At 31.2% G+C, this 144,179-nt stretch overlaps 2 protein-coding genes, 1 long non-coding RNA gene and 1 pseudogene across 3 annotated transcripts; 2 read left to right on the top strand and 2 right to left on the bottom strand.

The window, feature by feature from the left end:
• Positions 1–12,310: 12,310 nt before the first annotated feature.
• Positions 12,311–13,876, bottom strand: LOC119602564. The gene has a single exon (XM_037954145.1). The coding sequence runs from the start codon at positions 13,831–13,833 to the stop codon at positions 12,622–12,624; it is 1,212 nt and encodes a 403-aa protein (XP_037810073.1). The 5' UTR covers positions 13,834–13,876; the 3' UTR covers positions 12,311–12,621.
• A 19,541-nt stretch (positions 13,877–33,417) lies between these two features.
• On the top strand, positions 33,418–38,193 carry LOC119602562 (annotated as a pseudogene).
• Positions 38,194–65,836: 27,643 nt separating this feature from the next.
• On the top strand, positions 65,837–75,129 carry LOC119602565. The gene is made up of 4 exons (XR_005231354.1): positions 65,837–65,932; positions 68,303–68,446; positions 70,817–70,960; positions 74,686–75,129. It is a non-coding gene; the product is annotated as an uncharacterized LOC119602565 (long non-coding RNA).
• A 3,139-nt stretch (positions 75,130–78,268) lies between these two features.
• Positions 78,269–138,445, bottom strand: LOC119602560 (endothelin-converting enzyme homolog). The gene is made up of 6 exons (XM_037954144.1): positions 138,185–138,445; positions 136,554–136,829; positions 136,233–136,489; positions 136,113–136,168; positions 107,104–107,488; positions 78,269–78,458 (listed from the first exon to the last, which is right to left on the bottom strand). The coding sequence occupies exons 1-6, from the start codon at positions 138,443–138,445 to the stop codon at positions 78,359–78,361; spliced, it is 1,335 nt and encodes a 444-aa protein (XP_037810072.1). The 3' UTR covers positions 78,269–78,358.
• Positions 138,446–144,179: the final 5,734 nt, after the last annotated feature.

The raw sequence follows: 144,179 nt of genomic DNA, 5'->3' as shown, positions 1-144,179 counted from the left end.
AAGTAAGCGGGAGTAGTATGTAAAAACTTTAATAAAATTCAAAGTTTCTTGAAAAATATCTTCAATATACCAACACTCTTCGGTCTTAATTTTTTTGGCGAAGGATATCATAAAAATGTTACATATTTATACAATTATATAAACATTCCTTGTAGGTAATAAATATGAAATAAGTTTGTAATTTAACTTCTTACGATCTTTAAAAAATCACTTCAAACTATCAAATAATTTATAAGAAATTTGCAAAATAATTTATTTAAAAAAATTGCTTTTGTTTGACTGCTTACAGCGATGTTAATTTCGTAGAAAACAGAAAAATATGTTTACCCTTAAGCGGAGTGGGAACGTGGTAAGTATAGAAACAATACAAATTTTGTTTAAAAAACATAAATTTTTTCGACCAATTTCGCGCTAGATTGAGCATTTGGTCCACTGTGCATTAAAGTTTAGAAATGGGTTTAAGGTTATTAACGAAATATTTAGCTCTGGATTTGGTCAAATCTTCATACTCGTCACCATAATATGTTCATTGTGTCAACCGAATTAAAACAACTTTAGATTTGTTGAGTTCATTCTGCGTTAGGGTTTCTGCATGATTTGTAACCTTTTTTGAGGCTAAATTGCAGAAACGATAAACATAGGCGATACCTCGAGAAACTTAAAATATTAAAAATTTTGTATATCAAAATCTTATTATATTTTTGAATCATTAAATGGAGTTCGGAATAACGCCTTATAACAAGACTTGAGGATTGAAAACAACTGATTTTTCTAGTGCCCTTAATTTCTTAAAACAATTTATGTTAATTTTATCACAAATTTTATCGTAATTTTTTGAGAACGACCTAATGTGGGAGCTAGAGCAAAATTTTCTCTGAAATTCTCAAACAAAGAAATATGTAGTGTAGACAATTGTATCTAAGTAGTCACCTGAAATGCAAAGAGGCACAATAACCAAAATATTGAAAACTTCTTGATTGAAAATGGTTCACTGCATCAAAATGTATATTGTCGCAAATTTTTAGAACTCTATTGTCAAAAACAGGTCCTTATTAATATTATTTTGGGCTATTTTATGTGGCAGTTAGGGAACCGATATTATGATTTTTGGGTACTTCAAACTGAGTGGGGGTAAATTTGTTTACAATTGCTACATAACCAACATATTTTTGAACATTAAAATTATTTTCCAGGAGTTTTCCGATTTGTACTGGGTCTGGATACAATTACATATAGCAAATTTAATCGAAACATTTGAATCCTTGTAATTAGGTACAAAATATAAAAATTTCCTGCTGCTAAGTGGTTTGGGGTTTACAAAATTCATACCTTCAATGACGTTTCCCTACACTAATTAAAAAAAATTCTCAAGAAATTTATGTATCAAAAAAGCTGTGATACATGGTTTATAGATCTTACAAAGATGGCTAAAAAATGTTTAGAAAATGTCTAAAAATTGTAAGTTGACCGTTTATACATAATTTAACACCCTTTTGCATTTTAGAAATACTTTAATAAATAAGTCACACTTTTCTCAAAAAATAATTTTTTATGATTTTCAAAATTTGGTAGGTTTTAAACGATTTTAGTCGTTTTTTTTTTTTTTTTTTGACAAAAATTTGGTAGGTTTAAAATTTGGTCAATGGCAACGCTGGTCTGAGGAGTTTTAGGAAAATATATAATGGACATACGAGTCACCTTTTAAATTTAATATATTATTTGGAAAAAAAACTGATATCCATCTTTCCAGAGAGGACAGTACAACGGCTTAATTGTTTCGCCTGTGTCTCAGTATTGTTTTGAAATGTGTCGAATACAACGGATTTAGAGATTAGATTTGAATTGTATTCTTTCAACTATATTTTATATTGGGGTTTCTATCTTTGGAGCAACTTAAAATGGTGTTGGGACTAGTTTTTTTTTAGCGATGTTTTTAACAATTAAGTGATCATTCATTTTAACAGTCATATATGTATTTTTGACCTATTTTGACCCTATTTTTTAAGTTTCCGTATGATTTAGTAATTTTTCATAAACTGTGGACTATTCTTCATCATAATTAATTTAATTTTCCCCATTATAATTGAGTCAGTCACCCCCGATTAAAGATATGTTAATAACATTTCCAAAAATATAAAAAATATTTTTTTGCCACGCCTAGAAATACCGCCCTTTCTGTTTTTTATATATTACGTCGCCATTTTAAGTCCGATCGTATCAATATATCAATATTTATGGCTTGATTGTAGCTATATTTTACTCTTAGACAATTTTTTAATTCGAAATCATATTCTATGCGCGACTTCTGATATCTCGGATCCTTCCCCAAAATCTAAAAATGTGGCTATACTGGCATAAAGTATATTTAATTATATGAGCTATTATCTTTTAAAATGCTCAGTTTTATGCATAAACAGCTATTTTACAGGTCGAAAACTATTTTTTCAAATTAATTTACAATACAAAAATTTCACTCTGCTCCCTACCTTAACACAAAAAAGATAATTTTATTCAGCATTTAATTTTATTAATTAATAACAAAATCACGTAGGTACATAAAAACTAAACATTTTATTTTATAAAAATTGATGAAAAATTAAAGAGTTCTGCTTTATAAAAATATTTCATGTTTTTACCATACAATTACTTGCATGTTTCTTCGTTTTTTTAACAATTTTCAAAAATGTTTATGCCAATTTTTATAAAATGCAATAAATTTATTTAATGATAGCTTAACTTTTCTTAAATAGTTATATATTTTTAAAAGAAGTTCTTGAAATAAAAACTAATAAAAAAATATTAGTCGGGAATGGCCGACCATATGATACCAGTTATGAATATATATGAAATGTGATTTCTTTTTTAATAAAGCACTTATATTGAAATTTGTCCATTACTTTTTAAGTAATTTATTGATGAAAAACTGATTTTCTGAAAGAGCCTATATATGGGAGCTAGGATCAATTATAGACCGATCCTATCAAAATTTGGTGGAGGGATTTATGTTCATATAGGAGTTAGATATGCAGAATTTCATCATAATGGTAGTGTTAAAGACGGAAATAACGTCAAGCCAAACGGACAAGCTCCGATTTAATTCATTTTCAAACAACTTCGTCCATTGGTAAAATGAAATATTTGAGCATATTTTCATCAAATTATCTGGAAAATTGCGACTTGTAGTTTGATTACAAGTTTTACATGGACGGACATATCTAAACCACTATATTGCTGTAGGATATACATAATTAACTTTCTTCTATTTTGAAAGGAAGTAGGATATGAAATGGTTTGTAACTGAAAAAATAAAAGGATTTCTGTTTTATATAATTCATTTAAAAAAATGTTTTCGACTGTTTTTCCTGGCAAATAATGTACTTTATTCCAGTATAGCCACAATTTTAGATTTTGGGGAAGGATCCGAGATATCAGAAGTCGCTTATAGAATATGACGTCGAATTAAAAAATTTTCTAAGAGTGAAATATAGCCACAGTCAACCCATAAATATTGATATATGACATGTTATGATCGGACTTAAAATGGCGGCGTAATATATAAAAAACAAAAAGGGCCGTATTTCTAGGCGTGGCAAAAAAATATTTTTTACATTTTTGGAAATGTTATTAACATATCTTTAAACCTAGGGGGTGACTGACACAACTTTTTTTTGTCCATAGAGACCGACCCACTCTAATGCCCATATAACCAATTAAAATTTCATCATAAAATAAACTTGTGCTTCGACAGGAATTTCCATTATTTTTTCTATTCCTTAAGTTTTTGAAGGGTTTTTTGTGTAAAAATCTGTGTTTAGGAAAAAAGGTGGTGCTAAACTATCAAAAGAATTTCGGTTGTATTTATAAAAACTTATTTTAGGTTTATTAAACAATTTTAGGCAAAATTCAGGAAAATCGTATTTATAAACGTCAAATAGCTTAAAACACCTAGAAGAATTTTATTGTAGACTCGACCCTTCTTTAAGCCAACAATAAGTTGCTTTTTAACAATTTTTTCTCAGATAAAACTTTTTTCGGTAAGCGAAAATACATTATGGTTTCTTTTAATATAAAATCTAAAAATTCTAATTTTAACGTTTACAAATTTGTAAACAAGTAAGAAATTATAGTCGGGCGAGGCCGACCATATAATACCCTACACCTTTGACAAAAATATAATGTGATTTAGTTGCCATAATAAAGCATTTATGTTGAATTGTACCTTGCCTTAGATATACATACTTAAGCCGTTTATTGTTGAATAAAATTGTGGACATTTAAGTGAAATTTTGATGGGGGCTTTTCATAGCGGCTAGGGTCATATGAGAACCTATTATTATGGAATTCGTGGGGGTCATCAAGTCTTGTATACAACTTGGTTATTGCAGCTTTTTGTCGAGATATGAGTATATGAACTTAATTATGAACTTAAAAGCCCTATTCGGCGGGTTCAGTTGTATAAGGGCTAGGTGAAATAATGGACCGATGTAAACCATTTTCAACAGGATTCATCTACGGTACCATAAAAGATCATGTGCCAAATTTCATTGAATTATCTCCAAAATTGAGACCTGTAGTTTGATTACAAGTTTTAAAAGCCCTATTCGGGGGTTCAGTTGTATGGGGGCTAGGTGAAATAATGGACCGATGGTAACCATTTTCAATAGGCTTCGTCTACGGTACCATAAAAGATAATGTGCCAAATTTCATTGAATTATCTCCAAAATTGCGACCTGTAGTTTGATTACAAATTTTAAAAGCCCTATTCGGTGGGTGCAGTTGTATGGGGACTAGGTGAAATAATGGACCGACGGTAACCATTTTCAATAGGCTTCGTCTACGGTACCATAAAAGATCATGTGCCAAATTTCATTGCATTATCTCCAAAATTGCGACCTGTAGTTTGATTACAAGTTTTAAAAGCCCTATTCGGGGGTTCTGTTGTATGGGGGCTAGGTGAAATAATGGACCGATGTTAACCATTTTCAATAGGCTTTGTCTACGATACCATAAAAGATCATGTGCCAAATTTCATTGAATTATCTGCAAAATTGCGACCTGTAGTTTGATTACAAGGATTACAAGCCCTATTGGGGGGTTCAGTTGTATGGGGGCTAGGTGAAATAATGGACCGATCTTAACCATTTTCAATAGGCTTCGTCCCTGTGACAATAGAAGATCATGTACCAAATTTCATTGAATTATCTTCAAAATTGCGACCTGTAGTTTGATTACAAGGTTTACATGGACGGACGGACGGACAGACGGACGGACATAGCTAAATCGACTCAGAAAATGATTCTGAGCCGATTGGTATACTTTAAGGTGGGTATAGGACCAATATTATTGTGCGTTACAAACATCAGCACAAACCCAATATACCCTCCCCACTAAAGTGGTGTAGGGTATAATAAAATCCCAGAAAATTTTTAATAGATTATATTTTGGGAAAAAACACAAATCTAGGCATTATTGGATTAATGCATGAATATTTGACGATATTCCAATTGGCCAGCCCTATTTTTAGGCAATTTGGAAATGCCCGTCTGTCAACCAAATGATGGACAAAATCATTTGATTTGCCTTTTTCAAAGTTTGTTGGTTAAATATAATGCCATAAAGTAATTAATCATGTAAATTATATTGATTAGTGTTATACTACTAATGTAGAATATATTCGCCGGCGTTAAAATTAGTCGAATATCAAAGAAAGTTATCAATATTTGCAAAAATTTATCAAAAATTACAAGGAAAATAATTTAAAATAAGAAAATGTTCAATAGTTTTGTATATTTTGTCGCAAAATATACGTTATTCGGATACTTTTAATAATAATTAGAAATTATATATTATATTTATACATCTGAACTAAATAAACATTGATTATAGCCATATATATATTTATTTTTCTTAAAAGTTTGTTTTTATTGTCAAAAATCTATTATAAACAAAAATATGAGATTAAGAAAACGGAATCAACGAATATTTTATCCTAATTGTACGCAACACTAACACATAAAATGACAGCCAAATTGTATAGTGCTGCCAAGTTAAACAGAAAACAGCAAAATCTATATATATAAAAATGAATGTGTGTTTGTATGTTTGAACGTTATAGACTACAAAACTGCTGAACCGATTTTCTTGAAATTTTTTCCTGTATGTCTGGAATAGGTAATAGGCTACTTTTTATTTTGAAATTTCAAGTGGGCGAGGTGCCACGCCCATATTAGAAAATATTAAATCCGTATATTTGAGATAATATAACAGTCAGAGTCCTCAAATTTTGTCGGAGCCACTTTAGTGTCAATATGATTATTTAGGACAAAAAGTAGGCGGACTAGCATTAGGGGGCGTGGCACCTCCCATATAAATTCAAAACAAAAATTCGTTTATCTTAGAAACAATTACAGTTAGAATCTTAAAATGTTGCACAAATAACTTTAACATCCATGTTAACATTTTGGAAAATAAATTGGCGGACTACCCATGAGAGGAGCGGCACCTCCCATATTAATTAAATGCAAAAATTCGTTTATCTGGGAAACTAATAGAACTAAATTCTTCAACTTTTGCACTAAGAACTTAAATATTCGTCTGAACATTTTGGATGAAAAAGATCGGACTTCCATCTGGGGGGGCTTGGAGCCCCCATATGAATTAAATAGAAAAATTCGAATATCTGAGAAACTATTAGAGCTAGAATCTTCAAATTTTACTTTAAGAACTTTGACATTCATCTGAACAATTAGAGTATAACGGGCGGACATTCAATGGGGGACTTGGTACCTCCCATATTAATTAAATACAAAATTTCGTTTATCTGGGAAACTAATAGAACTAGATTCTTCAAATTTTGCACAAATTACTTTAATATTCATCTAAACATTTTGGAGAAAAAAGGGCGGGCTTTTATCTTGGGGGCTTGAAACCCCCACATGAATTTAGTAGAAAAATTCTTATATCTGAGAAACTATTAGATGTAGAATCTTTAAATATTACATGAAGTACTTTGACATTAATGTGAACATTTAGGGAATAATTGGCGGACTTTAAATGGGGGACTTGGCACTTCCCATATTAATTAAATACAAGAATTCATTTATCTGGGAAACTAATAGAACTAGATTCTTCAAATTTTGCAGAAATTGCTTTAATATTCAACTGAACATTTTGGGGGAAAACGAGCGGATTTTTTTTATGTTTTATTATTAAAATTATATATATTTTAAAAATTGATTTCGGGATTTTTATTATTTTTTCAAATAAGTTAAAGAGTTTCTTATCGTGCTTTCAACCCCAATTTTTAAATAAATTCACTGTAATGTATTGATGGTGGGGAAGCTAGTTCCTATGCGCATTTCGCCGGTTGCTTAAGCCAGCTCATCAGGAAACCTTTCCCAATATTTTAGGAAAACTAGAAATGTCTTATGAAAGAATTATTTTAAACTCAATAAGAATTCAAAACGCATCTTTCACAAAACATTAAAGTTTTGACAAAACACCAACAATAACAGTGAGTTTATTTTTTCTTACATTCCTTTCTACACTTGGCTGGTTGTTTTCCAACTCTAAATGCAGTTGTAAGGGAAAAAATAAAAACAAAATAAACAACTTCTATTTTGTTGTTTTTTTTTAAAAACAACAGAATAGGGTATTCAGTTTTAAATGCACGGGCACTTGCAAATTTAATTTAAAAATTGATTTCGGGATTTTTATTATTTTTTCAAATAAGTTAAAGAGTTTCTTATCGTGCTTTCAACCCCAATTTTTAAATAAATTCACTGTAATGTATTGATGGTGGGGAAGCTAGTTCCTATGCGCATTTCGCCGGTTGCTTAAGCCAGCTCATCAGGAAACCTTTCCCAATATTTTAGGAAAACTAGAAATGTCTTATGAAAGAATTATTTTAAACTCAATAAGAATTCAAAACGCATCTTTCGCACATTAAAGTTTTGACAAACTTTATCTTATGAAAAAAAATTTGTTAGACAACAAATTTTGTTTCAAATACAGAGTCATGTGTTATTGTTCATAAATTTGAATGTGAAATATTTAATGACCCTGTAACATTTACAAATACGGATCGATTTTGATGAAATACATTTTTTAATTATATATGACTTAGTAAAGTAAAATTATACCGATTATAATAATTTTCTTTTTATATAAACAAAAATATTTAAGTTTGAATTTTCAAATTTTAATTTTTGACCATGACTTAGCAATCTTTTTTTACAAAAAAGATCCCTATTAACGAAAGCGAAAACAATTTATTTAATGCTAATTGATATTTTATACCTTACTAGCTATACCCAGTGTGCTTTGCTACCCTAAAAGCAAAAAAACCCACTTAGTACATATGGGATATGCCATAGAAATTATTGCAAGTAAGCTATGAAAAATGTGAATAATATTGTATTGTATTTAATTCATATGGGAGCGGCCAATCCCCCCCCATTGAAAGTCCACCCATTTTTCTCTAAATGTTCACATGAATGTCAAAGTTTTTCATGTAAAATTTTAAGATTCTAGCTTCTAGAGTATCTCAAATATACAAATATGTCTATATAATTCACATGGGGGTTCCAAGCCACCCCCTAATGAAAGTCCGCTTTTTTCCTAAAATGTTCAGATGAATATGAAAGTCCTTTGTGCAAAATTTTAGGAATCTAGTTCTAATTTTAATTTCTTAGATAAAAGATTTTTTTGTATTTAATTCACATTAGAATTTATGTTTAAAGTTAAAACATATTATGATCATTATTAGTATCAAAAAATATCATATTATGATCATTATTTTTATAATAAGATATCATATTATGATTAAATATAATCCTAATTTTCATCATAATATAGTTTTATTAATCATAATGTGAATGTGCTCGGCGTAAATTGAAATTATTTTTTTAGTTTTCTTTTAAACAAACACAGAACTTCCAAGCACTGGTACTCTCATAAATAAAAATTAGTATATCCACACTTTCATGTCAATATCAAGATAATTTATACTTTTTTTATTATTAATTTTTTATGTACCATATTATAAACTTCGTTTGTTCAACACTTTATTTAATCCGATCTAGTACAGATAAACCATTGAAGTGATATAAAAATGGCGATACCGAAATATTTTTAATAGTAAATTATTTTGCTTATATCTTAAACATTATATGGGTAAACATGTAAAAACCTACCATTTAATGGTTATTTGAAAGTTTTAATAGTTCTAAATAACATAATATGTTTACATAGTTATCATTATTTATTTGTTGTAAAAAAAATTTATATTTCAGAGAATCATTCTCAAATTTATAATTGTCATAAACATATAAATGTTTACAGGAACTAAACTAATAATAAAATTCAATAAAAATAACAATTGTTTGGTTATGACAACAAAATATTGTTACAAAAAACATAGCATAGTTATTCTAACCATGCCGAACCATGTTTTTCTCTGCGTACATACGGGAGCCGCTCCCCTCATTGGTAATCCGCCAATTTATTACCCAAAATATTTATATGAATGCTAAAAAATTTGAAGGTTTTAAATCTAATAGTTTCCAAGATAAAAAAAATTTTTGTATTTAATTAATATGGGAGGTGACACGCCCCCTGCTGATAGTCCGCCCACTTTTTATCCTAAATAATCATATTGCGACATATGTGCTCCGGCAAAATTTTAGGACTTTAACTAACTGAGATATTCTGATTTAATACTTTCTTAATATGGAAGGTGCCACGCCCACAATAGTCATTTCGCCCATTTTGTCCAAAAATATTCTTATGGATGTCAAAATTGTCCGTGCAAAATTTTAGGACTCTAATTGACCAGTTTCCAAGATATACGAATTTTAATAGTTATTTAATAAGTAGACGTGGCACCTGAAATTTCAAAATAAAAAGTAGCATATTTTTCCTTCCAGGCATACAGGAACTCACTGTGAAAATTTCTAGAAAATCGGTTTAGCCGTTTAGGCGCCTATAGACTTCAAACAAACATACATATATTCATACATACAAACCAACACACATCCGCCCATTTTGTTCATATATACGTTAAAGTCGTCCATACAAAATTTGAGGACTCTAGCTCTTTAAGTTTTAAAATAAAAAGTAGCCTATAGTTCCTTCCAGATATACAGGAAGGTACTGTTAAAATTTCAAGAAAATCGGTCCAGCCGTTTAGCCGTCTATAGACTTCAAACAAATAAACACACATTCATTTTTATATATATAGATTAAATAATATAGAAAAAAATTTTTTCAATTATCTTTTCCGGTTACGCAGTCAAAATTTTACAAAGTCAAATTCTGCATAATGTTCATTATATGTTATGTAGGCGTTTTTCTTTAGGTTTTTTGCATATGATATTTTTGTAATTAGGAAAACAATGAGAAAACTTTAAAAAAATCCTAAAATTTAATGGTATGTGGTAAAAAAAATATTAAATTTATTTATACATGCGTTTTATTAAATTAGTTGTAATATTTATCTGAATTATAGACTAGAAATGTATAAAAAGATGAAATAGCCATATAAATTGTATGACATACCCGGGTATGTTGGGTATTGATGTACGTAATTTTCCTCGGGTATAGACAAGACGGTTAAATTAATTTTTTAGCGTAATATTGATAAAAATTATTATGATAACAAAATAAAATATTAATAACTGATTTTGAATTGCATTAAAATTCATTCAGAGTAAAAATACCCATTATATACTAAAATCCGTTAAAGTAAGATTTTAAAATAGACTAGATATTACTATTTTTAACAACTATTATATACAAAAACCTAATAAAATTAATGGTATTTTTAATATTTATTTGTTTAAAATTCACGTTTTATTTAAATCCTAAGATAATACCAAATTACAGTAAAATATTACAATACCTATATTAGAGTTACATGAGTGAATTGGATGCAATTTTTCATTCGTTCACTTATGACAAATTTATTAGAATATAGGAATGTATTTAAAACGCTTTAAATTGAATAGGTAATCAAGAAATCGTGAAAGCATGCCTTCTTCTTAAACAGCTTAAAATTTTTTTGCTGGGAAAGTGTTTATGTATTACGGTATTCAAACAATTAATCGTCGATAGGTTAATCGATCAATTTTTCACGATTAATCGTTCGAATAAATTTAAATTGCCAAATTTCAAATACCGAATAAACCGAACAATTTCTATCAATTAACCGATTAAGAAAAAATTACTATATGACAGTAAAACTGCTGTATATTTTATACAAAATTCAATATTTGTATAATAATTTTTTTTCTTTATTAATTCCTTAATTAATTTCTATAATGAAGAAAATTTATTTGATGATTTCATTAACAATACTTCAGGAACATTTTAAGGATTTGTTCTGATTTACCTACTTCTAGAATGTGTTCATACAGAAACATTTCAGATTCTTGAAAAGTGATCTTGGAATTCGCCTTTACTTCTACAACCAGTTTTCAGGAACATTGTTGTGTTTCTTAAGAATTTGTAATAAGTTCTTCAGCAATAGTTATACACTAGTTCAATGGAGCGTATTAATTCTGGAACTTTCATAATTGTTCACGTATTTTTTAGTCAGCAATGATCGTTAAAGTAATTTTCTTATGGACCGATCCTCAATAAATTTGGTAGAGAGATTTTAACTCGTATAAAACATATGTATGTCGAATTTCATAGCTTTTCTCGTATTTTTAAGCCAGTAATGAGCTCTAAAGTCATTTTCTGAAAGGAAGCTTATATGGGGTCAATCCTATGCAGATTCTCATAAAAAAAGGTTAATTTCTATACTCGTACTTTTAAGCCAGTATCTGAAGGGGATCTTATAGTGGGGAAAGGTCAATTATAAACACATGAAATTTGGTTAAGAGGTTCGCAAGGAACTTTCTTGGGTCGAATTTCATCGCATTACCCGTATTTTTAATCCAGTAATTTTCTGAAGGGGACCTTGAATGGCGGGTAGAGTAAATTATGCGCCGATCATCTTAGAATTTAATAAGGACCCAGAATATATATACTTTTATGGGTCTATGACCAATATTTCAATGTGTTATAAACGGAATGAAATATGGTGGATATAAAAATTTACATAGATTTGAATTCAAAGAAGTGTAGAATTATAATTTTGTGTGTTATAGGAAGAAAAATAATGTAAAAAAGCAACGGAATTAATAAAAAAAATTCAGTTTAATTTTATTCGATTAACCGAATAATTTTGAAGTATCCAATTAATTATTTGTCAAATAAACCGAATAAATTAAAAACCCGAATAATTGAATACACTAGTATCTATTAATTTATTTATTAGGTATTTTCTGTTTCCTTTATTTTTTTAGTTACACGATAGTAAAATAATGGTATGAAATGAATAATAAATACAAATATAAATAAATAAGATGAATGGGAAATCGAGTATCAACTACATATAAGTATACATACATATGTATGTACAATAGGTAGTGTTTTCAATAAGTTACTTATAATAAGGTTACATGTTTGATGGCTTTCAGACAATTATTTCCTAAAAAGCTAATAATTTTGTCAAACCAGTATTTAAAAATATGGTTGAGACTATAATAAAAGTAGTTAAATATATTAAATAAAAAACTACTGCAGCGGTACTCCGTACAGTTCATGCTTTGGTTCGTTATGTGATGAACTATATAAGGTAGATGTACTTACTGCATTACTTACTCCTCCAGACCTTATATCAATTAGTCCATTTCCATTTTCTGTAGAATGTGTGTCTATTGGTTTTTTATCTATTGATTTATTGTCGTCACCATCTTTGCGAGTTTTGTATTTGATAAAGTATACTTCTGGCTTGCTAGACTTGTATGTGGACTGCTGAATTTGTTCTAAAGAAGGAAGCTCGGGTTTTTTCACTAATACATAAACTAAAGTCTTTTCCTCTGTTTGTGGAGCAACTGCAGCTGCCAATTGACTGTAATTGGGGGTTGGATAAGATGGGGCTTTAATGAAAATTATTTTATAATGCTTCTTAGGTGGGCTGAACACTTGCTGCTGGTTAACAAATTTTGGTTGGTTATCCTCTTCCAGATCTTCTGGTGGGACATGTACATAAATATGTTTTTCAATAGATGGATCTAACGGAGCATTATCAAAAGTCTCACGTATCACTTGTCCTAGTTGACCATTTAGGACACCAACATTAAAGTCTAAGTTTGTATTCGTTGTTTGCTTAATGCTGTTGTCTGATTGATGAGGGTTTATGAAGGAACCTCCAGATGTCACTACAGAGTTAGCAATGTTAACTCCGACATTAGGAATTTGTTGTATGTTATGGTGTGTAGAGGTTGTTGCTGCCAAGTTGCTAGTATGAGCAAAAGAATTTGCATATGTGCCATCATGTTTATATCCTGTATTTCCGGTGCTGAATGCATGTACAGGCCCAGGAGCTATTGGTGTATAATTATTAATTTGCGCATTCGCTGCCACATTCCCTTGATTGTGCGAATATCCACTAAAAAACTGATTTGGAGGTACATTAATACTGGGGAGAAATTGTGTTGATACACTCTCCCCATTATGCAACTGTGGACTATACACGCTGGCAGCAGGCTCAAGATTGTGATTTACGCCGGTTTTATGGTTGACAATTCTACCTTGCGATTGCGACTGTATCAAGGACAATTGCGTATCCTCAATTGTTTGTGTTGCATGTTTACACGTCGGAACTTTTGGCGATCCGATCGATGGAAAACTCTCAATTACAGGTACCGGTTTTTTGTATTCATAACCTTGAGGTGCACTGAACACTGGAATTACCAAAGCGCTAATTATAACAAACAAATTCATTCCCTTTAGAGTTTCTACGACGAGTAATGATTATCGAGTGATTCACACCTTAAACTGCTCAAACTATTTATGCATCTATATATGTATGCACATATGTATGTAAGTATAAGTAGATACATAATCGTATATCTCAAAGAGAAAGAAATAGTGAAGGTGATCTGAACATGTATTATGAAACACTACTTCCAACAGCTTACGTTATATGTTGTATTTATTGAATTAAAAAACGTGCGTACAAACACACCTACATACATACATATGTATTTATTATTACATCTTATATCTTGGGTGTGCGTGAAATTCGGCAGATCGTCGTAGTCAAATTTAAGTTGCAAATAAACAACAATATACAGAAGTGTACAAAATATTAGCAAATATTGTATTGATTAGTAAATGAAGCAACTTATCTTTTTAAGCCAGCAATAGTTAATGCCTTTATTGAAAAAATACATTTTTTATCCACCCTTGATTTCCGTTTGTAACACATCAAATATTGGTCATATACCCACTAAAGAATATCGACAACTAAAACGCAAACGGCCCCATCTAATATTTTAAAAATTTTACAGGAGCAAAACCAATTCGAAATGAAAAAGTTTGTTTCAGACTGCGCGATTTATGTTTCCTCAATAAACAAACTGTTTAAAGGTAAAAACCTACAATTTGTTTTGATAGTTGGTACATATAAACGACCATTTAGGTCTTTAAGCTTTTACATATAATACATACATATAATAGCTTTTATAGATACGGTCGTATGAGTTTTATTTGACGATAACACATGTACACAACACGATCGTAAACATAACTAACAACAAGAGAGCAAAAAATACGAATATTTCATTCAGTTGCTTGACAGCATTCAATATGGTTCGATGATGTCGCTTTGGTTTAGAAATTCAAAACTTAATTTTAAAAACAAACATAATTTGCAAAAAAACAAGTACACTATAAATATATTTTTTGAATGCATAAAAGTGAAAGTAAATGAAAACATACTACATTAATTATTTTTATACCCTACACCACTATAGTGGGAAGGGTATTATGCGTTTGTTCTGATGTTTGTAACACATTAAAATATTAGTACTATACCCACCTTAAAGTATACCGATCGACTCAGAATCACTTTCTGCCCATTAAAACGTATGCCCATGAAAACGTTGTTATCAAAGTACAGGTCGCAATTTTCAAGATAATTTGATGAAATTTGGAATGCACGTTTTGACCCAAAGACAAAACCTATTGAAAATTGTTTAAATCGGTCCATTATTTCACCTAGCCCCCATACAACTGAACCCCCCGAAAGGGACTTTTGAGCTCATAATTATGTACAATATTAATGTATCTCGATGAAAGTTCGCACAACTAAGTTTTATACAAGCCTTGATGACCTTGCCGAATTTCGAAATGATCGGACTACATTTGACCCTAGCCCCAATAAAAAGCCCCCTTCAGAAAGTTACTTGAATATCCGCAATTCATTTATTAACACTGTTATTGTAATGAAATTTGGCACAGACAAATATTTATTAATACAAATCTATCCAGCCCATTTTATCGGGATCGGTATACATTTGCTCCTATCCCCCATATAAAACCTCTTTTAGAAAATTAGTTTCTCGTCAATAAATTGCTTAAATAAATCGGAATCAAGGTAATATTCAAGATAAATGCTTTTTTATGAAAAATAAATCACATTTCATATCCATAACTGGTGTTGGGTATCATATGGTCGGCCACGCCCGACTATACTTTCTTACTTGTATTTACTTATAAACTTCTTGTCTACACCCGAGCCAACTTACATGCACATACATATATATAGTACACCCAGTACAAAAATAAAAAAAACAACTCAAAATTTTTTTCTTTAGAAAAGGGAATACATTTTTTACAAATTCTGAAACATAAAAAAAGACAACGTTTTTTTTTCTTGAACAGTTAACAACAACAAAATACAATAATATTTTTTAGAGATAAACAAGTATCTTATGCTTAGTTTAAGGCTTAAACTTATAAAGAATATAAAAACGCAAAAATAAATTTTTGAGTTGAGGGTTGTCAATTATTTGTGTTTAAAATTATTCGAATAAAAATGTACTATATTTTTTTATTCGAGTAGTCGACTAAATTTTAAAAATTATTCGATTATTCGAAATTTATTAAATTTTTATTCGAATAATTTAATAAATTATAAATAAAACTTGCCAAACACCTTCAAAATCTTAAGATACGGATAAAAACTGTTTTCATACATTAATACATTTTTAAATCAGTAACTTAATATAATCTCAACCTATTTTAAATTTCTCAACGGATTTAAAAGTGGAAGCTGAGGCCTTTATAATGTATACTAGGGAGATCGACTCGGTTTTTCCCGACCGGTTTTTTACCAATTTTTTGAACATTGGTGAACTCGGTTTTTTGAAAATATTGAATAATCCGGTTTTTTAATGACAAAAAACCGGTTTTTATATATTTTACTCTATTTTGTACATTACATACAATAATAGACATTTTCAAATATGTTTAAGGTTTTTATTTTATATAAATATTTGGCAAACATAAGCATAAGCCGGATTTTTTTAACCTTTTTTTCAAAATAAAACAAGTAAGAGTGCTATATTCGGCTATGACGAATCTTATATACATCAAATCATGTGCCATAGATTTAAAGTAAATTATGAGCTTTATAGTTATTTTCTGAGGGGGGCCTTATATGGGTCGTAGGGGCAATTATGGACCGATCCGCATAAAATTTGACAAAGAGTTTTATGTTCCAATAAAATTTGTTAATGTCGAATTTCGTAGCTATATAGTAATTTTCTGCAGGGGGCCTTATATGGGTCGTAGGGTCAATTGTAGACCGATCCTCACAAAATTTGGCGGACAGATTTTGGTTGCTCTAAAACCTGTTTATGTCAAATTTCATAACTATATATGCTTTTTTAACCCAGTTATAAGCTTTACAGTTTACAGTTGGGCAAGGTGAAAAAACAAACTGCATCAACTAAAAATATTTGTCCAAAATTTCAGCTCTCTAACTCGTTCCGTTTGGACTCCACCGCGTTTTCAACAGACAGACAGACGGACGGACTGAAATGGCTAGATCGTCTTAGAATGTAATAAGGAAACAGAATATATACCTTTATGGCTCTTAGTCCAATATTTCGATGTATTACAAACGGAATGATGGTGGGTAAAAAAATATTTTATGTGACAGGGATTTTAAATATTTTTTCTATACTTTTAAAGATCCATTATTGAAAATTTTTAAAATTTATTAATATTTAATAATTTAAATAAGCTTAAAGTACATTACTAATTATAATTGAAATTCGATAGCCAACAATGTACACCTTCATATTTCTTAGACTAAGTGAATTTTAGGTGCATTAAGGTGCATGTTATAAATTCTGTTAAATGCATAAAATATTAATAAATTTAAACAATTTTTTAATATAGAACATTTAAAAAATTCGAAAAAATAGATGTAATGCCCGTAAAAAAAATTAAAACGGGTAGAACAATTTTTCTATGAAGGTAATTAAGCGACGTTACCTCCAAAATTTAAGTTTTTCTGTGTTCCTGGAATTCATGTTATATAAAAAACGCATATTTTATTGTTTTTATTTCTTTTGAATAAAACCGGTTTTAAGAAATATGATAAACCGAAACCGGTTTTTTGAAAATGCCATTTTCCGGTAATACCGAAAACCGGTTTTTGAAAAAAGTCGAATAATCGATCTCCCTAGTATATACGATGTTTAACTAGCCTGTTTTGCAGACGTTTTTATATAAAAAATCGTACTATTTATTAATGTGTTAGAAAACTATGTCTATTCATGGCAAAACGCAATTTGGTTTTTATTGACTAAGTTATTGATGTTTTTCTTAAAACAAAGATGTTCGAAACCCGATTTTCTTTAAGATGCGTTAGGGTTAAATATGCAATAAAATCCGTAATAAAACTAATTAGGGTTAGGTTGATAGGATGTATACTACATCAAATCTGACCACACAACAACACTATGGGGTCTGTTGTGCGCTGATTTTCATAAAAAAAAGGTTTATTGGTAAAAAACAACATAGCGTCCACTGAATGTGGAAGCTCAGTTTCCTAACCGAAATTCTTAAGAATTTCCCAATCAGTGTTCGCGAGATATATTCGGCTTGACAAAGACATTCTATCTGCGCTCAGTGTTTCAAAGTTTCCAACATATTCTGTTTCTGGTATGCGATCAGGCACGTCCGATGATTGTTTACAGCCTTCCAATGTGTCCAGTATACATTAATGACGTATCCTTTAACCTCATATCTTAAATATGTATGTTTCGATGGGAGGAATATCAACAACGTTTCTTGAGCCTTGCTTGGCATTGTGCTTATGGCACCACTTGTACTCAAGCAGCATGTACGCTGAACTCCCTGTTATAGTTTGATATTACACTTTTTGTCCAAAGAAGTCAACCAGGTTATTGAAGCATAAGCTAGAATTAGTCTAATTTTACTTTTATAACACCAACGTGTCATAGTAGGACTAAAACTCTATTTTATGCCTATAGTTCTTCTACATTTTGCCCAGCACTGATGTGCCTTTTTGATCCTATCCTCTATGTGGTGGTTAGAAATTGTTGTCTTTCTTGTCTAGAGACAAATATTTAAAAAACCAAATTAATTAATGTTTATATGTTTCACTTATTGCAAACATTTTTAAAAAAAATGAAGATAATCACTTTTAAAACTAGAACCATTTTATTTTTAACATTGCAAAACAAAAATTTTTATAAACTGCAAAAAGTAGTAAAGGTTTTGTTTCAATTATAACATATCTTTATATTTAGATTTGTTTTACAGAATATTTAAATAATTTCAATGCTATGTATAATAAAATATTCGTAAAAAAGAGCTTATGGTCATAGCAGCTAGTGCTCTTTAACTATAATTTAGTCTTAGAATTAAGTTCCTTAAGATTAAATAAACGAATAAATAAATAAATAAATATTCGTAAAAAGTAACATTCAAATATTATTCGAATATTCGATGAATCGACAAAAATTGTTCGAATTATTCTTTATTCTAAATTGGAAATTTTTTATTCGTTCGAAGAAAAACAAATTTTTTTCCTCGACTAATCGAAAAATTTTTATTCGAATGACAACCCTAGTTGAGTCGCATTAGTACTGGGTGTGTGATATGTATGTGTATACACTATGGTATTCAAACGATCGACAGCTCGGTTAATCGATGAATTTTTGTCGATTAATTGCTCGAATAAATTAAAAATGACAAATTTCGAATAACGAATAAACCGAATAATTTCTATCAATTAACCGATTAATAAACAAGTTAGAGTGCTTTATTCGGCTATGTCGAATCTTAAATACCCTCCACCAGCAAGCTACTTTTTATTAAAACTCATTTAACTAACTAATTTTCAGCAAAATTTTTGTTTCCGTATTGAGGGTACTAACATTTATGCATATGTCAAAAAAAATTTTAATTAGGTCGAGAAAAATGTATATTAATTCCGTAGAATGATTTATATATACAAAATACACATACAGTTGCGTTCAAAATAATAGGAGTGAAAATTTCAAAAAATTTAAATATAAATTTTTTAGTGAAAGATTTAGATTTTAAATTAAATATTTTTATAATTTATTTATTTAACTTGTTCTCTAATTTTTATAATCATTATTTTAAATATTTAAGAAATTTATTTTAAAAAATATATATTTTTTTAAATTTATATACAAAATCTGTTGTTCAAAATAATAGGAGTATTCGTTTTAAGTTCAAATATTTTTAAAATAAAAACAAAAAAGAAAGGACTTTCATCTAAAATATTATTAATTAGTGTGTAGCAATACAACATCAGCTATTTTTGTCAAGTTTTTATTTAGAATTTGGGTATCTGAGTCTCCAGAACTTAATGTCTTTCCGACAACGGCTTTGAGGAGCTTGATGACGCATATCGTGGACGATTATCCACAAATATGCTGTAATTTATTGGGAAACCCTTAAAAGACGTTATACGCAAGGTTTTTTAACGATTTGTTTTACAATCAGTAAGTCGACAACCATATCATTGCCTACTTCCTATGGAACGTGCTTCCACCATTTTGGAATCAATCATGTTTTCATAAGACTACATCGCCATTTTATCAACTTTGTTTGTTGGGAATATAAGAACATATCTTGGGGTAATATGTTTACCTACAACCTTTGGTCTACGATTCCATTCTACAATTTATTAGGCCATACCCTTTTTGTCAAGACCCGTCTTGAATCATTCCTGTTATACTACTTTTTTGAAAGTTGGTTATAGCTTAATATTTTTCGATTAATGGACTTCCAACATATTTTCTGAATTCATTTAGATTTAAAAACACAATTTGTTGTCGTATTCTTGCATTAAAAATTCATCCATGTATGAAACCACCTCTAAATGTGGTACTTGGCAATCTTTATGGATTTGACTATATGCTTTATGGCGCTTATAGCGCCGTTAGCGCTTATCATTTTTGCATAAAATATTTAGTTTTTATGAGAGATTTTAAAAATTTTACTTCTTAAAGTATTCAAATAATCTTTTAATGAAATTAGCTTGAGATATTTTATTTTTCTTTTCGCGATATTTTCATAATTTCCAAGATATTTAAACAGATTTCCCCTTTGGTAAATTCTGACACTTTTTTCATGATTTTAAATGAAATAACCGTGAACTGTGTTTAAAATTGCTTAAATTTATTCAAATACAAGAATTTTATACTATATTTTTAATATTTACTACGAATGATGAAAATTAGTCTAACTTAGGTTAGAGAATATACCGTACTCCTATTTTTTTGAACAGTCGTAATCTGATATGGATTCCGAAAAAAGTAAATAACAAAAGAACTAATGAAGCTATATAAAAAATTTCATTCGTTTTTTATTTTAAACACCTAACAAACAAATATCGTGAAAAAATATTGGATTTCCGTAAATGTTTCTTTTTAAAAATAACCTGCACAATTATTTTGAAGTCTCACTCCTATTTTTTTGAACACAGCTGTATATGTCGAATTTTATCCCGATAACTTTGATTGTCAATGTGCATTTGAGTAATTTTCGGAAATGGTAGTTGTGACCAATTATCGACCGATAAGGAAAAAATTTCGTATAATGATTTATATGCCAAAAAAAATCAAGTCTAATTTTTCTATAATAGACCCTCTAATTAATGAAATATGTGCGTTTAGATGACTTTCGGAAGTGCTTTATATGTATAGGAGCTATGACCTTACACCAAACATACGGACAGACAGACGGACATAGCTAAATCGACTCAGAATTTCATAAGGACTTTGTTGGGTCTTAGATGAATATTTCTTGGTGTTACACACGGAACGACAAACTTATATATACCCTCTATCACCACTGATGGTGGTGGAGGGTATAAAAATTGTAATAGTAAAATTGATATTTGGGAAATTTCATGTCTAGTGACCCAACTTTAAAAATCGATGTCTTCCGATTTGAATTTGCACCAAATTCAAATGAGTGTAACTTTTCACCTATTGGTCCAAGCAAAAATTTTCCAAACGAGTTCAGATAGCCATTTCCTCATTCTTTCCAAAATTTTTTTTAAAGTTTTAAAAATGTTTTTTTTTATATTTTTTTTTAATTTTTTTTCAAAATGGGCCCTTTTTTCTTTTTTGCTTATAAGAAAGCTTATACAATTTCCTTGATGGGCTTTGTAGTCCCATAATGGGATGCGAGTGGTATATCTATCAAAAAAATTATTTTTCAAATCAAGAATAATTTTTTTTCAATATTTTGCACTTAATTTTTCCCTATTTTTCAAAATGGACGTTTTTGTTGTATTTTTTTACTCAAAAGAAAGCTTAGACCATTTCCTTGAAGAGCTTTTTGGTCACTTAGTGGGATACAAGGGACATATCTGAAAAAAATAATATTTTAACTCAAAAACTTTGCTTTTGGAGTTAAAATATTATATATATATAAAGCACTGCTCAAAAATATAGCGCACCTTGTATTAGGTTTTTATTCTTTTTATATTATTATAATTAATTAAGTTAGAAAAAAATAATTGATGGCAAATTCAAGAACGAAGTCCAGTTTATGTAATAAGTATCAAAATTCGGCGTAATACGGTAAAATAACGGTAATAGGGCTTTTTATACAAAACTAACCATAAAAAACTGTTTCATAATTATAGCGCACTCTTTGAAATAAGTTGAAACAATATTGAAAAATGTTAATTAATTTTGAAAAATTGCAACATATTGTTGTGAAAGGACAGTTGTGTATGCTTCTAAATGCTATTTAATTTGAAGTGGCAAATTTTAAGCAGTTGTTTTTGGTTATTTTTGATGATATGTGTCTTGTAGTACTAGTAAATTTCTTTATGTCAAAATATGCCCCTAATTGGTCAATAGTCCAATTTTTTTAATGCGGATTATATCTAGTGACATTGGAGATAACCTTCAAATTACATTTTACAATTTTTTTCCCAGGTTAACAACAATCGAACCCTCTAACATGGGTCACTTTTTGGCAGATTTAAGATTGTGATGATACAAATTGTAATAATTTTATCAAATTTCACTACAAAACCTTAAAAAACTTGCGTCTACTGTTTAATATTAATCTGTGGAATAATAACACATCATTACTGTGATCTGAATATGCTTAATTCTACACAGGCTAAACCTCACATGTAATATAAAAAATTTACGAACTAATCCGTTAATATCTAATATCGTATTACATCGATTTGATAATAAATTTGTATACTAATTACATAATAATAATAGTTTTCGTTCGAATTGACCTCTATTTTCCATTTTCTGCAAATAAAATTTCCATTTACTGAAAATACAATTACCATTTAAAAGATTTTTAAAAACATTTTTCTTGATGGTGTTTCAGTTAGCACAGGTGCATGTCTTAGCATCCTTTCTCTTGGCCAATTATCTTTTTTAAGGATATGAAAATACAGGATCACTAAATTTTAACCTTTTGTAGAAAATATTATCATATTTATATTATTATTTTAACATAGGCCTAGTTAAAATATTAAAAACGCTCAATGCTATCGCGCAAAATTTAGAAATTTTGGATCTATCAAGGAAATATTCAAAAAATAACATTGACTAAATTGTTATCAAATGTTTATAAATTATATAATGATTGATTGATTACCGATTCATGTCTTCAGAATTGAAAATAGCTGCATAAATTGATTCTAAAATGCTAAAAAATGAATTTGGTAAAAAAACCCAAAGTGTTCGCTACACTTTGGCAACTCAATACCAACTGGGACTAAATGGGTATTAAAATATGGGGGCAGTAGTATTTTATCATCCCGAGATCCAATATTGAAAAACATTTCATATAAGAATATATTATTGCCAATTTGATTATAAATGCGCTATAATTTTGAATCAATAATTAAGGACTTGTTTCGTAAAATACTTTTTAGCGCAGTTATTTTGCTATTTTAAAATAAATTTCTTGAGTTAAACATTTTTTTTGATAGATATCCCACTCGCATCCCATTATGGGACTTTAAAGCCCTTCAATGAAATTGTATAAGTTTTTTATTTAGAAAAAAAGGGCCCATTTTGAAAAAAACTTTGACCCCCTCTAAGTCCGGTAGTTCTTGACCAATAGAGCTTAAAATTTGTGTGTAACCTATTATCCAATAGTACTAACCTTAGTGCAAATTTCGTCAAAATCCATTTTTTTAGTTGGATCACTTGACATGAAATTCCCCATATTTGTGTATATTTCATACAATATCTTCCTTTAATTTATTTATTTTACAATACTGAAGAAAATTTAGTTGATGATTTTTATATCAGTTCTTCAGAATTATTTTAAGAGTTTGTTCTTATTTACCTACTTCTAGAATGGGTTTGTACGGAAACACTGCAGATTCTTGAACATCAAATTTAGAATGATTTCGTCTTTATATCTACAACCACTTTTGAGGAATATTGTTGTGTTTCTTAAGTATTTCAAATAGTTTTACACATGTTCATTTGAACGTATGAATTCTGGAACTAGTTGAAAAAAACTAGAAAACATAAAATTAAATTTTTATTAAAAAAGGATTTCATATGGGAAAAAATAATTTCTAATATTTGAAAAAAAAATCATTAAAAATTGACATAGTATTAAACTCAAAGAAGGTGAAAATTATAATTTTGTTTGTTATAATATGAAAAATATTAATTAATTAATTAAATTAAAAATTAATAAAGAAAGACCCAGTTTCCTTTCTTTTTAATTATTTTGTTATTAACCGGCTAACATAAAACTTCTAATAATTTTTTGTCGAATAAACCGAATAATACAAAAACCCGAATAATTGAATACCTTAGTATACACGGAACTAAAAATTTAACTACCCAGCAGTTCGACACAGCATCCGGTTAAAAGCTGTGTAAATCAGAGTTCCTCCCTAGTATTGTTCAGAATGCGAAGATTTTCGACTATTTACATGTACACAACACGATCGTAGACAAACTTGTCAACAAGAGCGTAAAAAATGAAAAAATTTCATTTAATTGCTTGACAGCATTCAACAAAGTAGGCTAACATAAAACCTCAAATAATTATTTGTCGAATAAACCGAATAATACAAAAACCCGAATAATTGAATATACACGGAACTAAACTAACTAGCCAGCAGTTCGACAAAGAGTCAATGCATCCGGGTAAATGCTGTGTAAATCAAAGTTCCTCGCTAGTTCAGAATACAAGTGCGTAAAAAATAACAAGTAAGAGTGTTATATTCGGCTATGACGAATCTTATATACCCACCATCACAAGTCGTTTGACTCGAATGAAACTTACTTATGTCGAATTTCATCTATATACTCGTATATTTAAGACAGTTATAAGCGTTAAAGCAATTTTCTGAAGGGGACCTTATATAGGGGGTAGGGTCAATTATGGGTCGATCCTCATAAAATTTGGTAGACAGAATTTGGTTCGTATTAAATTTATTTGTGTCGAATTTCATCGCTACACTCGTATTTTAAAACCATTAATGAGCGTTGCAGTCATTTTCTGAAGGGGACCTTATATATGGGGGGTAGGGTCAATCATGGACCGATCCTCATAACATTTTTTAGATAGATTTTGACTCGTATAAAACTTACTTATGTTGAATTTCATCTATATACTAGTATTTTTAAGCCAGTAATGAGCGTTAAAGACATTTTCTGAAGGGGACCTTATATGGGGGGTAGGGTCAATTATGGACCGATCCTCATAAAATTTTGCATAGTGATTTTGGATCATAAGGAACTTACTTATGTCGAATTTCATCGCTATATTTGTATTTTTAAACAAGATATGGCCGTTAAAGCTGCTTTTCGAGGGGCCACTTGTATGGGGGCTATCCGAAAACGTGGACCGATATTGCCCATTTTCAACACCAAACAAACCTTACCTATAAAAAATATTTATGTGAAATTTCAACCCTCTAGCTCTTTCCATTCGGACTCAATCGTGCTTTCAACAGACAGACAGACGGACGGACGGACAGACATGGCTAGATCGTCTTAGAATTTAATGAGGACCCAGAATATATATACTTTTGTGGGTCTATGACCAATATTTCGATGTGTTACAAACGGAATGACAAAATCATTATACCCCCCATCTTTTTTGATGGTGGGTATAAAAAGAATCATATTTTTGTGGAATGCATAACAATAAAAATAACTAAGATCGTACTTCTTTATTACTTTTGTTGTACATTATCAATCAAAATGTTATACTATGTGAAGAAATTATCATTTTTATGTTCATTGATTGCATTTTATTTGTAAAAGTTTTTAATCTTTGAAATTGGAATTAGCCAATATTTATATGCTTTTTTATATCTGCCTATCTTTCTCAAAAGGTCGACCTCTCTTTCCTAGTGCTAAACTTATCGCATATGTAGCTTTAAGTTTATTACTTAAAATGCAATTATTATTACTATTAATTTCATTATAAATTCGAGCATTTTTTATACGAAAATTTGCTTTCAATTTTTTTAAAATTTGAATTCTGTCAATTCCGCTTACAATAGTAAGTCTCGGTGACAGTTTTCGTAATGCCTTTTAAGACAACTTGCATAAACATTTTGTATTTTTTTTTTATTACAAACAAGGCATTCGACCTCTTTTAATAAATTTAATGAAAATAAATTTTTTTCCCAATCTTCGTCCCACATATTTAAGTGTTTTTCAATTAATATTATTTACTGTAACAAAAGTTCTTTAAAAAGATATATACAAAAAATGTAAACATTTATGTGATCGCTGCTTCTCAGTGTACTGAAAACAACAACAAAAATGAGCTGAAAAAGAAAAAACATGCGCAACAGTCCTACTTTGTTCAATGCTGTCATCAGTGGTCGAAAACAAAAAATTAATGTACGGTATCTTAGTGTACTGTACCGTACATCTTTGAACATATACTTTATACACATACGCTAAAATTGTACGGAGTACACTAACATTGTTTTTAAAGTTTGTGGACATGTACACCAGCCAACCCTACAAACATTTTCTATTGCGGAATTTACCCGTGTGAAACTTCCGAACGTGCTAAAAGCTCGCCAGCGATGTTGCGGAAGTATAAGAATTCTTGTCACCAGTCGGGAAGAACTGATGCCGAGCTGGGGAACGTCTAAGAGTAACTTGGAAGATACTTCTAGAAGACCCGCAGAAGAAACTTCTAGATGACTCTTGGAAGTAAGGTATTGCCAAAGACTCTTCTAGATGTGACTAGGAAGTCACTTCTTGAAGTGACTACCTAGTATCCTCTAGAAGTGTTCCTATATTATCTTCTAGAAGATGAGTTTTCTCTTCTTCTAGAAGAAGAGTATTCTCTTCTTCTTGAAGATGAGTATTCTCTTCTTCTAGAAGATGAGTATTCTCGTCTTCTAGAAGATGAGTTTTCTCTTCTTCTATTTGTATACTCACCAAAATAAAATCTATAAAAATAAATCTAAATAAAACGAAATTTTATAGTTTTTATTGAAATAATTGAAATTAAAATAGTAGAAAATATAATTGATTTAACAACTAATCTAAAAAAAGTAATATATGTACATTAGACCGACTCACAAAAAATGGTGCTTGAGTTACCCTTCTCATAATATTCGCTGTTATGTAATATGATGTTACCCAAAATATTTTCGGTTAAGTGTTGTCCATTCGTGAGCTGGACAGTTTTAAAGAAAATATCGTATGGGAACACGATTCTTCATGTTAAATTCAATATTTTATCCAGCTTCATAAAATCTTTGTTATGTTTTATAATGGTTCCCAAAATATTTCTAGTCCCTTTTTAGTTATTTTGTTTTAAACAATATATACATTTCTTAAACAATATATACAGTATGTGGTATCATTTGAAAGGTTTTTTGAAGCCAAGTCTAGTGGTGCGCAAAATTTGCAAAATTGTGCATATATTTCATTTTTCTTAGTAAAAACCTAACAATTTTAAATATTTTGGAATATGACAATTATAAGCAAACGGTTATTTATGATTAATACATCATTGGACGCGACTTTAAAATACATTTTAAACGATACCCCGTATTGGATATTTTGTTTCAAAACAAACAAAAATTTAAAAAAAATAATTCCAAAATACCTTTTTTTAATTTGGTCCAGCGGTCACTTAAAATATTTTGGGAATCATCATAAAACAAAGCAAGGTAAATTTTGGGAGGGGTAACAAAAACACGTTTTTGCTTTCCATACAGAGTGAGTCGGTCTAATGTACATATGTATCAAAAATTTAGAATTATTACCTTATAATAAGATAATTTTCAGGGAATCTGTATTAATATTCCAACTTAATCCTTCAACGAAATAAACCAAAATAATCTTATAATTAATATTGAATATACATACTTTTGTATTTATTGAAATTACCAGTTATACTTTTTTACATTTTCTGCAAATAATCGACATTTTTAATGGAACCACGTGATGAAATAAGACATATGTATATAACTTACCAGATCCCTTTTTTATATTTTAATTCGGTTAGAAGTATTTTAATAGGTACAATATTAGCTACTGCTTTCTAAAAAATAAAATAATTAAAAATTAATTTATTTATTTATTGTTTTGAATCAATAAAAACATTACCTTTCATGAACATTTTTTAAATAACTTGGAATTAAACCGTCTATAAAGATCTGAAATTACTAAGTCATGGATTATTTTTTAAATTATTTACAGTCACTAACGATAGAAACACCTTAACGACCCTAAACGGGATATTGCTTTTGACACTAATATTGCAATTCTATTTTTTGTTTGCTCTCTTCTATTACTTAGGTTCAATATCTTGGGATGCTAAATATTATTGCGCATCACCCCAGGCGCCACGTCACAAACACTTCTGGACGATTGTCAGACGAGAACACACATTTTACAATAACAAAATACATTGATTTCCAGTTTTCGCCGTCTGGAAGTATACTTTTAGGTTACTTCCGGATGATAGTAAAAAGAGTACAAAAACAAAATTATATAAATACTCCATTTTTTAGCGTGAACGCAATAAAAATAAATAATGCAGAAATTTTGCTAAGTTCAGTGATATTTTGTGTTTTGTCCAGTCATGTTCAGTTTTAATTATTCATTGTAAAACTTAAATGAGTTATTGAATAATATTCATAATATTCATAGAAAAATAGTGTAATTAATATATTGTGAATCTTAAGTAATAAAAAACAATATGACAGTGTTGTGTTAAAAGTCAACTGTTAATAAACATTTAAGAAGGTTTTGTTAATTGTTGAAGTTTATTAAATATATACGAAAAAGAAATTATCTTCAAGTTTTATATAAATAAAATAAAAAAGTAAGTTGTCGTATTTTACATTAAAATACTATTTTAGGAATAAGTTAACAATTCTAAACGGCATCCATTTCCATTATTTTTAAACGAAGTCTAATATGTTTAATTAAAAATGTTTTTATATTAAATTTCGTCTCTCTCTTAATTGGTTTAGGAGTTATAAGCATTTAAAAACTTTTTCAAGTTGTACGTTTCGGCTTTCATTTGATGAACATTGCATTTTTAACCTATTTAGATTTATTTGAGTTAAATCTTAACTTTCAATATTTTTTAAACTATTTTCGCGTTTAGGTCCTATTTCTAAATTACGTATGATCACTTTGAGCTAAAATTTAATTTGTATTTCATTATCGTAACAAAAAAAATACATTCAAATTTTACTTAAAGTATTTAAACGCTAGCTGGAATCATTATATTCAAATTAATACTACTGTTTTACATACATAAATTATTTTTTAACTTGGGTCACTTGACACGAAATTGCCCATATAAGATATTTAATAATAAAACCACCTTTTTTAAATACAATTTTATTAATTTTCATATAGCTTTGGATTTAATTATTCTAATTATAGGTACTTTTTTAGTTATTAACACCAGGTCTTTCTATGACCTTTATATGATACTAATATTCTTAAAGGGCCCTTCACACGGTCACACTTTACGTACGACAAGTCTAATGAAAAAGTAAAATGAAATTCCATCCGTATGACAAAAAAGAGAATAAAAGTCGTATGATTTTTATTTTTTGTGTTTACACGATTGGTATAAAACAATAACAAAGTAAGATGGAACAGCTGTTTCACTTTTTTTGTATGTGTTTACATAAAAATACATCCCTGATCTAATGCGACTTGCTTGTTTTTTGAATCATTTCAAAAAATGAAGAGAGCCATACGACTGTCAAATTTTCCATCTGTATTTTCTCTCAATGTGTGATGGTTTCATTACATATTGCGTTTAGACGATCCCATCCGTTCTCTTCTACACAAAATTTTGACAGATCATATTACTTGTTTGCCCGTGTGAAGGGGGCTTAAGTTTTTGAAAGTGTATAACTCCTTACTTAGAAGAGAGCAAACAAAAAATAGTATTTTGTAAAAAGCAATATCCCGTTTAGGGTCGTTAAGGTGTTTCTATCGTTAGTGACTGTAAATAATTTTAAAAATAATCCATGAATGAGTAATTTCAGATATTTATAGACGGTTTAATTAACGGTTTATTTAAAAAATTTTCATGAAAGGTAATGTTTTTATTGATTCAAAACAATAAATAAATAAATAAATTAATTAATTATACCCTACACCACTATAGTGGGGAGGGTATTATATTGGTCCTACACCCACCTTTAAGTATACCGATCGACTAAGAATCACATTTTGAGTCGATTAAGACTCCATGTAAACCTTGTGCGCAAGGTACAGGCCGCATTTTTCAAGATAATTTGATGAAATTTGGACCAAGCATGTTTTTTGGCACAAGGACGAAGCCTATTGAAAATGGTTGAAATCGGTCCATTATTTCACCTAGCCCCCATACAACCGTACCTCCCGATTTGGGCTTTTTATGCCATAATTACGTCAAATATGCTATTATCTCTCTAAAAATTGGCACAAATAAGTTTTATATAAGTATAAATGACACTGCAGATTTTCGTAATGATCGGCCCTTATTTGACCCTAGCCCCCATACGTCTAAAACTGACTTGTAACCATTTGTATCGCAATGAAACTCAACATAATTAACTATTATTTAACAATTTATCCTTTTGACCTATACTCCTATATAAAGCCTCATTTAGAAAATTTGTTTTTTTATCAATAAATTGCTTAAATACTTTGGAATTAAGGTAAAATTCAACATAAAAGTTTCTTTGTGAAAAATTTAAATTTTTAAAATATACACATGGTGTAGGGTATTATATGGTCGGCCATGCCCGACTATACTTTCCTACTTGTTTTTAATTATTTTATTTTTTTAGAAAGCAGTAGCTAATATTGTACCCCCTATTAAAATACTTCTAACGGAATTAAAATATAAAAAAGGGATCTGGTAAGTTATATACATATGTCTTATTTCATCACGCGGTTCCATTAAAAAGGTCGATTATTTGCAGAAAATGTAAAAAATGGATCTGACCGTTTAAACTTTGGTGGGAAATGTATTGATCATAAGAGAATCCTATTTTTATTGCTTCCTAAAGTATAACAGGTAATTTCAATAAATACAAAAGTATGTTATTCAATATTAATTATATCATTATTTTTGTTTATTTCGTTGAAGGATTAATGCGTTCCAAAATATAACTCTTACAATTTGATGGATTGATCATAAAATTTATGAAGAACTACAAAAATATTTTAGTGTCCAACGTTTTACAATTTTTGGAAGTATACCAGTCAACAGTTGGAATATTAATACAGATTTCCTGAAAATTATCTTATTATAAGGTAATAATTCAAAATTTTTGATACATATCTACATTAGACCGACACACTCTGTATGGAAATCAAAAACGTGTTTTTGTTACCCCTCTCAAAATTTACCTTGCTTCTTTTTATTATGATTCCCAAAATATTTTAAGTCTAGCGATGACCGTTCGTGAGCTGGACTAAATTAAAAAAGGGTATTTTGCAATTATTTTTTTTAAAATTTTGTTTGTTTTGAAACAAAATATCCAATACGGGGTATCATTGAAAAGGTATTTTAAAGCAGCGTCCAATGATGTATTAATCATAAAAAACCGTCTGCTTATAATTGTCATATTCCAAAATATTTAAAATTGTTAGGTTTTTCACTAAGAAAAATAAAATATATCACAATTTTGCAAATTAGACTTGGCTTCAAAAAACCTTTCAAATGATACCACATACTGTATATATTGTTTAAGAAATGCTGTATAATTTAAAAAAATAACTAAAAAGGGACTACAAAAAGTAACCGGTTCAGCTCACGAACGGCCATCGTTAGACTAGAAATATTTTGGGAACCATTATAAAACATAACAAAGATTTTTTGAAGATGGGTAAAATATTGATTTTTTTCTTTAAAACTGTCCAGCTCACGAATGGATAACACTTAACCGAAAATATTTTGGGTAACATCATATTACATAACAGCGAATATTTTGAGGTGGGTAACTTAAGCACCATTTTTTGTGAGTCGGTCTAATGTACATATATTACTTTTTTAGTTTAGTTGTTAAATCTATTATTTTTTCTACTATTTTAGTTTCAATTATTTCAATAAAAACTATAAAATTTCATTTTATTTAGATTTATTTTTATAGATTTTATTTTGGTGAGTATACAAATAGAAGAAGAGAAAACTCAAGAGAATACTCATCTTCTAGAAGAAGAGAATACTCTTCTTCTAGAAGAAGAGAAAACTCATCTTCTAGAAGATAAGATAGGAATACTTCTAGATGATACTAAGTAGTCACTTCAAGAAGTGACTTCCTAGTTACATCTAGAAGAGTCTTTGGCAATACCTTACTTCCAAGAGTCATCTAGAAGTTTCTTCTGCGGGTCTTCCAGAAGAATTTTCCACGATACTCTTAGACGTCCCCAGCTCGGCATCAGTTCTTCCCGACTGGTGACAAGAATTCTTATACTTCCGCAACATCGCTGGCGAGCTTTTAGCACGTTTGGAAGTTTCATACGGGTAACTTCCGCAATAGAAAATGTTTGTATGGAAGCGCAGAAAGAGAGACGCTAAGAAACTGTTATTGTAGTGGTGAGAAAATACTAAAAAAACACTTAGAAAAAATATTGCCTAATTACGCTTGTTATAATCAAATTTCATAACAAGTAAAATAGTAAATTTTACAGCTAAAACATATTCAAAGAAAAGAAAAATATATATTTCTTCACAAAGATAAAGCTTTTTATTTAAAATGTGTAAAAAAAGTATTAGAAATACTATTTTTATGTGTTTTCATTCTAATGCAGTTGTAAAGTTTTTTTGGAGTGTACGAGTTTTTTGCAAGTAATTCTCTTGTTTACAAATTGTGTTGTTGTTTTTACAAATTGTTTTTGCAATTTTTGAAACAAAGCGACATCAACCTACATTGTTGAATGCTGTTAAGCAACTGAAGATAATTTTTTGTATTTTTACGCTCTTGCTATGAGTTTTGTTTACGATCGGGTAGTGTACGTATGAATTGCCGAAAATCTTCGTAATTTGAACAATATGAACGCTCAACGCTGATGTACACTAACAGAATACGGTACGTTATATTTGTTCGTGAATTGCATAAACATTAAAAATAAGGTACAGTACACTTTCCATGTGCGCTAAGTTTAAGGTACTTTTAGCGTACTTTTAGTGCACTTTTTTATTTTTGAATGGACAAATGACAATGAAATATAAGTTAGAAAATTAAATTGATTTTTTAAGCATTTTGGACCTTTTCTAAATCTGTTTGGATGTAATTTTTTGTAATATTTCATAAAATGCATTTTTAGCATTGATGTAGAAAAGATTATAATAAGGATATAAAATAATATGAGGGAAATGTGATTTTTATTTTTACAAAGTCACAGGTATCAAAAACTTTTTTAACAAATGTACATACCATTGAATCGTGAGCGAAGTTTTTATTAGGACCATAAAAATTCATTGCAGTTATTTTCAACGGGAAAAAGGTACTTAAAATATATGTTTATACGTCTGAAATTTTGGACAATGCCTTTAATGTTAGCAAAAAACAAATAGTACTTAATTGACAACCGATCATATAAGAAATAAATTGCAGCGACCAAAAAATATTTTTTTGCATAAATTGTTTGAAACAAATAGTGCTGGTGAAATAGTAAGTAATAATGGGAGTTGTGATAAAAAAATTCTACGTGAACATTCATCAAATTTAGAAAGACATTTGAAACTAGTGCATCTCGATTTATATTCATATTAGCTTTGTTCCTTTACTTGTCAAGTTTGCAGGTTTTTACCAGAAATTGTAAAAGAGAACAAATTTGAGCAATTAAAATTATTTTCTCTTTGCCAGAACTTGCAGGTTTTAGCCAGAAAATTTTTTCCTGGCAAATAGAAAAAAAATTGTCAAATAAATTATTTGTTTAAAAAAAATACATTGAAAACAAAAAATGTTTGATATTTTTGATTTATTTTCATAAATAAGTATGTGTGATTGTAGTTTTTCAATTTTATTTTAATTTCAATAGAAATTTATATGAATAAACTTCAATACAAATTTATTGAAAGGGAAATTTTGTTTTTTCTGTTCCCGTACTTTTTATAAGTACGAAGAGAAAATTCATTAATTCTCTTTAGCCAGAAAAGTTCTGGAACAAAGCTATTATGTGTAAAAAAAAGTGTGATAACAAAAATAAACCATCCAATTTAAAAACAAAAATTGTTGTGAATGATTTAAATCGAGCAAACGTTGAGTTAGCAATTGTCGAACTGTTTACAAAAAATGGACGCCCACTGCATATGGTGGAGGATCGTGCTTTTAAAATATTGGTGCGACCTGTTTTGGACGCTTTGAACATAACCCTCAATGAGCATAATGTTGGTGAAAGGATAATAGCTTTCTCACAAAAGCTAAAAACTGAAATTATCCAGGATTTAAAAGGAAAATTGTTATCATTAAAAATCGATGCAGCAACCAGACAGAAATTAAGTGTTCTTGGTATTAATGTGCAATACATTAATAATAAAGCCATTCAAATAAAAACCTTGGCTGTAAAAGTACTGAAGCTTGCCTTCACACTAGTGAATATTTAAAATCTGTGATACTCGATGTCCTAAAGGAGTATGACATTGATATAAATCAGATTTTAACAATAACAACCGATAATGGAGCCAATATGATTAAAACAGTGAAAGATTTAAATGCAGAACTATAATATTCCCAGGAGGAAGATGAGTTTGATCATGTTAATGAAGAACACTGTGATGAAGATACAATGGAATTAATTCAAACGCAGTTTTCATCCTTCAATATAACCTGTATTCGCTGCGGAGCACATACACTCCAACTTTGTGTGCAAGATGTCTTAAAAACACCTGAGATTAAAACAAAACTGGAAACCTGCAGATCTGTAATAAAAAGATTGAGAAGTCCAACGTATGCCAATATTTTAAAAAATATGAACTGCAAAAAACCAATATTAGACTGCATAACAAGTAAGAAATTATAGTCGGGCGAGGCCGACCATATAATACCCTACACCTGTTACAAAAATAAAATGTGATTTAGTTTTCATAATAAAGCATTTAAGTTGACTTGTGTCAGATACATATACTTAAGCCATTTATTGTTGAATAAAGTTGTGGACATTTAAGTCAAATTTTGAAGGGGGATTTGTATAGGGGCTATGGTCAAATGAGACCCTATAATTACAAAATTCATGCGAGTCATCAAGGCTAGTATAGAACTTGGTTTTGCAGCTTTTTGTCGAGATACGAGTATATTAAACATAATTATAAACTTAAAATCCCTATTCGTCGTTTTCAGTTGTATGGGGTCTAGGTGAAATAATGGACCGATGTTAACCATTTTCAATAAGCTTCGTCTCCGGTACAATAGAAGATCATGTGCCAAATTTCATTGAATTATCTTCAAAATTGCGACCTGTAGTTTGATTACAAGGTTTACAAGCCCTATTCGGGGGTTCAGTTGTATGGGGGCTAGATGAGAAAATGGACCGATGTTAACCATTTTCAATAGGCTTCGTCTCTGGGACAATAGAAGATCATGTGCCAAATTTCATTGAATTATCTTCAAAATTGAGACCTGTAGTTTGATTACAAGGTTTACAAGCCCTATTCGGGGGCTCAGTTGTATGGGGGCTAGGTGAAATAATGGACCAATATTAACCATTTTCAATAGGCTTCGTCCCTGGGCCAATAGAAGATCATGTGCCAAATTTCATTGAATTATCTTCAAAATTGCGACCTGTAGTTTGATTACAAGGTTTACATGGACGGACAGACGGACGGACGGACATAGCTAAATCGACTCAGAAAATGATTCTAAGCCGATTGGTATACTTTAAGGTGGGTATAGGACCAATATTATTGTGCGTTACAAACATCAGCACAAATCCAATATACCCTCCCCACTAAAGTGGTGTAGGGTATAATAACGAGATGGAATTCAACATTTGGTATGATTAAATAAAAGATGTTATAGATCCACTAAGCATTGAAAATTTGAGTATACATCTGAGTCCTGATGAATGGAATTTTGCGAAAGAATTTACACAAGTGTTTCAACCCATTTACAGTTAATCTCAAAAATAAGTATACAGAAATACTGACAATTGGTTTTATTTAAAAAAGGATATTATTTTTTTAAAAATTAAAAACAGTTATGATAATTATTATTCACTACTTTTTTCCGGGTTATTATGGTTACTTGAGTTCTCATTTAAGGTGTAGTTAATTAAGTGCAAAATTTACGTCACAAAAGTAAGTATACAGATAATTTCAATATGTATTTGGCTTAATGATATTAACAAAATTCATTAAAATTTTACCTGTTTGAATGTAATTATTTTATAATAAAATATTCTGTACGCTATAACATGGAAAAAATTCACTTTTTGATCCGAAAAATTGAAAGTTTTGGTAATTGATCTGAATATTATTATTATAGGAGCATTTTTTCCTATTTAAGAACATCTATTTAAACTATTTAAACCCCCGGAGTTTTTGATTGGATATACAATAATATTGGATATACAATAATTGCAATCCATTGCGGAATATTGCCGTTTTTAACATAGTATAGCGTTCATATTAGATATTTAATGACGATTTCCTAAAATTTATATCTTAAAATGCGATATTAATAATATTTGTACTAGTATCCATTAATTAAAACAGGTTTTTTGGTTCCAATCATCCATTACACACTCCTAAATACTACCAATAATCGTCAAATGGTGACCATGTCAATAACTTACACTACATATCGGTTCTGAAATTGATTATTGTCCAAAATAGTAAGATTTTTATATTAAATCAGGCTGAATTGGTGATATGAATACGAATTGAAAAATTTTGAACACGGATACATCTTAATTTGTTGCTAGAACAAATAAAATGTCCGATAAATAAAACATGGTTATTGTATCGAGTATATCAAGATATGATTGGTAGCATTATTGGTATGCTTTGGAAATTGGATTATTTGTTTAAATTAAAGAAAATATATAGAATTATCCAAATTTTAAAGTTTATGTTGTAAGTCTTAAGAAATCGGAGTTTAATTTCGGTTTTTTAAGAACGTACTGTGTTCAAAATAGCCAAATCCATGCATATAACATTAATTTCGAAATAACAACACTTTTCAAAAGTTAAAAATTCTATTTTCAATGCATCATTTGGAGGGTTCAATGACCACCAGATTCAAAATCCGGGGTCTAAAGTGGAAAAAAATCGTAGAAACGGGAAAAAACTGTTCTACTAATTAATTCCGGAGCCAATCGGCCCAAATTTCAAGATTTCGGAACTAAAAGTAGATTTTTTTTTAAGTAATTATATTAATACAAGTAAAATTTTCATAAATTTTGTTAATATCATTAAACCAAATATATACTGAAATGATCTGTATACATGCTTTTGTGACGTAAATTTTGTACCTTTTTAACTTCAGCTTAAATGAGAACTCAAAGAACCAAAATATAAAGAAAAAAAGTAGTGAATAATAATTATCATAATGGTTTTTAATAAATAAATGTGTTACTTTTTTGTTTTTTGAAAAAATAATATCTTTTTTTAAATAAAACCAATCGTCTTATTACTTATTTTTGTGATTAACTGTATAATGCTACAATTAAACTACAAACTGTGCAGTTATGTTTCAGCGAATTATACATTATTGTAATGGATACATTATTCGAACTTGAAAATTTAACACAAAGAAAATGCAAAGAAATATATAACCAGTTTATATAAAAGAATAAATTCAATTAAAGGTAAGAAATTAAAAATAATTATTATCTATGGATAAATGCATAATCAAACTTAATTAATTTGGTGAAAATATGTTAATTACTGTTTACTTTTTCTATATTTTTTTATAGAAATTGCGTCTGAAGTCGTTAACCAGTGTGTGATAGATGAAAAATCGCCATCAACAAGTACCAAAGCGAAATCTTTGACAGAGTTTTAAAAAAACTGGATCGGGATACCTCTGAGACCAACTTGTCTTTGTTAACGGAATTAGAAGTCAGTTTTATTGCGTATGAACGAGAACAAAGGTTACCCCTGAATGGCAATATTCTGGATTATTGGTGTACTGAAAAAAGTCCATTAACAACTTTAGCCGAAATAATATTGGGAATTCCATCTACGCAAGTTAGTGTAGAACGACTTTTTTCTGCTTTAAAATTCATATTATCAGATCAGCGTAATCGAACATGATTTAATGTAGAAATTGTTTTCTCTATGATGGTAAAAGTAAATGGTGTATTTAATTATGAAAAATAAATTAATTTACCGTCATACATAGTTTATAATATTTTGATAATGTGAAATGAATTTACAGTCACTCCAAAAACTCACATGCTCACATCTACTTTGATTTTGTTAACGCATATTTTTATTAATAAAAAATAAGTATTTTAAAAATAAAATTTATTTTTATATTCATCATTTATTATAGTTTAATATTCTATACTTAAAAACTTAAAAAAATTCATATTATTATATAAAAAAAAAACAAAAATAAAACGTAATTTCCACGTACAAAAAAAGAGTGCTCACTTATGATTAATTAAAAAAAAATCACTTGAAACATTATTTTCAATATTTTGTTTGACCTCCCTTATTTTTTATTATGGCTTCTAGTCTTCTTGGAATAGAATTGACCAAATTTTTGCCCATTTTGACCATATTTGCCCATTCTTCTTGCAAAGCCTGTATTAAATCATTTTTGTTTCTAATTTGCCTTTTCCTAATTTTTCTGTCTAAGAGTTCCCAGAGATTTTTGATTGGGTTTATATCTGGCGATTGAGGAGGTGTTTCCATCCATGTTGGAACGTTGTACAACAGCCACAGCTTAGTATTGTTGGCGGTATGTTTGGGGTCGTTGTCCTGGGTAAAAATATAATTTGGCGGAAGACCCATTTTTTGTACGCTGCACAGTGGTATAGGAAAAAAAAAGAGGGAAATAATTCGGTAACTTCTAAACGGTTAATCCGATTTTAATGAAATTTGGTATGCACAAAGAGGAGGTGTTGTCGAGTTTAGTTTTTGAATTTGGACCTTATAGGCCAACCAGGGGCCCGGCGGGGGGTCCTCAAATAGGACACCTCGGCTATGTTAAATTTTTAAAACGATCCTATTTCTTCATTTGAGTTCCGATTTAAAAAAAATTTCGTATATAGAATCTCCTCATCGAGCACTATAAAAAATTATTTTCATCCATAAGGTTAACTCTTAAGTTTGTTACATATATTAAAAAAATATATTGAAAATAATAGTACTAGGTAAATTCTCTAAAAGATGTTGAGTTTTCCCTAATTAATTTGTCACTTAAAAAACATTAGGTAGGCATGTTATATATCAATGGAAAGGTAATTTTGTCTATTTTTCAAAACTGTATATATTGAAAATTAAAAAATTCGCGGAATACTTTTTTTAAAAAAAATTAAAAAATGTTTTTTATTCAGTTTTTGCGAAGATACAAATTTTTCAAATTGCAATAAAAATTTTATTTATGAATATTTTTTTATGAAATTTTACAGTTAGGTAGATTTTTTTACTCAAAATCCAAAATTAAATAAAAATTTCGAATTTTCTTATTAGAAATCCCGGAATTCCCAAAAAAGTTTAAAAAAATCCCAAAAATGGGATTTTTTGGTTTTTTGCCTATTATATCCATACCAGAGGCGGGGTTATCGAAACCCGTTACAAAATGATTAAGAACATATTGGGTCATATAAAACAGGTCACTATAATTCGATATCGACTATGCGATTTGAGAATTTTTGCTCAAAATTGAATTTTCCATTTTCCTCGGTATCAAAAATTTTTAGGTTTTGTTTCATTTATCGAATTTTATGTAAAGTCAGCTTTCTAAAAAGTATAAATTCTATATACATCTTCTTAGAAACTTTTTAGATAACTTAAAAAGAAAAAGATCATTTTTTCCCAAAAAAAAAAAATGGCAAAAAATCGCCTTTTTTAAATTAAAATGCTTATAACTTTGGACTCAGTCATGATTTTTACATAATTCTTTCACTGCTTGATATATAAACTTGTTGTTCAGCGAATAAAAAAAATGGCGAAAATAGGGAATATTTGGACCCGCTATTATCAAAAAACTAAAGTAAGGACGGTAAAAATTTTAAAATTTTAATTTTCAAATGCGAATATCTCCTAAACTATAAGAGATAATTTACTGCTACGACGATATTTTTTTTAAATCGGAACTCAAATGAAGAAATAGGATCGTTTTAAAAATTTAACATAGCTGAGGTGTCCTAATTTGAGGACCCCCCGCCGGGCCCCTGGTTGGCCTATAAGGTCCAAATTCAAAACCTAAACTCGACAACACCTCCTCCTTGTGCATACCAAATTTCATTAAAATCGGATTAACCGTTTAGAAGTTACCGAATTATTTCCCTCTTTTTTTTTTCCTATACCACTGTGCGCTGGGGACCAAGTGCGATTTCAAAATGTCGATATATTTTTTGTGGTCCATAATGCCATCTATAATCTGTAAATTTCCAACACCACCAGCACTCATACACCCCCATACAAAAACTGAGCCACCCCCATGTTTAAATGTGGGACATAGATTCGCGTCATTTAATTCTTGGTTGGGCTTCCTCCATACCTTGCATCTTCCATCATTACCATACAAATTAAAATTACTTTCATCTGTAAAAATTACGCGATTCCAATATTCCATAGGCTTATCTTTATGGGATTTAGTCAAGTCAAGACGTTTTTTCTTATTGACTTTGCTTATAAACGGCTTTTTTCTCGCAACTCGGCCATGTAAACCAGCTTTATACAGCACATTACGAACTGTATTGACACAAATATTGTAACCAAACCTTATGTTAAAGGCTTTTGTAAGTTTTGTAGCTGGTAATTTTGAATCTTTTTTGATTTCCTGAACTATAAAGCGTTTTTGGGCTTCAGATAACACAGGTGGTCGTCCGGATCTTGGCTCGTTTGTTAACTTTTTGGTATTTTTATATTTGTCAATAATCTTTTTAACGGTGGAATAAGGTCTTTTAGCTATTTCTCCAATTTGCCTAATTGATTTTTCAGATTCACGCAGATTAATTATGATTTGTCTTTCCGACTCTGTAGTTTCTTTTCGTTTAGGAGGTATGTCCACAATTACTTTTTTTAAAGTTACTTTTATAACCACGCGTGTCACCAAAATGTTGCTAATAATCTTAAAATCGTTTATTATACCAATTTACTTTGTTTTGTTTTTGTAAAAGTGCCGTTATTTTCCCAATTAATAACAAAACAAACAAGTGAGCACTCACTTTTTGAAGCAAAAATTTTACGCAAATTTTGTTTTGGCTTTAAAGTTTAGGATTTCAAAAATCTCTTTAAATTTTTAAGTACATAATAATAAACTATACTGCATAGTATATAAAATAATACAAATAGAATTTACAAAATACTTAAATTCTAGTTAAAAAACTAATGAAAAGACTAAATTAATTATTGAGCACTCATTTTTTGGAGCCACCGTATGTATATTGTATCTTAATAAAGTATTTTAATAATTTTAAAAAAAATTGTATTACTGTTATTTTAAAACTATTGCAGAAAGAAATATTCTATATAGTATAAGGTTACATTACAGGCAAAAAACTTTATTATTATTCTAAATTGCAAACAAACCATCAATTTTGAAAGTGGTATATAGATGTTGAGTTTTCCCTAATTAATTTGTCACTTAAAAAACATTAGGTAGGCATGTTATATATCAATGGAAAGGTAATTTTGTCTATTTTTCAAAACTGTATATATTGAAAATTAAAAAATTCGCGGAATACTTTTTTTAAAAAAAATTAAAAAATGTTTTTTATTCAGTTTTTGCGAAGATACAAATTTTTCAAATTGCAATAAAAATTTTATTTATGAATATTTTTTTATGAAATTTTACAGTTAGGTAGATTTTTTTACTCAAAATCCAAAATTAAATAAAAATTTCGAATTTTCTTATTAGAAATCCCGGAATTCCCAAAAAAGTTTAAAAAAATCCCAAAAATGGGATTTTTTGGTTTTTTGCCTATTATATCCATACCAGAGGCGGGGTTATCGAAACCCGTTACAAAATGATTAAGAACATATTGGGTCATATAAAACAGGTCACTATAATTCGATATCGACTATGCGATTTGAGAATTTTTGCTCAAAATTGAATTTTCCATTTTCCTCGGTATCAAAAATTTTTAGGTTTTGTTTCATTTATCGAATTTTATGTAAAGTCAGCTTTCTAAAAAGTATAAATTCTATATACATCTTCTTAGAAACTTTTTAGATAACTTAAAAAGAAAAAGATCATTTTTTCCCAAAAAAAAAAATGGCAAAAAATCGCCTTTTTTAAATTAAAATGCTTATAACTTTGGACTCAGTCATGATTTTTACATAATTCTTTCACTGCTTGATATATAAACTTGTTGTTCAGCGAATAAAAAAAATGGCGAAAATAGGGAATATTTGGACCCGCTATTATCAAAAAACTAAAGTAAGGACGGTAAAAATTTTAAAATTTTAATTTTCAAATGCGAATATCTCCTAAACTATAAGAGATAATTTACTGCTACGACGATATTTTTTTTAAATCGGAACTCAAATGAAGAAATAGGATCGTTTTAAAAATTTAACATAGCTGAGGTGTCCTAATTTGAGGACCCCCCGCCGGGCCCCTGGTTGGCCTATAAGGTCCAAATTCAAAACCTAAACTCGACAACACCTCCTCCTTGTGCATACCAAATTTCATTAAAATCGGATTAACCGTTTAGAAGTTACCGAATTATTTCCCTCTTTTTTTTTTCCTATACCACTGTGCGCTGGGGACCAAGTGCGATTTCAAAATGTCGATATATTTTTTGTGGTCCATAATGCCATCTATAATCTGTAAATTTCCAACACCACCAGCACTCATACACCCCCATACAAAAACTGAGCCACCCCCATGTTTAAATGTGGGACATAGATTCGCGTCATTTAATTCTTGGTTGGGCTTCCTCCATACCTTGCATCTTCCATCATTACCATACAAATTAAAATTACTTTCATCTGTAAAAATTACGCGATTCCAATATTCCATAGGCTTATCTTTATGGGATTTAGTCAAGTCAAGACGTTTTTTCTTATTGACTTTGCTTATAAACGGCTTTTTTCTCGCAACTCGGCCATGTAAACCAGCTTTATACAGCACATTACGAACTGTATTGACACAAATATTGTAACCAAACCTTATGTTAAAGGCTTTTGTAAGTTTTGTAGCTGGTAATTTTGAATCTTTTTTGATTTCCTGAACTATAAAGCGTTTTTGGGCTTCAGATAACACAGGTGGTCGTCCGGATCTTGGCTCGTTTGTTAACTTTTTGGTATTTTTATATTTGTCAATAATCTTTTTAACGGTGGAATAAGGTCTTTTAGCTATTTCTCCAATTTGCCTAATTGATTTTTCAGATTCACGCAGATTAATTATGATTTGTCTTTCCGACTCTGTAGTTTCTTTTCGTTTAGGAGGTATGTCCACAATTACTTTTTTTAAAGTTACTTTTATAACCACGCGTGTCACCAAAATGTTGCTAATAATCTTAAAATCGTTTATTATACCAATTTACTTTGTTTTGTTTTTGTAAAAGTGCCGTTATTTTCCCAATTAATAACAAAACAAACAAGTGAGCACTCACTTTTTGAAGCAAAAATTTTACGCAAATTTTGTTTTGGCTTTAAAGTTTAGGATTTCAAAAATCTCTTTAAATTTTTAAGTACATAATAATAAACTATACTGCATAGTATATAAAATAATACAAATAGAATTTACAAAATACTTAAATTCTAGTTAAAAAACTAATGAAAAGACTAAATTAATTATTGAGCACTCATTTTTTGGAGCCACCGTATGTATATTGTATCTTAATAAAGTATTTTAATAATTTTAAAAAAAATTGTATTACTGTTATTTTAAAACTATTGCAGAAAGAAATATTCTATATAGTATAAGGTTACATTACAGGCAAAAAACTTTATTATTATTCTAAATTGCAAACAAACCATCAATTTTGAAAGTGGTATAAGTCCTATTTCTAAAAACTTGTCTAGGATGTAATCGTTTTATATACAAAATAATAATTTTAAAATTCGCTAAAATTTGCAAACTTCTGTACAATATGATATTCCTATAAAATAAATTAGTATATTTACATACAAACATACATGTTTGGTAATTAACTATTAAATAAGATAATATTAAAATGAGTTTATTTTGTATAAAAATAATAAATTAGAAAATAAAATTGTAAAATATTTGCTTTTGAAGGTAGTATGAGGCCATTCAACTAAGAAAATTGCGTGCATTTTCGCAATATGCATATTAAATTTTTGTTCATATTTTGCATAAATATGTAAAGTACCTTTATCAGTGCCATAAGGTACTCTGAAGCTTCTATAACTAAATATTGCACAATTTCCAAGAAAATCCAAAAATACGCGAAATAGTCAGTTAACATTTACACATATTTTTCTCGGAAGATAAAAATATTTTTAATATGAATGTAAACATCATTATTTCCATTCAAGTTGGACATTATCCTACCTGTATTCTTTATGAATTAGTTTTCTTAAAAAATCAAAAAAAAAGGTAGAAGGTTAATCAAAATTTTCCAATTGAAAATTTGCAATGTGTAAAAAGTTATTTCAATAAATAATTAAAATATTAATTATTTCCATGAATTTATTATTTTTATAAAAGAACACGTGTTATACATTTTTAGAATGTAATATGTAAGTTACTGTTCTGATTCAAATTGACCTTTTTTTGTTCTAAATGTGAAGTAGATAATCCAGATTTAGGCATGTGATAGTTTTATAGCAATATTCCTATGATATTTACTTCAGCTTTATTCCCTTCGCAGAAGGAAGATGTTTCCGTAATACAATTTATATCAATAAATAAATTCAAGAAACGGCATATTTCAGAAAAATTAAATATTTATATATTTTTTAAAATAAATTAAAATATAATATTTAATAACTTATCTATATAAATAAAAATTAATTGTCGTTCGTTGGTAATTGCATCAGTTGAGAACGGCTAGACCGATTTGGACAATTTTTTTACTGAAATGTTCGTCATAGTCCACGCCCACTTTTTCGATTTATCTAAAATCGGAAAACTCCTGCACCGATATGGCTAATCTTTTATTTAAATGATCATTGTAATCTAATTTAAGTTTTTACTGAAAGAAAAATTTACCACGCCCAATTTTACTCCCACTTTTTTTGATTTATCTAAAATTAGAAAACGGCTGCACCGATTTGGCAAAATTTTTAAAACATGTTCGTAGTAATCAAATTTAAAGTTTTACTGAAAGAATAATTGACCACGCCCACTGTTGACGCCGTCAAAAGTTATTTGTGTATTGCGACCCCTACAAACTACACTGCATATGGTAATCTGGCATCACCATATGTAGTGTGGTGAGTATGAGTTTGCTAAAAGAAACATGGTTTGATGTTTTTTTATTCGCTCTTGGTTTTTCTCAAATAGCAGACGGACAAAAGAAAAAGAAAATTTAATAATTTATAAAATTTAATGAAATTAACAAAAAAAGTAATTTTGTGTTGAAATTGAATATAATAAAACCAAACAAAGAAATAAAATAAAGAATAAAATAGATCCAATAAAACAAATAAAATCAGTGTTTGTTCTCCGAACAAAATAAGGGTGGTTTGTGTTTGCTGAGAGCAAAAAGGTGGTTCCTGACCTGCCGCAATATATATTGATTGACAAGTGCCTGAGATTGCGCATCCTACTCTGTAGACCAGCTCCAACACAACAAATTGGATTCAGGTAATACCAGCTCCAGATTTGGCCCCAAACATTGGTCCTTCTCCCGACAAGAAAGGTGCGTACATTAATTTTATTAAAGTGCAAAGTGTCTCATACATATAATAGTGGTTCATTATTTTGTGTCTCGGAAAAAGTGAGGTTGTGTAACCCTTTTGAAATTACAACGTGAACATTAAGCTGCCATTTTTATTACGGTCACTTGTATTTGTTGTTTTGTTTTTGGAACCAATATACATTTTTCGTCCATCTTTATTTTCTTAAGATTTTTATTGGAAATCGTGATTTTGGCGCATTTTTAGTAGTTTTTCTCTTTAAATCTTTTATTGGAAACAAGTTTTGTGGTTCTCTTACTCTTGCCTTTTATTGAAAAGTTTTGTGACTCTCTTTAATTCTTTTTTATTGGAAATTTGTGGTTATCATAAATTCTTATTAAAAAGTTTGTTTCTCTTTTAAATTTTTGATTTTGTTTGAAAAGTTTTGTGACCCTTTTTACGATTTAAATTTTATATAGTTTCTCTTTCAATAAAGCAAAGTTAAATATGTCGATTTTTGAGAAATACATATTAGCGGCCGATGAAATGATTAGCATAGAGGCTATGTTAAAAGGCGAAGATTTTTCCCATTATACAGATGATGCCTTTGATTTCGAAAAAAGTGAGTTAGATAAGGCATGGGAAAAATACAAGGGCCTATATGATGAATGTTCCGCTGAAACTATAGAGAAAAAGAAAGAGCTTTTAATGGTCCAAACTAAACACCCGCAGATCCGTAAGGCATATGTGCGGTGCATAAACATAATTTCAAAAGCGAGAAAACATATAGATAAAAAGAAGGAAGAAAATGTAGAATCAGCAGTTCCCAATCTTTGTGGTTCCATAACCGTACCTCCTTGTGATACTGGTGTTTTTCATGGGGATTACGTTTCGTGGCCCACATTTAGGGATATGTTTACTGCGATTTACATAAACAATACAAGACTTAGCCCTGTAGAAAAGTTATTTTACTTGTTTAGAAAAACTGATGGTGAGGCAAGGGATATAAATAGAAATGTTGCCCTAACAGCAGAAAATTTTGAGATAGCTTGGAATAATTTAAAAATTCAATATGAAAATAAACGTGTATTAATAAATAGTCAATTGAAAATATTGTTTAATCTGACTCCCTGCAATCAAGAATCAGCATCAGAGATAAAAAGACTCCAAAGAGAAATCAATAATTGTATGGCAATTTTAAAATTGTATAATGTTGATATTGGTTCATGGGATCCGATATTTGTGTTTCAATGCTCTTCGCGCTTATCTGAATGTTCACTGAATCTCTGGGAACAATCGGTTAGAAACAAAACAGAGGTTCCCAAATGGGAAGAATTAAACAATTTTTTAACAGATAGATTTCATGCTCTAGAAAGCGTTTCTGATATTATATCCTCGAATAATACGCATCCCAGTGGTTCCCAATCGGCTCTTAATAGTAACAATAATCACACATCAACTAAAGTCAAACAATTTAAGGCCCATAATACTAAAGTTGAAACAGTTTTTTGCAAATTATGTAAAGAAAATCATAAAATTAGTTCATGCAATAAATTTGTGAACATGGATTATAGAAATCGTGTTTCAACTTTGAAAAAATTTCGTTATTGTTTTAATTGTCTTAACATTGGACATATGTATGGTGATTGTGGTAGTCCAAACGGTTGCTCCAAGTGCAAAAGGAAGCACCATACTTTAATGCATAGGGATTTTGTAAAGAAAAATAATAATAGCCAAAATCAAGGAAATACTAGATTTCAGGGCGAAAGTCAAAATAGTTCTGTCCAACAAATACAGTCCACAAATACAAATCAATTACAGTCCACTAATATCGCAGGTCCTTCTGGTGTTGTTCAGTCACATCACACATCAGTAGCTAAGAAAGTGATGTTGGCTACAGCTTGGGTCAATATAATTAGTTGTGGTTCTTATTACAAAGTTCGAGCACTCATAGATCCTTGTTCGGATGAAAGTTTTGTTTCTCAGAGAATACAGACTGCATTGAAGTTGCCCACTAAGCCAGTTTCTGCGGAAATTACTGGTTTAGGAGGAGAATTAGTAAGCAAATCTTCAAAGATAGCGAACTTTATAATTGTTTCTCTGTTTGATCATAATGTATCTCTAAATATTCAGGCTTTAGTAGTTCCTCGTGTAACAGGAAATGTACCTACACATTCATTTAAGCCACAAAAGAATACAGATTTGCCCAATCTGAATTATGCTGACCCTAAGTTTTATGAAAGTAGCGAAATAGACTTATTGTTAGGAGGAGATTTGTATCCCTTAATCCTTCGTGATGGAGTTCAACATGGTATTTTCGAATCTTTAGTGGCTCAAGAGACAATTTTTGGCTGGATTGTCACAGGCCCAACTCCAAGTAATGATTCCTCACGATTTTCAAGATCTAATTATATGACAAAAGTTTCCATTGACGATCAGTTAACAAAGTTTTGGGAGTTAGAAGAAGTTTCTCATAGAAAGATTTTATCAGAAGAGGATAAAAAATGTGAAGAGATCTATCGTTCTACTACCACAAGAAATTCTGAGGGAAGATATATTGTTTGTTTGCCCTTTAGAGATACCTTTTCGTCACTTGGCCCAAATCGTCATATTGCTCTCAGTCAATATTTAAGAAATGAAAAGGTTTTAATGCGAAATCCTGATTTTAAGGCTCAATATGATGAGGTCCTAAAAGAATACATAGCTTTGGGACATATGGAGAAAATTACAAATTCTGAAAGTAGTTCAAGTTATTATTTACCTCATCATGGAGTTTTTAAGCCTGACAGTACCACTACAAAGTTAAGAATTGTTTTTAACGCTTCAAGCGCTTCTTCTAATGGTAACAGTCTTAACGATTTACTGTTTGTAGGCCCTATATTGCAAGCTGATTTAGTAGTCCTAATTCTAAAATGGCGTTTTTTTCAGTTTGTCTTTAATGCAGATATATCGAAAATGTATCGACAAATTTTACTAAAAGCTGAACATAGACAGTACCAGAAGATAGTTTTTCGTAGTTCTAGGGAAAACCAAGTTGAAGATTTTCAATTAAACACCGTTACTTTTGGCGTTAACTGTGCCCCATTTTTGGCTCTTAGAACGCTTTTACAGTTAGCTGATGATGAAGAACGTTGTTTTCCGCTAGGCTCTAGAATTCTTCGGGAGTCAATGTATGTTGATGATGCTCTAGTAGGAGCACATTCGATCGCTGATGCTTTGGAGGCACGAGACCAATTAATTGGTATAATGGGTACAGCTGGGTTTGAGTTGAGAAAATGGGCCTCAAACTCTAAACAAATTTTAAAAAATTTGCCCCAAGAGCATCTTCTTAACTCTTCTTTTTTGTCGCTCGATGATAAAAGTAATGCTAAAACACTCGGTGTCCGTTGGAATGCGGCAGAAGATTACTTTTATTTTACAACTGAGAAGATTAAGTTCAAAACAGCTTATACAAAGAGGGAAGTACTCTCAATAATAGCAAGGCTATTTGATCCAGCAGGTTGGTTGGCCCCAGTGATTATAACAGCAAAGATTTTGATGCAGCAAATGTGGCTCGACAAAATAGACTGGGACGAACATATAAAACCTGTGGCTCTACAAAAATGGAAGACTTTCATTTCTAATTATAATGAGATTGATACAATTAAACTTGATCGTTGGGTTCAATATACGCCTAGTTCTTATATTGAATTTCATGGCTTTTGTGACTCTTCTGAGTTAGCTTACGCAGCTACACTATATATACGTATAATGAATGGTGATAAAGTTTACGTTAATCTTCTTATTGGCAAGACAAAAGTGGCTCCAGTTAAAAGGCCTTCTTTGCCACGTTTAGAGTTATGTGGCGCAGTTCTTTTAGCCAATTTAGTAAACAGCGTAATCCCCAATTTCAAATTGCATACGTATAACTTATATTTGTGGTCCGATTCGACAATAGTTCTTGCTTGGTTACGAAAACCGCCATGTAATTGGAAAACCTTTGTGGCAAATAGGGTAGCTACAATATTAGAAAAAGTAGGAAACAAAAATTGGTTTCACGTAGCTTCTAATCACAATCCTGCCGATCTAGCAACCCGGGGGCTGATACCTTCGGATTTAAGAGAAAGCAAACTTTGGTGGCATGGTCCCGATTGGCTCCGGTTGAATAAATCGTCGTGGCCCGAAGGTCCATTGGAATTCGAAACAGTTGAAGAATCGAAACAAGTCCAAGTTAATATTGCTAGATCTGCTGAACGAGAAGATATACTGGACCGTTTCTCGAGTTTGCCCAGAGCATATCACGTTATTGCTTACATATTTAGATTTTTCAACCTTGCGAGCAAAAGCAGACGTAAAAGGTGTAATTACGAATCTGTTAGAATTTCGGCTCAAGAACTCGTATTTGTACGAAATCGGCTATTTTTTCTTTCTCAACAGTCGCACTTTTCTAGTGAGTTTAGTTGTTTATCATCGAAACGGAAAATTGACTCTCGTAGTTCTTTATTAACGCTTACGCCTTTCTTAGACAAAAATGGTATTATTCGTGCTAATGGTCGTCTTGGGTCTACAAAATGTTTGTCGTATAATGAACGTCATCCCATAATACTTGCTTATGGCAGTAGATTAGCACGTCTATACGTTGAGTTTGTCCACTATTTGGTCTTACATGGTGGCCCTCGTTTAGTCCTAAATGTCGTTCGTCAGGAGTGTTGGATTATAAAGGCTAAAAATCTAATAAAAACAGTTATTAACAATTGTAAAATCTGCGTAATACACCGTAAGAAGCTACAAAATCAGATTATGGCAGTGTTGCCCGAAGAAAGAACCACTTTAAGTCGCCCATTTACTAATACAGGGGTTGATTTTGCTGGCCCGTTTGAAATCAAAAGTTTCACAGGTCGGTATTGTCGTATCACGAAAGGCTACGTTTGTCTATTTGTTTGTTTCTCGACTAAAGCGATACATATTGAGGCTGTTAGCGATTTGTCCACTCCTGCATTTCTAGCAGCTTTGGCTCGATTTATTTCTCGACGTGGTTGCCCTAGTCGTATTTTCTCAGATAATGGGAGAAATTTTGTTGGCGCTGCAAGAGAAATTGAAACTAATTTTGAAAAACACATAAAAGATTTAAGTGACTCGGTGGTAGAGAAATATGGTCATCAACAGCTAGAGTGGCACTTTATTCCTGCAGCAGCTCCTCATATGGGAGGACTGTGGGAGGCAGGAGTCAAAAGTTTAAAAATGCACTTTAAAAAGACGGCTGGACAAATGAAATATACGTTTGAAGAATTTTCGACACTTTTGGCAAAGATAGAAGCGTGTCTCAATTCGCGTCCTCTTGGCCCTATGTCTAACAGCGTCGATGATTTGTCCTCTCTCACTCCAGGTCATTTTCTAATAGGCTCTGCTATTCTTACTCCTGCTGAACCCGAAGAACTTAGCTCACCAATTAGTATAGTAAATCGTTGGCGAAAAATCAAGGCATTGCAGCAAGAAATATGTCACCGCTGGAAAGAAGAGTACCTTAAAGAGTTGCATAAGCGTAACAAATGGAAGTGTCCCCAAATAGACCTGAAAGAAAATGATCTAGTTGTTCTTAAAAGTGAACCTTGTTGTCCTACTGAATGGCGCTTAGGCCGTATTGTAAAAGTTTATTGTGGTTCTGACGGCAAAGTTCGAGTGGCTGACCTTAAAACTCAAAATGGCATAATCACTCGACCGATACACAAATTAGTACTACTACCAAATTGCTCCAAATAAAAACACCTTTGACAGTTGCTCTTAAAGTACCATTCCCATTAGTTCACGCTTTCTCATTTACAGCTCATCATGGCACAATGCTTATTTAATACAAATTTTTGTTGCCCGTTATGCAATCGTTTTCATGCGATTCGCCAATGCTCACGGTTTATAGTGATGACAGTCGAGAAGAAATTGCGAGTCGTGTCTCAATATAACTTATGTTATAACTGCCTTGCCCAGTCTCACACCAGAACCGAGTGCGAAAATATCGCTCGGTGCCGCCGATGTGGACAAGATCACAACAGCTGGCTCCACCCGATTCCAGAAGGATGTATCTGGATTGAAATGACGGCCCATGTCCGTATAACTACGCAGCTAGGCGGTGCCGAGCGCTGGACTCGTGCAGTGATAGATCCGACTGTTGCTAGATCTTCCATCACACTTAGCGAGGCCAAAAAGCTTGGCTGTAACATATACGGAGGTCGGACTACAATTAGCGTGTTTCATCGGAGCGAAAACCGACGTCGGATATTGGTGGATTGCACTGTGGAAACCAAAAAATATGGTCGTAGCCCAAAATTCTCCATAGAAAGATCAGACAGACGTGGTCCTGGCGAAATGAGTACCTCATTCGATGCCAATCGGCATTGGCACCGAAGCCTAGAGTACCATCTCATTTTAGGAGCAGATGTCCAAAGCAAAATTCTTCTTGGTCCAGCCCGCGGGCGCCCCGGCTCCCTTTACGTTCAAGATACGATATTCGGTTTTACATACTTTGGAGAAGGAGTTAAAGTGGCAGCCGAACCCAGCACTTTATAATGTACTTGCATGCTTTGCCGCCCTAATAGAAGTTAAAATACTAAAATTTTGTTGCCCTACGAGGCTTTGAAGTTAATAGCTGGCTATTAGCTATTTTGTTAATAATATATTTCCCATATTTATGTACAATATTATTAAAGTATTGATCTCATTTATGAATTTAATGAATTGAACCTTTTTTATAACTACTGTTGTTAAGAATATAATACTAATTTGAATTTAATTGTTTACTTTATTTATGATTTAATGAATTTCATTTAATTCCATTAATATATATGTATTCCCATTCCTTTTTTAAATACGAATTCTTATTTTTATTTTGAAAACTAAAATTAAATCTAACATTTTATAACTAGTTTGTATTATTGTCGCAAGGCCGGCGGTATGTTGACGCCGTCAAAAGTTATTTGTGTATTGCGACCCCTACAAACTACACTGCATATGGTAATCTGGCATCACCATATGTAGTGTGGTGAGTATGAGTTTGCTAAAAGAAACATGGTTTGATGTTTTTTTATTCGCTCTTGGTTTTTCTCAAATAGCAGACGGACAAAAGAAAAAGAAAATTTAATAATTTATAAAATTTAATGAAATTAACAAAAAAAGTAATTTTGTGTTGAAATTGAATATAATAAAACCAAACAAAGAAATAAAATAAAGAATAAAATAGATCCAATAAAACAAATAAAATCAGTGTTTGTTCTCCGAACAAAATAAGGGTGGTTTGTGTTTGCTGAGAGCAAAAAGGTGGTTCCTGACCTGCCGCAATATATATTGATTGACAAGTGCCTGAGATTGCGCATCCTACTCTGTAGACCAGCTCCAACACAACAAATTGGATTCAGGTAATACCAGCTCCAGATTTGGCCCCAAACACCCACTTTTAAGCCTTTTTTTCGATTTATCTAAAATCTTGGAACGTTTGGACGGATTTATCTTATTTTTTTAAAATGTTTTAATAGTTTACAAAAGTTACTTACAGAAAGAAAAATTGTCCACGTTTACTGATACTCCCATTTATTCGCTCACTTATATTAAATCGTCGGGTAATTTTTTTGTACATATAGATAAAATACGTTAAAAAACAAAAATAAGCTGCTCATATTTTAGAATAGTCTATGGAAGTAAAAAGTGTTCATATATTAAGTTGTTCATATTAGAGAGAGTGCTAAAAAATCAAAATAAACAAACAAAGCAAATAAATAGTTAATTTTTCTCAATTTCATATTAGAGAGAGTGCACTGTAGTAAAGTCTAAAAAATCAAAATAAATAAACAAAGCAAATAAATAGTTATTTTTTCTCAATTTGCTGATTATTTCATTGCATGTTTATTTTTAGAAAAACAGAAAATAATATAGTATTACTGTGTGAAAACCAAGTAAATAGTGGTGTAGTGAGTGCAACAGTAGCAGTCGAATAGGTGTTGGTTCGATTCGTGGTCGCGACTTAATTTTTTTTTTAATTTTTTAATTTTTTGTTTGTAAATACATAATTCTATAAATAGCTCTACTAACAAAACAACTTATTTCCAACCAAAATATAAAGGATTGCTTTTGCGACATCACGAACAAAAATAAACACTTCTCCAGTCGAAAAATCTAAGTCTAATCGTCAAATTCTCCTTATTTTTCGGCTTATTTGTAAGTAAAGTTTTTGCTCTTAGGTTGTTAATAACTCATTTGTTATTACTTTTGTATTGTTTCGCGATTTGTTCGAAAATACTGTTACTTTTTTATTTACATTGCAATTTATTTTGTTAAATGTGCTAATGTTGATTGACAGCTTATTGTCAAATTGTGAATCAAATTAATTGGTGGACGAAAAATAAAATAAGTGTAATTGTTAATTGTGAATTAAACAAAGTTTAAAGTGTTTCTAAAAAAGTTAACTAACGGTGATAAGTTTTTTTTTGAATTAAGATTCCATTGTAAGTACATTGCAATCAATTCATTAATTGAAATAAGTTAAATCGTGTTACCTCAAACAAATTTATAGATTAACCTACTATAGACTGTGGGTTTTGAAGTTATAAACGGTTAAAAGATAAGAGCAAAGTCAATAAATTATCTTGCATTATAATGCCGCCAATAAGAAGGAGCAATTAAGGTCGCAGAACTCGCAATGCTTCAAATCAAGCGTATTTTCGATCTAATCAAACTGCGAAGCAAATCGAAGAGCGAAATAAAATTGAACGAAATCGATTATCACAAACACGTTCTGCACGTACACAAGAAGAAAGAGAATATGCAGACGAAGTAGATATGCATCGAATGAGACACAATCGTTCTATAGAATCCAACCGAGTGATAATAAATTCAAATGTTCGTGCAAGAAGAGAAACAAATGTTGCGTTAAATTCTCATCGAGCTGCATTCCATTACAACAGGACAATCGATTACAGTGCAGACCATTCCGTTGCTATTGGTTCGATGAGCGTTGTATGGCCACATTGTAAGGCATTGAAATATAAAAATGAAACTCCTGGATTGTGTTGCGCAAGTGGCAAAGTGAAATTGACACCGTTGATTCCACCACCAGAGCCATTGCGCTCATTGGTTTCTGGAACAGGAGCTCATTCTAAGCATTTCCTGACACAAATCTCTTTTTCGCTATTTTTACACAATTCATACAGCTTCTCACAAATTCACAAATTGAACACAAACATTTTATCTAATTTGGACAGGACAACGTCACACATTTCCCACATAATAACGCACATGATCGCTATAAATGTCCTCTACGTACGTATTGGTAAAAGAGCACTAAAAAGTACGCTAAAGTCCTCTAAAATCTCCGCTAAAAATACCCAAAACATAGCGCACAATACGCAATCGAATCGAGCTAGAATTAGTGTACGAAGTGAATAATGTTTGTGTACGCAACACGAAACCGATAGGTAGTGTATGTTGTTTATGTGCACGACCACATACTCTAAAAAAACAAAGGGTATGTGGTCATTAAAGTTACCGTACGAATAAGGTACTGTTTCTTTTCGAACACTGGCTGTCATACAACTGAATGAAATATTTGTACAGTGTTGCCATTTTAGCACTTTCAGTGCTAGATTTTGCATTTTGCATCGTGAAAATGCATTGAAGTTTTTAAAATTATGCTAAATGCTTTTTAGCATAATTTGCTTGATAAAAAATATTTTTATGTTTTCTATTAAAAATTAAGTATAGTTTAACTGATAAAAATATTATTGAAAATCAGTGGTTGGAGATTACAAAACGACATTTTGATAAAAAAACTGATACAATGTCTTTTTAAATTCAAGTATATAATTTTGAAAATTTTATCGGTGAAAATGCATTTAATAAATTGTCTATTTTTTTTATTGTCATTACTCGTTTCACCTTTTTCTAATGCCGAAGTTGAAAGGCTTTTTATTTCAATGGCTGTAATTAAAAATAAAATTCGAAATCGTTTTTAAACTGAATTTTTATGTTCAATAATACAAATTCGAAAAGAATTGATTCGAAATGCATGCTGTTAAGTGGCCTTAATCATAAACAAGTTTTAATTTTATACAAGTTTTATAAAAATCAAATTTTGTATGGAAATTTAGTATTAAAAATCTTTTACAAAATAAAATGTTTATGAATATATAACTAATTATATTGCAAATGAAATAAGATCATTTGAAAAATATCAAAATGAAGATAACGATGAAGATATAGTACGAGAAATATTAAAGTCATGCACTACATAATCAGTATTTTAATAAAAAACTAGAAAAAACAATCATTTATATTGTTTTGTTACTCGGGGGAGTTTTCCCGTTTTTCCTACCGACCGCGTCCCCGGGTGGCGGATAGGGGGTGGTGATGGACCATCTGTCCTCTCCCAGTTTTTAGTTTGAATCAAGCTGAGGGAGGGCAGATTGTCCACCACCTGGGAATATTATATTCCCCGCGGACCAAAAACTTGAAATAAAACAACATGGAAAATAAAAATATGAAAGTTACGGTGCAGGGCCTAAATAACCCAGTACCGGCGGCAAGTGTTGATCCACTCGCGAGTCACGTGTCGTCGTCATCCTGCAATCGTGAGCAAAATACTACTACGGAGGTGGGTACCTTGGCCTCCGTGGCGGATAATGCGTCAAGTGTACAGCATGCCATTAGCAAAAACATAGGGGTGAAAGAGAAGGATGTACTCGGAGAGAGCTCTAAGCTACCTCAGCCTTTAAGTATAGGTTAGGGTTCCGACTCTGAATCATCAGAAGATAATAACAACACCATTATAGCAAATCCCAAAAAGGATGAAGTAGGGCAAATGGTGAAACAGGTGAGTGATAGCATAGCTAAACTACCTATTACTAAGAAAAGACTATCTGGAGCACAGAGGAGGAAGCTGAAAAAGATGCATCAGGAAATCATAGTTAGTCAATCCAACGACACTCCAAAGGAAAAGTCGGACTCTCTCACAAGATCTGAGGCAAAGAGGATCAGGTGTCCCGAAGAGTTGACAACTGAGAATAAACCTAAGAAGAAAAAGAGCTCCCCGTCTTCTAATACACAGTCGAAGCCAAGCCATACTTCACTCAAAGGAACCTCAAGTCAGAATCCTGAGAGTAAGGGTGACAATGCCAAGATAGATATCCCGAAGATGATCACGTCGGCGAAATCAAACTCGAAGGCACGGGTATCTCAAAAGAAGCCCCGAAAAGCGAGGAAAGAGAGGCTAGATAGTGAAAAAGGAAAAGAGCCGCCATCTTACGCCAAAATTGCCAGAAAAAGACACCGGGACGATCACTACTATGCAGTTTACGATGCCGGTAATCCGACAGGCAAAATTCCAATAGACCAACAGAGAAAGGTAGAAGATCTGGTGAACAATAAGATAGTGGACCATGCAATCGCTTCAAAGGGCAAACAACCAATAGAGAACGTGAGCTGCGAGTTCAGCATGGGCGTGATGTTGATGAGGTTGGCAACTCACCAATGTGTTCGCACTTTAAAGAACTTGGTGGAAAGTATCCCTACTCCCTGCGACGGCGCTAGGCTGGGACTGGCAAAGAAGAACGAGCTTCCGGTGATCTTAAAGTCCACTGTCTACATAAAAGGATGGGGCAGTAAACTGGCTTATACTGGAAACTGAACGTATACTGGAAATTCTTGGAGGTCAAAATGCTGAGCTGGCCGTGGAAACATGGGATGTCTTTTACAGGAAAGAAGAACCTGAGGGAACTTTATTTGTAATAGGTATTGACCAGAAATCCATGGCTAGTCTTGTCAAGAATAAAGGTAGGGCTTACTTAGCCTCTAAAGCTGTTATATTCAAAATTGGGAAGGTGCTGATTGGAAGGGCTGTTGCAGCAAGCCTCGAAAAGGACACTAAAAAACCTAAGACCACAGCATCAGTATCCACTACTGATAACGTTGAGGAGTCAAATCCTAAAAGCGAGGAATTTACCATTAACTTGCCAGAAGAAAGTGTAGTTGCCCTTTCCAAAATTGGGAAGGAGCCGATTGAAAGGGCTGTCAAAACCGGCCCCGACAAGGACACTAAAACACCTAAGACAGTACCCAAAGCATCATTAGCAAGTACTGGCAATGTTGAGGAGTCAAATCCTAAAAGCGAGGAGGAAATCACTCACTCGCCAGAAGACAGAACAGCAGTGCTCTCCAGAATTGGGAATGTGTCTATTAAAAATACTGCTATTCCTATTCCTATGCCTGATAACGACACCGCAGAGCCATCAACAGCACCCACTGCATTAATAGCCACTTCAGGCTACGCGGAGGAGTCAAATCCAAAGAGCGTGGAGGTGCCCACCAACTCGCTGGAAGACAGTTTAATGGATGGCCATGATTGAGGTTATCCAAATAAACCTCCATCGGAGCGAGACAGCTACCAACGCTCTGATGGCTAAAATTAACACAGGTAAAATACATATAGCTTTATTCCAGGAACCTTGAACGATTCGCAACAAGCTTTCTGGATTAAATCACGTAAATTTACATCTTTTCTACGCTGATACAGGGTCTCGGCCGAGAACATGTATCTTATGTCACAAGAACTTATGTTTTCTCCTCTCAACAGGCTTATCCACATCGGATGCAACGGTGCTGAAGCAAGGTCGTGGCAACATATAAGTTGCATATGTTTACCTGCCTTTCGATTCTCCGACAATAACACCAACGTCGGAGCTGATGAAACTGGTCGGAGAGGCACAACGGAAAAATATGATAATTGTAATAAGTTGTGATGCAAACTCCCACCATGTAGCTTGGGGTAGTACAAACACCAATCGCAGGGGACAAGCACCTAACCCCAAAGCCGATAAAGTTTCGAAATATGTCTAAAACTAATTGGACAATGTTCGGTTCCTTACTAATGAACCGTTTATGTCAGGACACTTTTCAATGTCGTAATAAAGAAGACATAGACGCCAAAGTAGAAATACTCACAAGTGCCTTGGTTGAATCGTTCGAGGACAGCTGCCCTCTGCGAGAGCGAAGATCTGCCCAGGAGAAACCCTGGGTAACCGGGGAGATCCGGAACCTTGGGAAGACTCTTCGCAAACTATTTAACTGGACACGGCGTAAAAAGACCGCAGTATACTGGGATGAGTATCGTAGTAAACTTGGTGAATATAAGAAAATTGTTCGTAAAGCCAAACGAGACTCCTGAAAACTTTTCTGTGAACAGGTAGACAGCGTAAATGACGCATCGAAGATAAAAAAATTCCTATTCAAAACTCATGTCCAACCGGAATTTATGGTCGATGATACGGGCAGGAGGCTGAAGGATATGGAGGAGACAATGAAACTCCTAATGGACTCTCATTTCCCACCCGGTATATCGAATAACATAGATGAACCGATATTGGAGGAAGGGGAGGCTAACACGGAAATTGTAATTACATCTGATATGGTTAAAGGGGCAATCAAGAGCTTCGCTCCCTATAAAGCTGTAGGGCCGGATGGCATTTTCCCGGCACTCTTACAGATGGAGGAGGGACTGGTGTCCGTACTTCTGTCTCAGATATTCACTGCATGCTTGAAATTCACATATACCCCCGTTAAATGCCAGGATGCAAAGGTAATATTTATACCTAAACCAGGGAAAGCTAGCTATTCGACACCTAAGTCTTATCGACCGATAAGTCTTACGTCCTTCCTACTTAAAACTTTGGAACGGATAGTTGATAGTATGGTGAAAAGCAGTATACCCGACAAAGACCTAAAATTTAAGCAGCATGTTTATGTAAAGGGACGATCGGTGGAAACCGCTTTAAACGAAGTTGTCCACTACATAGGTGCAGCCTTTGATAGCAAACTATATACACTGGAGGTATTGACATCGAAGGCGCCTGCAATAACGTGCACACTGACACTCTTATCCAATCCCTAGACCAGTTTTATGTTGACCGGGTTCTCCGTAACTAGATCAACCACATGCTAAGGAACAGATGGATAAGCTGCGAGATGTACGATATAACTATCAGGAAAAAGGTATTTCGCGGTATACCACAGGGTGGCATTTTGTCACCTTTACTCTGGATTACCACGATTAATAGCCTCCTAAGGACCCTAACCGAGAAAGGACTTAGGCCTGTCTGCTATGCAGACGATGTCGTAATACCTTTAAAGGGAAAGGATCCAAATTACTTGTGTAGAAGAGCTGAGGAGGCTCTGAATACGGCCTTGAGCTGGGCTCAACCGAGAGGCCTCAATGTTAACCCGGCGAAGACGGAAATATGTCTTTTCACAAGAAAGACAAAAATTTCTACATATACTGAACCTTGCTTCCTGGGCAAGAAGATATCGGTGACAGACAAAGTTAAGTACTTAGGTGTAATGCTTGACCGGAAATTAAAATGGAGACACCACATAGAGGATAGGATCAACAAGGCACATCGGTGCTGGGCGATATGTAGGAGAACCATAGGCATGAAATGGGGTCTTAGTCTTACTATGACAAATTGGCTTTATAAAAGTGTAATTAGACCAATTCTAGCTTATGCTTCAATAATCTGGTGGACTGCTTTGGACAAAAAGTGTAATATCAAACTACTACATTGAGTTCAGCGTACATGCTGCTTGGGTATAAGAGGTGCCATGTGTACTACTTCAACCAAGGCTCTGGAAACGTTGCTAGATATTCCACCCATTGAAACATATTTAAGATATGAGGCGGCGCTTACAGCCGAACGGCTCTTTACTTTAGGCGAACTTGTTATAGGCACGTCATCAATGTATTCTGGACACATTGGAAGGTAATACACAATCATCGGATGTGCCTGGTCGTATACCAGACACAGAATATGTCGGAAACTTTGAAACGCTAATCCCAAATAGAATGTCTTGGTAAAGCGGAACATTAGAGCAAATACCAGTAGGATGGCTCTAAATTGGGGGACAAAGTGGGGCTGGGGTTCTATATTGAAGACCCAGAAACAGAAATATACCACCGTTTACCATATCATAACACAAGCTTCCATGCAGAAGTGCGAGCAATAACGGAATGCATAAATTGGATTATAATAAATATGGCGCCCACAGCGCTTAATATATTTACCGATAGCCAGAAGGCAATTAGGGCGATATCAGGCGATAGAACTAAATCTAAGACCGTATTGGGTTGTTAAAAAGCTTTAACTCAATACTCTCCCAGAGGTAAGGTTCACATCATATGGGTGCCAGCCCACACGGGAGTAGTCGGTAACGAAAGGGCGAATGTAATAGCTTTAAAAGGTAGGGAGCTCGAGGCAGTTAACCTGACAAACGCGAAATCATTCGACGCAACAAAAGCTGAACTAAAAATATGGGTGAGAGAATCCCATAAGGCCTCTTGGAATAATGAAACAGTGAGTAGAACACGAAGATCCTATGGGGTGACCCTGATGAGAGCAAGACGAAAAATCTCCTCAAAATAAGCAAGTCTAAAGTTAGTATGATGATACGTATTCTGAGTGGACACACAGGATTACGAGCACATCTATGCAAAATTGGACGGGCGGATTCAAACGAATGTAGAGCATGTGGAGAGGACAGTGAAACTTTGGAGCACTTTCTTTGCCACTGCCACGCATTCGTCGAACGACACCGCGTATTATACAATTTTTCGTTGCGTTTGTATGCTTTATATAGATTTTCGCGAATTCTCTGCGTATCAGATCCAATCTAGCAGCATTCGGAATGAGGTTAATTTCGGGATCATTCAAGATTTTAAGTTTTCGTGCCAACTGGTAAACGCTACCATGGCCAATCGTGTTCATACCGTATAAAGCGAAGTATGGCGTAACCCCTATGGCCGACTGCACGGAAGGCCTTAAGGAAAATTCAATTTCGGACAAATGTTTGTCCCATTCTGTATGGTCTTCCTGTAGATACGACCTTATGACTGCTAAAATGGACTGATTGGTGCACCAAAACTACTAACCATATCCGTAAATTCTTTGCTAACAAATTGTTTTCCGTTGTCAGAAACGATAGCTTCTGGTTTTCCAAATTTATGAAAAACCTAAGCAATTAGGAATTTGACAACATTTTTGGTGCTAGCTTTAGGCAAGGCCTTTAGAAACACGAACTTGATCAAATGGTCTAAGACGATTAATATATAAACGTTTCCGTTTTTCGACCGCGGGTACGGACCGGCTCCCATCGGTGGTCTGAGCGTAATATTCGCTGGCTTAGCTTGTAGATTTGACACGTTCTGACATAGTTTCTTATTTGGACATTTTGATTCGGCCAGTAAAAATGTTCTTTTACTCTATAGAGAGTCTTACCGACGCCTCCGTGAGACGCTTGGGGGGAATCATGACATGCTTTTATAATGTCAGATCTAGCGGTACCCATAACTTCCACGCGAAATCTTCATTCGTAGCTATACCGTCGTAACGTTTGTAAACGAAACCATCGACGACCTTTAAATCCGGCAATTGATCGGCATTTTTCTCGACTGAGTCTATGAGGTAACGATTATCTTCTTACCGGAAAGAAACTGAAGTTAGGTCAATGAGTTTAGGTACGTTTAACGAAATTTCGTCCATATCATAGCGAGAGAGGGTATCGGGTACTACATTTTGCTTCCCCTGCCTGTGTTCAATCGTAAAATCGTACGATTGCAGATGTAGACTCCATCTAGCTAAACGATCTGTCAAATCTTTATGACTCATGAGCCACTTCAGACTACTATGGTCCGTAATGACGGTAAAAGGCATCAACTCTATGTAGGGCCTAAACTTCTTAATCGCCAAGACTACAGCTAAACATTCTCGTTCAGTTACAGAATAGTTTCTCTGCGCTGACGTTACTTTGTGTGAAAAGTAGGCTATTGGGTGCTCTCCATCGGAATCATTCTTCTGGAAAAGCACTGCACCAATACCTACGTCAGACGCATCACACTGAACGAAGAAATGTTTGTTGAAATCAGGATCAGGAAACTAGACCTTCCTTGAGACGATCAAACGCGACCTTGGCTTCCTCCGAAAACTTGAATTGTTTACCCTTCTTCAGCGTTTCAAAGATTGGGGCTGCAATGGTAGCATATTCTGGTATAAATTTTCTATACCAGCCTGTTGCTCTCATGAAGCTCCGCACCTGTCTTGCTGTCTTATGGTAAGCAAAACGGGGATCACTTTATCCATTAAACGGCATAACCTTTGGGCCGCATTGCACAACCCGAAAGGCATGACCCTAAAATGGTAGAGTGGTCGTCCTGGCACCGTGAATGCAGTTTTCCCTTTACTGGACGATTCTAGCGGTATCTGCCAGAACGCGTCTTTTATGTCGACACTAGAGATGTATATCGTGTCTCTCAAACGGCTGAGCAAACCTTCGATGTGCGGCAATGGATAGGCATCCTTGACGGTCAGTGCATTGAGCTTACGTGCGTCCAGGCACAGCCGGCTTTTCTCGCCCCTGCGGACTAGAGTAACCGGATGACTCCATGGACTTTCACTAAGCTCATTCACCCCGAGGTCAAGCATCCTATCGAGCTCCGCGTACATCAACTTTTGCACTGCAGGATAGTGACGATCTTAAACTGGAATTTCATCACGAGTATCTACCGTATGCATTTACAAATTTGTTTTTCCTAAGCCCTTTATACTGTAGAAGGGAACATCGATATTACCAAATCTAATTTTCGTCGCTGATCCGGTGTCAGCTTATGAGTCACGACATCTAGGGTACTATCTGCCTCTTCGCAGAGACTAACTCCATTAGTCGTAAGACTCCCGAGACTGGAAACATTTTAAAAACCTTCATTAAATTGACTCCCAAGAAGAGCTCTCGGCACTAAATAGAATATGATAACATTTACCGCATCACGAAACCTAACTTCAGCCCTAACGCGACCTACAATTGGATGACTTGTGCCATCCGCGGTTTTAATAATGGTACTGAAATCGTGTACCTCCAGACCGGCTTTAGCCACGAATTGCATGCAGTTCTTACCGAGACACGTGATCGTTGCACCGCTATCGAGTAGACCGATTATCTCCTGGCCTCCTGTACTTAATCGATTATACAGACGTGAGTCTTCACCCTCGTAAAGTGAAGCCGACGAAATTTCATGTCGTATTCTTTTCCTTGCCCTATAGCGCTCTCGGGCTTTTCTAATTTTATTTGTCACTCGACCGAATATTCTACTTTTTGCTTAATTGTACTCTTGAATCCGAATATGCAGGGGCTTGAGTTCTCGAAGCCGGGGCTCAGATTTAAACGCAAACTCCGACCTATTAGAATTCTTTAATAGTCTCAATTGTGGTTGTTGTTGTTTTTCCCTACACTGTACTAAGCCTATACCTCGTTCGACCTCACCTCCCCAGTTCAAGAAGGGTTTCTGGACCGGTTTCCCTGACTTTTGGGACACCACGTCTAAATCTATCAGCGACAAATCCTCCTCCTCACAAACCAGTTCATTCACCCTATAGGTAACATTAGCTCGTTGGTACAGTTGTCTTTGGTTAGCGCTTAGATTCTCTGCTCCTCCGCATATGGGTGCTGCTGCTGGTTTCGGAGCTTTATGACCGCATTGTAGTAATCATCAAAAGCCTCTTGCGGCAACTGACGGCGATTGAGAATCTTCGTGCTCTTGTTCGAAACATATTTCGTGCTCTTGTTCGAAACGGCGGTATTGGGCTAAAAGGGCTTTCTCCAACTCCTCCCAGGTATTAATGTGGACAATTTTTTGGTAATCCCAGTACCAGCCTAGAGCGGGGTCATCGAGATGAAGATGGAAACTCCTCAGGATTTCATCATCAGAGCATCCATAATCCCTCCTCAACGCTCCAACTCTAAAACTTAATTCCTGGACATTCATAGTCTTACTGGTGCCATCAAATTTAACACCCCATTTGGCTAATTTGAACTTGTCTAATGGCTCTTGGTGTCCTGGCCTCGATATGGCCAAATTATAGTTTAGAGGCGGTGGCTGATTTTGGCCGGGTGGTCCAGACCAAGTATCCTGTGAATACCCAGCCTGGGACGCACTTTGCCGTTGACAATCGGCTTGTACACCTTGTGGCGGAGGTAGCCATAGTTGCTTCTGCTGGTTATAAGTGTGAGCTGACGGTTGGACGTATGGCAACTGGTTTTGTGGTTGTGGCTGGATATGCTGTTGCGCTGGATGCAGATTCTGGGAGTATCCCTGAGACCAAAGTTGCTGCGGCTGACTATAACACGCCGCCGGCTGCTGGATAAGCGGGAAAGGATTTTGCTGCTGAATCAGCGACTGCTGCTGCTGGTATGGTGTCTATACTGGAGGCGGCTGGATGCTAGCCTCTACTACTCTGGGAGCTGCTGGACCGACGGGCATATAATTTAGAGCTGGAATCAGCGGTGGTGGTTGCTGATAAGTCTGCGGAGCGGGTGACACGGCTGGTTGCCCATTCACTGACGGTTGTGCTTCTAAAGAAGTTCTTTGCGGTTGAAGCGGCAAGTCACGAGCTACGGGAAACATATTGGCTTGACTGACTGCTGGAAGTGACAACAAAAGCTGCTTTATGTCATCTAGCGCTCTCTGTATTCTCGTGTCGACTTCTTTCATCAATTGGACTTGGTGTAACCCAACCGAAGCAGTTACGATATTCTGGATGTCATCAACCTGAATGGAATTCTCCATTCCTTGGCCAGCCATACTTTCTCTCACTTCTCTACGTATGCTCTGCGCTGTTTCGCTGATGAACGTCGGGGACACTACCGTCTGATTCGCCCCGTCCGAACTAATGGACAAAATTAATGTACAATTCACTAGGACGCCAAAAAGGGCTTGTATATATGTATATATTTATATTTACAAAAAAGTCCGTAGTACTGAATCTTTTGCAGCGTAGGTACAAAAGAAAATATAACTAAAAGATTTTCGATCTTCCCAAAAAAAAAAAAAAAAAAAAAAATGAGAAAAAATCAAAATTCAAATAATTTGAATGCGGGCGGCATTATCGGATAAATAAAAATTTGCATTTAAGTTTTCACAATTTACATTGCTGATTTGTGTATAGATATGACTAAAATCAAAAAGATGTGTGAAAACTACTAATTGACTCTTCACAGTACGGGCAGCTTATAAAAGGATAAATCTTCCAGAATTTTAAGGACTACCTCCCTAGACCGGCTGCGACTTAAGAACGTAGGTATTCTTAATTTAAGTACAACTAGTATTAAACTATTGAAGATTAATTGAGGATATGGATGCAATCTTTTCCTTCCAACTTGCGCATTTAGAGATTAAGCTGTGTCTGTTATCTCTAAGCCTCAAGCTGTTAGGAAAAGATTGCAACTACGGAATCACGAATTCAGCATGCCCTTATTGCCCACACAAGATGTCGCAACGCGACCAGGACTCTTCTGTATTCGAGACCGGGACTTACATCTGTGTGAACAATAAGGAACATGCGCAATTAAGGATTCGTATCTATTAAAACCAAAAAAAGTGTATTTAAAAATTTCAAACTATTAACCTGTCAGTCTTAGTAGCTACAGCTAGGTACTCTTATTTTTAAAACCTAACTGGACTACACAGACCTAAGAAAATATATTTCTAATGTACCTACTTTCGGACCCCACTTTAGGCGCCATTTATGTAGTGGTGTGGTGTGACATCTGTTTGTTTAAAAGAAAACAATCAAAAAACAAAATAAACAAAAAGGGACTGAGTGGCCAGATGTTATGCTCGCGTTTGCCTTGGAGCTCGCCGGCAACCTGGACCACAAACACACACAATAACACAAAAATCATACCAGCTTTGGGTATTTAATAAAGTAAAGGGGCTCAAAGTAGTCCTGCATCTCCTTACGGTCATACCTATACACAAATTATGGCCCTCCCTCACGAGGATTCGTCCTCGCCATGACGTCATCTTTTTCGACGTCCCAGATCTTCCCTGCAAACATTTATTCACCCTACTAACCGCCGATTATTACAAATTTAACCAATCATATTAATGATAAAACTTTTACAAATTCATTTAAGCATTATAAAAAATTCTGTCTTAAGTTTTGACATATTTAGTTATAGGATAGGAGCAATATTTAGTAGTGTCCGACCGAACGTTCGGGTACGGGTTCGGAGTTCGGTAAAAGTGAGGTTCGGTGTTCGGCGAAATGTTGGCCGAACACCGAACGCCGAACTTTTTATAAAATGTTTTTTATCATATTTTTATATCATCAAAAAGTTAAAATGCTGAAAATCTGTTTACAGAAGTTATCAAACATTCTGGCTGTACAATAAATTTCAGATATACATAGGTACAAAACGCCTTTTTAACCGTTCGTTTTTTCGGCTGATTTGAAAAACTAGCTAAGCTTAGAAAAGTGAAACATTTAATTTGAATTATATAGTTTCGATTATAAATCTTTGATTTCATTTGTAACATCGAAATTTTCTAGGTCCTTATTCTCAAACGATCTAGACATGTCTGTCAGTCAGTCTCTTGAAAGAACGATAGGACCTAAACTATTGTTGCAGTTTGATTGGTATTCAAAATGGACAAAATCGGTTTACATTTGGACATGGCCTCCATATAATGTTCGCTTTAGAAAATTACTAACGTTCATAACAGGCTTAAAAATACTAGTATTTTTATGAAATTATACTTAAATTTTTTTATGAACCAAAATTTCATATAAATCGGCAAATTGAAATTTGCGAATTGTGTTAAGTATTATATATTTATTTTTTATTTTTTTAAAAACTAATTTCACTGATTCGATAAAATTCATTTTGATTTCGATACAGATTTAAAACGAAATTTTGATCACATTGGATCATAATATCGTGTATAACAATATTATGATAAATACAAAAATATCATGATGAAATATTTTGACGGTACACAGTGGTATAGGAAAAAAAAAAGAGGGAAATAATTCGGTAACTTCTAAACGGTTAATCCGATTTTAATGAAATTTGGTATGCACAAAGAGGAGGTGTTGTCGAGTTTAGGTTTTGAATTTGGACCTTATAGGCTAACCAGGGGCCCGGCGGGGGGTCCTCAAATTAGGACACCTCAGCTATGTTAAATTTTTAAAACGATCCTATTTCTTCATTTGAGTTCCGATTTAAAAAAAGCAGTAAATTATAACAGTACTAGGTAAATTCTCTAAAAGATGTTGAGTTTTCCCTAATTAATTTGTCACTTAAAAAACATTAGGTAGGCATGTTATATATCAATGGAAAGGTAGTTTTGTCTATTTTTCAAAACTGTATATAATTTTTGAAAATTAAAAAATTCGCGGCAGACTTTTTTTTAAAAAAAATTAAAAAATGTTTTTTATTCAGTTTTTGCGAAGATAAAAATTGTTCAAATTGCAATAAAAATTTTATTTATGAATATTTTTTGATGAAATTTTACAGTTAGGTAGATTTTTTTACTCAAAATCCAAAATTAAATAAAAATTTCGAATTTTCTTATTAGAAATCCCGGAATTCCCAAAAAAGTTTTAAAAGATTGATTTGTGTATGGATATGACCTAATTCTTTTCCCTATTTATGGTTTCAGGAAATGCAGAATACTAAATTAAACAAAATCAAAAAAATGTGTGAAAACTACTAATTGACTCTTCACAGTACGGGCAGCTTATAAAAGGATAAATCTTCCAGAATTTTAAGGACTACCTCCCTAGACCGGCTGCGACTTAAGAACGTAGGTATTCTTAATTTAAGTACAACTAGTATTAAACTATTGAAGATTAATTGAGGATATGGATGCAATCTTTTCCTTCCAACTTGCGCATTTAGAGATTAAGCTGTGTCTGTTATCTCTAAGCCTCAAGCTGTTAGGAAAAGATTGCAACTACGGAATCACGAATTCAGCATGCCCTTATTGCCCACACAAGATGTCGCAACGCGACCAGGACTCTTCTGTATTCGAGACCGGGACTTACATCTGTGTGAACAATAAGGAACATGCGCAATTAAGGATTCGTATCTATTAAAACCAAAAAAAGTGTATTTAAAAATTTCAAACTATTAACCTGTCAGTCTTAGTAGCTACAGCTAGGTACTCTTATTTTTAAAACCTAACTGGACTACACAGACCTAAGAAAATATATTTCTAATGTACCTACTTTCGGACCCCACTTTAGGCGCCATTTATGTAGTGGTGTGGTGTGACATCTGTTTGTTTAAAAGAAAACAATCAAAAAACAAAATAAACAAAAAGGGACTGAGTGGCCAGATGTTATGCTCGCGTTTGCCTTGGAGCTCGCCGGCAACCTGGACCACAAACACACACAATAACACAAAAATCATACCAGCTTTGGGTATTTAATAAAGTAAAGGGGCTCAAAGTAGTCCTGCATCTCCTTACGGTCATACCTATACACAAATTATGGCCCTCCCTCACGAGGATTCGTCCTCGCCATGACGTCATCTTTTTCGACGTCCCAGATCTTCCCTGCAAACATTTATTCACCCTACTAACCGCCGATTATTACAAATTTAACCAATCATATTAATGATAAAACTTTTACAAATTCATTTAAGCATTATAAAAAATTCTGTCTTAAGTTTTGACATATTTAGTTATAGGATAGGAGCAATATTTAGTAGTGTCCGACCGAACGTTCGGGTACGGGTTCGGAGTTCGGTAAAAGTGAGGTTCGGTGTTCGGCGAAATGTTGGCCGAACACCGAACGCCGAACTTTTTATAAAATGTTTTTTATCATATTTTTATATCATCAAAAAGTTAAAATGCTGAAAATCTGTTTACAGAAGTTATCAAACATTCTGGCTGTACAATAAATTTCAGATATACATAGGTACAAAACGCCTTTTTAACCGTTCGTTTTTTCGGCTGATTTGAAAAACTAGCTAAGCTTAGAAAAGTGAAACATTTAATTTGAATTATATAGTTTCGATTATAAATCTTTGATTTCATTTGTAACATCGAAATTTTCTAGGTCCTTATTCTCAAACGATCTAGACATGTCTGTCAGTCAGTCTCTTGAAAGAACGATAGGACCTAAACTATTGTTGCAGTTTGATTGGTATTCAAAATGGACAAAATCGGTTTACATTTGGACATGGCCTCCATATAATGTTCGCTTTAGAAAATTACTAACGTTCATAACAGGCTTAAAAATACTAGTATTTTTATGAAATTATACTTAAATTTTTTTATGAACCAAAATTTCATATAAATCGGCAAATTGAAATTTGCGAATTGTGTTAAGTATTATATATTTATTTTTTATTTTTTTAAAAACTAATTTCACTGATTCGATAAAATTCATTTTGATTTCGATACAGATTTAAAACGAAATTTTGATCACATTGGATCATAATATCGTGTATAACAATATTATGATAAATACAAAAATATCATGATGAAATATTTTGACGGTACACAGTGGTATAGGAAAAAAAAAAGAGGGAAATAATTCGGTAACTTCTAAACGGTTAATCCGATTTTAATGAAATTTGGTATGCACAAAGAGGAGGTGTTGTCGAGTTTAGGTTTTGAATTTGGACCTTATAGGCTAACCAGGGGCCCGGCGGGGGGTCCTCAAATTAGGACACCTCAGCTATGTTAAATTTTTAAAACGATCCTATTTCTTCATTTGAGTTCCGATTTAAAAAAAGCAGTAAATTATAACAGTACTAGGTAAATTCTCTAAAAGATGTTGAGTTTTCCCTAATTAATTTGTCACTTAAAAAACATTAGGTAGGCATGTTATATATCAATGGAAAGGTAGTTTTGTCTATTTTTCAAAACTGTATATAATTTTTGAAAATTAAAAAATTCGCGGCAGACTTTTTTTTAAAAAAAATTAAAAAATGTTTTTTATTCAGTTTTTGCGAAGATAAAAATTGTTCAAATTGCAATAAAAATTTTATTTATGAATATTTTTTGATGAAATTTTACAGTTAGGTAGATTTTTTTACTCAAAATCCAAAATTAAATAAAAATTTCGAATTTTCTTATTAGAAATCCCGGAATTCCCAAAAAAGTTTTAAAAGATTGATTTGTGTATGGATATGACCTAATTCTTTTCCCTATTTATGGTTTCAGGAAATGCAGAATACTAAATTAAACAAAATCAAAAAAATGTGTGAAAACTACTAATTGACTCTTCACAGTACGGGCAGCTTATAAAAGGATAAATCTTCCAGAATTTTAAGGACTACCTCCCTAGACCGGCTGCGACTTAAGAACGTAGGTATTCTTAATTTAAGTACAACTAGTATTAAACTATTGAAGATTAATTGAGGATATGGATGCAATCTTTTCCTTCCAACTTGCGCATTTAGAGATTAAGCTGTGTCTGTTATCTCTAAGCCTCAAGCTGTTAGGAAAAGATTGCAACTACGGAATCACGAATTCAGCATGCCCTTATTGCCCACACAAGATGTCGCAACGCGACCAGGACTCTTCTGTATTCGAGACCGGGACTTACATCTGTGTGAACAATAAGGAACATGCGCAATTAAGGATTCGTATCTATTAAAACCAAAAAAAGTGTATTTAAAAATTTCAAACTATTAACCTGTCAGTCTTAGTAGCTACAGCTAGGTACTCTTATTTTTAAAACCTAACTGGACTACACAGACCTAAGAAAATATATTTCTAATGTACCTACTTTCGGACCCCACTTTAGGCGCCATTTATGTAGTGGTGTGGTGTGACATCTGTTTGTTTAAAAGAAAACAATCAAAAAACAAAATAAACAAAAAGGGACTGAGTGGCCAGATGTTATGCTCGCGTTTGCCTTGGAGCTCGCCGCCAACCTGGACCACAAACACACACAATAACACAAAAATCATACCAGCTTTGGGTATTTAATAAAGTAAAGGGGCTCAAAGTAGTCCTGCATCTCCTTACGGTCATACCTATACACAAATTATGGCCCTCCCTCACGAGGATTCGTCCTCGCCATGACGTCATCTTTTTCGACGTCCCAGATCTTCCCTGCAAACATTTATTCACCCTACTAACCGCCGATTATTACAAATTTAACCAATCATATTAATGATAAAACTTTTACAAATTCATTTAAGCATTATAAAAAATTCTGTCTTAAGTTTTGAAATATTTAGTTATAGGATAGGAGCAATATTTAGTAGTGTCCGACCGAACGTTCGGGTACGGGTTCGGAGTTCGGTAAAAGTGAGGTTCGGTGTTCGGCGAAATGTTGGCCGAACACCGAACGCCGAACTTTTAATAAAATGTTTTTTATCATATTTTTATATCATCAAAAAGTTAAAATGCTGAAAATCTGTTTACAGAAGTTATCAAACATTCTGGCTGTACAATAAATTTCAGATATACATAGGTACAAAACGCCTTTTTAACCGTTCGTTTTTTCGGCTGATTTGAAAAACTAGCTAAGCTTAGAAAAGTGAAACATTTAATTTGAATTATATAGTTTCGATTATAAATCTTTGATTTCATTTGTAACATCGAAATTTTCTAGGTCCTTATTCTCAAACGATCTAGACATGTCTGTCAGTCAGTCTCTTGAAAGAACGATAGGACCTAAACTATTGTTGCAGTTTGATTGGTATTCAAAATGGACAAAATCGGTTTACATTTGGACATGGCCTCCATATAATGTTCGCTTTAGAAAATTACTAACGTTCATAACAGGCTTAAAAATACTAGTATTTTTATGAAATTATACTTAAATTTTTTTATGAACCAAAATTTCATATAAATCGGCAAATTGAAATTTGCGAATTGTGTTAAGTATTATATATTTATTTTTTATTTTTTTAAAAACTAATTTCACTGATTCGATAAAATTCATTTTGATTTCGATACAGATTTAAAACGAAATTTTGATCACATTGGATCATAATATCGTGTATAACAATATTATGATAAATACAAAAATATCATGATGAAATATTTTGACGGTACACAGTGGTATAGGAAAAAAAAAAGAGGGAAATAATTCGGTAACTTCTAAACGGTTAATCCGATTTTAATGAAATTTGGTATGCACAAAGAGGAGGTGTTGTCGAGTTTAGGTTTTGAATTTGGACCTTATAGGCTGACCAGGGGCCCGGCGGGGGGTCCTCAAATTAGGACACCTCAGCTATGTTAAATTTTTAAAACGATCCTATTTCTTCATTTGAGTTCCGATTTAAAAAAAGCAGTCAATTTTAACAGTACTAGGTAAATTCTCTAAAAGATGTTGAGTTTTCCCTAATTAATTTGTCACTTAAAAAACATTAGGTAGGCATGTTATATATCAATGGAAAGGTAGTTTTGTCTATTTTTCAAAACTGTATATAATTTTTGAAAATTAAAAAATTCGAGGCAGACTTTTTTTAAAAAAAATTAAAAAATGTTTTTTATTCAGTTTTTGCGAAGATAAAAATTTTTCAAATTGCAATAAAAATTTTATTTATGAATATTTTTTGATGAAATTTTACAGTTAGGTAGATTTTTTTACTCAAAATCCAAAATTAAATAAAAATTTCGAATTTTCTTATTAGAAATCCCGGAATTCCCAAAAAAAGTTTTAAAAGATCCCAAAAATGGGATTTTTTGGTTTTTTGCCTATTATATCCATACCAGGGGCGGGGTTATCGAAACCCCTTACAAAATGATTAAGAACATATTGGGTCATATAAAACAGGTCACTATAATTTGATATCGACTATGCGATTTGAGAATTTTTGCTCAAAATTGAATTTTCCATAAAAAAAAGGGTTTTTTTGGATGGACCTGGTCCCCTCGGTATCAAACATTTTTAGGTTTTGTTTCATTTCTGGTATTTTATGTAAAGTCAGCTTTCCAAAAAGTATAAATTCTATATACATCTTCTTAGAAACTTTTTAGATAACTTAAAAAGAAAAAGATACTTTTTTCCCAAAAAAATGGCAAAAAATCGCCTTTTTTTAATTTTTTAAATTAAAATGCCTATAACTTTGGACTCAGTCATGATTTTTACATAATTCTTTCACTGCTTGATATATAAACTTGTTGTTCAGCGAATAAAAAAAAAATTGCGAAAATCGGGAATATTTGGACCCGTTATTATTAAAAAACTAAAGTAAGGACGGTCAAAATTTTAAAATTTTAATTTTCAAATGCGAATATCTCCTAAACTATAAGAGATAATTTACTGCTGAGGACATTTTTTATAGTGCTTGAATAGGAGATTCTAGATACGAAATTTTTTTTAAATCGGAACTCAAATGAAGAAATAGGATCGTTTTAAAAATTTAACATAGCCGAGGTGTCCTAATTTGAGGACCCCCCGCCGGGCCCCTGGTTGGCCTATAAGGTCCAAATTCAAAACCTAAACTCGACAACACCTCCTCTTTGTGCATACCAAATTTCATTAAAATCGGATTAACCGTTTAGAAGTTACCGAATTATTTCCCTCTTTTTTTTTCCTGCGGTATTTAATCATATGATATTTTTAAATTGTTACTATAACGATAATATATAGACTACAATCATAATTTTAATCATATGTTGCTCTTATAACATGGTTACCACAACCATGTTTTTTCTCTGCGCGCTCTTACAGATAATTATAACATTGTCAATAACTCGTATAAAAACCAAAAATAAAAAAGGATTATTTTTCATTTAAAAAAGTTCGTGTTCACCGAACTTTGAAAACCGAACAAAGTTCGGGTTCGGCCGAACTTTTAAATTTACCGAAGTTCGGGTTCGGTAACGAACGAAATTTTGAGTTCGGTCGGACTCTAATATTTAGTTTTAAGTATTTAATCAAATTCAATTCTAAATTTTAGATTTTAGTTTAAAGTTTTAACAATTTTTAGGATTTTTAGCTTTAAGATTTTAACATTTAGGTTTTAAGATTTAAGTTTTAATCAAATTTTTAGCTTTTATTAAGTTTTTGAGTTTTTGTTATTCGATGTTATTTTTTTCTCTAATTTAAGTTTTCCCTTTTATTTCAGGTTCGCAATAGACTGCTGGCTGGACTATCTCCCAAGGATGCAAGTTTTATGACCACAGTTGGTGGCAGGTATGGTTTTCTCAAAATTTTGGCGTATAGGAAAAAAATAAAATTTGTTAATTAGCCATCATACATAGCTTTTTCCAAAATTATATGTTTCATTCTATGAGCAAACAAAAAGTATTAGTTTGTAAAATGGCGTACGTATTTGCAAAAATTGTCGTGTGCAGGGAAAAATTTAAAAAGAAGAAAGGGAAATGAAAAGTTGGCAACGCGGGGATATAAACAATTTGACAGCTGGAAAATATAAACAAAAATAAATCTAAAGTAAGAAAGAACTACACTACTTAAGCAAATGGCTAAAATGAAAATAAATTATTAGAAACCATATTGGCAACCGAGGTTTCTCGGTCCTTAAAAACTAAAATGCCGGTCCTTTTAATTTTTCCTGGCAAAGAAGAAGGTGGAGCCCGTGGCATAAATATAAGAATAACGAAATTTTAATTTGAATTTATTAATTGTTTCTGTTTGATGAACTTTAAAATTTAAAATTTTAATTTAAATAAAAGTAAACTTAAAACTAAATAGAATTAAACTTAAAACTAAATAAAAGTGAACTTAAAAATAAATAAAATTGTACTTAAAGCAAAATAAAATCAAGCTTAAAAATAAATCAGCAAGGCACACCAAGCCACGCCATCGCCTGCTCCATCCATCTTGGGACTCTTTTGACAGATCAGCACCAGCAATCCTGTGGTGCCCAGGTACCAGGTTTTCGACTCAAATTATACTATTATACCCCTTTACAGGAACGACCAAACGAATATGACCTTCATCTTTTAAGTAATTTCCTAGAAAATAAAAGATAAAAAAAGTTAGTTAAAGAAATATAAATCAACAAAATATATATATAAAAGTAGGCTTACCTGTCGTCTTTTTGTTCGTCGTCATCCCGTTTGTGACATTAAGCCAAACGTGCGCGAGTAGGGTTGAGCTCAGGCCTAATAGAAAATATATAAGTTTGCACTCAGGTTACCTAAAAATGTATATATTTAAAAAAAAGTAAACATTAAAATTATTTAAAAGGTTCTTACAATATATATATTTTTGTTACTTACCGTGAATACCCGAATGGACTGAAATAACACAATTTTGAGATAGAGTTTTTAATTTTTATCATCCTTCAGGAGTTCTGGTTAATTTATTGAAAATGAGTATTGAAAAAAATCAATAATATAAAATTAGGACTTTCTTATTCTACTTTATATTCTTTTTATTTTTAACAAATTTTTAGTAATTTTGTTGTCACATTTTTTAATTAAAAAAATACATAAATTTTTAAACTATTGTTGACAATTTATTTCAGAATTACAAACTTACGGATTTGAATATATCCCTCATACTATGAGGCTCATAATTCATTTCATACATTGTCATTTATATTTTTTCCGAAAAAATCTTGGAAGTATGAGTTATATACCTGACATCTATTCACCGAGATTTAAGATTATTTCAACGGAATTTTCAATATTTTTGAAAACCATTCTTAAAGAGTTTTGAGGAAGACAAATAAAAAGTTTTATATAAAAACTAAAACTCGAAATATTAAAATTTTCCTTCCAAAAACCCATATAGGTTTTATATCATGAGCACACTAATAGAGTTTTAATGTAATTTTTGCATTTAGAAATTGCTAAATTTAAAAAAAATTGAAATAATTTTTAGCATTTCTTTTGTTTTATCTTAATGCCACGCAACTTAATTTTTTACCCTACACCACTATACTGCATTTGAATATACTAATCGGCTAAGAATCATTTTCTTAATCGATTAAGCCATGTAAATCTGACCGTCTGGTACAGGTTGAAATTTTCAAAACAATTTGATGATGTTTGGCACGTATGCTTTTTTGGTCCAATGACAAACCTTCTAAAAATAATTAAAGTCTGTCCTTTCTTATACCTAGCCCCCATACATATACAAATGTATAAAGCAGAGTATGAAAACAAACGAAACATTTCGCAAACGTTTCCATAATGTACAAAACTTTTCAAAATTTTTAAATCGTTCTGTACATGAGCAAAACTAAAACAAATACTTTTTAAGTAAGAAAGATCGAAAACAAAACAATTGACTTTTCGCTCATCTACTTGCTTTTTTTTGCGTTTCGTTTAGTTTATTTTCATGCTCTGGTATAAAGCCTTTCTCAGAAGGTACAATTCAACATAAATACTTTATTACGAAAAATAAATCACATTTTATACTCATATCTGGAGTAGGTTATCATATGGTCAACCACGGCAGAATATACTTTCTTACTTGTTATAAATTACAATGAATAACAGTTACAAATTAATATGAATTGTTCATGAAAACACTTAAAAATTTTTAGCATTTCTTGGTATTTTAAAATCAAATTAGCATTTTTTGTAGCATTCTTTAGGATGGGATTTAGCCGCAACATTTTTTGAGACCTGGTCACACTGTTTGGTATACAAATCTTCTAATTAGGGTTCTATAGTTGAAACGAAAAGTCGACTTCTCGACTTTTTGCATGTTATGAAAAGTCGATTTTTCTACTTTTTTCATTTAATTAAAAGTCGACTTTTAGACTTTTCGACTATATGTATTTTATAAATAGTCGACTTTTCGACTTTTTCCGACTTTTCGAATTCTTTCGACTTTTCGATTTTTTCGATTATTTTTTGACTTTTTTCGAGTTTTTCAGACTATTCTAGAGTTTTTTACTTTTTTTCCACCTTTTTTAAGATTTTCGACTATTTTTGACTTGTTTCTACAATATTCGAGTTTTCGACTTTTTCCGACTTATCGACATTTTCCGACTTTTTTCGACTTTTTTCGACTTTCTTCGACTTTTTTCCACTTACCGATTTTTTTCGACTTATCGACTTTTATTAACAAAGTCGACTTTTTTCACAGACCATAGTCGAGTTGTCGACTTTTTTGGAACAAAATAGTCGACTTCGACTTTTCGACTTTTTTCGACAAAAAGTCGATTGTTCGAAAGTCGATTTATAGAACCCTACTTCTAATCTTCACACCACCTCAAAAAACTTTAAAATGAAGATAAATCTTCACACATGGCAACACTGCTTACAACACTTGCAAGAAACCCCAAATTTTATTTCTCATTTTGGAAACGATTATTTTGTACTGTTAATACTTATACATTAAATGTTATAAACCAAATAAGAATTATATCAATTCATAGTACATTCCTAAAGTTGTTTTATTGTTGTATTCCATATGCAGACATGAAAACATAACTCAAACAAAAACATTTATGAAAATCAGTAAAAATATTTATCTGTGTAAAAATCAAACAACCTGGTTATAAAAATAATAAAAAATATTTATAAAAATCTAAATTAAATAAACAAGCGATTGTTAGCAAAAAAAATTTTTTCATATTTTTTCTGTGTGATAAAATCACGATGTCATAAACAAATTTCGAATTGACCGATTTTCAAAGTATTGTTTATGAAAAGAAATGTATTAATAATATACAATCTTAGATGTTTTATTTATAATTATACTTTATTTATACTTATTCATTTAAATTGGTTCATTTTGAAGTACAATGTATGATGTTTAACAACACTTATTCATATAATTAAAACGGAACTACGTTTTACTATAGTATCAATACATATTTACAATACATTACAAGTTTTTTGAGCATTTATCATCGACCCCGAAGGGCATTTGAATACCTCTGTGGCACTTCCGCCTTGCGCTACCAACCATCCCAAACTGTAAAAAAGAAAAAAATATTTAGTAGGTATACTTTGTTTAGAATAAGGAACGAATATAAAAATCCTATTTTCGGATTTCACATCTTCGATTTTAATTATGGTTTCAAAAAGCAGCGAAAGGCTTTTGTTTGTTTTTTTATATATGTATGTGTTAGCACCAGGGATGGCAAATGGAATTTTCAAATTGTACAAAACAACATTTAAAATTGTGCTTTTTACTATATCTATCTATGGACAAGAGAATAGAGTAGTCTATAAACTAGACATTAGACTAGTCTTTGGTTAGACATTATAGTCTAGTTAGTAAACAAGACCATAGAAAAACGATCGGATAAAAAGTAATCCTAAAAAATAATCCCATTGTTAAATGCTATAACTGATTGTGTGATTGTAATACCTTTCAGGACAGAATGGTATATGAGAATTATGTATGTCTTCTTCTGAAGTAAAAATTTTACCGACGGTAGTTCTTTGTGTTAAAAGAGCAATTTTAAATTATTATTTCAATAAGGGAATATATTTAAAATTGTATAAACTTGTTCATTGGTGTACCTAACATAGTGCCAATTTTGCCAACCCATTTTAGCACCCATACGCTTAAAAGAAAAAGTACAACAGAGATCAATGCGTTTCGCTGTTTTAAAGTGTTTTTCAAATTAGGGATGTATCGATTCGCTCGCATTCGCACATGACTTTTGGAAATGTCGTTACAACTCGATTTTTCATCGAAATAAATAATGAATTTTTGCCATTCTCACAACAAAAATTCTATTCAAATTTACTTGAAATATACTATTTGCATTTAATTGTTGATAAACCAAAGCCGGGGGGGGGGGCTGTGGTTGTGGGTCATCAAATGATGGTAACACTGCAAGACAATTTTTTAATAATCCTAAAATTGCTGCCAAAATAACTGGAGTTGACGAATAGATTGTAATTAGGTATGCAACATTCTCCAAGCCATGTCATCGGGGTATAAAATAAATGCAGATAAATTTAAACAGTTCGCACTTGATACCGCTAAGTTGATGGTAGAGAAATACCCCTGGTTTTATCTTCCTCCATCCATACACAAGATTCTTCTGCATGGTTTGGAAGTAATTAAACACGCAGTAGTATCAACTGGTGAATTGTCCGAAGAAGCTGCGGAAGCTAAAAATAAAGATATTCGCAATTATAGGCTACTACATACAAGAAAAATGTCCCGCGTTGCAACAAACACCGACCTATTACACATGTTATTATTGAGCTCGGATCCGGCAACGAAAACTCGCAAGTAAAAAGAAAAGTACTTTATCAAAATCTACAATTGAATTGAGCTCGGATCCGGCAACGAAAACTCGCATGTAAAAAGAAAAGTACTTTATCAAAGTCTACAATTGAATTACTAGAATAATATTTTTTTTGCATATACTTTTTTATGTTTTATAATAATATATAATAAAAAATAATGTTTTATTTTAATTATCTGTTTTAGACGCGTTAATGTACAAAAAAACTGCATCATTCTTAGTTCAATTCCCAAATTAATTATTAACAACAAATTTACAACTTCTACATAAAATTTATGATTATATTATGTATTGGTGTATACATATATAAAATGGGCGTGGTCAACATTTTTATAAAATTTATGTTTATACCGTGACAAATATGGAAATAAGTTTTAGGATTTTTTAAATTAATGCATAGAAAGTGAGCGTGGTCAATATTTTTGTTGTTGTTTTTTATACCGTTAGGAACATACTGTCGAACTTTCAAGATTATATTCTACCTATTTCTATTTTTGTCGCCTTCTTCTATATAAGTGCCGTAGTAGTATTGAAATGGGAAGGCAGAAGAAAATCTGCCTTCCCATTTGTTTTCAGTGAAGAACACTGTTGCCAACTTTTTTCCCAAAAATATCGCTAAAGTCGACTGAAAAATAGCTAGAAAATAGCTAAATTCAAGACATTTTGAAAAATTTAGAGATAAATCGTCAAAATAATATTTATTATATGATTCTGAAAACAAATAGCTAAAAAAACTAGCTAAATTTTTCAGATTTTTTATATTATTCTAAAAAGTCAGCGATTTATCGCTAAAATCTATATACATACGTAGGAATGGGATAGTGATACAAACACATCTTATAACAAACACATAAGAGAATCTTTTTTTATGTTAAATATTTTCACTTTGGGTTAGGAAAAATGTCAAGTTGAGGTTAATTTCGATATGCGACCCTATACAGATTGCTTTAGAAATGTTGTAAAGATAAATTGAATTTCGAAATGCTGGCCTTTATGGATCGATCCTCTATTTTCAGCATAAGAGTATTATTTATTTTTCCATTACAATACAATTACAAATTATATTCTTACCTAATTTACCGAGCAGGGTGACGATAACCATACGACCGTTGTAGTGTAGCAGACCAGGATCTCTGCTGGAAATCAAACCCACAACCCTCAGACTGACAGGCTAGCACACTACCAACTAGCCTACCGGGGCACCCAAGATCATTATTATACACTCCTTTTGTGGGAAGTTTATCTGCAATATCGATATGCGGCCCTATACGCCTTAGAAATGTTGTAAATTTTTAGGACTATATGGATCGATCCTTTCGTCACTTATTTCCAATGTTCACTAATTTTTAGAATTATGGTAAATTTTATTATCATATAACTCATTTACTAAAAGACTAGAATAATTAAATATTCGTTTTTGAGTACAACAAAATATACCCCTTTTAAAGTTTTTCGTATAACTTTACCTGTACGCACAAATATTTGCTCCTAATTATGTTCTTCAGAACATTCAAAATAAGTATAATACACACAGCTAAAACTCAAATAATTTACATTGAATGCATATTTTTATATACATACAGATATGTAAATCGTCATTCGTAGCAACTTTTAAGCGATATTATCAAAATATAAATGAAATCTAAAGAAAAATCGCTAGATTTCCCGCTAATAGCTAAATCATATTTTTCGCCGCAAAATGCGGTTAAAAATCGCTAGATTTGACGAGAAAATAGCTAAATTGGCAACAGTGGTGAAGAAGAAAATGTTTTTTTTGAAATTGCAAACTTGCAGAATGGGAAGAAATTATTTTTACTGAAAATTGACAACAATATATTTATTTTGTAAGAAAAAAAAAAATTGTTCACTGAATGTATTATTTTTCCATGTTCAGAAACTCAGTTTCCTGGACGTAATTCCTAAGAATCTTCCAATTGCTGTTGGTTAAGAATGTTATTTCCGGAATAACATCACTTCCAAGATACTTGGATCTAATTTCGACGAATGCCTGACAATGGCAAAGAAAGTGCTCCAGACTTTCACTGTCCTCTCCACATGCTCTACATTCGTCTGAATCCGCACGTCCAATTTTGTATAGATGTGCTCGTAATCCTGTGTGTCCACTCATAATACGTACCATTATACTAACCTCAGACTTGCTCATTTTGAGATTTCTCGTCTTGCTCTCATCAGGGTCACCCCATAGAATCTTTGTGGTTCTACCCACTGTTTCATTATTCCAAGAGGCCTTATGGGTTTAACCAATATTTTTAGTTCAGCTTTTGTTGCGTCGAATGGTTTCGCGTTTGTTAGGTTAACTGCCTCGAGCTGCCTACCTTTTAAAGCTATTACATTCGTCCTTTCATTACCGACTACTCCCGTGTGGGCTGGTACCCATATGTTGTGAACCTTACCTCTGGGAGAGTATTCAGTTAAAGCTTTCTTAGATTTAATTCTATCACCTGATATCGCACTAATTGCCTTCTGGCTGTCGGTAAATATATTAAGCCCTGTGGGCGCCATATTTTTTCTAATCCAATTTACACATTCCGTTATTGCTCGTAATTCTGTCTGGAAGCTTGTGTTATGATTAGGTAAACGGTGGTATATTTCTGTTTCTGGATCTTCTATATAGAACCCCAATTTAGAGCCATCCGTGTAACAACGGATTCCTACTGGTATTTGCTCTAATGTTCCGCTTGACCAAGACATACTATCTGGGATCAGCGTTTCAAAGTTTCCGACATATTCTGTGTCTGGTATACGATCAGGCACGTCCGATGAATGTGTATAACCTTCCAATGTGTCCAGTATACATTGATGACGTGTCTTATAACCGTTTTTGGCCAGTTCGCCTAAAGTAAAGAGCCGTTCGGCTGTAAGCGCCGCCTCTTATCTTATATATGTTTCAATGGGTGGAATATCTAGCAACGTTTCCAGAGCCTTGGTTGAAGTAATATCCTCTACTGTAATATCACCCGTATGTTTATAGGAGAGCATTCTTTTTACGGCATACGGTTTGATGGTGGGTATATTAGATTCGGCATAGTCGAATATAGTACCCTTACTTGTTAATTTTCAATTAATTAATAGTATCAAATCAAAACTTTTTTAATTAATATGAGCAATTTCATAATTGAAATTCATTTAAAATTTTTTCTGTGTAAGTTATTTTCGGAAATGATCCTTAATTATCGACCGATTCGGGAAAAATTTCGCATAATCATTTATATATACACAGAACATATTAACGTTGAATTTTACCCCTATAGCTTTATTAGTTAATGAAATATGTCCGTTTATGTGATTTTCGGAAGTTGACCTTTTATGGGAGCTATGACCAATTACGGGACTATCCCGAAAAAAATCGTAGAGTGATTGATACATACACTAAACATATTCATGTCGAACTTTATCTCGATAGCTTTATTTATCAATGATATATGCGTGTTTAAGTTACTTTCGGAAGTGGGCCTTATATGGGAGACATAACCAATTGTGGACAACAATCTACGTTAGTGGTACGATTTCTGTTCATATTATATTTATACATATGTGCAAAATTTTGAGTTGATACCTATTAACCATAAATCCATTTCCGGATATATGTGTGTACCTTTGTTTTTTTTTTTTTTTTAATTTTATTTGAATCTTTCTTATATAGAAATTTACAATAAGTATTAAAATCTTAACCTAAACTATAACTAACGTTGTTATTGCCGCTGCAATTTCAACAAAAGTTCTCGATAATTTGATTATCTGGCAAAATCCAATGTTTCTGTTCTTCTCAGTCATCTATGACCCTCAAATGACGGCAACTCCTTGGTACCTTTGTATGGGGGCTATGGGAAATTCTGGATCGATTGTTATGATTTTGAACACAATTGATCCATGGGTAAAAAATGACGTGCTGAGAAAACTGCTTAAGAATTACGAAAAAAACGAGGTGGTCGGAAATTTTTACTCATAACTTTTAACGTTGTGAACTGATTTTGCTAATTTTCAATACCAAACTACTTAGGACAATAACGAATATTATTGGTGAATTTGGCTTAGTTCTAACGTGAGCGTGTATTAGGCAGACAGACAGACGGATATAGCTAAATCAACTCAGAATTTGATAAGGACCCCGAATATATATACTTTGTTGGCTATCAGGTGAATATTTCTTGGTGTTACACACGGAATGACAAACTTATATATACTCTCTATCACCACTGAGGGTGGTGGGGGGTATGAAAAGAGTATGAATATTTAAAAACCCATCAATATAGAGTCAGATTTGGTCAATAATGTGTGCCAAGAAAAACTCACATAGATTAAATCTTTAAAAAATTGGTGAAAAGTCTGACCGAAGTCCATTTAAAGTTGATACCGAGAAAGAAAACATCATTAAAAACAAAGAATAAACAAGAAGTGAAACGCTGTCATTTTTTTACAACAATAACATCACGCTCTTCTCACAGACGAGTGCTGTGTAAATCCAACACATATGTAAAAATTTTATTCTCTCTCCAAACTTCAAAACTTTTTCGCGAATATTTGAGGATAATAGCACTTTAAAATATTTTTTATCACTTAACATTATATTTTATAATTTTTTTGCACAATTTAAACACATTTAATAGCCCGAAAATAATATATTTTTTACAAACGAAAAAAAAATATTTTTTATTTTTTGACATTGAATTTTTGTTGGTTGAAATTAAAACTAAAAAAAACAATGTTGTAAATTTTCGTATGGTAAACGAAAAAGATATTTCAAATAAATAATTTATTTTTTCAATATTATAGATTAAAAAACAAATAGACGTGTTTATAAAATGTTTGTAGATAAAATATGTGGAAAATATCTTATGAAACCTTTCAAAGTATAAATTGAAATGTAATATTTTTTTTTTCAATATTTTTCAATACGATTTTTTGCAACTATGTTGACTTGAGAATTCTACTAATACATTCTTAGAGTTAGGTACCGGATGACAGTAGACATAGGTACTTTTGACAACAGTTTCATTTCTTATTTATTCTTTGATTAAAAACATGTACGTGTTATGAAAAATTTGTTAAAAAAAATAGTTTTGTTTAAAAATAATTTAATTTTGGTCTTGTTATAAATTTTAAGTGCATCCAAGTTCTGTCAAATTAAGTTAATATACAGTAAGAAGCATAAGTCAAGGTACCCCATTTAATATAAACAATTTCTTACATTTTTTAGCAAAATATGTAAGGAAATTAGTGTTATTTACTCTTATTTTATGAATTTACTTATATACAATAAATTGCAAAAAAATTGTCTTATACAAAAGATCTTTATCCAAAAAATATAATGAATGTTCTGGTAACTCCTAACATATTTTACGAAGAAGCATTGACAACTTCTTCTTATTTATAGCGGATTTTTTAAAATGCGTTCAAAAGTATTTATAATTTGTATTAGACTAGTAAAAAGTGTTTTAAGGAAAAATTAGTTTTACAAAATGTCTAGAAAAGAATTGACCATTGAGGAACGAAATATTATAATTAATAATCATAAATTACGCAAATCTTACTCCAAAATTGCCAAAATATTGAACAGAAGTAAGTCATCAATAGAAAAAGTAATAAATTGTTTCAAAAAAAAAAAAAATAGAATTAAAAATAAGCCAAGATCGGGGCGTCCTAGAAAGTTAACTGCCAGAGACGAAAGGAAAATAGAAGCTATAATTAAGAATGCTCCATTTACAAGTGCTCCAAAGATAGCAGCAGAGTTGAAAGAATCTTTAAACAAAAGTATTTCCGCGGACACTGTACGCAGATCGATCAAAAGAGCCGGGTACAATGATCGAACAGCACGCAAAAAGCCTTACATCAGTGAAATAAATAGGAAGAAACGAATGGATTTCGCCAACGAGTACAAAACCAAAACAATTGAGTTTTGGGATAAAGTAATTTTCTCGGATGAGCCAAAATACAACATTTTTGGCTCGGACGGACGTGCCTTAGGTTAGGTTAGGTTGATAGGAGGATGTATACTACATCAAATCCGAAGAAATACACCTAGGCCACTATCGGGCCTGTTGTGCGCTCCAATTCAAGAAAAAAAAAATTGTTCACTGAATGTATTATTTTTCCATGTTCAGAAACTCAGTTTCCTGGACGTAATTCCTAAGAATCTTCCAATTGGTGTTGGTTAAGAATGTTATTTCCGGAATAACATCACTTCCAAGATACTTGGATCTAACTTCGACGAATGCCTGACAATGGCAAAGAAAGTGCTCCAGAGTTTCACTGTCCTCTCCACATGCTCTACATTCGTCTGAATCCGCACGTCCAATTTTGTATAGATGTGCTCGTAATCCTGTGTGTCCACTCAGAATACGGACCATCATACTAACCTCAGACTTGCTCATTTTGAGAAGATTTCTCGTCTTGCTCTCATCAGGGTCACCCCATAGAATCTTTGTGGTTCTACCCACCGTTTCATTATTCCATTATTATTTTTAATTCAGCTTTTGTTGCGTCGAATGGTTTTGCGTTTGTCAGGTTAACTACATCGAGCTCCCTTCCCTTTAAATCTATTACATTCGTAATGCCGACTACTCCCGAGTGGCCTGGTACCCATATGATGTGAACCTTACCTCTGGGAAAGTATTCAGTTAAAGCTTTCTTACAATCCAATACGGTCTTAGATTTAATTCTATCACCTGATATCGCACAAATTGCCTTCTGGCTGTCGGTAAATATATTAAGCCCTGTGGGCGCCATATTTATTCTAATCCAATTTACACATTCCGTTATTGCTCGTACTTCTGCCTGGAAGCTTGTGTTATGATTAGGTAAACGGTGGTATATTTCTGTTTCTGGGTCTTCAATATAGAACCCCAGGCCCACTTTGTCCCCTAATTTAGAGCCATCCGTGTAGCAACGGATTCCTACTGGTATTTGCTCTAATGTTCCGCTTGACCAAGACATTCTATCTGGGATTAGCGTTTCAAAGTTTCCGACATATTCAGTGTCTGGTATGCGATCAGGCACGTCCGATGAATGTGTATAACCTTCCAATGTGTCCAGTATACATTGATGACGTGTCCTATAACCGTTTTTGGCCAGTTCGCCTAAAGTAAAGAGCCGTTCGGCTGTAAGCGCCGCCTCATATCTTATATATGTTTCAATGGGTGGAATATCTAGCAACGTTACCAGAGCCTTGGTTGAAGTAGTACACATGGCACCACTTATACCCAAGCAGCATGTACGCTGAACTCCCTGTAGTAGTTTGATATTACACTTTTTGTCCAAAGCAGTCCACCAGATTATTGAAGCATAAGCTAGAATTGGTCTAATTACACTTTTATAAAGCCAATTTGTCATAGTAGGACTAAGACCCCATTTCATGCCTATGGTTCTCCTACATATCGCCCAGCACCGATGTGCCTTGCTGATCCTATCCTCTATGTGGTGTCTCCATTTTAATTTCCGGTCAAGTATTACACCTAAGTACTTAACTTTGTCTGTCACTGGTATCTTCTTGCCCAGGAAGCAAGGTTCAGTATACGTAGAAATTTTTGTCTTTCTTGTGAAAAGACAGATTTCCGTCTTCGCCGGGTTAACATTGAGGCCTCTCGGTTGAGCCCAGCTCAAGGCCGTATTCAGAACCTCCTCAGCTCTTCTACACAAGTAATTTGGATCCTTTCCCTTTAAAAGTATTACGACATCGTCTGCATAGCAGACAGGTCTAAGTCCTTTCTCGGTTAGGGTCCTTAGGAGGCTAGTAATCGTGGTAACCCAGAGTAAAGGTGACAAAATGCCACCCTGTGGTATACCGCGAAATACCTTTTTCCTGATAGTTATATCGTACATCTCGCAGCTTATCCATCTGTTCCTTAGCATGTAGTTGATCCAGTTACGGAGCACCCGGTCAACATAAAACTGGTCTAGGGATTGGATAAGGGTATCAGTGTGCACGTTATTGAAAGCGCCTTCGATGTCAATGCATACGCCAATGTATACAGTTTGCTATCGAAAGATTCACCTATGTAGTGGACAACTTCATTTAAAGCGGTTTCCACCGATCGTCCCTTTACATAAGCATGCTGCTTATATTTAAGGTCTTTGTATGGTATGCTGCTTTTAACCATGCTATCGACTATCCGTTCCAAGGTTTTAAGTAGGAAGGACGTAAGACTTATCGGTCGATAGGACTTAGGTGTCGCATAGCTAGGTTTCCCTGGTTTGTTTATAAATATTACCCTTGCATCCTGGCATTTAACGGGGGTATATGCCAATTTTAAGCATGCAGTGAATATCTGTGACAGATGTACGGAAACCAGTCCCGCCTCCATCTGCAAAAAAACCTAAAAAAAACCTAACCTAATACATACATATCGTCACCTGAAACGCAATCGGCCCTAACTAACCAAAAATCCAAAATCGATTTTATTGCAGATTGTAATGTATTGCATCAAAACAAATGTCCAAAAAATAAATTAGACTCCTCCGACCAAAATTAGCGATTTTATTGACAAAAAACAAAAGGCCCTATCTACAAAATTTATCCATTTTTATGTACGCCAATGTCAACTATCATAACAAATAATACCTTTTTGCTTCTCATGTAAAATTTTAAAAATGTTAGATAGGGCCGTTTGCGTTTTAGGTGACGATATGTATGTAATTATGTTAAAAGTACATACAAACAATTTTTAACGGGGAGACAATTTTTTATTTTTTTACTTTAAATTGTGATGAAATTAGAACCTGATGACTTGTATAAATAGCGTTTTAGTATTTTTTTGGTTTTGTTCAAAGTTTATTAACTTTAATGCATTGGCGGCCAAACATGCCCCTGCGGGCACTGTGTTATTCTCACTCATACACATGCAATACGAATGTTCTCAGCAACAAAACAAACTATACACAAAACAAAAAAATTTAATTTAGTTGCTCTCTTTATGAAATGATACACAGAGAATATTTTCAAAAGCCGTTACAAATAAATGTTTGTATAAATACTTGATAGATAGATTTATTATGTAAATAATTATTTACAATTATATTTGTATTGTCATTTATTCAAGAAATTAATCGCCAAAATTTTATCGGTTAACGGTTAATCATTTGAACACTTATAGACGGACATACATACATATGTACATAAATACATCAAAATATGCATTAATACATTCTTACATTAATATATGCATCAATACATCGTTTCGTCAATACATACATACATCGATGTATACATTCCCTCTGTTGTTCATTTATAATACAAATAATATGAATAAAACAAATAAGTACAAACATATAATTTTTTTCAGTGCAAAGCACACATATTTTCATTAATGTTCTCTTTCATATTTTACACTACAACATATGCTTTTAAAAATTCTCTTTCTGGCTACCAATGCTTTAATGTGTAACAAAATTCTTTATTTACTTTTGTTGTGTATGGTCATGTTTAATTTCAAGAAAAATAATATTTATTTAAAAAGTGTAAAAGTGTGTGTGGAGCTTGTGATTAAAACATCTTAGTTTATTTTATTTTTGTTATTTATTTTTATTTAAAAAAATATTAAATAAACTTAAAACTAATTTTTCATTATTATCTAAATTAAAATAATTGAATAAATCTAAAATTAGCTTTAAACTTATTTTTTTACATATTAAATAAATAAAAATACAACAATTAACTCCACATAAAAATGAAGATTCGCTTTGAATTCGCATAATATTGTAGATAAATGTTTTAAAATTTCTATTTATATAAGAAATAACATTCTTATTAAAAATATAATGAAACCTTATTCCAATATATGTATATTAACAAAAAAATATTAAATATGATGGAACACAAATTTTAAAATAAAAATATCACACTTTTCATAAAATTTAATCTAAAAATCAAAAAGAAGCAAAGAATATTCCAAAGAAAATTTCAAAAAATGTTTCTACAAAAATACTAATAAAAATTTTGAAATATTTTTTTAATGTCAAGGCTCTACAAAAATATATTTGTAAAAATTATATTATAATAATTATAATTAAATATTATTATCTTTATCATAATATTATGCTAAAACTTTTTCTGTACATATGTATAATTATGAGGGAAATTTATGTTTGTATTTTTCGCTGATTTTTGACATTAATGAAGTTATGACTAATTTTTAATTTCAGAAGATTAAAATTTAAAAAATCAACAAGGAAAGGTCTATATTTTTTTCTTTGTAGAGTTAGCAAAATTTATTAACTTTTACAAATATTTCAATCATGTCCATACAAGATTCGTGAACTTTTTAGTTTTCAAATGATTTAAATATAAATAAATGAAGGATATTTATTTGACTAATAAAATTTAAATACATACATTTGTGTACGTACAGTTTTTTGTCGCGTGCCATAACAGCGTTGCCGTTTTGGGCTTTTCCCACCAATTTGGTAGGATTTTTTTCATTTGGTAGGATGGTACTTTAAATCGATTTTTGGTAGGTTTATCAAAACACATACTTTTAAAGAATATTAACAATTTAATTATACATTTATTTACTGTAATATTAAAATTTTTGTATATCAAAATCTTATTATATTTTCGAATCATTAAATGGAGTTAGGAATAACGCCTTATAACAAGACTTGAGGATTGAAAACAAAAGATTTTTCTTGTGCCCTTAATTTCCTAAAACAATTTATGTTAATTTTATCACAAATTTCATCGTTATTTTTCAGAACGACCTAATGTGGGAGCTAGGCAAAATTTTGTCTGAAATTCTCAAACAAAGAAATATGTAGTGTATGACTAATTTTATCTAAGTAGTCACCTGAAATGCAAAGAGGCACAATAATCAAAATATTGAAAACTTTTTGATTGAAAATGGTTGCAACCACTGCAATGATGCAGTGCATCAAAATGTATATTGTCGCAAATTTTTAGAACTCTATTGTCAAAAACAGGTCCTTATTAATATTATTTTAGACTATTTTATGTGGCAGTTAGGGAACCGATATTATGATTTTTTTGTACTTCAAACTGAGTGGGGGTAAATTTGTTTACAATTGCTACATAACCAACATATTTTTGAACATTAAAATTATTTTCCAGGAGTTTTCCGATTTGTATTGGGTCTGGATACAATTACATATAGCAAATTTAATCGAAACATTTGAATCCTTGTAATTAGGTACAAAATATAAAAATTTCCTGTTGCTAAGTGGTTTGGGGTTTACAAAATTCATACCTTCAAGGACGTTTCCCTACACAAATTAAAAAATAATCTCAAGAAATTTATGTATCAAAAAAGCTGTGATACATGGTTTATAGATCTTACAAAGATGGTTAAAAAATGTTCAGAATAGGTCTATAAATTGTAAGTTGACCGTTTACATAATTTAACACCCTTTTGCATTTTAGGCGACGAAATACTTTAATAAATAAGTCACACTTTTCTCAAAAAATAATTTTTTATATTTTTCAAAAAGGTTTTAAACGATTTTAGTAGTTTTTTTGACAAAAATTTGGTAGGTTTAAAATTTGGTCAGTGGCAATGCTGTGCCATAATTGAGATGAAATTTAAAACACCTTAATATTTAAAATAAATAGTATTCGGTTTGGGTTATTGCCTCATTGCGTTCTTGCATTACTTATACAATTCAGTTTTTATTTCATATTTTTTGTTTGTTTTGCTATTCCAAATTATTTTAATAATATCAAATAAATGTATTTATAAAAAATTTTAAATTGTAATGTAAGCTAAATTTATTTTTGTATATTATTTTGAAGACAACAAAATTGCTAGGTATATTTTTGGAATCGAGTTCTTCTATGTATATAAAGACAAAATTTCAAAATTCTGTATCTATATCATAATTTAGTAGTGAATATTGTGCATTTAAGTGATTTTCTGGAGGGGACCTAGTATGAGAGCTATGACCAAAGATGGACCGATCGTAAAACAGTTTTATAGTGTAATTTATGTATAAAAGAGCAATATTTGTGCTAAATGTATGGATATCAATATGCAAAATTTCAGCTCGCTAGCTGCTTCCGTTTGGACTCTATCGTGTTTTCAACAGACGGACAGACGGACGGACATGGCTAGATCGTCTTAGAATTTAATAAGGATCCAGAATATATATACTTTTATGGGTCTTAGATGAATATTTCGATGTGTTACAAACGGAATGACAAAAACAATATACCCATCATTTTTGATGGTGGGTATAAAAACTTATTGTAGGTGTTTCTTATAAACTACACGCAATCACAACAAAGTGATATATTTTTTCTACATACTTTTTTATATTCTTGGCTTAGCTTCTTACATTAATTAGCATATTTTACATAATTTACCGATTTTTTAAAAAAGTGGTTACTTAAAAATTTTAATTTTTTCCCATTTATTGGTAAAATTTTTTTCAATCAGGTTTATCTTTCAAATAAATTGAAATCATTTTTGTTAAAAATGTTTAACAAAAGATTTTATTAAAAAAAAACTTTGCTTATTATGGAAAACAGATTTGGCCTGAAAATGAACTTTTATGATTTCATAAAAAAATCGATTTTTGGTGGGGACTAAAAGTTGTCACAGATTTCAATCCTTTTTGACCTAGGACCTTTAATTTGGCCAGAAAATGGTCTTTTAAGTTTTCATAAAAAAAGTCGATTTTTGGTGGGAAAAAAGTGATCACAGGTGATTAATAATTGTGGTGTAGGCCAATAAAAAATATTCTTATGTAGGTACATATGTTAACATTTTCCGCATTATTTTAGCTATTATATAACGTTAACATATTTATATTTTACAGCACGTTATGGTTTAAGATTTACTTAGTATTTAATTTTATTTATTTAGAAAAATCCTCTATTTTATATGTGCATCAACCTTTTTATGTCTTTATTTTGCTTTATTTTCAAACTAAAGTTTATAATATTCAATAATAAATTCCTAAATAGTATTAATTTATTTCAAACAAAATCTGGAGTCTTAGACAACAAATTTTTTAAACACTTTTTAAAAACTTTTTATGATTTTTAAACTGAAAATTATGAAATATGTGAGTAATTTGTAGAACTTGACTATTTTTGCTGATATTCTTTTATATGGTCTTTTGTTAAAAACATTCCCATTTTTATCTTACAAAAAATGATATATAAAAATTACTTTTTTGGCATAATTCTGTTAATCGTTAATGGAAATTTATTATATTTTTTCAAGTATTAAATAAATAAATATTCTATTATAAACTTTGTGTTCTGAATGAAAATACTTTGAGAAAAAAGTTATGTTAGGTTCATACTACTTATTTCATTCCTATGCTGTATTATTTTTCTCCGAATCCAAACTAAATGAATAGAAATGTTATTACATGAATAAACTGAATAAAAAATTGTGTTTTTAAAACGAAAAAACACTAGTTATATCTTTGACAATAGCTTTAAAACTCTTTTATTTTGGATTACTTTTTGTTGTAAAATAAGTTTCCTTAGTAATTTGGATATGAAATATGAACATTATGATACCAATTAGTAGAACTTTATTTTGAACTTAATCACACTGTTAAAAACCGAATGACTATTATACTTTAATTTTTTTCTCGATTCGAAAAAATTACAGAAACGGGGCACTGGTTTGTTGGTTTTTAAAGATTAATTTATGAAGTACTAAGTAATAATGATATATTATCATTCAACCAAATAATTGTTTAATAAAAATAGTAACTGGGTTCGAAGTTATATTTATCTAAAATTATTGAAGCAAGATTGTAAGAAGTCGATTTCAAGAACAGCAAATAAATATCACAATCAGGGATGGAAAATGAGATTTTGTTTCAGTATCAAAAAATATTTCAGAGGGTACTTTTTTGGATCTTAGAGTACTAAAATATTTTTTTTTTGCTGAAAGTTGTTAATTCCTTAAATACACCTTCACATATTTAGACATTTTTAAATAATCAACAACAGAAGTAGAAAAGGTATATACCGTAGGGTGATCGATTATTCGACATTTTCCAAAAACCGGTTTTCGAGTAGTTCGAATTGTTAACATTTGAAAAAAACCGGTTGATATTTTTTTAAATTCAGAGAAAACGGTTTTTTATTATAAATAAAAACATCTAGTTTAATTTAAAAAAAAAAAATATGACCCGAACTGATTTTTTAAAATAAACATTATTTCTTTAATGTAAAAAATTGGGAAGAATCATAATCTTAGTTTATTCTAAAGTCCCTGTTTAGTAAATTTTCATAGGCATTCCAACACTGCTATAATATTTCAGCGACAAATTAATTATTGTAATTGGAATATAATCTTAAGATTGATAAAATTTTATCCAACAGTTATTCCAATCAATTTTACAAGTAAATTTTTGTAATTAATTAGGAAAACCAAAAAAGTTTAACCAAAGGTGCTTTAGAAAAATATACTCTAGTTTCTTGAAATTTAGACAGGCTGTATTATTATTTATTTCAAAATTTAATTGAAGTAATCTTTAAATACAAAGCAAATAAAAGTATTCGAAACCGGCTTTTAAAAAGTATAAAAACCGGGTTATTCGATATTCGAAAAAATCAACATTTAGAAAAAACCGACACTGGTAAATCAGAAAAAAACGGTTTTATGACCGATGGAAAAACAGAATCGATCACCCTAATATACATATATTGATATAATGAATCTTTGTCCGTCCCTCAATGTTAACTTTTTCGATATAATTTGATGAACTTCAATGTCCATGTTATCATATAGCTACCATAAAAATATTACCACGATATTGTACTTCGTAAATATGTATATTAAAATCAGTCATGATACAATTTGCTATATTTTAATAAATCCTGTCTTAAAGAAATTCAGGCCACATTTAGCCCTACTCAAGGATGAATTTAGAAATTCAACTTATTTATTTATTATACGCTAATAATTGAGCTACAAATATTAGTAACTATAGTTTATTGTCAATAAATCTCTTATATAAATTAGGATGGCCTGGTTCTCAACTAAAATTAAAGTTTAATTGATTATAAGATAGCGTTTCTCAAAATTTTTGTCCTGGGGTTAATATTTGGCGAGCTGGATCAAAGGATAAAAAGGTCCTTTTTTGAGGTTTTTATGATTTTTTTTTCATATTTCTCCCAAAGGAAAGATATACAATTTTAGTATTATTAGAAAGGTCCTTGGGAGACGCTTTCGATGGCATACCAGAAATTTTTGTGTAACAGTAAAAGTAATCTAAATTTTTCGTAAAGCTTTCAGATTTTTTACATTTTAACATATATGATTTTAATATAATTAATGGAAATTAATTGAAATCAATAAAATCTACGAAACGGTTTTTTCCGTTTTTCAAAATTCAACCTAGATCAAATTTTATTCAAATTTATCGAAGCCTATGTACGCTACCAAAACATCGCGAAATAATGTAAAAAATAACATAGAAATCGTTATTTACAAAGCAAGCGTAACAAACAAGTAGATGTTTAGGATAAATTATGTTACTATGTTAGTTAAACTGAAAAATTTGATTGATAATAGAATGAAACCATATAGTGTTATATACCATTGTAAAGCTAATGAAATTACGCGTATGCTGATGTACATATTAAGTATGTTAGATAAATATAGCTAACAGAATACCTGGGACAAAATAGAGTTTAAAATATTAAGATAAAATACAAAACATAAAGAATTTCGAAAAACAGAAAAAACCATTTCGGTGAAATTTAGTTGAGGTTTATAATATAATAATTTCAATTAATTACATTATATATTTCTATGTAAAAATATGAAAAACTTAAAATTTTTCCGAAAAATTACGACATTTGTAATCATTTTGGTGTTGTATACGAATTTGTGTATGTCATTGAAATCGTCTCACAAAAAATTTGAGAAATGGTATCTTAGAATGAACTAAATTTTCATTTTCGGTGGGAACATCAGCAATTTCCATTTTGGGGCCTATTAGGGCCCCAAATTTAATAACACATATGTGTTATTAAATTAAAATTCGATGTACATAGGTGTTCATTTGTTAAAAAATCAATAGTCATATCAAATTCTACACATGAGACCATACATAAGACCATCCATGCCATGAAACAATAATTTGCTTTAAATTCCAAATAATTTTCACCAAAAATTTCTCTTATTATCTATGGTTGAATTCTTAATTTCAAAACATATCGTTTTATATTAGATAGAAATTGAGTCCTTCGAGCTTCTATCATTTGGAAATAATTAGTTTTAAAGTCAAATATTTTATCAAAATTGAAATTTTTGGTAATTACAATGGAATTTAATTAGATTAATATTCATATAATGTCAATCAAGATAAAAATTCGAAATGAGCTGCATTGGTTATTTGCAAAACATACTTCTAAAAAGTGGCTTTTAAAACTAGATTTCAAAACAGTCTTAGAATTTCAAATTTGAACTTTTAAAGATACTTTGACCCCCATTTTCTCATTGTCTGATTATGTTTTATCAAAACGATAAATTGACATTTTACATACAACAATTATTTTGACCGGCAGTATATCCACCTGTAAAACGATAACCGAAGGTTGAGATATTGGCCCTGAGAGTATCAAATAAGACTCGGGAGTATCACGGTACTTTTGAACATCAAATAGTATCAAAAAAAGTACCATCGTACCAAATTTGCCATCCCTGATCACAATAATAACAGAAGAAGTATTGAAAAAGTTATAATATTTTTTTAAGAACAACATAGAAGATAAATTATTTTGACAAGTACATTTTATTTGGAAATAAAATATTTGATATAATTTTGTATCTGTAAATATTACAAAGTACAGCACAACAACAATATTAAAATGCATGGAAGTATTGTTTAACTTGTAGAAAAATGTTTAATTTTGAAATAAATAAGAAGTTGGAAATATTAATATGTAAACATTTTACAAAGCCAATTTTTGTTTTTAGCAATTTAATATGACATATTGGAATTCCTAGTCACAGAACTATTTTTTAACATTATGTTTAATGTCATTTAATAAAATTTATTTTATGAGAAATAAATTTTATTAATTTTTAAGTTCATGGTACAAAAAGATTTTGTTTTTTTTTTTTGTTTTCTGTAAAAAGTCGAAACTATTTTGTAACTTTATGTTTAATTTCATTTATTAAAATCTTCAAATTTATTTTATGAGAAATAAATTTTATTAATTTTAAAGTTTATGGTCCAAAAAGATTTAGTTTTTAGTTTTAGTTTTTGAACTAATGATCAGAAGATTAATTAAATTTAAACATTTTATCGTTGTTTAATATTAATTATTTCAGAATTCTTCCTCAAAACCATGATTTTGGTTATTGTTTTAAATTCAGTAAATCTTTATCGTTACAGTTTAAACTAATTTCAATTGTTAAGAAATATAAAATCGATTCATAATTTAAATATTTATAAATATTATGCCTTTAATTGCACTATTGGCAGAATAATATATCTAAAACTGATGTATATTTTCAGATAATATTATTTTTTCCAAATTATTTTTACTTTTTTGTAGTTGAATTTATTCAATAGAATTTAAAGACCTTAACATTTTATAAATTAACTTTTTAACGTAAAATTATAACTAGAGAAGTTAGAGTTCGTTTTAGGCAAAAAATGTAATGTTTTTGAAAAAAGTATTAAATAATAACATGTATTTTTGAAACTTACAAGCCTATATTAAAATTTTACGAAATCTATTCAAAACTTGCACAAACAACATAACGTAGAAATAAAAAGTTTACCTAAATTCTCATAAATACATAATTATTTTATATGAAAATATCTACTTTGAAATATGAAAAATTGTATTGCAACAGAAAAGTCCTTCATTTTAAGTTTTCTTTATAGAATCTCTAAGAGTTTGTAAAAATATTAACAGATAAAAATTTAAAAAATTCCAAAAATATACCTAGCAATTTTGTTGTTTTAAATTACATCTTAATTATGGCACGCGACAAAAAACTATATACAAATGTATGTATTTAAATTTTAGTAGTCAAAATAATAAACAAAAATAAATTTAGCTTACATTACAATTTAAAATTTTTTATAAATACATTTATTTGATATTATTAAAATAATTTGGAATTGCAAAACAAACAAAAAATATGAAATAAAAACTGAATTGAATAAGTAATGCAAGAACGCAATGAGGCAATAACCCAAACCTGTGGAAAAACATTGAAAATCGCGTTCATATATGTTCACGGTTACATTCACCGAATACTATTTATTTTAAGTATTAAGGTGTTTTAAATTTCATCTTAATTATGGCATGCGACAAAAAACTATACGTACACAAATGTATGTATTTAAATTTTATTAGTCAAATAAATATCCTTCATTTATTTATATTTAAATCATTTGAAAACTAAAAAGTTCACGAATCTTGTATGGACATGATTGAAATATTTGTAAAAGTTAATACATTTTGCTAACTCTACAAAGAAAAAAATATAGACTTTCCTTGTTGATTTTATAAATTTTAATCTTCTGAAATTAAAAATTAATCATTAATGTCAAAAATCAGCCAAAAATACAAACATAAATTTCCCTTATAATTATACATATGTACAGAAAAAGTTTTAGCATAATATTATGATAAAGATAATAATATTTAATTATAAGTTGCTAATTTTTACAAATATATTTTTGTAGAGCCTTGACATTAAAAAAATATTTCAAAATTTTTATTTGTATTTTTGTAGAAACATTTTTTGAAATTTTCTTTGGAATATTCTTTGCTTCTTTTTGATTTTTAGATTAAATTTTATGAAAAGTGTGATAATTTTTATTTTAAAATTTGTGTTCCATCATATTAAAATTTTTTAAATATATATTGGAATTATGTTTCATTATTTTTATACCCTTCACCTTCGTGAGAAGGGTATATATAAGTTTGTCATTCCGTTTGTAATTTCCAAAATATAATTTTCCGACCCCATAAAGTATATATATTCTGAATCCTTATAGATAGCGGAGTCGATTAAGCCATGTCCGTCTGTCTGTTGAAATCAGTTTTCTGAAGACCCCAGATATCTTCAGGATCCAAATCTTCAATAATTCTATCAGACATGCTTTCGAGAAGTTTCCTATTTAAAATCAGCAAAATCCGTTCGTAAACAACGAGGATATAAGCAAAAATCCGAGACAACCTCTGAAAATTTCATAAAAAATAAACAACAACAACACTGCTTATTCATTGCCTTTGAATTTTGTTTTTGTTTTTTTGAGTATTTCGTTTCGTATGTTTGTATGGCTGTGTGTTTCATTGCCTTGTGTACATATATTGTTTGTGTTTTCTTGGTGTATTGCATTTCGTATGTTTGGTTGTCTGTTGGTTTCATTGCGTTGTGTATTTTGTTTTTGTTTTTTCTGTATTTCGTTTCGTATGTTTGGATGTCTGTTGGTTTTACTGCCTTGTGTATTTTGTTTTTTGTGTGTTTATATCGTTTAGCGTTGTTGTTGTTCATTATGTTTTGCTATTGCTATAATAATGATATAGTCGGGAAAATTAATTTTTAAATACACTATGGTGAAGGGTATATAAGATTCGGCACAGCCGAATATAGCACTCTTACTTGTTTTTAATTAGAATGTTATTTCTTATATAAATAGAAATTCTAAAACATTTATCTATAATAAAATGCGAATTCAAAGCGAATCTTCAATTTTATGTGGAGTTTATTGTTGTATTTTTATTTATTTAATATGTAAAAAAATAAGTTTAACCCTTTCCGTGGTTTTGTCGAATATATTCGACATTACAATAGACTATGTTTTTAAGCATTTTTTGAGTAAAATTTTTACTGTTAGTTTTAATTTTTTTCTTTTAGATGGAAATTAAGACTTTATTATATTAATAACTGAGATTTTGAAAGATCTTCCTTATTTTAAAGTATTTTAAAATCAGGTTTTAAGAAATTGTCACTTTTGACTATTTTTTTAAAAAGTGCTTTTTAACAACGTTTAAAAAACAGCTTCATTTAATGGTAAAAAAAAATGTATTTAAAGCAGTGCTGCCCATACACATACTGTTACACACTAATTTGTATAGGTAAAGCAGCAGAGAACAAAATGTAACCCAAAATAAAACTGTACTAATAAAATGACTGCAAACTAAAAAGTATATTCTAACTGTCAAATTGATATTATGGATTTTGACGGACAGCGTACATTAAAGTTCATATATAAAAAACTATCAGTTGTGCTCTCTCATTCATCTACATAAATTCGGCTTTCTCAAAATTTTGTTGTTGTATTTCTGTGTGGATTTTAAAAAAGTTGCGTACAGATCTTACTTCGACAAATGCTGATCAGCAACTGAGTTGATTTTGTTTTGCATGTTGAGAGATAATCAACTAACACATGCTCAAATAAGAAAATACAGAAGTAAGCTTATAGTGTAGGTGAGTCAACGCAACGTCAGCATAAATTTCTTGCCCTATCTCGCGTGATAGGGAATCGCGATTTTGGGCAACATTGATTTAAAGAGATCGGACAATACAGATTTAAATTGTATTGATATAAGTGTAAGAAGACATTTTACAAAACAATATTCATAAGAAATGTTGGTGGTACTTTTTGGTGACTGTTTTTCGAATGTGGAATATATTCGACATTTAACTTTGACCTTCTATAACTCACAAGGGAAAACTCAAATTCAAAAAATATCATTTTTCCCGGATTCAGCATACAAATCAAATTATCTCAAATATAAGTTTTCAAGTTCTTTTCTCGACATAAATTATTTTTGACCCTGAAAGTGTTAAAGCAAATTTTAGATTTATTCAATTATTTTAATTTAGATAATTATAAAAAATTAGTTTCATGTTTATTTAATATTTTTTTTAAATAAAAATAAATAACAAAAATAAAAAAACTAAGATGTTTTAATCACAAGCTCCACACACACACTTTTACACTTTTTAAATAAATATTATTTTTCTTGAAATTAACCATGACCATACGCAACAAAAGTAAATAAAGAATTTTGTTACACATTAAAGTTAATAAACTTTGAACAAAACCAAAAAATACTAAAACGCTATTTATACAAGTTATCAGGTTCTAATTTCATCACAATTTAAAGTGCAAAAAATAAAAAATTGTCTCCCCGTTAAAAATTGTTTGTATGTACCTACTTTTAACATAATTACATAAATATGTATGTATTATACAAAATAAATATATTGGTGTCAATTTTCACTAAAAATAATTTCTTCCCATTCTGCAAGTTTCCAATTTTACAAAAAATATTTTCTTTCCCACAATTCCAAAAAACTATTTTCTTCTTCACTGAAAACAAATGGGAAGGCAGATTTTCTTCTTAGTAAATCCAACTTTCAAACTATCTTTGAAGTCCTTAAATAGCGATTCTATAGAATATTTGTCTATGGTCATGATTACGCCTATAAAATTATGGCAAAATTAAAAAATGTACAAAAAAAAGTACAAATACAAGTACAAATACATTTGCGTACTTCTACGCGTACTGCTGAAAACAGTACGTCTGGCAAGCCTATTTTGAACGGTTGCAGCGATTAATTTTTTCTTACAAGAAAAAAACGAATATAAAATGGGATAGGAATAGAGTTTGTGGTTCGGGAAATCCCGTCCGGGTATTCTCGAGAAAATTTTCCGGGGAAATTTTTTTAATCATTCCCGGGAAAACGGGAAATTTTTTAAAGCCAAGTTAAAAAGCATCATTAATGGTGCAGAAGGAAATGAAAAAATCCTTAATTAAAAACTATCAATCTATGTAAAGCTCAACTTGAAGCAAGTACAAATAGAACCAAACATTTTGAAATGAATGAATTTCTGAAGCCAACGTCTGTGGAAAGCGTTTGAGTATCTCAGTAGCTGGATCTTTTTGTAAATTTAATTAATTCTAAGAAGTATGAATCTTATAAATTTAATACATAACTATTCTTCTGCCTATGGAGTAGTGTTTATTAAAAACCGACTTTTGTAAAAACCGGTTTTTCGGTTAACCGAAAATTTACCATTTCTAGAAAACCGGCTTGTCGGTTAACCGAGTATAAAAAAACCGGAAATGTTTGGAAATCTTTAAAATATTATAATATTTAGTTGAAAAATGTTATTTTGCGAAATATTATGAATTATTTAATAAGATATTTGCACTTTTTAGTATAGATATGTACATTAACATATCATAACAAACTTATACAGATCTGAAGATATTATTCATTCGTTAGGTATATTGAAGTTGCCATAGGAGGAATAAATTGACCTTTGAATATATAATGCATCTATATCAATACAAAATTTTATGTCCAGGACTATCAAGTATAAATAGTGTTCAGACTCGCGACGATTCATCGGGAACGGAAGTAGACGACGACTGTCTCGACATAGACATTGAGCCCCTGCTTTAATTGTGACCTCCCTCCGCTCGTTACGCTTGTGGTTGTTCAAATTCTTGTGAATGACACTTAGGAATATTGACAGGTATCATTCTGACTTCCTGTCAATCAACCATTACAGTTTGTGAAAAACCCCAGCTGCATAAATTCTCGGACAGTGACAACAACCCTTATGTTTCGATAAATAAAGTCCGTTTTGAGAACGTTTGAGATACTTCTCGATTTATATTATACTCACGCAGTAAACATGTAAGAGCATCCTGCATTTTATCATCAAAGTTATTTATTCGTCTTAATAAATAACAAATTTCTTCATATAATGGTTGGAATTTGTTTAAATAGTTAATTTTTTATTGGTTTAGATGCCAACTTTTGACTAATTTCCTGATTGTCTGAAATTGTAAATCTACATTTTATATAAATAATATGTGTATGTTTAACATTTCCTATCATTTGTTTAACAATCTTAGGTCTGTTTTCATATGGACAAACGGAGAATAATGTATAGATTTATCTATCCAAAATTTTTAAAAATCACAATAAAAAATCAATAAAAACACACAATTTTGTACTAAAAATTAGATTATTTTGAAACCGGTTAACCGAGACTTAAAAACCGGATAACCCGGTTAACCGAAAACCAACGTTAAAAAAAAAACGGTTTGCGAAAAACCGAAATATGCAATAACAACCGGGTTTTCGGTTAACCGGTTTATAAACACTACTATGGAGTATATGATCTGTTTAGTAGTCCTATGGTATGCAAACTATCTCACCAAGGTTGGCTATGAAGTAACTGCGAAAAAACAGTTTCTCTTAGCGGCTAGAGCAGGACATTCACAGAGAAGATGGAAGACAGTTTCTTCCTTTTCCCTGCAACTGCGACAGTACTCGTTGCAGGGTAGCCCAAGCCGACTTGCATATCTGCCTAACACTCAGTGTCTTGTTATTACTGCTATCAACCGCGTATTTCGGGTTATAATGTGTCTTGTGCATTTCTCATTGAAAGAAGGCTTCAATGCCTTCCATCTATCTTCAGAATGTGAGGATACTGATCTTTGTAATACCTAACGGAATTGCTACTGAAACGGAGTTGGAGATATCAAGAGCTGATCCCGTTCTACCCTATGCACAGGGATCCAAACAAAGACAAGGACAGATCATTCTTGCGAATATTCTTAGTGGAAGAATATTTCTATGTTGCCGCGAATATTGAGATCATGTAGTACCCTACAGACTTGATTTAAATAAGTACACATGTTTAAAATTTTTCGTTAGCAAAATTAAAAAATGGTTTGATTTGTTCTCAAAAGAGAGAATATTTTAGATATCGCTAAATTTATAAAAAAGTAGTCTATTTTTGTTAAAAATGTTGTTATTATAGTTCAAAATTAAGTTCCCGGAATCCCGGGAAATTAATTTTTTCATTCCCGTTTCCCGGGAAATTGAAAAGGTCGGGAATTCCCAAACTCTAGCTAGGAATTTGCAATGTACATCAAATGAAAGCTCATTTTATCTCCTATGCAATTTTTCAGATTATATGTTGTGTTCATATCGTAAATTAAAGAGAAATTCTTATATTTGCATAAAAATCATAAATAAAAATCACAGCTTTTCGAGATGGCGCTCAATGGATTAATGAATGGAGTTATGGTGTACATCGTTTGAAAGCTTTTCAAAGGAACTTTCGAATGATATATAAAAAGTCAAATTTGCGGAAGATATTCTACATTATATTATAAATCATTAAATGTCTGTAACTCCTAAACCAAAAAAGAGCAAGAAAAATGTTTTACAACAAACAATTGAATCATTTCAAAAAATGAAGAGAGCAATAGCACGATTGTCAAATTTGTCATCCGTATTTTTTCCCAATGTATGATGGTTTCATTACATATTGCGTTTAGACTATACCATCCGTTCTCTTCTACACAATATTTTGACAGATCATATTACTTGTGGTATAATGTAAAAGTAGCTTTATTATTGTTGCAACAATTTAAAGGTGGAAGTACACAACACGCGTTGTACGCGACAACGCGTTATAGGCTTCTGTCAAAAAAAGTTTAAATAATTCATTTAACAAGTTACACATTGTCTTCCGCGAAAAGTTCAGACACTTTTGACGCGTCGGCAGCTGATCAGGGTTGTATTTTGTTTTGTGTAGAGTAAGAATAAACTAAAATGAAATAAATTCGCCAACGATGAAAAAAAATATTAAAAAATAAACCAAAACTGAAAATTTTGATTTTTAAAACAGCAACAGTTAAACAAAATTAAAAGAAAGATTAAAATGACGCGTGGTGTGTAACTTGCAGCTTGTAAAGCGCGAAAAGTTTAAAAAGCGTATAACGCGTTGCCGCCTCAACGCGTGTTGTGTACTTAAGAATTATAATAGTACATGGACAATGAACGCGGTATGCGGCAATCAGCTGCTCGGCTTGCCGCTTGAAAATGTTGGTGGTAACGAGTCAAAAGTGACGCTTAATTGAATTTTAGAATTAGGTTTTTATACTAGTATTTTTAGTATCTACTAAAACTAGATAAAATTCTACATCAGTGCGTGAAATTTCAAATATATAAGTTATAAACTGTCTCCGTAGTATTGACAGTCAGAAATATATTTATATTTTTATATAAAGTAGTAAAAATTGACATTTAATAAAAATGGAGTGCTTGTTTTTAAAACTAAACATTAATAAAGTCATACTTTTAGAATTGGAACTTTAAAATCAAGTATTTAAATGTATAAAAATGATTTAGTATTATTAAAAATATATCGTGACTCTATGTTCAAAAAGTGCGAACAACATATTTTAAAACTTCAAATTTATTTAAAATTTATTTTGTATATTAACAAGATGAACATGCTGAACACAAAACAGGCGAAGATTAATAAATTGAATGTATAGTTTTTAAGATATGATCATTTATATATTTGTATATAAAGCCAGTTTTAGACATTAAATTTTCGAAAAATTTTAAGTTATTTCAGAAATCGTTTATAACACTAAGATCTATAATATTCTATGGTTCCAATTTAGAATTTTGATTATAAAAAAGTCTTTAAATGTGCAAATTATGGAGTATTATTCAAAAAATATTGGTACTTTTTATATTCATTCGATTTTTTAGCCTTATTTTTGACAAAACTTTCATTTGTTCAATGTTATATTTATATTACATTGTACAGTAATATTATTACACCCTGTAACAATTTTGAAAAAAAGCTTTCACACATGGAAAAGTTGATATACATGTGATTCTAGATTCCATTTATAGCAATTCTGCGTACTCCGATTTTTATAATCAGCTCTTATGTTCTTATAAAAGGACCTTAAAGTTTAAAGGACTTACAATTTCAAACGAATATTTTAAATATTTATATGTATTATATGATGCTAATATTGGTATTAAATGAAAGCTGGGAATCTATCTGTGTTATTTATTTGACTCATTTAGAGAAAAAATCAAAAAAGAAATTAAATTTAAAAAGGACTCATTTTCGAAACAAAAATTTTTAAGTACTTTTTTGTGACAAATTTTCTTTAAGCTTCCATTTCATTTTTAATCCTGGTGAATTGAAAAAAATCATATTATTTTGAAGCAGAGGTTCTCAGCTTCATTTCATATTAATATTAATTCCAACTTTTTTATATAAATTTGGAATTCCATCTTTTGAAATCGTATGTGCTTTAAACTTCAAAGTCCTTTTACAGGAGCATAAGAGCTGATTATAAAAATCTGAGTACACAGAGTTAATTCTAATGGTCCACAGTTTCCTGTACACATAGATTTTTTCATGTGTGGTTACTTATATATTAAAAGACAGGTAAATTATTAATTTATGTAATTTCAAATTCTATTTATAAATTTATGGCTTTTGACTCAAAGTTGTATCAATAGTTCGAATTTAAAAAAAGTGACAAAAATGCAAAAAAAAAATAAATAGTTTTTTTATGTGTTTTAGTAAAATGGATTATTTTTAATTTTAGGATGGTTATATATCAAAGAAAAAATTAAAACAAAAATTATTTCGTAACTTTTTTCAAAAAAGTTGAAAAATGTCAAAAATTTATCAAAAACTACATAAATTTGGATTTTAAGTTGATTTTTGTTCTTCATATATAAAAATAGAGGACTTATTTTTTAATTATTGAATAGTACATAATATATGCTCTCATTTGCATTTTATTTTGAGAAAATATCGCTTTTCGTTTTAAAGCTACAGCGAAAGTTTGGAATCAAGTCAAAATTTCCCGAAAAATAAATATACATATAAAATCCAAAAAAAAAATTTACTATACATTTTTTTTTTGCCTAAAGATGCCTTTTAATGTATTTTTACTTGTTTGTTAAAAAAAAGATTAAAATATATTAAAATTACGGCTCCCCCGAATTACTGGCCACTTTAAATCACATCGAACCCACTGTGGGCCATGCGGAAAAGTTGAACAATATTCAACAACACGACGTGGTAATGTTGGCTCATCATTGCCAAATCAAAATATTCGTAAGAGTCAATATTTTTATATAAACAATTTGGTAAACACATTAATTTTATTAAAGCTATTAATTTTATTAAAGCTATTAATTTTATTAAAGCTATTAATTTTATTAAAGCTATTATTATGCCGCTTGAAGCCGCATTGATCGGCCCTGCAACATGACATTTTCAACGCTCACAAATAAAACTATCATCACCGTGGAATAAGTCTTTATTTATAAATTAAAGGATCATAAACAGAACTTGAAAAAAAACGAGTTTAATAATAAGGCCTCTAACGTATGTATACTTTTAAACAATTGTGGTAAATTTTATTCCAGTTGAAGGTGGCAAATCCGAGAATAGCTGATTTCTGTTCGTTTTGATATCGTTTCTTCCAATTTGTTAAAATGTCTAAATTTAATCTACCATCTCCGGTGCTGTGTATATTAAAAAATAATTGTGGATCATAATTGAATTCCAACTTACATGTGTTCAAATTCAGGCGCATCCGTATCAATGCCCGTGTAGTCAGATTCCGCGCACAGCTCTTGTGCAGAAACAAGAAAGAATATTTGTGTTGGTGTTAAATTTAGTCCTGGAAGTCTAGCCATTCCTTTTATTGGGCCTGTTAATGATAGCATTGAGTGATATGATATTTGCATTCCCCCAGAGTGTATCAATATATCCATACGGCTATAGTTGGAAAATATATTAACAGATTTTGGGACGCATCGCATCGCCTTATCTTCAAATGCTTTTGTTATTGACCTTAGTATCTCCTTAGCTATTGCAACTCCAACTGAAGCATATTGCAAATACGGCGGAAGTCTTCCATCAAAGTACGGAACAAGGATCACCGATAGCGGTACAACTGTAACACAAAAATGTTAAAAATAAATATTTTATTTCAGTGTGATTACACAGAAAATTTTTTCATATGAACAATACAGATGCCTACAAAATATCGATTTATTAATATTGTTCATTAGAGTCTAAAACTAACTGGTGTTAAATTTTAATCCAATCGGATAACATTGGATAACAATTGGGTAAATAATAGGGTGATCGATTATTCGAGATTTTCCAAAAAACGGTTTTCGAATAGTTCGAATAATTGATATTGGAGAAAAACCAGTTGATATTTTTATACCCACCATCAAAAAAGATGGGGGGTATATTGATTTTGTCATTCCGTGTGTAAAACATCGAAATATTGTTCACAGACCACATAAAGTATATATATTCTGGGACCTCGTAAGATTCTAAGACGATCTAGCTATGTCCATCCGTCTGTCTGTTGTTGGCACGATAGCGTCCACAAAAAAGAGATATTGAGATGAAATTTTCCCAAAATATTTTTTTATTGATCAGAAATGTTTGGTATTGAAAATGGGCAAAATCGGTCAACGATTTCACATAGCCCCAATACAAATGTACCCCCCGGAATATTGTGTAAAAAGCTTCAAACATTCACAAATTCGTTGTTTATGAAGCAAATTGCACAAAATTTCGCACAAGTCAGTTCTTTGACCTCCGAAATAAAATTCTGAATTATGTCGGACATAGAACCACAATTGGCCCTACCCCCCATATTGAAAATTACTTTAATTCTGATTACTGGCTTAAACATACGAATATAGCGATGAAATTTGACTCACATAGGTTTCATGCAAGCCAATATCTCTCCACCAAACTATATGTGGATCGGTCCATAATTGACCATATAAGGTCCTCTTTGGAAAATGACTATAATGCTGATTACTGGCTTAAACATACGAATATAGCAAAGAAATTTGACACACGTAAGTTTCATGTAAGCCAATATCTCTCCACCAAACTATATGTGGATCGGTCCGTAATTGATCCTGCCCCCTCCATAAAATTACTTTAACCCTCATTACTGGCATAAAAATACGAGTATAGCGATGAAATTTGACATAAGTAAGTTTCATACGAGTGAAAATCTCTCCACCAAATTTTGTGTGGATCGGTCCATAATTGACCCTACCACCGATATAAGGTCCCCTCCATAAAATTACTTTAACGCTCATTCCTGGCTTAAAAATACGAATATAGCGATGAAATTTCACAGAAGTAAGTTTTATATGAACCAAAATCTCTCTACCAAATTTTATGTGGATCGGTCCATAATTGACCCTACCCCCCATATAAGGTCCCCTTCAGAAAATTACTTTAACGCTCATTACTGGCTTAAAAATACGAATATAGCGATGAAATTTTACAGAAGTAAGTTTTATATAAGCCAAAATTTCTCTACCAAATTTTATGTGGATCGGTCCATAATTGGCCCTACCCCCCATATAAGGTCCTCTTTGGAAAATGACTATAATGCTGATTACTGGCTTAAACATACGAATATAGCAATGAAATTTGACACACGTAAGTTTCATGCAAGCCAATATCTCTCTACCAAACTATATGTGGATCGGTCCGTAATTGATCCTACCCCCCATATAAGGTCCCCTCCATAAAATTACTTTAACGCTTATTACTGGCATAAAAATACGTGTATAGCGATGAAATTTCACAGAAGTAAGTTTTATATGAGCCAAAATCTCTCTACCAAATTTTATGTGGATCGGTCCATAATTGCCCCTACCCGCCCATATAGGTCCCCCTTCAGAAAATGACTTTATCGCTTATTATTGGCGTAAAAATACGAGTATAGCGAAGAAATTTGACATAAACAAGTATCTTAGGATCCAAAACCTTTCCAGCTAATTTTATGTGGATCGGTCCATAATTGACCCTACTCCCTATATAAGGTCCCCTCCATAAAATTACTTTAAGGCTCATTACTGGGTTAAAAAGTAGAGTATAGCGATGAAATTTCACAGAAGTAAGTTTTATACGAGCCAAAATCTCTCTACCAAATTTTATGTTGATCGTCCATAATTAACCCTACCCGCCCATATAAGGTCCCCTTCTGAAAATGTCTTTAACGCTCATTATTGGCGTAAAAATACGAGTATAGCGAAGAAATTTTACACAAATAAGTATCTTAGGAGCCAAAACCTTTCCACCAAATTGTATGTGGATCAGGCCTTAAATGACCCTATCCCGCATATAATATCTCTAACAGAAAATTACTCATTACTGGCCTAAAAACGATAAATTTTGTGGGGATCGGTCCATAATTGACCCTACCCTTCATTTAAGGTCCCCATCAGAGAATCACTTAAACGCTCATTACTGGCGTAAATGAAATTCTTTGCAATTCGACATATACTAATTTTAAGCTAAAATCCCTCTACCATATTTTATGAGGATTGGTCCATAATTAACCTTAACCCCGTATAAGGTCCCTTTAAGAAAATGACTTTAATGCTCATTACTGGCTTAAAAATACAAGTAGATCTATGAAATTTGAAATAAGGAACTGAAATCTTCCTACCGACTTTTGTGAGAATTGGTCCATATGTGTATATAACCCTACTCCCTATATAAATTAACATATTTAATTCGAAAGAGAACTGTCAATAGTTAAACCCCCATTAATGGACCTATTTCAAATATTACAATGATGTTCTCATTAATATCGATACATAATAATAAAATATTCAAAATATCAAAGTTTATTTATATGGCAGTGATTTGATGGTGGGTATATAAGATTCGGCATAGCCGAATATAACACTCTTACTTGTTCAAATTCAGAATAATAACGGTTAACCGGTTGTTTGAACTAAAGGTTTAAACCAATATTTAATTGTATTTTTTTATGAAATATATATTATAAATGAATTTTATTATTGAATTTTTAGTATTAAGTATTTTTGAATTTTGTATTAAACTAATTACTATTGAATTGTTAGTATTTGTAAATGAGTTGTTAGTACTATCAAATGAAATTAAAATTGTACTACCTTAATATTTACATGATAATAAACTAGAATGTTAGTAATTAATATAAAGAAAATAATGTTGTTAACGGTATCTTAGAAATATAAAAGAATTTCCAACAAACTCTTCGGGTTTTGGAATTTAAAAATAGGTTTATTTATGAAAATCAAAAATTTTATGTTTCACTTCTGGCATAGCAACAGAACTATTCAGTTGCAACTTTCAACTCTATTATAAATAAATCACAAATTTTATAACGTTTAAATTTACCGCTTTAAAGTTTTTCTGTTGGTTTTACACAATTGGGTTACCTACATAAGCTACCAACATATAAGGTAAAGTACAACCAACCAGTACATATTTATATTCCTCTAATATATATGTACACATCTAAAATAATCAAATTTACTTTTTTCTCTCCACATTATTACAATAATTATAATCACCAAATGAGTGATTAAAATTATTCATTTTCTCCTTAAGACAAGAACAGTGTTCCTCCGGAGAAAATTTCAAAATAGTTTGCAAAACTCTAAGCAATTTATTTCATGGTCCTTCGAGCCGGCTCCCCCAAAGGGTAGTTACGGACAATGGACGAAATTTCTTAGGTGCTAGTAGAACTCTTGAACGAGAATTTTCTGAATTTGTTAAAAATAGTGCTCAAGATGTAGCACAAAAATATATAACACATGGATTTGAATGGAGATTCATACCACCTCACGCTCCTCACATGGCGGACTTTGGGAAGCAGCCGTAAAAAGTTTCGAAAAAACTGAACTGGTCACCTCAGTACAAAAAGTCGGCACTAACACAAGGAAGATAAAGAACAATCACGGAAAAAGAAAATAACTCAACTCGATCATCATTATGAGGTAATAAGAAAAATTCTCACGCTCAATTACTTTAGTTCAAAGAATATGTCGATGCTGTAAGTATTAAAACAAAAGTAAAAAAAGTAGAAGTAAAACATAAAAAGCCGTCGGCATTAAAGAAATAAAAATACATGTAAAAAGTGAAAACACAAATAAAATTGGAAAAAAACTGAAAAAATTAACAAAAATTTAAAAATAAGTTAAAAAGAATAGTGAAAAGTTAAAGTTAAATGCAAATTAAAGAATTAAAATAAAGAAAATAAAAAAGAAGCAAAAAGTAAAATTAGGGAAAAAATATATGAAGTTAAAATATTAAGAAAAATTAGAAAAAAAAGAGGAAAATTGTGAGAAAATTAATGTGGAAGTGTTTCTAAAAAAAAAAGAAAAAAAAACCATTTATATAAGAAAAATAACAGAAAAAAAAAAACATAAAAATCTAAATTAAAAGACAAAAAGTGCCGTTAAAATTATATGTGTTAATATGGAAAAAAGTGCCGTTAAATTCATGTATTTATGTACATATATAATAAATCTTATAACTACATAACCAAATGCATAAAATATTTATATTATACATAAATACAAAAACAAGTATATAAAACAGAAATTAATATATAAAATGTTCCGTTAAAATCATATGTATTCATGTATTAACAAAATGTTCTAAGAATAAATAATGAAATACATAAATATATTTCTTATATACATGAATACATAATCTCATGCATATATATGTGCATACAAATAAAATTAATTAATCTAAAAAGTGATTTTAACAAATATTGCAAGTGAATAATTATAAATTCACTTATATGTACATACATATATATAGTAACGGAATCTCCATAAAAAATCATACATACTCATTTTAAATAGTTTAAAAAAAACAAACAAATTTGAACGAATACTCTAACTGTATGTTAATTTTCAAAAAAAAAATAAATAAAAAAAAGTTTGTTAATCGGATACCCTAATTGTTTTTTATTTTTCAAAGAAAAAAAAGTATACATACATACATACGCACAAAACAAAAGTTATAAAAAAAAGAGTGAAAAAATTAAGATAAAACAAAAGTTATAAATAAAATCAAAGAGAAAAAAGTGAAAAAACAAAAGAGAAATAATAGAATTGGTTCATGCATATCTTCCCCTCATTTGTCAAGAGAGCAAAACAACCCTGAAGATAAATAGTGATGAGAACAGCCCAACCAAAGAATAAATAAGAAATGAAACTGTTGTCAAAAGTACCTAAGTCTACTGTCATCCGGTACCTAACTCTAAGAATGTATTAGTAGAATTCTCAAGTCAACATAGTTGCAAAAAATAGTATTGAAAAATATTGAAAAAAAATTATTACATTTCAATTTATACTTTGAAAGGTTTCTTAAGATATTTTGCACATATTTTATCTATAAACATTTTATAAACACGTCTATTTGTTTTTTAATCTATAATATTGAAAAAATAAATTATTTATTTGAAATATCTTTTTCGTTTACCATACGAAAATTTACAACATTGTTTTTTTAGTTTTAATTTCAAACAACAAAAATTCAATGTCAAAAAACAAAAAATGTTTTTTTTTCGTTTGTAAAAAATATATTATTTTCGGGCTATTAAATGTGTTTAAATTGTGCAAAAAAAATTATAAAATATAATGTTAAGTGATAAAAAATATTTCCAAGTGCTATTATCCTCAAATTTTCACGAAAAAGTTTTGAAGTTTGGAGAGAGAATAAAATTTTTACATATGTGTTGGATTTACACAGCACTCGTCTGTGAGAAGAGCATAATGTTATTGTTGTAAAAAAATGACAGCGTTTCACTTCTCGTTTATTCTTTGAGCCCAACCACAAAGAGTAAAAAGGAAGCTCAAAATCAATTAAGATCTCTTAAGGTAGGAGAGTCAACAATATCTCTTGAAATAAGAGACTCATCAAATATCAAGTAAGTGATTTCTATATCATATAAACTGACCTACATCAATTTTATACTTAAATATTTATTAATTTGATTTTTGAAGAAAAGAATGTTAACAAATACAATATAAATTACTCAAAAATAATAAATAACATTTAGCAATAAATAAACTTATTTTATTTAAGAAAAGTGAGTTGTGGAAAATATTTATGCGATTTTCTCTTCTCAATTGGCATGTACAAATTCTCTTTGATAACCAAATATAGGGTTTGCAGTTTCGGTTTACAATAAAAAAAATATAGGGTTCGCAGTTCCGGTTTACAATATCTCTTATTATCGCTCATTTATTACCGAAATTCCCAAGGATGAAAATGGAATTAAAAAAAAAAAATTTCGAATTGGGTAAAATAATATTACGATAATAGTGAACAGTGTATGTGTAATAACGTTTGTGGTGTTTATTATGCCCAATAAGTAGAATAAAATTAAAAAGTATATGTATTTAAAAGTTAAATTAAAAATATAACTAAGAATACATAATACAGCCACACAAAACACAAACTTGAAGAGGTAAATGAGAATAGGAAAAATTTTTATACAATTCTATTGAATAATAAAAGTAAGAGAATTGTACATAACACGATAATAAATAAATTTTCGGAACGAAATTTAATGGAATATTGTTATTATTTATAATAACCATTTATTTCAGTAAAACTGTAAAATATTAAAAGTTTATAACCCTATAATCATTCGCGCGCTCTCTATATTAACTTGCAAATTTCGCCGGTAAAACATTAAGTGCGTTCTCTTGATTATTATACAAATAAAGAACTTTTTGGAAGTTGTCACTCTCTTAAATGAAAACGAACAAATAAGGAGAATAACACGTATACAATAAAAGAAATAATAGGTACAATTTGTAATTTCCTTATTCAAGCCTATTTATTGTAATGTATTAACAAATACAAATCAACAAATTTCTTGAATATAGCGATAAAATTGCTCTTAAATAGTTAAATAAAAACATATGTTTAGTTTGTATAATTTATACAGAAAAAGGTAAGTGAATTTTTCTACAATAATTTATAAAGTAAATTTATTAATTTAAAATAAATTTCTTAAAGTATTAAAATGAAAGAATTATTTCAATTAGAATTTTATAAAATTTAAAATCCATAATAATCAAGAAATTTTTTTTGTTAAAAGAAAATATCTAAAATAAATTTAGTAAGAAAGATTTAATATCTACAAACTTAAATAAATTTAATTTGCAAACGAAATAATCTTTAAAATTTCAATATATTGGAAAAATTTTCTCATAATTAATAATTTTTTCTCAAAAATCAAATTCAAATGAAAATCAAATTTAACGGAAAGTCAAAATCTAAAATTGAATATACTAAATTCATTTAATAAATTGATTACGGAATAATTTCCTATTTGTTCATATTAACTGCTTAAGTGGTATCTCTTGAATAATTTCACAAGATAGTCTTTTAAAATCAGGATACCACATAGTACACAAATTTTTAATGATATTAAATTGGTAAAAATATTACACTACATACTACTAATTGGTCAAACCATTTCATTATCAATCTCAAGTTGATTAAAATTCATTTTTAATCGATTAACGTGTATATTCTATTACTTTTGTTTTGCTAGATTACAACAATTTAGCGCTTTTACTCCATAGCTAAGCTATAACAAAAATATAGAAAATACACTTTGTAATTTACAACTGTTCCCACTTGTGTACCAAAAATTTATGTCAATCAATTAAAGTGAACAAATAAATAGGATTTATATCTTTTGTTTTCAGTTGTACTAGCCACAAGATCTAGTACTATCATTAAATAACGTTATAGTTGGAAAAACATTTAAATAAAGTAAAAGCTAAATTACTACAATTGATTAGTCTCAAAATTGAACACTAAAATATAGAAAAAGTTTGAGTGAACATCTCAAAATTTAAAATCTGTATCTCAATATAGTTCTTTATAACTTAAAACTTATGCTCTATATAACCACAGACCTAACTCTTGAATAAAATACAATATCGAATATAATAATAGCGTTTGTGGTGTTTATTCTGCCCAATAAGTAGAATAAAATTAAAAAGTATATCCCCCATTTTCTCATTGTCTGATTATGTTTTATCATAACGATAAATTGACATTTTACATACAAAAATTATTTTAACCGGCAGTATATCCACCTGTTAAACGATAACCGGAGGTTGAGATATTGGAGATATTTAAAAGTTAAATTCAAAAGTTAAATAAGAATACATATTACAGCCACACAAAACTCAAACTTGAGAGAATAGAAGGAAATTTATACAATACAATTCAATTGAATAATCAAAGTATAAGAGAATATTATACAAAATGCCGCATGAAACAGAAGATTCTCCTATAGTTGAAAGGTCATTTAATCCGTCATTCAAAGACTATTTTAGATTTGATTGTGAACATTTGCTTCAGTATTGTGGAAAAGTGAATGAGAGCCAAACCGTAGATCAAAACGAATCTATATTGGAAGCAAGGTTAAAAGAAATAGAAGCACATGGACAAAAGTAAATACTTCTTATCAAAAGGTAATGTTATCTCAAGATGACTTAATTGATACAGAATTTAAAAACCAAGCAAGAGATGAATTTGATGCTTGTACAGAAGCATATGTCCAGACCACATCGCAAATTGTTGAGTTCCTTAAAAGTATGCGCTTAGATACAGTACAAATGCCAATGTTCCAATCAACATCTCGACCCTCTATACCAAATCAAAATCCAATGAGCGATAGTTCAAGCATCTGCATTAAACTCCCCCCATGCGACACAGAAATATTTAAAGGTAGTTATGAACAGTGGCCCTCATTTAGAGACATGTTCACTGCAGTTTATATCAATCATTCAAAACTTACTCCTGTAACTAAGCTATACCATCTCAGAAACAAAACAAGAGGTGAAGCAGGAACTATAGTAAAACGATATCCATTGTCCAATGATAATTTTGAGTTAGCTTGGAATGCGTTAAAAACCAGATACGAAAACAAACGAGTTTTAGTCGATAACCAAATAAAAATCTTGTTTGATATACCAGCCGCAATTAATGAAGATAGTGAGTCAATAAGAAAAATACAGTCGTCAGTAAACGACTCATTAGCAACACTTAGAACTCTAGGGGTAGAAGTAAATAGTTGGGATCCCATTTTAATTCGTTTAATATCAACAAAATTACCGGATTGTACTCTAGAACTATGGGAACAATCTTTAACTTCCCCCCGTGACCTACCAAAATGGTCGCAAATGTCACAATTTTTAGTTGACAGATACGAAGCGATAGAGCGGTTAACAAGCTTTAAAACCACAAAAGACAGTTTTACTCTTTCTAATACGAGAAAATCTCATATTCAGACATATACATCCCAATAAAACATATATACGAATTGCAAACTATGTAATAATGAACATTATTTAAGAAATTGTCCCAAGTTCAAAACTTTCTCAACGCAACAAAGAATAGATTATGTCTTTAAGAATAAAATATGTAACAATTGTCTAAGTCCTTCACATATTAAGGCAAAATGTAAAAGTAAAAGAACATGTTTTTACTGTAAAAAAGATCACCATTCATTATTGCATATTGCACACAAATCATCAAATGCACCACAAACCTCTGAAAATAATCAAAACAATGGCAATGGTAACCATAATAAAAATAATCTTCAAAATACAAATGGACAAGCCGAACAGACGAGTAATTCTTACAAAGATGAACTCGCAACTACCTCACAACGTGTTCAGGCAAACTGCTCGTCGAGCAACGAGAATATTTTATTGCGTACAGCTTTGATGCAAATAGAACATCAAGGAGAAATTTTCACGATAAGAGCTTTAATAGATCCAGGTTCTCAAAGAACATTTATTACAGAAAGAATAAGAAGTAGATTAAAGTTGCCTTATAGAAATTCACATTTTGAAATTATTGGAATAGGAGGTCAAAAACAATCAGCAAAAAAGAGTGTGAATTTATATTATTTGCAAGGAAATACAACCTGAGAGTTCCAATTAAGGCAATTGTCTTACCGAATGTTTCTAATACACTACCAGCTGTCACGTTTAAAGTCCCATATTCAGCAGAACTTAGAAAATTGGACTTAGCAGACCCGAATTTTAATAAATCTTCCCAAATCGATCTTATTCTTGGCAATGATTATGAACATTGTCTAAACCTTGAAGGAATAAAGAAAAATATATGTGGCCAAACATCAGCCTACAAAACTATATTTGGATGGGTGCTTAGTGGACCAATAAGGGCGGAACCGGTTCAAACGTTCACAACTGCAGTCACTTCATCAGAATCTTCAGAACTCAGTTCACTATTGAGAAAATTTTGGGAGCAAGAGGAAATACCCAAAACTCGCCTTAAATCCGAAGAAGATGATTTTGTTGAACAATTTTACACTCAAACAACTACTCGGAACAAAGATGGACGATATATGGTAAGGCTACCATTTAAAAAAGAATATCACGAATCAGTTTTCTTAGGATCATCTGGATTTATCGCATTAGCTCAATATGCCAGCATGGACAAAACTTTAGAAAAAAATAAGGATTTGCAAGCTGAATATAAAGCTGTTTTGGACGAGTATTTAACTCTAGACCACATGGAAGAAACAACCTCGAATGAGATCAATTCTGAAGGTAAATATAGCTCTTATTACATGCCCCATCATGCTGTCGTGCGACCAGACCATAAAACTACAAAGGTAAGAATTGTGTTCAATGCCTCTAGGAAAACAAAATCCAATTTTTCATTAAATGATGTTCTGTACACAGGTCCTACAATTCAAAACGATTTAATAACTGTAATTCTAAATTGGAGAATATATAAATATGTGTTTAGTTTGGAGTGAATTGCGCTCCTTTTCTAGCAATTCGTACATTACATCAACTAGCTTCGGATTCAAAAGCCGAATCCCCCAAAGTATCATCCATTTTAAAGTATGAAACTTATGTAGATGATATATTAACTGGAGGGTTTTCAATAGAAGAAACTCGAGATGCGCAAAATCAGCTAATTAAAACTCTAAAGTCGGCTGGGTTTCTACTCAAGAAAATAACAGCAAACGATGCTCAATTATTGGCAGATTTACCAAAAGAGGATATATATGATTCCGATTTTTTACGGTTTCAAGAAACTAGCTCAACTAAAACTTTAGGCATAAAGTGGAACGCAATCTTAGATACATTTACATATACTTTCTCATCACTAAGTCCGTCTACAAAAATAACAAAACGCCAAGTTCTATCATCTGTCGCAAAACTGTTTGATCCAGCTGGAAGGCTAGCTCCGATAGTCGTCAGAGCAAAAATATGTATGCAGCAGTTATGGTTAGAAGGTAAAGAGTGGGATGAAGAAATTTCTGAGGAATCTCTACAAAATTGGAACAATCTAGTACAGGACTTATCTGAAGTTGAACTAATATCAATTCCCCGTTGGATTCAACTTATGCCCAGTGATACAATACAAATTCACGGCTTCTGCGATGCATCGAAATCCGCATATTACTACTACTGTATACATTCGGTGTCAAACAAAAACTCAAAACACATTCTCAAATTTACTGGTAGCAAAAAGTAAAGTAGCCCCTTTACAAACTGTCTGCCTCCCGCGCTTAGAGCTTAATGGCGCAGTTCTATTAGCAAATTTAGTTAATTATGTAATAAACTCTCTCAATTTTAGTAAAAGCGAAATATATGTATGGACGGACTCAGCTATAGTCCTTGGATGGCTATCAAAACCGCCTTCATCGTGGGAAACCTATGTGGCGAACAGAACAGCACGAATACATGAATTAATGTCTAATGTCACATGGCGACATGTCCCAACACATGATAATCCAGCTGATCTGGGCACACGAGGTTGTAAAGCCCAACATTTGGTAAATAATTCACTTTGGTGGAATGGACCATCATGGTTAAAAAAAACCATCATCAGAATGGCCTAAACGAAATGTCTTAAATAGTAGCTCAGAAAATAAAGAAATACAATCTCTAAATGTTCAGATTGAAACGAATGATATACTAGACAATTTTTCATCATATGGCAGAGCTTTACGTGTAATATGCTACATTTTTAGATTTTTCCATAATGCTACTAAGAAAATGAGGAAAAATCTTAATCATAATACTCACATTTCTTTAACACAAAATGAAATGAAATTTGTAAAGTCAAGACTAATTGTTTTAGCTCAAAAAGCATTTTATAATGAAGAATATCAATGCGTAAGTAAATCAAAAGATATTTCAAAAAAAAGTCCGTTGAAAAGTTTAAACTCATTCATAGATAAAGATTCAATTTTAAGAGTAAATGGTAGATTAGCCCATTCATCACTACCATATGGTGAGCGTTATCCCATAATTTTACCTGGCAACTCCCGATTTTGCCAATTATACCTACACCATTTGCATAATTTTCTCTTTCATGCTGAATGTGGTCAAATGTACCGAATAGTACAAACTGAATTTCTCATATTCAGACTAAAACCTCGTATTAAGAAAATAATCCGTAAGTGTAAAAGATGCTTAATATATAAACAGCAGCCATGTTCTCAGATAATGGCTCCCTTACCTCCGGAAAGATGTACTCTCTCTCTTCCTTTCCAGGTAACAGGTATTGATTTTGCTGGACCCTTTGAGATAAAAACATCGATTCTAAGAAAATCTCCAATAACTAAAGGATACGTAAGTGTGTTTGTATGTTTTAGCACAAAAGCTATCCATTTAGAGCCATGTTCAGAAATATCCTCAGTTGCATTCCAAGCTGCTTTCGCTCGCTTCATTGGGAGCCGGGGGCTCCCCCAAAGGGTAGTTACGGACAATGGACGAAATTTCTTAGGTGCTAGTAGAACTCTTGAACGAGAATTTTCTGAATTTGTTAAAAATAGTGCTCAAGATGTAGCACAAAAATATATAACACATGGATTTGAATGGAGATTCATACCACCTCACGCTCCTCACATGGGTGGCCTTTGGGAAGCAGCCGTAAAAAGTTTCAAGTATCATTTTAAGCGAATTGCAGGGGCTCACAAATTTACATTTGAAGAATTCGTCACAGTTTTAGCACGGATAGAGGGAGTACTCAATTCACGGCCTATATCAGCAGTATCAGAAGACCCTTCAGATCTTACAGCTCTAACGCCAGGACATTTTTTAAGAGGTGCCCCGTTGATGGCGTTCCCTGAACAAGATTGTTCGAATATGTCGGTAATAAATAGATGGGAAAAGCTGAAAGTTATACATCATAAATTTTCTCAACGGTGGAAAAATGATTATCTAAAATCACATCATAAAAGGTATAAGTGGAAAACCTCATGTCAAAATATGCAGATTGGAGATTTAGTCATTGTTATGGACGATCTACTACCACCTCACGAGTGGAATCTAGGCCGAATTGAAAAAACTTATTCAGGTTCAGATGGTAATGTACGAACTGCCGACGTACGTACCGCTAGTGGTGTGATTAAGCGACCTATCGTAAAATTGTGTTACCTCCCTTTTCTGAATCAAGAAGAAGCTCCAGTTGACTCAAACCTTAAAGTACAGTCCTCTTTTTAAAAAAAAAATCTCTCGAATATCGTAGTTTATCAGTATTTTCTATAATAGCCTCAAAATATTGTATTTAAAATTTGTTATCCTAATAAAGATTCATTATTATTCAAAATTTTCTGCAATTTGGTGGTTTTTTAAAACCATATTCACATTTATAATCCAACAATTCCCCTATAATGTACTAATTGAAAATGTTTTCCTTGTTATACATTCTCCCAGCAGGTCCAATCGACGATTAACAGCGACTCGGATTCCAAATGAGAGTCATAGCCCTAACGATGAAAGAAGTGTAGTTCCAAGGGATTTGGAGGTGTATTACTGTGTGATATGCACAGGGTATCACGGGCTCAAGTTTTGCCGGAGGTTCCGAAAAATGACGCCACAAGAAAGACGAGGCGTAGTTGAACGTCTTGGGTATTGTACAAATTGTTTGGCTCGAAGCCACAACATACGGTCCTGTACCTCGATGGAATCATGTGTAAAATGCAAACAACTGCATCATACCCTGTTGCACCCAACGAGGACAGTCAGCCCACAGTCAAGAATGACCACTGTCAGTAATCGACGCAGTCATAACACTGCAACACGTCGTCATCAGCAGCATCGTCAACACCGACAGCACCAACACCATGAGTATCGTCAACACCGACATCATCAGCATCGTCAACACCGACAGCATCAACATCATCAGCATCGTCAGCACCATCAACACGTCATCACCAACGTCATCAAATTCATCAAACTCAACAACGTCACCAACTCCAACAACCACCAGCTCCAGTTGCTTTGCCTACCACAAATATACCACCCACTCCAGATCAACATATATTGGCTGAAGCCATCAAATCCTTGGCAAACGTGCTATGTTTCAAAAGTAACCTTGAATAGATAGCATTGGCCGAGGCCGGCACCATGTTTAAACTAAAGGTTTAAACCAATATTTAATTGTATTTTTTTATGAAATATATATTATAAATGAATTTTATTATTGAATTTTTAGTATTAAGTAATGAATTGTATTTTTGAATTTTGTATTAAACTAATTACTATTGAATTGTTAGTATTTGTAAATGAGTTGTTAGTACTATCAAATGAAATTAAAATTGTACTACCTTAATATTTACATGATAATGAACTAGAATGTTAGTAATTAATATAAAGAAAATAATGTTGCTAACGGTATCTTAGAAATATAAAAGAATTTCCAACAAACTCTTCGGGTTTTGGAATTTAAAAATAGGTTCATTTATGAAAATCAAAAATTTTATGTTTCACTTCTGGCATAGCAACAGAACTATTCAGTTGCAACTTTCAACTCTATTATAAATAAATCACAAATTTTATAACGTTTAAATTTACCGCTTTAAAGTTTTTCTGTTGGTTTTACACAATTGGGTTACCTACATATAAGGTAAAGTACAACCAACCAGTACATATTTATATTCCTCTAATATATATGTACACATCTAAAATAATCAAATTTACTTTTTTCTCTCCACATTATTACAATAATTATAATCACCAAATGAGTGATTAAAATTATTCATTTTCTCCTTAAGACAAGAACAGTGTTCCTCCGGAGAAAATTTCAAAATAGTTTGCAAAACTCTAAGCAATTTATTTCACCGGTTTTTCATTATTAATAAAAAAGCTCTTTTAAATATGAAAATATTTGCATTTATATATAAATTTGTTTACTAAAATAAAACATGGCCCGAACTGATTTTTAACATTTTAAAAGATTATATCTTTAAATTTAGTCGTCTGATTTACCTTATTTCTTTAATGTATAAAAATTAAGAAAAAAGTGTGACACTTTTCTTACATTTAAGGAAACTATGTATGTAATCCTAACTAATTCTAAAAAAGTTTAGTAATTCTCATAGTCTTCCATAAAATGTCAGCCCAAAATTTAAAGTACATTATACTTCGAAGGAACATATTAAAAAATGTTATAAATACTTCAGATTACCCTGCTATGTCAAATACGGTGTCAAATGACCAAGAAGAGTTGTAAAATATGTTGTGTTATTTTTATTTTTTCAGAATCAATGTTAAAAATATCCTTCAAATTTTTTTGGAAGAAATAATATTGAAGACCTAAATAGATATTAAAGAATAAAAAGTTTAAAAAACATTTTTGACATCTTTTTATCCTGACAATATGAAATAGAAATAATAAAAAATATTTCCCAACTCTTCGAGTTCTTTTGACATCAAATTTGGAATTGTTTGATCAGAAGAAGTATTTTAAAATGTGTGTTGGTGAACAACTTTAATATTTATATTTTGTATTATTTTATTTGCATTAATTTGTTATTTTTCTCTTTAACAATTTAAGTTATTTTTTTTGAATTTCATTGCTAGTGTGAACAATGCACATAAAAGCTTACGCACTTTTTTGTTTAATTTTGGTAGTTCTATGCAGATTTACTTAAATGAGATTTATTTTCTCTCATTAAAGTAAATGCAGTAAAAGAAGTGCGAAAAATACTGGTTTTTTGCTACGCACTTTTTACCATATTCGCATGTATGTAAATATGTATGTTATATGCGTAAGCTATATTTAAATATTGATACGCACTTTTTTTGGCTCTTTTTAAATTGAAATTATTATTAAAACTGACTTGCTTTTACTGCCTCGCTGCGAACAGAAGATTTTTCATACATTTAATTATATTTAATTAGTTTTCAAATATTTAATAAAATTAAATAACGGTTTAAATAAATACCCTACATAAGAGTTTAAGGATTTTTATTCCGTTTAAATAAAAAATATTGAAAATTATTTTAACTTAGAAAAGTTAAAATCTCGTACATTATTTGGTGCCGAAACCCGGGACTGATGAATAATTGTGTGCTATTTGGAGTAACGAATTGGAATCTTATTGCCCTTAGAACTGCTTGCTTTGCGATTGGAACTTGGCTCTAGAACTTCTTTGGAAAAATCGCTTGTAGTCTTGAAGATATTTTGAAAAGTGAAACTTGCTGCAACGAATAAAATAAGGTTTGGAACTCTGCGTTACAGTTACCTTAATTTGTGGTTTCTGGAAAACTGTATGTATGCATAACATTTTGTATTATACAATACTGAAAATAAAAAAGTGTTTTGAACAAAATGGCGGATATTCACCATCTTATTGAGGATCAAAAAGATTTATTTTTAAATTTAAAACGTACTGCTAGGTTATATAATTCAAGACAGCATAAAACGCATGGCTTCGCACAATCTGTTTTAGACGAAATAGAATCAAATTTTTTGCAATTTAAAGACGGGAATACCCAATTATGCGCTGTAGTCCGTGACAATACTATTAATACAGAAAATATTCCGTATTTCGAAGACGATGTTTATTATCAATTTCAAGACGAGTTTCTTACCCTTAAAAGCCAATTGCTCGATTTCATGGATTCTTCTGTTACTCGTTCTCCTGGAATTCAGTCCAGTACGTTTGCTGGTCCCTCTCATTCTAGAAATGAAACCTTTTCGCTTCAGGCTCGTTTGCCGAAGATTGATTTGCCAGTTTTTAGTGGTGATTACCTCACTTGGATGTCTTATCAGGACATGTTCGTTTCGTTAGTCCATAATAATTCTGGGCTAACTGATGTTCAAAAATTTTGTTTTTTGAAAAATTCTTGTAAAGGAACTCCTTTGGATATCGTGAACGAATATCCAGCAACGGATTCAAGCTACGTTTTAGCATGGACCGCTCTACAGAATAGATATCATAATAAAAGAAAAATAGTTGATACTATTTTTAAAAAACTGTTTGCTATACCTTCGTCTGATGGCTCTTCCAAAAGCATTCAGACGATTTTAGACACAACACGAACTAGTATTGCCCTACTACGTACTTTAGAAATAAACACCGAAGGTGAGCATGCTATGCTTATTTATATGACAGTAAATAAGCTAGATGTACAAACCCGAAAGGAATGGGAGCAATCGCTTAATGCCTCGACTTAAATCCCTCCTATTGAAGATTTGTTCAAATTTTTGGAATCAACTTTTCGAACATTAGAAACTATTTCTGATCAGACTGATTCAAGCCCTAATGTTCCTTTTTCGAAACCAAAAACCCCACAACATCAAAATAAAAGTAGAAACAATTTACGACGTTATGTAAATGCTGCTTCCACAAGTACCGACTACAACTGCCCCTGCTGCAATAAGCGTCACCTTCTTTTCAAGTGTTTCAAGTTTTCTGCTTTACCATCTAGTGAAAAAAGAGATTTTTTGAATTCAAAGCGAATATGTCGAAATTGTTTAACCCCAGGCCACTTTAGTAACAAATGTCATGTAGCTTCTCGCTGTCAAGTCTGCCAACAAAACCACCATACCACTGTTCATAATGAGTATTTTATAAATCATGTTTCTAATACTCCGACCCCTGAACCTGTTATACCTTCTCAAACATCCTCGTCTTCTCAAGGTATTGAAAACGTTACCGCTCATGTCGTTGACAATAGTAAAACATCTAACAGGAGGAAAAGGCCCCAAGTTCTCCTCGCTACGATGCGTGTTGTTTTAAAAACCCCTCAGGGAGATTTTGTTTTGCGTGCTCTTCTTGATCAATGTATAATAACCAAAAAGGCTGCAGATGCCTTAAACTTATCTTATAAAAGGAACTTTGTGGAAATATGCGGTGTAGGTGGAAACCAATCTACTATTTCAAAGCAATACGTTAATTTTGCAATATTCTCAAGAATCGAAATAAATTTTAAAATAGATTGCGAGGCTTTGGTTCTTCCGAAAATAACGGCATATCAACCTATGGCTATAAACGAAACATTATTACCGGATTTAAAGAAATTTTCATTAGCTGATCCTTATTTTTCGAAACCTGGTGAAATTGACCTTTTGTTAGGAGGAGATGTATACGGAGATATCATATTACCTCAGCAACAAAAATTTGAAAGTGGTTTATTCTTACAACTCACACATTTCGGTTGGATAGTTTCTGGCCCCTCACATGATAACTCATCTGAGCACATCATCACAGTAAATGTTTGTTCATTAGATAAGCAATTGCTGTCCTTTTGGGAACAAGAAGAATTGCTGGAAAAAAGAGCTTTGACAGAAGAAGAAATCCTTTGCGAACAACATTTCAAAAGCACTACTTCTCGTGATTCATCTGGGCGTTACACCGTATCACTGCCATTTAAATCATTGCTTAAAGGCCTCCCGCTTCCAGTCTTTGGTCATACGGATTATGCAGCACTTTCTCGTTTAAAGAATGTTGAGTCAAAATGTAAATTGAATAAGAACTTTGGAAAACTTTATCTAGATTTTATGAAAGAGTATGAATGTCTCGGACATATGGAAAAGGTCGGTACCTATCCACGTGATTTAGAAAAAAATGGTTTCTTTTTGCCTCATCATGGTGTGTTAAGAGAGAGTAGTTCTACTACTAAATTGAGGGTAGTTTTTGATGGTAGCTGTAAAAGGTCTGCTCAATCTTCCTTGAATGAGGAACTAGCACCTGGTCCTGCATTGCAAAATGATTTGCCCACAATTATAAATCGGTGGAGACGTTTTAAAATTGGGTTTCGGGCAGATTTGGAGAAGATGTTCCGACAAATACTTGTGGTACAGGAACAACGAAAGTTTCAACAAATTTTGTGGAGAAATAGTGGCTCTGAACAGATATCAATTTATAAGCTCTCAACGGTTACTTATGGTACTACACCCGCTCCTTTTCTTTCGATTAGGGTTTTACAACAACTAGCGTTGGACGAAAAGGAAAAATATCCGATGGCATGTAATGTGCTCAATTCAGATACTTATGTCGATGACGTAATTTCTGGAGCTGATAGTCTATCTGAAGCTTACCATTTGCATACTCAATTATGTAGTTTACTTAATGAAGGCAAGTTTAATTTACGTAAATGGACAACAAACTCGAAGGAATTGCTAGAATTGATTCCTGTAGACTACAGAGAAAAATCTGATATATTTGAACTAAATCAACCTAATACCGTAAAGGCTCTTGGACTCGAGTGGAACACGATAGACGACTGCTTTTCATTTAAGATCAATATTGAAGATACATCAGTAGTTACCAAAAGAAGTTTACTCTCAGACTCAGCAAAACTTTATGACCCTTTAGGCTGGCTTTCCCCTACTACAATTCTTGCTAAAATTGAATTTCAAAATTTGTGGTTGCTTGGCATTGAATGGAATGATCGCTTACCTGACGCTATGCAAAAAAGATGGTTAACATACCGCGAAAATCTAAAGTTTCTTGAAAGAATTAAAATTCCTCGTTGGATCGGAACGTTTAAATGTGGTTCAATTGAAATTCATGGTTTTTCCGATTCATCTAAGTTGGCTTACGCGGCTGCTGTCTACGCTAAGACTATTTCAGATTTGGGTACAAAAGTGTATTTAATACAAGCGAAAACTAAAGTAGGTCCTATAAAGCGGTTAACTATACCTCGAATGGAATTATGTGCTGCTACTTTATTGGCTAAATTAGTTGACAGAATAACTTCTTCACTTGATCAAGATATTTCAAATGTTTATTATTGGACTGATAGTACAACTGTACTTTCGTGGATACGTGGTCAGTAATCTAAGTGGCCCGTATATGTTGGAAACAGAGTGGCAGAAATCCAACGCAGATGTCATGCTTCTCAATGGCGATACATATCTACACGTGAAAATCCTGCTGACTGCGCTTCCCGTGGTATATCTTCGAATGAATTGGTTGAACATGAACTATGGTGGCATGGCCCTAAATGGCTATCGGAACCTGCAGAAAATTGGCCAAAACAACCGAAACTAAATCTAAATGAAATGGATGAAATTTCTACTGAACCAACTTTAAATATGCACTCGGTTGTAGCTGAAATAAAACAATATCCAGAAATATTAACAAGATTTTCTTCACTTTGCAAATTGATACGTGTTACTGCATACATATTTCGTTTTAAACACAATACTCAAAACTATAAACATTCACAAATAAAAGGTAACGGTAAGATGACAGGGTTTCTTTCAACCGAAGAACTAAAATTTGCTCGTTTAAGGCTTGTTAAACTTTCACAAGAGGTGGATTTTTTGCAAGAGATTTCTGAACTTCAAAAGAGAGGTCAAATTATAAAAAATAGCGCTTTAGCTCAACTTTGCCCATTTTTTGACTCCTCTCAAATACTTAGAGTTGGCGGTAGAATTCAAAATTCTGACCTTGATTATTGTTCTAAACACCCAATTTTACTTAAAAAGCAAAATCCTTTGACTAATTTATTATTTCTAGATGCACACATAAAAACTTTACATGGCGGTTTAATCCAAATGCAAGCTTACGTCCTACGGGAATATTGGATAATATCAAGTAGAAGTATTGCTAAACGTGTCTTGCGAAAATGTATAACGTGTTTCAAATATAACGCAAAGGCAGCCCAGCAGATGATGGGAAATCTCCCTAGTGTTCGTCTTAAACCTGCTCGTCCGTTTAAGCACAGTGGAGTTGACTATGCCGGTCCAATTGCTATAAAACAATCCACTGCAAGAAACTCAGTAACTACAAAGGGCTACATTTGTTTGTTTATATGTATGACTACGAAAGCTTTACACTTGGAAGCAGTAACAAACCTGTCAACCGATGCTTTTTTGGCCGCTTTCAGGCGTTTCGTGTCCCGCCGTGGCCCTTGTACCGACTTGTACTCAGACTGTGGTACGAACTTTGTTGGAGCTAATAAGGAGCTACAAATTCTTTATAATCGCAGCAAATCATCGATTTCATATGAGATAAGCGACTGCCTGGCCGCAAATGGTACGAAATGGCATTTTATACCTCCAGCCTCTCCAAACTTTGGTGGTCTTTGGGAGGCTGGCGTGAAGTCTACAAAACACCACTTAAAGAGAGTGATGCAGAACCGTATTTTGACATTTGAGGAGCTTACAACGCTTTTAGCCCAGATTGAGAGCTGTTTGAATTCCAGACCCTTGTGCCCTCTAAATTCCGAACCATCTGACTGCAATGCGCTCACCCCAGCTCATTTCTTGATTGGGGAACCTACTCTATGTGTTCCGGAAGAAGATTTACTGGATGTCAACATTGATCGACTAAATAGATGGAAAACCGTCGAAAAGCTGAAGCAACATTTTTGGCGACGTTGGTGTAACGAATGGCTGTGTCGACTTCAAGCTAGGCCCAAATGGCTCAAAATAACTGAAAACCCTAAAATTGGTGATTTAGTGGTCGTATTCGATGAACGAGGTGCCCCTGGAGAATGGCCGCTTGCCCGAATCCAAGATATTCATCCCGGCAAAGATGGTTGTGTAAGGGTGGTCACTCTATTTTCAAACAGAAAAACATTTAAACGCCCAATGTCTAAAGTTGCCCTGTTACCTACAAATGATAGCTTTAATGCCGAAGAAAATGATTACAACTTTAAACTACATGGTGATGATGATTCTTCCTCGGTTTAAGCACTGTCGTCCTTAGTGGGGGAGAATGTTGGTGAACAACTTTAATATTTATATTTTGTATTATTTTATTTGCATTAATTTGTTATTTTTCTCTTTAACAATTTAAGTTATTTTTTTTGAATTTCATTGCTAGTGTGAACAATGCACATAAAAGCTTACGCACTTTTTTGTTTAATTTTGGTAGTTCTATGCAGATTTACTTAAATGAGATTTATTTTCTCTCATTAAAGTAAATGCAGTAAAAGAAGTGCGAAAAATACTGGTTTTTTGCTACGCACTTTTTACCATATTCGCATGTATGTAAATATGTATGTTATATGCGTAAGCTATATTTAAATATTGATACGCACTTTTTTTGGCTCTTTTTAAATTGAAATTATTATTAAAACTGACTTGCTTTTACTGCCTCGCTGCGAACAGAAGATTTTTCATACATTTAATTATATTTAATTAGTTTTCAAATATTTAATAAAATTAAATAACGGTTTAAATAAATACCCTACATAAGAGTTTAAGGATTTTTATTCCGTTTAAATAAAAAATATTGAAAATTATTTTAACTTAGAAAAGTTAAAATCTCGTACAATGTGCTTATTTAAAATTTGAAGTTTTTTAAAAAAGGCACAGGATCACGAAATGAAAAACTAACAAGTGAGAGTGTTATATTCGGCTGTACCGAATCTCATATACCCACCATCAAACCGTATGCCGTAAAAGGAATGCTTCCCTACACGCAGAGAAAAAACATGGTTCGGCATGATTAGGATAACTATTCTATGTTTTTTGTAACAGTATTTTGTTGTCATAACCATACAATTGTTATTTTTATTGAATTTCATCAATATTTTAGTTACTGTAAACATTTATATATTTATGACAATTATAAATTTGAGAATGATTTTTTGAAAAAAAATAATTTTTACAACAAATAAATAATGATAACTATAACCATACAATTGTTATTTTTATTGAATTTCATCAATATTTTAGTTACTGTAAACATTTATATATTTATGACAATTATAAATTTGAGAATGATTTTTTGAAAAAAAATAATTTTTACAACAAATAAATAATGATAACTATGTAAACATATTGCATTATTTAGAGCCATTTAAACTTTCAAACAACCATTAAATGGTTTATGATATAAGCAAAATATGTGTACTATTAAAAATATTTAGGTATCGCTATTTTTATATCAGTTGTATGGTTTATCTGTACTAGATGGAATTAAATAAAGTGTTGAACAAACGAAGTGTAAAAATAATTATGAAAAATAAATAATATCTAAAAATATAATATCTAAAAATATAATATCTAAAAATATAAACATAAAACTTAATAAAGAGATTTTTGCTCGCATGAAACTTATGCGTGTCGAATTGCATCGGTATACTCGTATTCTTAAGCCAGTAATGAGCGTTAAAGTCATTTTTTGAAGGGGACCTTATATGGAGGGTAGGATCAACTATGGACCGATCCACATAAAACTTGAGAGAGATATTTTTGCTCCATTGAAACTTATGTGTGACGAATTTCATCACTATACTCGTATTTTTAAGCCTGTAATGAGCGTTAAAGTAATTTTCTGAAGGGGACCTTATATGGGGGGTAGGGTTAATTATGGATCGATCCTCATAAAATTTGGTAGGGAGATTTAAGATCATATGAAACTTATTTTTGTCGAATTTCATCACTCGTACTTTTAAAACAGATATGTCCGTTAAAGCTATTTTTCGGGTGTCCACTTCTATGGTGGCTATACGAAAACGTTCACCGATATTGCCCATTTTCAATACCAAACAAACCTTACCTATAGCGAATATTTGTGGAAAATATCAATCATTCCGTTCGTACTCTATCGTGCCTTCAACAGACAGACGGACGGACAGACATGGCTAGATCGTCTTAGAATTTAATAAGGACCCTGAATATATATACTTTTGTGGGTCTAAAACCAATATTTCGATGTGTTACAAGCGGAATGATAAAATCTTTTTTGATGGTGGGTATAAAAATGCAGTTTTTCTCCATTAAATTTACAGTTTCAGACGTATATCATCCGATTCATGTTTGTTATGTGTTATTTACTTGCAAATTTATTGAATTGTCTATCCAACGAGGTATAAAACATTTATATCGACAAACAACAACGAAGTTATTGACAATTTCCCAAATAGGGAGTTAAAAAGTTGTTTTGTTTTGAAAACAAAAAAGTTTTCACTCAGAAAAACTATTTTCTTTCTGGGTGTGTATAAAAAACAGTCGCGACTTATTTTTAACGTAGGCGCCCATTAAAAATTTCAAAACAATGAGTGATTACAGGACATACTGTGGAAATTTGAAGAAAATCGGTTTATCCGTTATCAGTTTATAGACCATAAATACCCTGTCAGCAACTCAACTAACTCTAAATGCATTAAAAGCCGACATTTGCATCAACTAGTTATGGTTGATTTTTGGATTATTATTAATGGAGCCAACTGACTAATTTAACATGGCGATGTCCTAGGCATTATGTATTCAATTGTCTGACTCTGCATTACTAACTTAAAGTCAGTTACTTAAAAATTTGCTTAAAATTAATTCTTCGTCAACTAACTTAAAGTTAGTTGCAGAATAGCCAACTAATAGTTTTCTTTTGTATTATACATTACATTTTAGTTAAATATAAGTAAAATTTATTTAACTGTTAGTTATCTAAATTAAATATCGCTTTATTAAAATATTCTATAAAATCTTTGTTTTTCTTTGTTTTTTTTGATAATTATGCAAAACATGTTAAAAACAGAGAAATCTGAATGATAATTAGTTCATGTGCTTCTTCTTGAAGCTACCCAGCAAAAAATAAAGCGAAATACTTCCAAAAGAATAACATTTATCATCACTTCAAAAGTAGCAATTAGTGATTTTTAACCGTCTGTGGAATGAATTCCGAAGAAGCGTGGGTATTTACGGCTCATTATATCCACTAAGTAGTAGAAATTACTGTGGATATAGACACTATTTTAAGATTTGGAAAGCTTATGTAATATCCCAGCAAAATATCTGAAATTTTTGGTAATAGCCAGTAGCTATTTCATACATTCCTTGATAATGAGTGTTCATTATCATCCACATTATTTCTTTTAGCTGAATAGGTTATTACTGGTAAAGAACAAACCAATTTGGATTTGTTATAGCTCAATTGTCTAGGGCGTTCATTTAACAAACTGTGGGTTCGTGGTTCGAGCCCTGCTGGATACCGATTATTTTTTCCAAAATGACATTCATTTATATTATTTTGTAAAAAGCCGTTCTCAAAATTACGAAAAGCAACATGTTAATAGAGCATCGAGTAAGCGGCTGGAGTGAGAAACATAGAAAATAACTGAATGCCTGGGTTCAAATCCCGGCTGAGGAATTTTTTTATTATTTATTTTTTGCTTTCTACATACAAAGTTGGCCCAAAATAACTAGCTATCACATTACATACTTGTAGGTTTATTTGTAACTAGCTATTTCGCAAAGTTTTTGTAATCTTATTAGTAACTATTTATTAATTTGTTTAAGGTAGGTACATATTATTCACCCCAAGAGTAATTAGTTTCCACGTGATTCCAATATTACTTTCTAGATTACTAGGTAATGATAGATTTTGTACATAGATTTTGTTTTGTTGGTCAGTTATAGACCAATCGTCATAAAATTCGGAATGAAGAATTATAATAAAAATCATTTTATTGCGAGTACAACGATGAAGTAATCATTGAGGCTTTATATATGAGGGATAGGTTCAATTGTGTAAAAAAATTGTATAAAACTTATTTTTTGTCAATTTTCATCGCTGTACTCATATAGGACCTTAATAGGGGGTAGGGTAGGTTACCGACAAATCCGAATTAAATTCGGTAGGAAGATTACGTTTGTATAAAAGTTGTTTATTTCGAATATCTCCGCTATACTCGTATTTTTAAGTCAGTAATAAGCGTTAAAATCAATTTTTGAAGGTGACCATATGTGGGGATAGGGTCAATTATGGACCGATTGCCGTAAAATTTGCTAGAGAGATTTGGCTTATTCGACATAAATATAAAACATATTTATGTCGAATATTTTTAAGTCGGTAATGAGTATTAATGTCATTTGGTAGAGAAATTTTGATGCATATAAAAGTTACTTATGTTGAATTTCAACGCTGCACTCATAGGGGGACCTTATTTGGGGGTAGGGTCAGTTATGGACCGATTCCCATAAAATTTGGTAGAGACATTTTGCCTTATATAAAACTTATTTATGCCGAACTTCATCGCTATACTCTTATTTTTAAGTCAGTAATGACCGTTTAAATCACTTTCTGAAGGAGAACTTATATATTTAGGGTCAATTATAGACCAATTTCTATAAAATTTAGTATAGATTTTGGCTTATATAAAACTTACTTATGTTGAATTTCATCGCTATACTCGTATGGGGGGTAGGGTCAATTTTGGACCGATTCCCATAAAATTTGGTACAGAGATTTTGACGCATATAAAACTTATTTATGCCAAATTTGCCCTTGTATGGGGGATATATTGCCCATTTGCAACACCAAACAAACCTTACCTATAAGAAATATTTGTGGAAAAATTTAACTCGATTGCTCTTTCCGTTCTAACCCTATTGTGCTTTCAACAGACACACGGACGGACAGATGAACAGACGGATGGACATGGTTAGATCGCCTTAGAATTTAATAAGGACCCAAAATATATATACTTTTGTGGGTCTACGACCAATATTTCGATGTGGTACAAACGGAGTGACAAAATCAATATACCCCACTCATCTTTTTTGATGGTGGGTATAAAAAGCACTAAATGCACTGTCATAAAATTAGAAAGCACCACTGTAGTGCCTTTTTGAAAAAAGGCACCATGAGCAAAATTTTCCGCGTTTGGCACACCAAAAAGCACCGCAAATGTGCTAAAAGCACTAAGTTGGCAACACTGTTTGCGAAATAACTAGTTACAAATAAACCTACAAATATGTTATGTGATAGCTATTTATTTTGGGCCAACTTTGTATGTAGAAAACAAAAAATAAAAAAAAAATCCTCGGCCGGGATTTGAACCCAGACATTCAGTTGTTTTCTATGTTTCTCACTCCAGCCGCTTACTCGATGCTCCATTAACATGTTGCTTTTTGTAATTTTGAGAACGGCTTTTTACAAAAATATATAAATGAATGTCATTTTGAAGAAAAAAATAAACAGTATCCAGCAGGGCTCGAACTACGAACCCCCTGTTTGTTAAATGAACGTATAGACAATTGAGCCATAACAAATCCAAATTGTTTTGTTCTTTACCAGTAATAACCTATTCAGCTATATGAAATAATGTAGAAGATAATGAACACTCATTACCAAGTAATATATGAAATAACTACTGGCTATTACCAAAAATTTCAGAGTTTTTGCTGGGTATATTTAAATTTTTTTTCGAAAAATTTTAGATATTTTTCTACTGGTTTTAAGTATGTAGTTGAACTGATTTCATTTCAGAAGTCCTTGTTAATAACAACATTTTTCGACAGCACTTTTTCGAGAATTAATAACGATATTACTAGTCCCAGTGTTGCCAAAACGGCGATTTAAATATTGTTTTTATAAAAAAATACTTTATTGGTAAGAAAAAATATAAATATATTTGCAATAAGCGTTTTTGTTGACAACCTCTTTATGCGGGAAAATGGGTAAACTAACCTATAATCAAAAATTTAGAAAAGAGTGGACCATAAAATTCAAATGAATGAAGCTGCATTATCAATGTATTTTTGTCAACACGGACCTATAGCTCCTGTAGATCATTTGACGTCGCTTTTAAAGAACCAGTTTGACGATTCTACGAACTGTCAACAAATTCGATTACATAGAACCAAGTGTTCCAAAATCGTTAAAAATGTTTTGTCAATACACTTTAAGGAAGACTTACAGAAAGATATTGGTGACTCACATTTTAGTCTTCTTTTAGATGAATTGCTGAATTTTTAGGAAAGGCTTTATTTTATATAACATGTATTTTTACACGTATTGCAATTATATATAGATTTTGCTTTGCAAGTTTTTTGTATGCCATGGTCCAATGCGGAAGAAGAATGAGTTTTCAGTCAGCTAAATATCGTAAAATCCAAATTTAAATTTAATTTAATTTAAATTAATTAATTTTAATTTTAATTTAATTGGATCCAGTGAAATGTATTCTTGTTCTCAAAAAGATAATTTTGAATGGATAGATATTAATTAATTTATATGAATGTATACATACATATTTTACCGAAAAATTAAATTCCTATTAATTTTATAAACAGTTTTATTTAATAAAATCGGCTTTCTGCCAAATAAACTTTTACGGTAAAAGTTAGCGTTTTTATTTGTGGATTTAGCGGATTCTGGCGTTTTTCAAAACTCAATCTGGTGGGATGGGACCTAAAAGTTTTGGCAACACTGACTAGTTCCAATGTAGCAGTTCCAGAATCTGAATTGGTTCTATCTGATTTTGTGTTGGTACGTTTGCGTACTAAGTTTAAAATATTATTATTTTTGTAGTTTATTTTAAAAATTTAAATTCAAATATTTTACTATAAAAGAAAAACATTTTTTTCAAAAAAAAAAAAACTAGCACTTTTTTGATCAAAATACCCATACGATAAAATTATACATATATATTTAAATTGAATAATGTTTGCAGGAAAATGAAGCGTAAAGTTTTTATAGTAAAATTTAAGAAAACAAATTATGTGTGTTTTAAGGTACAAACCTATGGAATGACTTAGTGTATCATAGAAAATTTTTGCTACAATAGGATACGCCCACCTACAAAAAATTAAAAAATATGTTTTTAGCAAAAAAAGAACATCTTTATAACTGGAAAACGTACGCATCATGAGAATCCATGTTCATATCAATAATATCAGGCACCGCTTTATTTCGTTGGTAGATCTTCAAAATATTTTCAAACCAATTGTCAGAGGTGATTTCCATCGATTCTAAAACTTTTATCATTGCTGTAATATTTGAAAATCCATTCCAAGGCTCTGATTGTATTTTCAAAGCAGATAGTTTTACAAGAGCTGCACCTTTAAGAGATGGGGCACGTTTAAGATGTGCTTTTAGAGATTTAAATATAACCTCAGTCTAAGCAGGAAATAAAAAAAAATCACTCTATAAGCAAGTCTCATTTTTGTTTTAACTCACTTACACGTCTTATAACGTCTCTAATATCATCCGATGAATGTTGAGCTATAAATAATGCAGATGTTATATCAGGTAGAGCCCACATAGTAGCTCGTGTACATACTAAGGGATTAGGGGGACCTTGAGGTAGAATTCCAAGTGCGAACAACACCAGCATGGAGTTATGTGCAACACGTGTTGGATATTTTGTTAACAGTTCTTCAACAGCTTTCAGGTAATCAGAACTTCTAACGACTATAGGACCGCTCCAGTTGTTAGGAATAAGTGTTTCCCAGTTTAACTACATTAAACAGATATTACAAATTAAAGAAAAATATATACATACATACTACATAATTATATACATAAATACATACATAAATTAGGGTGGCTCAATTTGAATTGAAGGAAAATAAGGTGACAATGTTCCCTACTAAAATGAAAGTTTAATTCACCCTATCGCCAATTAACATTTCACGTGAAATGTGTTCCCTTTCCACTTTTTTCTTTAACTAACTTTTTCGTCGTGAAAAAAAACCTTTGCTGTAAAATTTTTTGATGGAACTTTGTAAACATTGATTCCATACAAAATCAACTATTGTGAATGAATTGTTCACAACAATTTCACGATAGCAATTTTCCCTTCGAGGGAAATAAAAATTTCACTTGTATTGGCGATAGGGGTGATTGATTCTATTCCTGGTGTCAATGTTTGGTAAGCTATATCAAACAATAAAAAGGTCCTTTGTCATAACACAATTTTGTAAACGACTCCAAATTTATATAAATGTTGTAATTTTTCGGTAAAATTTTAGGATTTTCAAATATTTAAATAAAATTATTTAATGTTTTTAATTGAAATTATTACATTCCTAGCTGTTAAGCCTGTCCCTGTCAAGCAAAAGAAATGAATCTGCTTGACAGAGAAATAAGCCAAAAAATATATCGTCACCTAAAACGCAAACGGCCCTATCTAAAATTACTAAAATTTTACAGGAGAAGCAAAAAATTATTTAAATTAAGGAGCTTGTTTCTTTCAACGCGATTTATTTGTAGTAATTAAACAAATTGTTTAATAGTGAAACATCATTTGTTATGATAGTTGACAATGGCGTATATAAAAATGGATAAATTTGACTTTTTACCTTTAATATTTAAATGTTTTTGTAGATAGGGCCTTTTGTTTTCTGTCAATAAAATCGATAATTATGGTCGGAGGAGTCGAATTTTTGGTGTTGACACCAATAAAATCGATTTTGAATTTTTGGTTAGTTAGGGCCGTTTGCGTTTTAGGTGACGATATGTATGAAAAAAATCTAGGATAATAAATAAAAATACAATACAAATGATAATTAATTAACGAAATAGAACAAACATTTATTAGTTAAAAATTTAATTAAAATTTAAAAATTTAAATAAAACTTTTTAAACACTTTATTGAACTGCCCTTACAAAGCATTTCCTGCTTTCCATCAGCATGAATAGCATATATTTTGACGCCATTTGCGAACCATGAAAATGCAACTGGCAAATATGTTCCCACCTTTCTTAGGTCTAACTCTGAGCTTAGGTTGGAACACAAGCCTTCCAAAATGAGTAATACCTCCTCGTTGATCTCTGTCAGATTTGGAGTCTTTCTTACATCAAGTGGCTTACGTGTGGCAAAATATTTTCGAAGATGGAATCTTGCGTCGGCGTATCATTTGGTATATAAATTTCATCTTTTCCAAACTCTGTGCTTAGCGTCCCATTGCCCATCTTTAATAGCCAATCTCTACATGATAAGTTAACAGCTCGAATGTTTAATATCAATATCGGTTTGCGTCGCCTCGTTCTGCGTCTGCTTCGAAGTTGAGTCTTTTTAAAAATCTCTGAGATTTCGAAGTTGCGTCGTTTTTGTTTCAGTTTGCGTCGCATGTTTTGAAGTTGCGTCGTTAGTGCTTCGATTTGCATCGTTAATACGAAAATGTTTGTACAAAGCTCAAACAGAACAATTAAGAAAATAACGTCGCACAGTGGTATAGGAAAAAAAAAGAGGGAAATAATTCGGTAACTTCTAAACGGTTAATCCGATTTTAATGAAATTTGGTATGCACAAAGAGGAGGTGTTGTCGAGTTTAGGTTTTGAATTTGGACCTTATAGGCCAACCAGGGGCCCGGCGGGGGGTCCTCAAATTAGGACACCTCGGCTATGTTAAATTTTTAAAACGATCCTATTTCTTCATTTGAGTTCCGATTTAAAAAAAATTTCGTATATAGAATCTCCTCATCGAGCACTATAAAAAATGTCGTCATAGCAGTAAATTATCTCTTATAGTTTAGGAGATATTCGCATTTGAAAATTAAAATTTTAAAATTTTTACCGTTCTTACTTTAGTTTTTTGATAATAGCGGGTCCAAATATTCCCGATTTTCGCCATTTCTTTTTTTATTCGCTTAACAACAAGTTTATATATCAAGCAGTGAAAGAATTATGTAAAAATCATGACTAGTCCAAACTTATAGGCATTTTAAATTAAAAAATTAAAAAAGGCGATTTTTTGCCATTTTTTTGGGAAAAAAGTATCTTTTTCTTTTTAAGTTATCTAAAAAGTTTCTAAGAAGATGTATATAGAATTTATACTTTTTGAAAAGCTGACTTTACATAAAATACGATAAATGAAACAAAACCTAAAAATTTTTGATACCGAGGGGACCAGGTCCATCCAAAAAACCCTATTTTTTTATAGAAAATTCAATTTTGAGCATAAATTCTCAAATCGCATAGTCGATATCAAATTATAGTGACCTGTTTTATATGACCCAATATGTTCTTAATCATTTTGTAACGGGTTTCGATAACCCCGCCCCTGGTATGGATATAATAGGCAAAAAACCAAAAAATCCCATTTTTGGGATTTTTTAAAACTTTTTTGGGAATTCCGGGATTTCTAATAAGAAAATTCGAACTTTTTATTTAATTTTAGATTTTGAGTAAAAAAATCTACCTAACTGTAAAATTTCATCAACAAATATTCATAAATAAAATTTTTATTGCAATTTGAAAAATTTGTATCTTCGCAAAAACTGAATAAAAAACATTTTTTAATTTTTTTAAAAAAAGTATTCCGCGAATTTTTTAATTTTCAAAAATTATATACAGTTTTGAAAAATAGACAAAATTACCTTTCCATTGATATATAACATGCCTACCTAATGTTTTTAAGTGACAAATTAATTAGGGAAAACTCAACATCTTTTAGAGAATTTACCTAGTACTATTATTTTCATCCATACATTTGTTAGGCATGTTTTACTACCTAAATTTTTATGAATTTTTACAGCCACTTTTTACGATTAATCTTTTATTCTTTATCCCTAAAAAAATTAACAAGTATTTATTTTATATAAAAATAGTCTTTATTTATTTTTTTTTTTATAAATTAATATAATTTTGTAAAATAATCGGTATCACAGTAGTCCATATCTAAAAGATAAAGTAAATCTTTAAATTCATGAATATTTTCAAATGCTAACGTTTTGTAGCAAATCCAACGTTTCCTTATAGTAGATAAAACAGGATCAGAAGATAGAATCAGATTATTAAAAATATCTTCATTTTGAGACTGCCTAGAACACTTCCTTGAGCTAAACTGATGAATATGCTTAAAGTCTCTATTCCTCGATTCTTGGGGTTCTTCTGTAAGCTCTCCTAAAGGCAGAATATTATGTTCTATGATGACCTTTCCATGACATAATATCTTGTGAACTGTAGGTGTCATTTCTTTCCAGGGATATAATTCCAAAAGTAATTTAGAAACTTTTGTAGAATACTCTCCAAATTTTGTTGCGTTCACTTTATGCTTGCTATTTATCGCCATTAGAATAATATTGACCTTTTGCAGTAAATCCATACTAATTCCGGTTATTTCGGAAGTAGTTTCAAAATGTTTAAAAAAACGTCTAGCGGTATTACCATCGTTTGTGCTTCCATATCCTGTGAGTGGTTTATCAATATTTAATCCCATCCGCTTTTTAAATTCCTCTTGAATTCTTCGTTTCTCACTGGCTCTCATTTCCATTAACTCCTTATTGTTATTTGCACTTTTGTTTGCATTTTCCGGTATGCTTCTGTACTTTAAATCATATGCTAAATGTAGAAAATGTTCCAGAAATCGTATGCGAGCATATAGGGGGGATATTCCAAATTGTAATGTTTCCTCATTTATTGACCTTTGCTTGGAAATATTCGAAAATTCTGATTTTTTATCACCACATATGTAGCAGTACCAAGTAGATGATGTTCCTGTAATGGCATTTCCAACTTTCCCATTAATCATTGTAAGTTTTAAATTATAGGACATGTTAAACGAATAATTTTCTATTTCGATTGTTATAGGTTCCAAGTTTTTAATTTCTGCTTCAATACGATTTATCAAATCTTGCGTTGTTGTTTTGGATTCCTTTATATACTCAAAGCTTATTGGCCTACAAAAAGCTTTGGATCCTGGAGTCGAATTCTTCCAAATATCATCGAAACTGGTTGATGGAGAATCGCTGTCAGCATACTTTCGAATTCTTAATGGAACTAGCGATGCCATAAGTACACTTTTATACTCAGAAGATGATTCATTGTGTTGATTTGTTTATATTCCGAGAGTGCTGATAATCCATCACATCCCCACTTACAAATGAGTTGAAGATCACAAGAATTAATTTTTTTAAGTTGGTCTGAAGAAAAGTCAGAAGCAATCCTTAAAGCAGTATTTTCGAGTAGAGCGTCGAGTCCAATAACAGCCTTCCGATCAGTTATTTCAATAGGAGATGGTATAATGCTTTTCTTCTTTTCATTTATTTTGTCATATACAGTTACTCACAAAAATAAGTATACAGAAATACTGACGATTTGTTTTATTTAAAAAAAAAGATATTATTTTTTCAAAAAACAAAAAAGTAACACATTTATTTATTAAAAACAATTATGATAATTATTATTCACTACTTTTTTTCTTCATATTTTGGTTCTTTGAGTTCTCATTTAAGCTGAAGTTAAAAAGGTGCAAAATTTACGTCACAAAAGTAAGTATACAGATCATTTCAGTATATATTTGGTTTAATGATATCAAAATTTATGAAAATTTTACTTGTATTAATATAATTACTTTTTAATAAAATATTTTCTACACAATAACTTGGAAAAAATCTACTTTTAGTTCCGAAATCTTGAAATTTGGGCCGATTGGCTCCGGAATTAAGTAGTAGAACAGTTTTTTCTCATTTCTACGATTTTTTTTCCACTTTAGACCCCGGATTTTGGATCTGGTGGTCATTGAACCCTCCAAATGATGCATTGGAAATAGAATTTTGAAAAGAGTTGTTATTTCGAAATTAATGCGATATGCATGGATTTGGCCATTTTGAACACAGTACGTTCTTAAATAACCGAAATTTAACTCCGATTTCTTAAGACTTACAACATAAACTTTAAAATTTGGATAACTCTATATATTTCCTTTAATTTAAACAGGTTTTCCAAATACTCCGATTTCCAAAGCATACAATAATACTACCAATCATATATTGATATGCTCGATACAATAACCATGTTTTATGGATCGGACATTTTATTTGTTCTAGCAACAAATTAAGATGTATCCGTGTTCAAAATTGTTCAATTCGTATTCATACCACCAATTGAGCCTGATTTAATATAAAAATCGTACTATTTTGGACAATAATCAATTTCAGAACCGATATGTAGTGTAAGTTATTGACATGGTCACCATTTGACGATTATTGGTAGTATTTAGGAGTGTGTAATGGATGATTGGAACCAAAAAAATTGTTTTAATTAATGGATACTAGTACAAATATTATTAATATCGCATTTTAAGATATAAATTTTAGGAAATCGCCGTTAAATATCGAATATGAACGCTATACTATGTTAAAAACGGCAATGTTCCGCAATGGATTGCAATTATTGTAAAGAAAAAATTAATTTAAAAGTTAAAATGTCGTCTTCCAATGCATCATAATGAACAATCGAGGGATATTATTGAATACCCGATCCAAAACTCAGGGGGTTTAAATAGTCAGATGTTCTTAAATAGGAAAAAATGCTGCTATAAATAATATTCAGATCAATTACCAAAAATTTCAATTTTTCGGAACAAAAAGTGAATTTTTTCTATGTTATAGTGTACAGAATTTTTTATTATAAAATAGTTACATTCAAACAGGTAAAATTTTCATGTATTTTGTTAATATCATTAAGCCAAATACATATTGAAATTATATGTATACTTACTTTTGTGACGTAAATTTTGCACCTATTTAACTACATCTTAAATGAGAACTCAAGTAACCAAAATAACCCGGAAGAAAGTAGTGAATAATAAATATCTTAATTGTTTTTAATTAATAAATGTGTTACTTTTTTGATTTTTGAAAAAATAATATCCTTTTTTAAATAAAACCAATTGTCAGTATTTCTGTATACTTATTTTTGAGATTAAGTGTACATCATACATCCACTCCTTTTTCAGATAGCGCCTTTCTTAACGTTATGTAGTTATCACGACTTAATCCCAGCTGCAACATAAGCGCAATAGCTTCTTCCTCAGTGAACGTTGTATCAGATGATGGTGTGGGTATACTCTTTACAATTCTTTTCAGTCGTCTTGGTGATGCGGTTGGAAGAATATTTGCAATTTTTATGGCATCCAAAGGCTGTTTTTCTTTTCTTAACATTGCTTTAAAAGTGTCCGAAACTTCTTCGTTAGATAAGGTTTCTAGTGAAGTTGATAACCTTTTCCTCTTTGATTTTGAGCTCAAATCCTCATACTGCTTACAGGGAGCACCAACAGTTGATACGCAAATAGGAACTTCTACACATTCATCCAGCCAATCAGAAAATTTCGATCGAAATTTAGCAATGGAATAACTAACACTCTTCAGTTTTATATCAACTGATTTTATAAAATTTTCAATTTTACATATATCAGTTTTATCCACTTTATTTTTATGTGCTGTTTCAATATATTTCAATAAGATGTTGACTTTTTCTTGAAAAGGATCTGAAGAGTGTTCAAATAAAATGGAGCACAAATCATTTTTTTAGTACGATCGCCATGGTTAGAAAATTACAAATAATAAACCTGTCTTATATATTAATTACAGGTACTTAAATTAAATTATTTTTTAAAGGGTTATGATATTCTACCTAATATATCTAACGTTTCCTTATGTAATGAATTTTTCCTCAATAGGTCACTTTAATAAGCTACCTATTAAAGTGACCTATAGGGGTAAAAATCATTACAGTTTAAAAAATAATACCTGAACATTTTTTAATATATGTAACAAATTTAAGAGTTAACCTTATGGATGAAAATAATAGTGCTAGGTAAATTTTCTAAAAGATGTTGAGTTTTCCCTAATTAATTTGTCAGAAAGGTAATTTTGTCTATTTTTCAAAACTTAAAAAAAAATTAAAAAATGTTTTTTATTCAGTTTTTGCGAAGATATAAAATTTTCAAATTGCAATAAAAATTTTATTTATGAATAGTTTTTGATGAAATTTTACAGTTAGGTAGATTTTTTTACTCAAAATCCAAAATTAAGTAAAAATTTCGAATTTTCTTATTAGAAATTCCGGAATTCCCAAAAA

Source organism: Lucilia sericata, unplaced genomic scaffold, assembly GCF_015586225.1.
Source record: "Lucilia sericata isolate MDLA Ls3-8-SP2 unplaced genomic scaffold, ASM1558622v1 Contig000241F_arrow, whole genome shotgun sequence".
In the NCBI taxonomy this organism is placed as follows: Eukaryota; Metazoa; Arthropoda; class Insecta; order Diptera; family Calliphoridae; genus Lucilia; species Lucilia sericata.
Note: the sequence above shows the minus strand (reverse complement) of the source record. Positions and strands in the feature narration are given on the sequence as shown.

Bases quoted from the DNA above. Each gene is read 5' to 3' on its own strand.
- LOC119602564 (XM_037954145.1), bottom strand. From the start codon at position 13,833: ATGAATTTGTTTGTTATAATTAGCGCTTTGGTAATTCCAGTGTTCAGT.
- LOC119602560 (XM_037954144.1), bottom strand. From the start codon at position 138,445: ATGCGACGCAAACTGAAACAAAAACGACGCAACTTCGAAATCTCAGAG. The intron at 136,830-138,184 runs GTAAGCCACTTG...TGTTTAATGTAG, and splicing joins TCGAAAATATTTTGCCACAC to TTAAACTGGGAAACACTTAT. The intron at 136,490-136,553 runs GTAAGTGAGTTA...TTTCCTGCTTAG, and splicing joins TTAGAGACGTTATAAGACGT to ACTGAGGTTATATTTAAATC.